The following is a 144,179-nucleotide window of genomic DNA, read 5'->3' as shown; positions in this document are numbered from 1 at the left end:
AGCCGTGGCGCCGGCCCAGCTGCTCCACTTTTGACTTAGCTCCCTACTAATGTGCCTGGGAAATCAGCAAAGGTGGCCCAAGTTCTTGGACCCCTGCACCTACTTGGGAGACCCAGATGAAGCTCCTGGCCCTTGGCTTCAGCCTGGCCCAGTCCTGGCTTTTGCGACCATTTGGGACGTGAACCAGCAGATAGAAGATTCTCTGGATAGATAGATATATAGATAGATAGATAGAGAGAGAGAGAGAGAGAGAGATGTATCTCTCTCCATCTCTCTTATAATTCATATAAATAAATAAAGCTTAAAAAGCAAACCTGAATCTGTGTATCATGTTTTAAACTTGTTGGTAGAAAGAAACTAAAAACATTTTATATGGTTGTGCTTAAGTTTACTGGTTAAACAAACTACACCATGTTAGATATTTAAGAGGTGTTTTCAAATACATGATTCTTAAAATTTATAGAAGGCATTGGACTTTCTGGTAAATGTTTTCTTAAGTTGTTATCTAATGGTTGAAACGGTTTGCTAAGTATTCATGTAATATTGCTATTGTCAGCAAGCGATCTAGGACTTGCTCCCTCATTTCTCTATTCTAAGCCCAACTTGTTCTTTCATTTCTCTATTCTCTTCAAGGTAGGAAACTAATTCTATTATGAAGGAATCTGTAGGATGCACAATTTAATCTTTAGACCTTATAAAAGAGATGGCTAACATTTTTCTGTAATAGCATAGCCAAAATAAGAACTTAAATAATAATCTCATAGCTAGATTTACTTCGCCATCAGCGAAGTATACAGTAAGTAGAAAAAAACCTCCCTTTCAGACCAAAGGGAAAGAAAGTTTTAAAGTGAGAATATAATTTTCCTCATGGGCATTGTCTACCTTAGAAAAACTACTACAGAACATGCCTGTGACTATAGACTTGTAGTTCAGGCCACGGAAGATTAGAGATGGGACATGGGCACTCCCTTGACTTGCATCCTCTGGTCTGCTTTAACACAAACCAGGAGGAAAAGAAAGCTAGGCATCAGAAGCAATGGGTGGCAGGCCTATTAATGGCTGATCTGTACAGTGATCTGCCCTCAAGGAGACCCAACAGGCCAGTCTACTGCAGTGGCTTTCAATGTGGTAAGCCTGGGCTTCAGCAGAAGTCAGCTTGTGAAGAGCCCTGGCAGCTCTGCCAAGAGTTGGATCACTGGAAATGGACCTGCCCTGGAATCGAAGGATGCCCAGGTCAGAGCCACAGATCTTATTGGCTCTAAGCTGAAAAGCCCTTCACTCAGCCCAACTTCCAAAGTGACCACTGCAGCTGAGGGGATGGTCAAGTAGGGTCAGCAACATTGCAGGCAGAACTGTAAATTTCTTGTTAGAGATGCCACCTGCCTTTACCTGGCCAGCTCTCCTCCCAGCCCAGCCAAGTAATGAAAGTCCCCTAGGAGGTTCACACCTCCCTTAGGATATACCCCATGTGAAGAGATAGATAGGTCTGGGCCTCTTAACTTACAAGGCCTAAAGCCCACCAGATTATTATCAAGCCCCTTCTATCAGGTTCTATTTGCCTCTCAATCAGAAAACTTAATTGTAGCTTAGACAGCACCTTTCTTAGCACATCTAATAATGACTCTGTCCTTTGTTCTAGACCCTGTCTAGCACACTTGGGCCTCGTTCCTTTGTAATCATAACCTCTACTCTACCACCAATGGCTCTACTCCCAACCTGTGTGTACTGATGGTCCTCTTCCCCACTTAATGCTGTATAATTGTTCAAACCTGGTAAATGCCACTCTTAGGATCATTGGTTACTATCCTCACTCTGTCTTTTATGACCTTGTCTAAATATGATCAGAGTCGGCAAACTTGGAAGGCTTCCATAGCCTTGGCAACTCATGACGACAGCCTAGGGTGGTTACTGGCGCCATAAACTAGAGTGTCAATTTGTTGGGTCAACAACAAGAGCCACTGTGCACTTGCTCCTCATGTGGGATCTCTGTCCTAAATGTGCTGTACATTTTGATTTAATGCTATAACTAGTACTCAAACAGTATGTTTCACTTTGTGTTTCTATGTGGGTGCAAACTGTTGAAATCTTTATACTAAATTGATCTTCTGTATATAAAGAGAATTGAAAATGAATATTGATGTGAATGGAAGGGGAGAGGGAGCGGGAGAGGGGAGGGTTGTGGGTGGGAGGGAAGTTATGGGAGGGGGAAGCCATTGTAATCCATAAGCTGTACACTGGAAATTTATATTCATTAAATAAAAGTTAAAAAAAAAAAAAGCAAACCATGTGCAATTCTAACATTTAGTGTTCATCTAGTTGCCAATATAAGGAATTGCTATCAGGGCAGGCATTTGACTTAGTGGTCAATATGCCACTTGGGACACCTGTGTTACCAGAGACGGCTGAATCAGAGGCTTTTGTATACAAACAGGAAGGAATTTCAGATGTGAGACATACAGCAGTGGTAAGCTAGGTAGCAAGGTTAAATAAATAGAGTGCATCTGACAAGCCAGGAGGGCTTCTCAGCAAACAATTGAGAGCAGAGTCTGCTTTGGACTAGTTTCTATGGGTATGAGGACAAGCCTTCAGTTTCGCCTCCCCACTCCCTCTTCTGGTATATGCTGGATGGAGGGCGTTCTGGCAGTGGAATTTCTGAAACTCCTCCCAGGACTTATCAGCACAGTGTTATTGGATCTAATAGCCCCCTTGTGGTGGGTTGAAGGTTCCCCTAAGTTGCCCCTAAAGGAGGGCTGGGATCCATCAACAAACATGCTGGTCTGCTTCCAAGGCTTGCTTCTATATCTGTTCTCATTCAGTCATACAATAATTACCATTTCCTTTGGTCCTTCTCACACACATAGGCTAATATCGACCTTGCTACATAACACCTGCATCCCATATCAGAGTACCTCATTCAAGTCCCAGCTCTGCTTCTAATTCCAGTTTCCTGATAATGTGTACCCTACAGGCAGAAGACGCCTCAAGTTCTTGGGTCCTGATCACCCACATCAGAGACCCAGATTGAGGCCCCAGTTCCCAATTTCAACCTGACCCAGCACCGTCTGTTATAGGCGTTTAAGAACTGAACCAGCAGATGGAAGATCTCTATCTCTTTCTCTTGCTCTATCTGAAAAGAAACTAAATAAAATAAATTTTTTTGAAAAAAAGAATTACTTCATCCTTGGTCAATATTATATCTAGACTTATGTATATAAAATATAAATGATAGGAAATATAATATTGAAAAATGCCTCAATGACCATGACAAGTGACATCAATGACAAAGTCTTGGGAATGCCTTATTTTCATGAGCATCTCTAGATCCATGAGTTGAAACAAGAAGGAAAAGAAATGGGCCTTCAGCACTACTTGGAAAGGATGTTCTGTTATGCAAGAAGCCAATGCTTCTTGGGTTTGATGAGTTAATTAGCTTGTCTTTTCTCATACCTAAGTGTTTTTGACGTTCAGTCCTTTCTGCCTGCTGACATGGTATTCATCGCCAACACTGGCAGCAGCGCAGTGCGCATGGCATGCTGACATAGTCACCTTTTCTTGGAGGATAGAGAGTGAGTAATGTGAAAAACATTTCACTGAGACCTGAATGGTGTTGGCCATGAGAACAAACATTTATGGCCATGACTGATGCTATAATTGGCACTGAGTTCCAGAACTCAAGGGACAGAGGTGTCCAGCCACTCTTCAGTAATTTTACTTTGTGCGTGTGTGTATCTGTGATATGCAGCGTCCTCCAAAGCATTGGTCCTCATGCAGGGTTTCCACTAACGCACACCTCTGGGATCTTCCCTTTCAAATCAGTCCAGTTTTGTAACAGTAGCTCAAGTGACTCAGCTGTGCTTAACAAAAGCTAACTGTGGACTTTGTGACTAATCAGAATCATGTTTAACTTAACAGATAAGTATTGATTGCTGGAGAATTCCAAAAGCTGGCCTTGAGAAAACTGGTTGGGGTTTTAAGTTATCTCCCCTGCCCTCCTCAACAGCCTAAGGAATTGGGTTTTGGACTGCAGGCTGAAAGGAACCACTGTGACTCCAACCAGCCCTTTATCACCTGGCCAGACACCAGTACACAGCTGGCCCCAGGCTTTGTTCCCATGGTTCTTGACGTCCCCCTTCATCTCCCCCTTTCTCTCCCTTTCTAAAGCTCTCCAGCTAACCCAAGAACCTGAGATGGTCTGGATGACCATGTCCTCCTTTCCCAAGCTTGCCAGCATCTTGGATAAACCTAATTTCCTAGCATCAACCCTTGTCTGTCTTGGGTGTTTGCTATTGAGTGGCAAGCAGCTCAAGCTTGTTTTCAGTAAGTTTGCCCAGGGGATGGTATCCATAAGTGCCTAGCAAATCTAAGCCACTGGGGTTTGTAAAGCCATCTAAGAATGGGAGTAATTTCTCAGAGAAAAGTAGACATTTCTGGATTTGAGGGTTTCATAGCAGAAGCCACAGAAAGAGGACAGGGAAAGGAGAGGAAGAGAGAGGTGATACTCTTCTTTCAAATGCCTAAAACTCGATACATTATAGAAAGCTTCCCTCTTCACTAGACTGCCATTTTTGAGATGCAACTCTTTTGTAAAATAAGTTTTCATATCTGCCTTACAGATGATTAGATGTTTGGGATGGGAAGCTCTGATACAGAGAGAGCAAGGAGCATTGCATTACCCTGTGTACCACCAGGCAGTTTCCCTCTGGCCAACATCAGCACTGAGACCACAGCAAAAGCCTGAATGTCCTGAGTGCCACCCATGACCCTATTGCCCCCACCCCCACCACTTGGAAGCAGAGATGCCCTGAGAGCCAGTGTGGAGTGAGTCTTCACTCAGGGAACTCTTGAAAGCACCTTAAAAATGCTGTAATGTCCACCTGCCACAACTCAGAACCTCACCGCTGCCCCGTTCAAGATAGCATCTTTTCCTAGCTGTACCATAGGTTCTTTCGAATTGGCCTTGGTTTAAAGAGTTCAGACTGCCAACTTCCACTGAGTGACATGGCTGCTTTGGCTGGGAGAGCATTAGCCAGGAGGAGTGCGAAATGGGATGAACTTCTCCTTACCAGTGGACCCAGCCTCCCTAGGCCAAATTTCCCTTGGGTGTGAAATGCAATAAATGACACTCAGATCTAAAAAAGAAAAAAAAAAAGATGATATCTTTGACGTTTTAAAGAGGCATCTCTGTCTGGAGAGAGAGCTCCATTTACTATGGATAAAATGATAATTTGAGGCTCATCAAACATCACCTGACTGGAGACCATCACTCTCCTGTATCTCCACAACCTTTTCTTATTAATTTTTTAAAGATGTATTTTTATTTACTTAGAAGGCATAGTGACAGAGAGAGGGGAGTGAGAGTGTAAACCAATTGCTGGTTTACTCCTCAAAGGCTGCAATGGTCAGGGTTGGGCCAGGCCAAAGCCAGGATCCTGGAATTTCTTCCTGGTCTCCCTCATGGGTGGAAAGGGCCCAAGTACTTGAGCCATCTTCCACGGTATTGTCAGGCACATTAGCAGGGAGCTGGATTGAAAGTGGAGCAGCCAGGGCTCTAACCCGCACTCAGATGGAATGCTGGCATTACAGATCGGAGCTTATCCCACTGCTCCACAATGCTGGCTCCTTGTATTAATTTTTGTAAGATGTAGGCTGTGACACAGTGCCAGGTGTCAGGGATTGAGATTGCGAAGATGACGGGGCAGTGTTCAGCCTCTAGGAGTTCAGCAGAGTCCCTCTAACACTACTACTCCCTCTATATCATTCAATCTTAAAAATGAGAGAGAGCTACTGAGATCTCTGGCCTTGCAGAAGACATTACTGTCTACTGGAATCTGAAGAAAAGTTGTATATGGAAGGGAAAACTATTTTTATATTATCTTGATGCTGGTTCTATGGTTATTAATTTATATAACTAATTCTTGCTCTCCTATAGTAATTTCATACTATCAGACTACTGGGTGATTGTTGGTATTGCTAAGAGGCTCTATGCCATGGACATGCAGATGCTAACCTCAGCTAACATTCAGGTTTGAGCTTGTAGTTTATCATAAGTCCATGGATGCATCAGAGTTCTCCATATAAGTAGAACCAATGGGATGTGAATATATAGAGATTTATTATATGGAATTGGCTCATGTTATTAAGGAGGTTGGCAAGGCCAAACCTGTGGTTGGGCTGGCAGCCTGGAAACCCGGGAGGGCTGATGGTGTGGACCAAACTCAGAAGGAGCTGGATGGAAAATTCTCTCCTGCTCGGAAAGGCCAAACTTTTGTTCTGTTCAGACCACAGCAGTCTGAATCAGGCCCACGCTATGATAGAGGGCGATTTGCTTACTCAAGGTTTGTTGATTTCAATGTGAAACTCAATGAAAAGCACACTCCAGAGTGATATATAAAAGCAACCACTGGGGTCGGTACTGTGGCATAGCAGGTAAGGCCAGCACTGTACATGGGCGCTGGTTCGAGTCCCTGCTGCTCCACTTCTAATCCATCTCTCTCCAATGGCCTGGGAAATCAGCAGATGATGGCCTAAGTCCTTGAGCCCCTGCACCTGCCCGAGAGACCCAGAAGAAGCTCCTGGCTCCTGGCTTCAAATGGGCACAGCTCCAGCCGTTGTGGCCATCTGGGGTTCAACCAGCAGATGGAAGACCTCTCTTTCACTGTGCCTCTCTGTTACTCTGCCTTTCAAACAGATAAATAAATCTTAAAAAAAAAAAAAACCACACATAACCATCACGGTATGTTATAGATTCTTAAAAGCTAGTTGCATTGCACAGTTCTTATTAAACCCTCTAGAGTAGGCATCCAGGTATTTTCTGTTAATAGATGAAGAAGCAAATCATAGAAGCTGTATGTCTTGCTGAAAATCACTCAGCTAGTAAGTGGGGGACCTGGGATTTGAAACCAAGTCTGTTGGATTCAAAGGTAGTGGGGTGTTTTGACAACCCACCAGTGTCACTTGTTGATGTTAGTTATGCTAACATCAAATAGAGGTTTGCTCATGAAAACCTGTGAGAAATGCTATGCGGCCCCACTCCTGGTTCTGTCCTTTCTCTCCTAGCCTGGGGTCCAATTCGCCCCAGACACTCAAAGATGGGGAAAAGCAACAATGTTTCCAGATGCCCTACCCCTATTTGGTGGATAGGCTAAAGGACTTTAGACAAGGAGCAGAGGTAAGAAAGGAAGGGACCCTGCTGTGAAAAGGCATCTTCTCTTCTGCAAGTGTAGAATGATTGTTCCTGCAGAGCACCCAGGGACAATAAACCCTCAAAGACCAGAACTGTATTAAGGACTCCGCAGTTAAAGTCTTGCACAGTCATACCCCTCAGAACATCTCCCTGTCTGTTTTACAGTGGAACAACTTTTGTTTTTAATACACAGTCTTCATAAAACATATGTATCTTTCAACACAACTTATTTTGGCTGATGTTTACATAGGAAGTATTTGTTTGTAGATCACTAAATCTCATTACAAAACACTAAACAAAATGATGTGCAGGCAAATTCTACAACTCCAAATCTTATTGTTAAATGTCAGTCTCAAAGCTGGTATTGTGGCATAGTGGGCGAAGCCACTGCTTACATCCCATACAGCAACTGGTTTGTGTCCCCACTGCTCCACTTCCAATCCAGCTCCCTGCTAATGGCCTGGGAAAAGCAGTGGAAGATGGCCCAAGTGTTTGGATCCCTGCACCCACGTGGGAGACCCAGATGAAGCTCTGGGCCTCAGACTGTCCCTGGCTGGTTGTAGCCACCTGGGAAGTGAAACAGCAGATAGAAGATCTCTCTCTTCTCTCTCTCTCTGCCTCTCTCTCTCCCTCCCCTCTGTCTCTGTAACCTCACACTTTACACAGACTTTTCTTTAAAAGCTAGATGGTGTTGATAGAGAAGTGCAACATGTAACTGCAGGCAAGACAGCTTTATTAACCAGAAAGCATACATCACATCACACTTTAAAAGGGAACTAACAATCTACACTCTGAAAGAAATTTCTGGTTTGCACAGATGTGCAAGCAAACACACATACACACACACACACATACACACACACCCCTATGTGATCTTATACTTTGAAAATAAAGAGCATTGGGGCTGGTGCTGTGGCATACCACAGCACCAGTATCCCATATGAGCTCTGGTTTGAGTTCCAGCTGCTCTACTTCCAATCCAGCTCTCAATTAAGATGTGGAAAAGTAATTGAAGGGCCTCTGGGCCCCTGCACCCATGTGAGAGACCCAGAAGAAGCTTCTGGCTCCTGGCTTCGGAATGGCCCAGCCCTAGCTGTTGCGGCCATTTGGTGAGTAAACTAGCAGTTGGAAGACCTCTCCCTCACTCTCTCTGCCTCTGCCTGTCTGTAACTTTTCCTTTCAAGTAAATAAAATAAAGAAGAAAGAAAGAAAATAAGGAGCAAGTATTCAGAACACAGATTAACTTCTGTATGTTATATATACATATATACATTATATAACTTCTATATGTTATATATACATTCCCTTATCAAACACTGTATGTATAAAAACTGGAGCAAACACATAAAACACATTTGCTTTTTTCTTACACATTCAGACTACTGATGTATGCAGTAGATACTCATATAAACTTTTATTTATTTCCTTTCTTTATAAAGTCCAAAATATGAAAATATAAAAATTCCTTCAGGTGCTGCAATGTGACAAGATTGGACCACCGCTGGTTAATTGTTACCCAGAGTTGGAGACATTAGTGCAATAAAAATATGGTATGTGCTCCCAATATAAATGAATCCCACAAACGGAAAACAAAACATCAGAACCCAGTCAAAAGAACACATAATGTACGAATGCACTTAGATAAATTTGGTAAAGCAAGCAAAACTAAACTCCAGGATTTGAGGATCTATGCTTCAGTGATAACACTGTAAATAGAAGCACGATTATGGTTTGCTTTACCGGGAAAGAAGGAAACCCTGTCAATGGGAGAAAAATGTTTTGTAATCAATAAATGAGAAATGAACTATGCTCGGAGTGTATGACTTTTGTGTTTTTGTGCCTCATTGCATGATGTAAAACTTTGGAAAAAATAATTTGTTGATCCAATTGTATGAGGATTCATGCATAGCTTTTCCATAATACATATTTTCCATGAACCTTTGAAGAACTTGTATGCACAGATTTCATTTTTTTGTGCCAAAATATACTTTTAATTCAACTTCCCATTAAGTTTCTGTAATTCCCTTGTATATCTAGAGCTTTTTAAAAAAAGTGGCAAATATCCAGTGGACTAATTACACCTTTAAAAATCTAGTGTATATATATATATGTGTGTGTGTGTGTGTGTGTATCACCTCTTTTAAATTATATCTCTAATTATCTTTGTTGAAAAATATTAATATTTTGAAAATGAATGTAACTTAAAACCCAAAAATAAGAAAATTGGTTAAATAAAGTATAAACTCTCTGGTCTAATTAGAAATAGACTATAACTAGGACTGCATTTAAATTCTATTCATGGAAATAATACTTGAAAGATGTACAATAAAATATTAAAGTGAGATTGGGTAGTGATATCATCAGTGAGTTCTTCATGTTTTGCCTGATCTGTTTTTCTTTAAGTAGTACCTATTTATTTAAAATTATTTTATTTATTTATTAATTTACTTGAAAGTCAGAGTTACACAGAGAAAGGAGAGGCAGAGAGAGAGAAAGAGAGAAAGAGAGGTCTTCCATCCGCTGGTTCACTCCTCAGATGGGAGCAATGACTGGAGCTGCACCAATCCAAAGCTAGGAACCAGGAGCTTCTTCAGGGTCTCCCACATGAATGAACTTGATAAAGAAGGATTAACATTCTCTGATCAATGGATGAAATAAAGGCACAAGTAACTGGGCTCAAGTCACATAATCAGGGAGTGGAGGAGCTAGAATGTGAACCCATGGACCCATACTTGCTTATTCAAAAGTCTGAAATTCCGTATGGGTGTTTCACCTAGCCGTAAGGACACCCGTGTCCCACATTGGAGTACCTGGGTTCAATTCCCAGCGCCAGGCCCTGTCCAGCTTCCTGCAAAAGTGATGGCTCAAGTAATTGGGTCCCTGCCACCCATGTGAGAGACCCACATTGCATTTCTCGTTCCCAGCTTTGACCCTGGCCCAGCCCCAACAGTTGGGGACATTTGAAGAGTGAACCAGTGGATGGAAGCTCTCTTTCTTTCTCTCTTTCAAAACAAATAAAACTTAAAATAAATAAATCTGGAATTTACTAAATCATATCATACACGTATGTGAGATTACACAAATAAATAGCTACAAATACGAACTGCAGCAACTGACACCCTCTAAGCATTGCAAAGACAATGTAAGCCGGTATGATCATGCATTGCCACGCTGATACTATGTTAACCAGTAATTCTCAACATTTTGGGGGACAAAATAGAATCTGAAAATCTGCTTAAAGATGAAGTGCACACATGGGGGCCAGCGATTTGGCATAGAAAGTTAAGCCTCTGCCAATAGTGTCAGTATCCCATATGGGTACCAGTTCATTTCCCAGCTGCTCCACTTCTGATCTAACTCTCTGCTAACGTGCCTGGGAAAGCAGCAGAAGATGCAGAAGAGACAAAGAAGGGCACTATGCAATGACTAAGGGATCAACTCAATAGGAAGATGTGGCTATAATAAATGTATACGCACCTAAATACAGGTCACCTGGCTACCTCAAAGAAATGTTAATGGATCTAAAGGGAGACATAGATTCCCATACAATAATAATGAGGGACTCCGTTCAATACCCCACTTTCAGCAATGGCTAGATCAACCAGACAGAAAGTCAGCCCAAGAACTCAGGCTGTTTCCTACTGCTTCCCCAGGCCATGGCAGAGAGCTGGACCAGAAGTAGAGCAGCCAGGACTTGAATCGGTGCCCACATGGGATGCCAGAACTGCAGGTGGCAACCTAACCCACTATGCCACATAGTACCAACCCCAAAAGCGGAAGTCTTACAAAAAAATGCTTTAAGACCAATGGGTGAGTCCCTACTGCCATTTTATATCGTAGAAGGGAGAAACTGAAGACATTCTTTGCAATTCCTTCTTCCCTGTGCATAGTCCTAATCCAGATGGATGAAAACAGAAATTTAGTAATAAAAAGCTGCTGGCCCAGCTCTAGGCATGAGACCAACCTCCCTTTCTCACATCTTCCCTGGCAAGTAGATCTGAGATACTTGAAGGGGAGAACAAAGCAGACCCACAGAGCCTGACATGCTCTGTACTATGCTTGCCAGGCGGCCTCCAGCACCACACCCTGGGCCAGATCATCACTCACTCGCATTTGCCCATATCCTCCCCTCCCAGCTCCTCTCCTGCAGCAGATTCATTGGACTATTGGTTATAAGTCTCTGCATGTCACCCCACACCCCATGCTTTTTCCCCCACCAACTGGAAACCTGACTTAAACTTGATGTTTATAAATATATACACCTGGCATCCCACGTGTTCCAGAGTGAGCTGACGGCCTTGTGCTGGAGCAGTTAGAGGGTCAGGTTAAGCTCCTTCATCTGGTATTTGTTTCAGCAGCAGCCATGACCTAAATCCCCATTTCTCAGCCCAATGCCACATCAGAGGGGGCCATGGGTTCTTACAGGGAAAGTATGGGAAGATCCCCCCATTAAACTCAGAATGAGCAGTGGTGAACCCCATACTATGTGTCAGATACTGAAAGTTAGCTGCTTTCTAGTATTTTATCTCACCAAACTCGAAGTCTCCCTGAGATCCTCATTTTACAGATGAGAAAACTGAGAATGGAAGCGATTTTCCCAAAAACATATTCAGCTTTGACTCTTGGGGAAACAGCGTGTGGCTCAGGGTCATGTTGAAATAAACCTACCACAACCAACAGTGTTACAGCAATCGAGGACATGGTCAGTACAGAGCTAACAAGGTCCCTTTCAGACTCACCAGCCATCTGCCTCGGGGACTTAGGCATTATGAGAACTGCTTGTATGGTAATCATACTCAAGCTTTCGTGCTTCCGTTTTCCATAAAACGAGGACATCTCTATGAGATGCTTTCTTCCTAGGCTTACATGAAGAACAAAGCCATGTGGATGAAGCTAATAAAACAGGGTTTCTATTTTGATGCCTTGTTTCGCTTAAGCACAGGGAAGTTAATCTGCAGTATGAATTCTGAGCTGACACAATGAGGGAAGAACAGCAACTTAGGTTGTATGAAAGGTTACAAAAGAACTTCAAGTTCATAACAATGCTTAGTACCACATATCTCTCACTCTCATTTTCTCATTGTCCCAATTTCCATATTTACTTATTATTTCATCATCTCTTACATAAATCTCATTATCTTAAGGCTTTTTTAAAAATAACAAGGATTTATTTTAACCTGTGACAGAGGTTACCTAAATTTACCTCATTTATCCCTTTAACACTGCCTGAGAATTCAGGCAAACCATATTTCCCACCATTTTTGCAGTTAGATTGGAGTCATGTGACTGATACTGACCAATGAAATACACAAAGGAAGTGGAATCAGCCACTTTTCCTCCAAAATCTTTGCATGAACATCCCTGCTCACTTCTCTTCCTCAGTGATCAAGGAAGTTACATATTGAAAGCTGCAATGTAGGCCGGCGGCGCCGCGGCTCACTAGGCTAATCCTCTGCCTGTGGCGCCGGCACCCTGGGGGTTCTAGTCCCGGTCGGGGTGCCGGATTCTATCCCGGTTGCCCCTCTTCCAGGCCAGCTCTCTGCTGTGGCCCAGGAGTGCAGTGGAAGATGGTCCAAGTCCTTGGGCCCTGCACCCGCATGGGAGACCAGGAGAAGCACCTGGCTCCTGGCTTCGGATCAGTGCGGTGCTCTGGCCGCAGCGGCCATTGAGAGGTGAACCAATGGAAAAGGAAGACCTTTCTCTCTGTCTCTCTCTCTCTCACTGTCCACTCTGCCTGCAACTTCACAAGATAGAATGTTCTATATCCACCCACAGGCTATGATAAGTTCAAGGAATAAACTTTTTGTTATCAAGCCACTGAGACTTTGAAATTACTTGTTAAGACAGTTAGCATTATTCATCCCAATTATGTGGGAAGAAAATTCATTACAGTTCTACCTTTTAAGGCAAGCAAGAGGTAGAGAAAAACAAGTTTTGGAATCTAGCAAAGAAGTCTCCAAGTCTAGGGCTCCTTAAGCCTCAAGATTTGTTTCAGGTTCAGGCAGAAATCGGGCTACAACCCTCTGACACTCATTGCTGCTTCGATACATTTGGCTTTTTCTTGTGAAAAAGAAATATCCCAGGGCAGGGGGGAGAGTTATACTCATGATCTAATCCCCAGAACCTGTGAATGTGACCTTTTGAGAAAAGAGAAAAACCTCTGCAGATACAATTACAATAAAGGCTTGAGAAGACATCTTCCTGGATTACCCAAGTGGGCCCCTAAATCCAATTATTGGTATAAGAGACAGAAACACAGAAGAGACAGCCACAGAGGACAAGGCATGTAAAAAGGAGGCAGAGGGACCAGCTTTGTGGCACGGAGGGTAAAGCTGCTCCCTGCAACGCTGGCATCCCATTTGGGCACCAGTTCATCTCCTGGCTTCTCCACCTCCAATCCAGCTTCCCTGCTAATGACATGGGGAAAACAACGGAATATATTCCCAGGGCTTGGACCCCTGCACCCATGGGAGACTCAGATGAAACTCCTGGCTCCTGGCTTTGGGCTGGCCATGGCAGCCATCTTGGGGGTGAACCAGCAGATAGAGGATATCTCTCTGTCTCTGTCTTTCCCTCTCTCTCTGTAATTCTGCCTTTCAAATAAATAAGTAAATCTTTAAACAATAGCAACAGAAAAGGATGCAGAGAGTGGAGTCACATGGCCATGAGCCAAGGAGCACGTGGACCCCCCGGAAGCTGCAAGGGCAAGGAAGGACTTCCCTCTAGGGCCAGGGAGGGGATGCAGCTCTGTCAGCACCTTTGCTTCAGACCTTGGGCTTCCAGAACTATGAGACAATAAATTTCACTTCTTTTAAGCCACGGAGCTGTGGTAATTTGTAGCAATAGCCCTAAAGACAAACACAGGGTCCGCCTTTGATGAAGACTGACAGAGTACGAAGCATTGTCCCCAGTTTCCCAGGACCTTCTTCTAAAGCCAATCTCATGAGTTCTTTGGTTATCATGGTTTTTCCTACTCATCACTATTGTAAACAAGCCAGGGACCACCACCACCAAAAGTAGCACCCTTGGAGAAATTCTGAAGTCTTTGCAAAGCTTTTGTTATTCTCAGTCAGCTCTGAACTCCCTGCCCTGTGTAGCACCCAGAAGCCTATGAACTACTTTCCAAGGTTACCGGTAAGGATGGAACCCAGTGATCTCCAAATATTCTGATTATATGCCTGTATTTGTTGGTGGCATTTTGAACACACGTCCCTATAAATACATGAGTATGCATTTGTATTTTTATTGTTGCAAAGCATACATGACTTATAGGTTACCATTTTAACCATTTTTAACTGTACAGTTCAGTCTCAAAGTATTTTCACAATGTGCTGCGATCCTTATCCACATTGACTACCAGAACTTTTTGATTCTCCCCAGGGACATTTTCACATTCTTTGTGCCCCCATCTGCTCCCCGCCACCCTCCGGTGCACATCTCTATGCATTTGCCTACTCTAGGTACCTCATGTTTGTCTTTCTGTGATTGGCTTATTTCACTTAGCATGTTTTCAAAGTTCATCCATGCTGTGGCTTGTATCAGAATTTCATTCCTGGGGTGGCAGGCATTGTGGCACATCTGGTAAGGCCACTGCTTTGAATGCCTACATCCCATATTGGAGCATCCATTCAAGACCCGGCTACTCTGCTTCTGATCCAGCTCCCTGCTACTGTTCCTGGGAAGCAACGGACCATGACTCAAGTGCTTTTTGTCCTTGCTACCCTTGTGGGAGACCTGGATGAAGTTCCTGGCTCTTGACTGTGGCCTGGCCCAGTCTCAGCTGTTGCAGCAACTTGGGGAGCGAACCACCATGTAGATCTCTCTCCTTTCTCTGTCACTCTGACTTTCAAATAAATAAATAAATATTTTAAGATAAAACATTTCATTAATTTTTAAGGCTGAATGATATCCCATTGTAAAGGGCACATGCTTCATCCATTCATCTTTTGATGAGCTTTCGGTGTATCTACTTTTTGTCTGTGGTGAATAAAGCCACTTTGAACACCGGCACACAAGTACCTGTTTGAGTCTATGCTTCCCCTTATCCTGGGTATGAGACCAAGAACTATAATTCTGTGTTTCATGTTTTGAAGAACCATCAGACTACTTCCAGGAGTGCTGCTCAATTGTATATTCCCATCAGCAATGCACCAGGGTTTCAGTTTCTCTACATCCTCACTCACATTCTATGCTTTCTTTTCTTTATAACATCCAACCAAGATCTTTTATTTTATACACACATTCAGTGCACAAAATATTCATTGTTAACTATTAAATTTAAAAATAGGAAACTAGGGAATGGGTGGTTAGCCTAGCAGTGAAGACACTCATGTCCCACATCAGAGTACCTCGATTCAATTCCCAGCTCTGGTTCCTGAATCCCACTTCCTGGTATCACAGGCACTAGAAGGAAGTGATCATGGCTCAAGGAAAAGGGTCCCTGCCTCCTACGTGATATTCCTGGATCTGTTCCTCACCCCCTGCTTTGACCCTGGCCCAGCTCTGCCAGTAGCACCAGCATCCCATGTGAGCACCGGTTCAAGTCCCAGCTGCTCCACTTCCAATCCAGCTCCCTGCTAATGTACTCGGCAAAGTGGCAGAAGATGGCCCAAGTGTTTGGGCCCCTGCACCCATGTGGGAGACCCAGACGAAGCTCCTGGCTCTTGGCTTTGACCTGACCCTTCTCCAATCATTGCGGCCATCTAGGGAGAGAACAAGCAGATGGGAGATATCTCTCTATCTATCTATCTATCTATCTATCTCCCCCTCTCTATCTCTGTGACTTTACCAAAGAAAAGGAAGAAAGAAAGAAAAAAAGAAAGAAAGCTTTGAGATAAAGATTATAAAATTTATTTTTAAACACATTCTAATTCTTTATATTGTTTCTCAGAACATTATTTACATGTCAGCGCAAAGTGATTAAACTAGTTTTGGCCGGCACCATGGTTCACTAGGCTAATCCTCCGCCTGTGGCGCTGGCATCCCGGGGTTCTAGTACCGGTTGGAGCGCCAGTGCTGTCCCGGTTGCTCCTCTTCCAGTCCAGCTCTCTGCTGTGGCCCGGGAAGGCAGTGGAGGACGGCCCAACTGCTTGGGCCCTGCACCTGCATGGGAGACCAGGAGGAAGCACCTGGCTCCTGGCTTCAGATTGGCACAGCGCGCCCGCCAGCAGCAACCATTTGAAGGGTGAACCAAAGGAAGGAAAACCTTTCTCTCTGTCTCTCTCTCTCTCTCACTGTCTAACTCTGTCAAAAAAAAAAAAAAAACTATTTAGTTCAGCCCATTTTGAAGTCACAGTGTTTTAAAGGCTGTCACCTCAAAAAATGCCTTCCTCCATAGCTTATACCCACGTGGAAACAGTGTATCATTTGCTGTAAATCCTTGAGCTTATTTTTCAATTTAATCCACCAATTTTCAATACTTTTCCATGAAAATACATGTGCTAAATTTTCATATCTCTGATATCAGTGTGTTTTCTTGTAAATAAATCAAAAATTGTATTTTTGCTTATTTTTTACTTCTTATCAAAAAGTTTCAAAATCCACTAAAATTATTTATCTGAAAGATGTTTTTAAAAAGACAGGAAACTTAGTTTCCAGTTTTCTGACAGCTTAAAATATGAGTAAAATTTGCTTGTGACACATTTGCATTGTTCAACAATAAAATCATGTAACAAAGGAAACATTTCCAAACATCCGAATTCAAAATGCTTTTTCATAGCAGGAGCTTCTTCTGAAAAGTAATTATTTTCTTGCTCACTGTTGAAACACCACTGTATACTTGGAAGATGGATTACGTTTGCATCTTCAAAACATCGCCTGGTGGGTAGAATACAAATCAGCCATCACTTGTCAGCACACAGGACAGACAATTTGAAACATTTGTCTGTCTTAAAAAGACGCGAAATACATCTCTAAGTTAATTCTGTAGTATTTTGTGATGAACAATGTAGTGAAACTTTCATGGTACAAAATATCTTTCAGTCTCCTCTTGACTCATTGCAAAATGTACTATTTTGTCTCAAGTCTTCTGCTTGGGGCATTCCTACTTGAAACAAAATGTAAAAAAGAAAAAAAAAAAAAAAGGACCCACAAAATATCTCCCTCCTTCTAGCCTTTGCATATGACTTTGCAGTTCCTTCCACTGAGGGAGGGAGACTATGTCCCCTCCGCTTGTGCCTTGTTTTGGCTTGGAAGCAGAGCAGGAGCGCTGTGGTCCTGGGACCACTAGACACTCTGCGTGTTCTCGCTGTTGCTCTCAGCATCCTGACACCTGGGGATCGGGCAGAGGCTTCGGAGAAATGCAGATCGCTGGGTCTCCCGCTCAGAGTTTCTGACTCTCCGAGGCCAAGCGTTTATACTCTTATCAGGCATTAGAAGTGATTTTGAGTCGAGTCTTCAGCTAACACCTCAGAAAACACTGGGAGTGGCCTCAACTTCCGGCATACTGAAAGCATAAGAAAGTACATCCGAGCAGCCTGATTCACAGCACCTCAAATACCTATGAGCCTCAAGTGCAGAGCAGACCATAATGTGTGCCAGCGCTGCACGAGCTCCGGCTTGGAATCTCGGAATCTAGTCTGGACTTTCCCATTTATTAGCTGTGTGATCTTTTGTGTTTTTTTAATATTTTCAAAAAATTTTTTTTATTTTACTTATGAAAGAGAGAGAGAGAGACAGAGACAGAGAGAGAAACAACCATAATAACCCAGGCAGGGCCAGGCCTGCAGCTGGGAGCTGGAACCCCAAGCCTACGTAGGTTTCAGGTACCCACCTACTTGAGCCACCACATCTCCCAGAAAGAAGCTGGAATCAAGATTGGAGGTGAGACTCAAACCCAGGCAGGCATTCCAGCATGGATGGGGGAGTCCCAGATGGCAGCTTACCCAGATCAAATGCCTAGTCCTAACTTGGTGATCTTGGATATTTGCCCTAATCTCTCTGAGAATTAGTTTATTTATCTATAAAATGGGAATTTTATCTAACTCATAAATCTATTACCAGAAGGAAATCAAATAAGTTGTATAAAGTACTAATGCTCTACAGCAGAGATTCCATTATTTATTGTTCTTGTTTCATTATGATATTGTTACCTTTAACACCTGTTCCTCTCCAATGTCTAATTTGCATTTCTGAACCTCTCCACATGCCTGAGACACAGTCACACTCTGAAATCAGCCCCATCTCGATTCCCATCCCAGTTCTACCACCTACTAGCACATGACCTTGAGCAAGTCACTTACTCTAAGTCTCAGCTTTTGTACCTGGGAAAAACGATGCAAGATATTTTCTTAAACAACAGCTTTGTGAAATTAGACGAGTCAACGCACATAAAGCACTTTGTCCTAATAGTAGCTAGGAGACTTTCTTCTTAAGTTTTAAAATCCAAATCAAGAAAAGACACCAGCAGTTTTGTGAGAAACAACCTAGAAACTCATTGGGAAGAGCACATCATTGAATGTTCTAGTACACAGAGGGCCTACCCCAGAACACGGGGTGGGCGTAATAATTTGAGTGAGGGCCTTCAGAGAGAAGAGGGGCCACCCCTGGAGGCTTTCCCCAGGCAGACGCACATGGGATGTTTGCAGGCTGCAGGAAAAGGAACAAATTTGGTATTGCTGGGTTCATGTTGCCAAAGGCTTACTTGTGAATGAGCAGTAAAAGTGAAAATACACGTGGCCACCAAAAAACAGGTGAAGGGCCCGCATTGTGGTGCTTGGGACTCCCACATCCCACAGGGATTAAGTCTTGCCTCCACTTCGGACCCAGCTTTCTGCTAATGTGCCTGGAAGGCGGCAGATGATAGCCTAAGTCCTGGATTCCTGCTACCCACGTGGCCAATCTAGATGGAGGTCTTGGCTCCTGGCTTTGGCCTGGCCTGGTCCCAGCTATTGCTGACAACGGGGGAGTGAACCTGAAGAGGAAAAGATATCTCTCTATCTTACTCTTTGTCTTTTTCTCTGTGTCACTGTGCATTTCAAATCAATAAATCTTAATTTGAAAAAGAAAGAGGAAGGGGTGGTGGGAGAGGAGGAGGTGGAGGAGCTCAGGTCAGTGAGGTCCAGGGAGACCCTTCAGGAGATGGCACAGGCACCCTTGCCTCTCCATTACCTCTTGAATTACCTACGCCAGACCCCTTAGGCCATCAACCTAGAAAAGTGCAGGCCTTGCACCCAAGCCTCTGCATCCTGATCTTCAGGCCCTCCTCTCCCCTTAGCACGTGAAGGCCATAGTGAAAATACCACTGTGGCCGGCGCCGCGGCTCACTAGGCTAATCCTCCGCCTTGCGGCGCCGGCACACCGGGTTCTCGTCCCCATCAGGGCACCGGATTCTGTCCGGGTTGCCCCTCTTCCAGGCCAGCTCTCTGCTATGGCCAGGGAGTGCAGTGGAGGATGGCCCAAGTCCTTGGGCCCTGCACCCCATGGGAGACCAGGATAAGTGCCTGGCTCCTGCCATTGGATCAGCGCGGTGCGCCGGCCGCAGCGCGCTACCACGGCGGCCATTGGAGGGTGAACCAACGGCAAAAAGGAGGACCTTTCTCTCTGTCTCTCTCTCACTGTCCACTCTGCCTGTCAAAAAAATAAAATAAAAAAAAAAAATACCACTGGCCGGCGCCACAGCTCACTTGGCTAATCCTCTGCCTGCGGCACTGGCACCCCAGGTTCTAGTCCCAGTCGGGGCGCTGGATTCTGTCCCGGTTGCCTCTCTTCCAGGCCAGCTCTATGCTGTGTCCCGGGAGTGCAGTGGAGGATGGCCCAAGTGCTTGGGCCCTGCACCCGCATGGGAGACCAGGTGAAGCACCCAGCTCCTGGCTTCGGATTGGCTCAGTGCACCGGCCGCAGCACTCCAGCCACAGTGGCCATTGGGGGGTGAACCAACGCCAAAGGAAGACCTTTCTCTCTGTCTCTCTCTCTCTCACTGTCCACTCTGCTGTCAAAAAAAAAAAAGAAAAGAAAATACCACTCACCTCACTCAACACTTCTGGGTAAAAACCAACGAGGCTGCTCCTCCAAGGGTCGTATATTGTAGTGGAATGAGAAGGCCATGCCAAGGTGGCCACTGGCAAGCGAGTGTCAGTCAGGAATGGCTTTGAAACCCACCTGGCTTTGGAAACTGCCTGACGACAGGCTGTGATTGGACAGATTTGAAACTGCCTGGCAACAGGCTGTGATTGGATGGCTCTGGAAACTGCCTGGCGACAGGCTGTGATTGGATGGATTTGAAACTGCCTGGCGACAGGCTGTGATTGGATGGCTCTGGAAACTGCCTGGCAACAGGCTGTGATTGGTTGGGGTATAGACCGCCCCTTGACCAGATTGGCTGGTCTTGGCTATATAAGCTGTTGTATAACTGTAATAAACGAGTCTGTGGGCTGCTCGCCTCAAGCCTGCTCTCACCCGACTCCCGGGGTCTGTGTGTTGACTCCGCGCCTCTTGCCCCCACCACGCTGCTTCTCTCAGAAACGAACCCACTGCAACATTGTTGAGAAATCAACGGCAACATGTGGCGGGCCAACGTGACTGAGAAAGAGACAGCGTGTCGGACTCGGCGAGGTCCCCCCTGGATTTCAGCAAGTAGGCCCCTCGGTGTTTTGTGTGCTGTTCGGTTCTGTGAGGGTGAGCACAGAACCCCCTCCTACGCCCCTTTCCTTGTCCTTGTCCTCGGTCTAAGTGACCCCAGGTTAGCACACACCGCCCTGAAGCGTACGTCGCTTCTCGGCTCCTCCTTTTATTTTTGGTTCGCCCAGCGAATTCACATAAGGGACTGATCATCCCAGAATTCGGAACCAAGTCATTTTCCCTCACTCGAGAGAGGTGACGCTTCGGAGACACCGTGTGGGCATACGGCCTTGACCTAACGAATCAAGGAAGTCCCCCACTAAGCACAGGACATACGTACGATCTGATACACCACTATCTGTTTGTCTAGCATAGGGAAACCTGCAAAATGCCATCCACAGCTGAGGTGCTAGGAATTTGCTTTGTTACGGCAGCAGTGCTGTACGTGTCTTTCCTCTGGCTAGAGTTGGCGTACCGTGCCGCTCTTAAGCGCTCAGACATGGGAAAGATACCCCCCTCTCAGAATCCTGTGCAGATTATCAAAGATAGTGAATCTGTGAGTGATAGGAGCCTGACACTCCAGGTCCCTGTCTCAGACAATGGTTAATGACTTAGGGAGAGAGAACTCCGACAGTGAAAAAAACAACGTAGCAAACAAGGTAGCAATGCCTAGTCAGCCACCCCCCACAAACCCGTGGGATGAACTAAGAGGACCTCTAGACAATAACTCATTCGAGGTAATCCCATCCGCACCCAGTGAGGATCCCCACATTTGTGGCAGTCCTCGGGCACCCCAAGCTCTCAGGACAGCTGCTAGATCCCATGCCATCAGCATGTTTGCTGCTAATGTCGAAGTGTACGCAAAATTCAGGCCCTGGATTCCAACGCCTGTAAAAAGGCTTCTATTAACCAAGGGTCGAGGATATGCTTGTGTCTTTCCAGAGAATGCGGAACAGCCCATTTGGGTACCAGCCAGAAACATCAAGCCTGCAACTGACAGCCAACCAGAACCAGCTGAACAAGACCGAGACTACGCCTTGTTAGCAGATGCACCTGCCCTATCATCCTACCCTGAGAAACTGCCCAAAGCCATATCTGTTACTGTTGTGTACCCCACTAGCTCTGGTCAGCCACTCAAATGGCCCACAGCCTGTGTGCAGTCATGCCATTCCTGATAACCATTATTCCTCATTCCTACCCCTATCTGAGCAAGCAATCCTGTGGTCTCTCGATTTGAGCGCTGGTTAGTCAATGACGGGTAAGATCCCCTGGGGGACAACCTAAGACAGGCACAGCTGCGTACGGAGACCACATGGAAACGGGGTCAACAATGGTATGGCCAAGAATCATGCCTCCCGTTGCTCAAAAAATAAATGAAAAGGGGGAAATGTAGTGGAATGAGAAGGCCATGCCAAGGTGGCCACTGGCAAGCGAGTGTCAGTTAGTCAGGAATGGCTTTGAAACCCACCTGGCTTTGGAAACTGCCTGGCGACAGGCTGTGATTGGATGGCTCTGGAAACTGCCTGGCGACAGGCTGTGATTGGATGGCTCTGGAAACTGCCTGGCAACAGGCTGTGATTGGATGGATTTGAAACTGCCTGGCAACAGGCTGTGATTGGATGGCTGTGGAAACTGCCTGGCAACAGGCTGTGATTGGATGGATTTGAAACTGCCTGGCGACAGGCTGTGATTGGATGGCTCTGGAAACTGCCTGGCAACAGGCTGTGATTGGTTGGGGTATAGACCGCCCCTTGACCAGATTGGCTGGTCTTGGCTATATAAGCTGTTGTATCTACTGTAATAAACGAGTCTGCGGGCTGCTCGCCTCAAGCCTGCTCTCACCTGACTCCCGGAGTCTGTGTGTTGACTCCGCGCCTCTTGCCCCCACCACGCTGCTCCTCTCAGAAACGAACCCACTGCAACATTGTTGAGAAATCAACGGCAACAGTATATGAATGCTTCATTCTTACCCAGTAGGCCTCACCCCACAACACACCCATAAGTTCCTTCCATTACGGTCATAACCGTCTCCCAAATGCCAGAGCTGAGAGAAGCCTGATGCTCATCCGAATGTCCAGGGGCGCCAGGGAAAAGCCGTGGACTCGGCAAAATCCCCCTACCCTTACACCTCACTTCTGACTCCCTGGTACCCTCGCTGCTCTTTGATGTTATTTTTGGACTGACCACCTCAGCAGAGAGGGCCACAGGAAGCTTCACACCACAGGGGATGCACAGGCCTTTCCCCTGGTGCTGGAGGGGCTTCCATTTGTTTTTAATATCTATTTATTTATTTGAAAGGCAGAATTACAGGGAGAAAGAGAGAGGGAGAGACAGATCTTCCATCCAGGTCTCCCACAAGGGTGGCAGGGGCCCAAGCACTTGGGCCATTGGAGGGTCTTCTAAGGTTGGCTCAACATCTGGGGTAATCTGGAGATGTCTACAGCTACCTGTGATGTCTGCCAACTCTTCTTTTTAAAAGTGGCAGTCCCATTGATGCAACTGATTACAAGGCTTGCAACAAAGGAGCCTGGGCCATCTGAGAGTATTTTAGCACTCCTGAAAGGAGTCTTGAGCCAAGCAAACTGCAAGCTTCTAAACAGGTAACCTAGGATCTGGAACAAACATTTTAAATGTTCTTCTTGCTATTGCTAGTGGTAGTCTTATTTTGGTCCCTTAAAAGCTACATGGCCCCTTAAGAGTCCCCAGGAATTACTGGCAAAGGCAAAACCATTTAGCGGAGCCCTTGCTCATCAGAGGACCCTCTTTCTTTGATTCCCCCCATGGCTTTAGCTGAAAATATAGTGCAATTCTCAAATCTTTCTCAAAATGTCCAAGGGCTCAAGGCTTTATTCTATGATTCCATACAGTAAATTCTCCATAAATGTCATTTCTGAAGATGATAGTCAAGTCCAAAGCTTACTAAGTATTTACTTGAAATCTTATAGCTCTTTTTATTCCATTTCAGCTTTTATGCCACCTGACATCAAACTTCAGAATGCTCAAGAATTACACAAAGGGGTCAGCACTGTGGTTAGTAGTTAAAGCCTCTGCCTGCTGAGCCAGCATCCCATAGGAGTGCCAGTTTGAGTCCCGGCTGCTCCTCTTCTGATCCAGCTCTCTGCTGTGGCCCGGGAAAGCAGCAGAAGATGGCCCAAGTCCTCGGGCCCCTGCACCCCTGTGGGAGACCCAGAAGAAGCTCCTGGCTCCTGGCTCCTGGCTCTTGGCTCCAGGCTTCTGATCAGCCCAGCTCCGGCTGTTGCAGAGCCTTTTCTCTCTCTCTGCCCCTGCCTCTCTGTAATTCTGCCTTTCAAATAAATAAATAAATAAATCTTTAATAATAATAATAAGAAGAAAAATGACACAAAACACACAAAATGCATTTATCTCAGGCTTCAATCAAAAAATTCCAAGCCAGGTGATTTTGATACTGGTGAGTCAAGGCCATAATTTGGAAAATCTTTCTTTCTTTCTTTCTTTCCTTTTTTTTTTTTTTTTTTTTTTTTGACAGGCAGAGTGGATAGTGAGAGAGAGACAGAGAGAAAGGTCTTCCTTTTTGCCGCTGGTTCACCCTCCAATGGCCGCTGCGGCCGGCGCATCTCGCTGATCCGAAGCCAGGAGCCAGGTGCTTCTCCTGATCTCCCATGCGGGTGCAGGGCCCAAGCACTTGGGCCATCCTCCACTGCACTCCTGGGCCAAAGCAGAGAGCTGGCCTGGAAGAGGGGCAACCGGGATAGAATCCAGCACCCCAACCGGGACTAGAACCTGATGTGCCGGCGCCGCAAGGCAGAGGATTAGCCTGTTAAGCCACAGCGCCGGCCTGGAAAACCTTTCTTTAGACCATTCTCAAAATTAAATACAAATGAACAGGAATTGCTAGGGCAGTGTTGGGTGCAGCCCGAAATGCCAGCATCACTTATGAGAGTCATCTCAACTCCCAGCCACTCCACTTTCAATCCATCTCCCTGCTAATGGCCTGGGAAAGAAGTGGAAGATGGTCCAAGTGCTTGGGACCCTGCACCCACGTGGGAGACCCAGAAGAAGCTCCTGGCTCCGGGCTTCATCTTGGCCCAGCCACAGCCTCTGCAGCCCATTGGGAAGTGAACCAGTGGATGGAAGATCTCTCTCTCTCTCTCTCTCTCTCCCTGTAACTCTCTTTCAAATAAATAAATAAAATTTTAAAAAAGATTTTATTTATTTGTTTGAAAATCAGAGTTACACAGAGAGAGGAGAGGCAGAGAGAGAGAGAGAGAGAGAGAGAGAGAGGTCTTCCATCTGATAGTTCACTCCCCAAATGGCCACAATGGCCGGAGCTCCATTGATCCGAAGCCAGGAGCCAGGAGCTTCTTCTGTGTCTCCCACATGGGTGCAAGGGCCTGAGGACTTGGGTCATCTTCTACTGCTTTCTGAGGCCATAGTAGAGAGCTGGACAGGAAGTAGAGCAGCTGGGTCTCGAACCAGCACCCATAATGGGATGCTGGTGCTTCAGGCCAGGGATTTAATCCACTGCGCCACAGAGCTGGCCCCAATAAAATCTTTAAAAAGTGTTTTCCTTTGTCATCTTGCACATCATTCACCTTTCCTGTCTGCTCTTGTTCTCTCCCCTCCTTCACTAGGGACCTGGCAGCTACAGCTTTTTAAAAAATATTTATTTATTTATTTATTTGAAAGGCAGAGTGATAGAGAGAGAGGGAGATACAGAGAAGAGAGATCTTCCATCAGTTTCCAAATGGCTGTATCAGCTGTGGCCAGGCCAGACCAAAGGCAGGAGCCAGGACCTTCACCTGGGTCTCCCACACTGGTGCAGGGGCCCAGGGACTTAGACAATGTCTGCTATTTTCCAAGGTACATTAGCAGGGAGCTGAATCAGAAGTGGAGCAGCTAGGACTATAACTGGCAGCCACATGGGATGCCAGTATTGCAGACAGTGGTTAAGCACACCGTGCCACAGTGCTGACCCCATTAAAATAAATATTTAAAAAAATTTTAAATGACATCTATCACATCTTGTTACAGATTTTGATGCCAAAGCATTCTAGAGTCTGCCTATCACACAAAAAAAGAAATATTATATGATTAACTGGGTCCTCTCTCTCTTTTACAAGGAAAGCCAAGTTCCAAGTCAATAGGATTTTCCTTAGGTCTCCTTGGCCCAAATTGGTCCCGTGGTCTCAAACGGCTAAAAGAGAGCCTGGGAAAGTTGGGAGCAAGGCTGTCCTGATTGGTCTAAGTGTCTCATGACCCATCCTAGCCAGGCACATTGCCAGTCAGGATCCTGTGGATAAAGGAGGCAGAATGAATGCTGACAACATTTAGCATCTACCTCAAAAGGGAAAGAAGCACGCATGTGTTGAAAACCTACTATTCGGAAAGCTCTGAAACAAGTTTTTCCACATTAAAAAAAAAAAAAAAAAGCTCATTAATAAAATGTCTCAAGTTCACCTGTAAACAAAGCTCTTTCCTTTGATCATAGTGTCTCTACTCTTTCAGATTTGTCATGGGAGAAGTCCTCATTCCAGGCCATTTCTAAAATGATCCATTCAATGTCATTTTCATCACTAAAACTGAGTTCTCAAGTTTGTCTCTAATTTCTAAGCTATCACACAGGTCATTTTTTTTTTAATTGAACTTCTTTATCCCCTTTGGTTATTTCTGGTCCTAAGAGAAAATTTTTATGCAAACTCTGGACATAATACATTAAACGCATTGCTGATATAAATTAAAGAAACCAAATCCCTTCCCTACTATTCCAAAGACAAAAATATAAAAAACTTAGGACCCTTAGTGCAGCCATTATGGGGTACATGGTGATGTGCCTGAAAGATTGGAACTTAAAATTTTTCCTTTTGTTCCCTCCTTTAAAAAGGAAATTTAAAAGGAAATTTAATGCAAAGAAATCTGTTAATATAACGCACCAAAAACAACTTAAAACATGGGGGTCAGGAAATGCAAAGGTGACTGTTCCCCTGAGAAGCTGAGCTCACATACCATCCACTCATGCACGACACCCAGCGAGCACTCCACACCTGGTGTTTCTGCTGATAAACCTGACATCCTGATGACTTGAACCTCTGTGGATCTGTATTGGCCTGGACGCTTACCTCGAGTTTAGAAGTGAAAAAAAATAAAATAAGCTGCTACTGAATTCATCACTTAAAAGAATTCATATTTATTTTTACTCTCTGCACTGTATCTATTTTAAAACAATACATTTACTCTATTTACAAATTTTTTTGTTCCTATTACCAGAAGAATTGTGGCTAAAGACCTGGGTCTGTCCATTGAGTGAACAGAGAAACCAGGCAGGACGTTAGACAGGAATAAATGAGATGAGAGATTTTCCCACACCTTCTGTCTTGCAACCCTGCACTGTCACTCCACTTCTTGCAAATGAATCCGGTACACCCACTTTCCCATGAAGCACCTGCACCTCCTCTGGGACTGGGAAGAAGGAGACACCAAAGCACATGTAAGCTAAACTTCATGTGGAGGCAGCATGATACGTACAGAAAACCTCACACTCTAAACCCCACCCAAACTCTAGCCTGTTTATACATTCAGTTAGGGGACCATCCCCTGCCTCTGAGAGGGAAGCTGCCACCTTGGCTTTTGCCTTCTCGGCCTTTCTTCTCTTGCCTTCTCTCATGTTCCCCCGTCACAGGCAGCTCTCCAGCCCTTTCCTCGCGGGTAGCTCTCATCGAGGGGCTGCCCGTGTTCATGTGTCAATGCATTCTCATTACCCCTCTTTAAATAAATCCTGCTGTCAATCTTGCAATGTGTTTATGCCCCTGCTTGGAATTCTGATCTCATATCAGGGCAAGGATTTGGAATAAAAAGCAAGAAATATATGTCCATAATGGTTCAGTCCACAAAACCCCGAACTGAGTCAGATGGGGACATCAGAGACTTCATTGAACAATCTGGACCTTTTACTCTCATGAATTCCCAACCTCACGCCTAGAATAGGAGGCGATGGAACATGTGCCACACTGATTTCTTTGACTTTGAGGGCTTAAATCTGCTGAGGGGTCATGTTCTTTTCTCTGCCATTTCCCCTGCAAGTCCCCTTGGAATCAGAAGAGGGAATAGAAAGGCCAGCGAATGGCCCTGTAGGAGACATGGGGCTCCAATCCCCAAGCCTGTCCCCTCCTTCTAGGTGGGAACCTGAACACAAGCATCTAGGCTGCAGAAGTCGCTGTCAGTCTAGACCAGTGGCCAGCAAACTTGTCTGTAAAGGGCTATACGGTAAATATACTTAGCTCTTCAGCCTATAAGGCGTCCGTCTCAACCACTCAGTTCTGCTATGGGAACCCGAAAACAGCCACAGACAGCACGCAACAAGTGGGTGTGGCTATGTAGCAAGAAACCCTTGCTTACAAAAACAGGCAGCAGGCCAGCTTGTAACCTAAGATAGGTCCCCTGCCAGATACTCACAAAATCCATCTGTGACACCGGTATTTCAAGAAGAGAAAGTCACGATTTTCCAGCCAGCAAGGAGGCAGAAGGATGTCACTCAGATCTGCTTCCCTGATCCAGGTCCTAGGGAAAGTTTTATGGTGACAGGAAGAAGCAGCGGGAGCATGGACAGGAAGTATCTGGCTGGTGGGGCCCAGGGCCATGTAAAATTGTTACAAGGAGTCCAGTCGGCACACGGCTGCAATCTGCAGGGCGCTGGCTTCTTAAAGCTGTCTGTCTTTTCTGTTTCCCCTTATTCTCCGACTTTTGGCTCCCTGGGGATAGCAAGGTGCAGCACGGCAACTTTGGTCTCGCTGTCTTCTGCAGCTCACAGCGATGGCCCGGTTTCACTCAGCTCTGCCGAGAAAACAGGAAGTCCACGGCTTGATGGCCACAAAGATGGAAAGTCAGCCGGCACCTAGGTGGACGACGGCACACGCAAACCTTACACTGTCAGCTTCCCTCATGTGCTTAGTTACCCTGCCACGCTTAGTCACTCTTGAAAGCCTAAACCCCTTCGGTCTGTCTTGTCACATTTCTACGAATTCACTATCTTGTGTTAAAATGACACAAACGCTCAAGTTCTAACTGCCCCTCTCCATGACTCATCTCCTTCCATATGGGTCACAGGTTAACAATTGGTTTTCCTCCTGTGAATCTGTTAGTGTAACTTACAGAACCCCAGCCAAAGAACCCAGGATGGGCAAAAGGAAAGGATTTCGTCCCGCCCTATGTTAGCTATTGCGGTATAAACAAGCACCTCAAAACTCAATGGCTCGAGACACCAAGCAGTCATTCTTTCTCATGAGTCTTTGTTGCCGGGCAGGCTAAGTCTCCCTTCAGTTCTTCCCCGTGATTTTCTCGCCTATTCTCGGGATTTACAGGAGGACTTGAAAAGATCGTGGAAAATCTGTATTAGGAAAAAACTGTATGGATTTCAAAATTTTTTGCACAACAACTTGTTTTTTAATTCTATTTTCAATGGGCTTTTTGAAGTACTCTCATATTTTCCCAGATGAACTGATAAAATTTTTATCTAACACCAAAAGAAAAAAAAATCATGAAGGTTTTCATTATAATTGCCTCAAACATTTCATAATATATCTTTTCATTTCTTCAAACCTTGCTTTACAGCTTGTCATAACATTTTATAGTTTTCTTCAAGCAGGTCCTTTTTATTTTTTCTCTTCTTAATTTTGTTCACAAGCATTTCACAGGTTTTTTTTGACAGGCAGAGTGGACAGTGAGAGAGAGACAGAGAGAAAGGTCTTCCTTTGCCGTTGACCAATGGCCGCCGCTGCTGGCACGCTGCGGCCGGCGCACCGCGCTGATCCGATGGCAGAAGCCAGGTGCTTCTCCTGGTCTCCCATGCGGGTGCAGGGCCCAAGCACTTGGGCCATCCTCCACTGCACTCCCTGGCCACAGCAGAGAGCTGGCCTGGAAGAGGGGCAGCCGGGACAGAATCCGGTGCCCTGACGGGGACGAGAACCCAGTGTGCCGGCGCCGCAAGGTGGAGGATTAGCCTAGTGAGCCGCGGCGCCGGCTCACAGATTTTAATGGCTAGCATTACTGGCACATTTTCATTTGCAAACAATTATCGCTAATAGGGAATTTTTATTTTTGCACATTTATCTGATGACTAACCACTTTACCAAAGTCATCTTTTATTTTTTTTTAAGACTTTTTTTTTAAAGATTTATTTAATTATTTGAAAGGTAGTGTTACAGAGAGAAAGTGAGAGAGAGGGAGAGAAAGAGAGAAACATCTTCCATCTGCTAGTTCACTCCCATCTCAGGCTGCAACAGCCAGGGCTGGGCTAGTTCAAAGCCAGGAGCCAGGGCTTCTTCCTGGTCTCCCACAAGCGCACAGGGGCCCAAGCACTTGGACCATCTTCCACTGCGTTCCCAGACACATTAGCAGGGAGGCTGGATTGGAAGTTGAGCAGCCAGGACGTCCTGTAGGCCGTGTGGGATGCTGGCATCACAGGCAGCAGCTTTACCCCTTACACCACTAAGCCAGCCTGCAAAGTCCTCTTTCAGCTTTTAATTTATCCTCTTACAAAATTATATTATGCTCTTCGTTCTCATTTAAATTCTCATTAAAACTTGTTTTTTCCACCCTTTCTTAATAATATTTATTTTTTTAAGAGTTATTTATTTATATGAAAGGCAGAGTTACAGAGAGAGAGAAGGAGAGACAGAGACAGAGAAAGATCTTCCATCTGCTGGTTCACTTCCTAAAGGGCCACAAGAGCTAGGGCTGGGCCAGGCCAAAGCCTGAAGCTTCATCTGGGTCTCCCACATGGATGATGAGGCCCAAGTACTTGGGATATCCTACAGTGCTTTTGTAGGCACATTAGCAGGGAGCTGGTTCAGAAATGGAGCAGCTGGGTCTCGAACAGATGCCCACATGGGAAGCCAGCACTGCAAGCGGCAGCTTAACCCGCTATGCCACAATCTTGGCCCCAATAATATTTCTTTTTATTTATTTATTTTTTGGACAGGCAGAGTGGACAGTGAGAAAGAAAGAGACAGAGAGAAAGGTCTTCCTTTACTGTTGGTTCACCCTCTAATGGCCGCTGCGGCCGGCGCACTGTGGCCGGCGCACTGCGCTGATCCGAAGGCAGGAGCCAGGTGCTTCCCCTGGTCTCCCATGCGGGTGCAGGGCCCAAGCACTTGGGCCATCCTCCACTGCACTCCCGGGCCACAGCAGAGAGCTGGCCTGGAAGAGGGGCAACCGGGACAGAATCCGGCGCCCCAACCGGGACTAGACCGGCCAGCCCCAATAATATTTCTAACCATGCACCTAGTGTTGTCAAAAGATTAAACAAATTAATGCACATAAAGCAATTAGTACACTGGCGAATAAAATAGGAAACAGTAACTTTTGACTCTTATTAAGCTGTCCTTATTTTTCTCCAAAATCAACTTAAATTTTATGCTATTCTCTGCTCATCATAGCTACAAGATCTTTTGACTACATGAAGCAGGATAAATACCTGTGTGAAAAACTCTGGGAGACACAATTTTGTATTTCATATCCTCATATTTCCAATTCCTTACTGACTATCACACCCACATATGATACAAGTAATTACGAAATATGTGAAATACTATATATACTTCAATTCTAAAAGTAAATATATTTAAAATAGTATGTTTTAATCTAGATGTCAATAATCGAATTCACTTGAAAAGGATAATGCTCGTAAGAGGCAGCTTTCCTCTAACTACTGACCTCACTAAAGCAGAACTTCCTAGTTAAACTTAATATGGGGGTGAGCGGAGTGGGCAGAACAACGCTAGCATCCCACATGGGTGTCAGTTTCAATCCTGGCTGCTCCACTTGGAATCCCTACTGATGTGCCTGGGAAAGCAGCAGAAGACAGCCCAAGAGCTTTGGCCACTGCCACCATCATGGGAGACTAGGCTGGGGCTCCAGGCTCTCAGCCTCAGTCTGGCCCAGCCCCAGACCTTGCAGCCATCTGGGGAGCAAACCAACAGATCGAAGAGCTTTTTTCCTCTCTGCCCCTCCCTCTTTCTGTGACTCTGCCTTTCAAATAAATAAATCTTTGAAAAAAATTTAAAGTAATAAAGTTAATGTAGAGCGGAAGCCACCTTTCCAATCCTGATCTTCTACTACTCATATTTTAGGATATATCTTCAGTTGATTACTCTCTCCCAAAGTGCCATCATGCTTTAATGATTTTAAAAAATACACTTGAAGTAGCCTATGCTTGCTTTTGGCAAATGTGTATACTCTTCCGCTTTTTCTCTTCACAAAAAATGTACTTGTTTTCTTAATCTGGGTAACACAGAAGAAGTGGAACAGAAAGAGAAAATGAGGGAATGGAGCATTGGCTGAACCAAGAATCCTGTGTTGTGACTGCTTTTAGATTTCTGTCTAACGGAGCTCTGTTTTCAGTCTGCCCCATGGACTAGAGAACAGCCTTATGCAGCAAAGACAATAAGGCTTGGTCTCATAAACACTGATTTCACTGCATTTCTTGATCAAAAGACAACATCTAAATAAACACAAATCAGTGAAGGAACTGTGCTGTCCGTGCACCAGCTCACAGAATGCCTGAACGCTACACAGACAAGGCAACTGATGCCTTAGGAAGACCAAGGCCACACGATCATAAGGAACAGGTGAAATCTGACTTCACAGCCCGAGTTCTTATCCATAAAACTCTACTCTTGGGACTGGTGCTACAGCCCAGCGGGCTAAGCCACTGTCTGCAGTGCTGACATCCCATAAGGCTGTTGGTTCCAGTTTCAGATGCTTCACTTCTGATCCAGCTCCCTGCTAATGGGCCTGGGAAAGCAGCAGAAGATGGCCCAAATCCTTTGACCCCTGTACCTACGTAGGAGACCCGGAAGAAGCTCCTGGCTTCTGGCTTCAGACTGGCCCAGCTCCGGCCATTGTGGCCATCTGGGGAGTCAATCAGTGGATGGGAGATCTGTGTGTGTGTGTGTGTGTGTAACTCTTTCAAATAAATAAATGAATCTTAAAAAAAAAAAAAAAAAAAAAAAACCTACACTCTCCTTTACCCTTATGCCTTCTGCTTAAGCCAAAACATCTCCCCAGTTAATCAACATCAACTTTTAACTTACGTATTTCTGTGGTGGAATGAGAAGGCCGTGCCAAGATGACACTGGTGAGCGAGCAAGATGTGCATTTAATTACTCAGGAAATGGCAGCAGAACCCACCTGGCAAAGGAGCCTGCCTGGCAACAGGCAGTGATTGGTTAGGGTATAAACCGCCCTTGACAGGATTGGCTGCCTCGGCTATATAAGATGCTACACCAGCTGAAATAAACGAGTCTGCCAGCTGCTCGCCTCTGGCCTGCTTTCACCCAACTCCCGGTGTCTGTGACGTGACTTTGCGCCTCTTGCCCCCACCGCGCTTCTCCTCTCAGAACAAATCCACAGCAACACATTTCTTACTCAAAATTCGCTTATGCTACAACTGAGTAGCCCAATTCCTGGCTGACGCCAATGCTCACTAGGCTAATCCTCCCCCTGCGGCGCTAGCACCCCAGGTTCTAGTCCCGGTCGGGGCGCCGGATTCTGTCCCAGTTGCCCCTCTTCCAGTCCAGCTCTCTGCTGTGGCCCGGGAGTGCAGTGGAGGATGGCCCAGGTCTTTGGGCCCTGCATCCACATGGGAGACCAGGAGGGGCACCTGACTCCTGGCTTCGGATCAGTGTGGTGCGCTGGCCGCAGCAGCCATTGGAGGGTGAACCAATGGTAAAGGAAGACCTTTCTCTCTGTCTCTCTCACTGACCACTCTGCCTGTCAAAAAAAAAAAAAAATCTAATTCCTTATAAATGTGTGTATATAGAACACAGACATGTGGCCCTAATCACACCAAACAGCATGAGCTACATGCTGAGGTTGAAAAGTCATTTCGGGCAGCCCCAGGGCAGCCAGGAGGGGAATCAGTGTACCAGACCTCAGACTTTTCTCGACTCACCCACACACGGCTGGGTTCTGTTGGGAACCTGATTGTGCAACCAGGCTCCAGAATGTTTGAACTGCTGTCCACTTTTCCCTGGGGAACAGGAGTGGCTGCACTCAGGGGCAGAATACACCCTTCTCCAACAGGGCAAACTCAGGCTGCTGGAAGGGAGGCAGGGAGGGAGTCTGCTTCTAACTGACTTCAGCGGAGATGCTTCCCCTTTCTGAAAAGGCAGGTCACTACAGTGACCTGTACAGCGACCTCAGTGCTGCACAGGTCGCAGATAAAAGTCCGGATGATAATGTTTGCTATTTCAGAAGATAAGGATGCTTCTAATTTAACACACTGCTTTCCAGTGCTTATCTTTAGGGAAACCAGCTTTTTTGTTGGACCAGGAGTTAGGTAGGCAAGCTGTGTTTGCACAATCTATATATGTGTATAATTACGTTCAGGGCCAAACTGTGTGGAAAAGAATGGGAATCTAGCAGAAACACAATCTAAGAGGCTTGGGGGCCCTCTCAGAAATACCTCCCACCCCCCATATAACAGAAGCCCAATGGGCAAATACCTTACTTTGAGAGTCAACCCACTCCTGGATACATATGGTCCAATAAAGATATACCATATGTGGGAAGCATGACTTCTGAGTTTTCCCTTAGAAAATACTTGAATTCTAAGAGAGATGCACAATCGCTCTCTTCTTGGATGGAAATGAATCTCCCAGTATGTAGTCTTGATTGTCACAGTGAAAGAGAACTGACAGATTCAGGACACGGTGCTTGTGCCAAGCTGATTGCATGTTCTTTTTCCATTCACTTTTCCAGGTGATGGAGAGATAAAAAACACGGTACCGAGATTTCCAGGACCACTTGGCAGGAGACGTTTGGTGTGAGGGTTGACTGTTTTAAAGATTACTCTGGGCTCACTTTTATGAACTAGGGAAGAAGATAAATTTCCATTTTTATCAGATCTGTAGATTAAAGACTCATACCAACCTGTGGCCTACACAAATCATTGGTTGCTTTTGTTTTCCTCCGTGGAACACAAAAGTGGGTGGCTAGGCCAAGGGCCCGGGGGTCTAGAATCACGTTTTCACCACATCCCTCTCTGGTGGGCTAACTCAGAAAAGACTGTCACCTCATAGAACACTGGGTTACTTTCAGACCATACTGCATTACAGTGCTGCTAATCTTGGTTTCTCTCATTCACATTGTCATCTTAACTTGGTCAAGTACAGCTGTGCGTCACACAGTGACATCCTGGTCAGTGCTGGACTGCACCTGACTGTGGTCCCATGAGACAATAACACAGTTGTAAAATCCCTATCACGCAGTAACTCCACAGCCATACTACATTGTAGTGCAATGCATCACTCAGACGTTCATGGTGATCCTGATGTAAACAAACCTTTTGCACTGTGAACCACAAAAGGATAGCACACACAATGACAGGCAGTGCATAGCACTGCATCATGAAAGACTATGCTTCCGGATTATATACTTGCTAAACTACATTTTTCATCATTATTTTGGGGTGTATTCCTACTAAAAAGAAAAAAAGCTTATTGCAAGAGAGTCTGCCTCGTTATAGCCAGCAGTGTCCTCAGACATGGTGTGCTCTCTGCATTTCTTCATTGCATCAGTAGACTCATCAAGGGACTGGAGTTGCAGTGTAGCAGGTTAAGCCCCCACCTGCAACACCATATGGGAGCTGGCTCATGTCCCAGCTGCTCTACTTCCAATCCAGCTCCCTGCTATTGGCTTGGGAAAAGCAGCTGAGGATGGCCCAAGTGCTTGGGCCCCTGCACCCGTGTGGGAGGCCTGGAAGAGGCTCCTGGTTTCAGCCTGGCCCACTGCTCACTGTTGCGGCCATCTGGGAAGTGAACCAGCAGATGGAAGATCTCCCTCTCCATAACTTTCAAATAAATAAATCAATCTTAAAAAAAAATGCTCATCAAGTGATCTCTGCCATCCTGGTTTGCATACATCCACTCTGTGATGTTCACACCAGGTCACCTAACGAAGTATTTCTTACAATGCATCCTTGTTGTTAAGTGACTCATGACTATATATATTGGTAGAGTTTTTGCAAGGATGCTGTGAAAGCTGTCAAAGTCAAAATGGAGTCACTTATGCCAACCTCCATCAAAACGGAGTGGAAGAGCAAGAAGGGGGCGTCCCCTGGCCTATTTGCCTGGTAGCAAGAACTCTGGAGACCTCTTGTTGCCACAATAGCATAAAGTGGTATGACCTTCCCCTGAATGGTTATGGTGAGGAGAACCTTTCATTCAAGCAGTGTGGAAACACCTTTATTTTATGGCACTGCAATTTAGAAATTATTTCTGTAATACAGGCCACTTTTTCCTAACAGAAGCACCTAACATCCAAATCCTTGGTGGGCAGTTGCATAGGTGTTTCTTTTTTTTTTTTTTTTTTTATGTTTTTCATTTTATTTATTTTTAACTTTTATTTAATAAATATAAATTTCCAAAGTACAGCTAATGGATTACAATGGTTTCCCCCCCCCCCCATAACTTCCCTCCCACCCGCAACCCTCCCATCTCCCGCTCCCTCTCCCTTTCCATTCACATCAAGATTCATTTTCAATTCTCTTTATATACAGAAGATCAATTTAGTATATATTAAGTAAAGATTTCAACAGTTTGCACCCACACAGAAACACAAAGTGTAAAATACTGTTTGAGTACTAGTGTCAGTTTGTTAAGTCACTGTGCACTTATTCCTCATGTAGGATCTCTGTCCTTAATGTGTTGTTCAATGTGAATTAATGCTATAACCAGTACTCAAACAGTATTTTTACACTTTGTGTTTCTGTGTGGGTGTTTCTTAAAAGACATACTTGGGGAATGTGACTGAGTTTTTAAACGGATTAAGAATGCCTTATATTTCTCCACTTAAAATGACTATGGGTGTTGTGCTATAATGGCACTGGTATCCCACACGTGCACCACTGTGTATACCAGCTGCTCCACTTATGATCCAGCTCCCTGCTGACGTGCCTGGGAAAGCAGAGGAGGATCGTCTAGTTCCTTGGGCCCCTATATCCGAGGAGGAGAAAGAGACCTGCCAGAAGCTCCTGACTCTTGGCTTCAGCCTGGCCCAGCCCTGGCTATTGTAGCCATTTGGGAAGTGAACCAGCAGACCGAAGATTTCTTTGTCTCTCTTTCTCTGTAACTCTTTCAAATAAATAAATCTGCTACCCAAACCTTCACTAGGTAACACAGTGTTAGGAATTTTACTAAGTAGTAAATTGCAGCAATAAAGCATGTCTGTATTTCCCTCCTCCGTCAGAAACTTTTTCCACAAGGAGGAAATGGTATATGTAAACAGAAAAATAGAAAAAGTATCACATAAATAAGAAGCCAAAAAATCAATTTTATTGAATACAGAAATTCATTCAGAGCTTACACAGATCATATGAATACTTTAGATTATAACAGCTGGAAGATCAATAGCTGATTGGAAGGAAGATAGCAGTTTATATTTTCAATGTAAGAAAAAAAAATCTAATTGCTACAGATGTCTTGTAAAATTCCCAAAACAAGGTCTAGCCCACTTTATTGTTTAGTGATTTTTTTTAAAGGATAAGTGAGATTCAATAAATGTATTACTGGTTACAACTAATATAACAGCTTGAAAAAATCATGAGACAGAAGCATAAATATAATATAAAAAGACAAGATTTTAAAACTATATTGTAGAAGTACTAACTATAAGTGGAAAAGATACATTAAAACCAGCAGTGTGTTACACTAGTTCAAAACAAAACTCATAAGGCAGACCAAAACTGACACAAGTTAAGGAGAATGGTCTGTTTATAGAAGAACGTCAGGACAGACACAACTACAAAGAAGTGCCGACAGTGGCTCTGTGGTCCCCTCGTGGTACTCTGTGAAGCGTCAAAGCTGGACTGACTGGGCTGCCAACTTAAGCCTTCTCCAAGGACTTGTAGTACTCCACCAGCACAGTCCAAGCCTTGGGAGCCATGAAACCTTCCGGAGGTTTCTGGCCTTCTCGGGCAAGTTTGCGCATCCGTGTTCCTGAAATGAATTCAAAGTCTTCATGGCTGGAAAAGAACAAGAGAATTTTCACATTTTTAGACACTTACAGTGAAATGTTAAGAAAGTTACTTGTTCAACCTATAGTACTAGAACAACAACAACAACAACAAATACTAAAAAGGATAAAGTATTACATTGTACATCTAAAGTCAGGACAGGAGCTGATCAGTTCATGGTTGCTTATAGTGTCCATTTCACTTAACAGGTTTCCCCTTTGGCGCTCAGTTGTCACCGATCAGGGAAAACAAATGATATTTTTCTCTTTGGGACTGGCTTAATTCACTCAGCATGATGTTTTCCAGATTGCTCCATCTTGTTGCAAATGACTGGGTTTCGTTGTTTCTTACTGCTGTATAGTATTCTATAGAGTACATGTCCCATAATTTCTTTATCCAGTCTACTGTTGATGGGCATTTGGGTTGGTTCCAGGTCTTAGCTATTGTGAATTGAGCTGCAATAAACATTAATGTGCAGATGGCTTTTTTATTTGCCAAATTAATTTCCTTTGGGTAAATTCCAAGGAGTGGGATGGCTGGGTTGTATGGTAGGGTTATGTTCAGGTTTCTGAGGAATCTCCAGACAGACTTCCATAGTGGCTTAACCAGTTTGCATTCCCACCAACAGTGGGTTAGTGTCCCTTTTTCCCCACATCCTCTCCAGCATCTGTTGTTGGTAGATTTCTGAATGTGAGCCATTCTCACCGGGGTGAGATGGAACCTCATTGTGGTTTTGATTTGCATTTCTCTGATTGCTAGTGATCTTGAACATTTTTTCATGTGTCTGTTGGCCATTTGGATTTCCTCTTTCGAAAAATGTCTATTGAGGTCCTTGGCCCATCTCTTAAGTGGGTTGTTTGTTTTGTTGTTGTGGATTTTCTTGATTTCTTTGTAGATTCTGGTTATCAACCCTTTATCTGTACCATAGTTTGCAAATATTTTTTTCCCATTCTGTTGGTTGCCTCTTCACTTTCCTGACTGTTTCTTTTGAAGTACAGAAACTTCTCAATTTGATGCAATCCCAAATGTTAATTTTGGTTTTGACTGCCTGTGCTGTTGGAGTATTTTCCAGGAAGTCTTTGCCTGTGCCTATATCTTGCAGGGTTTCTCCAATGCTCTCTAATAATTTGATGGTTTCGGGTCGTAGATTTAAGTCTTTAATCCATGTTGAGTGAATTTTTGTGTAAGGTGATAGGTATGGGTCTTGCTTCAAGCTTCTGCATGTGGAAATCCAATTTTCCCAGCACCATTTATTGATGTTATTGTTGTTGTTCTAGTACTATAGGTTGAACTCAGTAATTAACACACAATTATTCTTAGGTGTTTAAATTTTAACTGAAAAGTGATCCCTGTTAAATCTAAGAGTGGAAAAAGAGAGAGAGGAGATGAACAATTTGGAACATGCTCAATCGGACTGGCCGCAAATGGTTGAGTTAGAAATGTGCCAGGGGATTCCAACACAATCCCATCAAGATGGCATGTACCAATGCCATCGCACTAGTCCAAGTGATCAATTTCAGCTCACAATTGATAGCTCTGATAGGTCTAAGAGTCAAAGAGATCACACAAACAAGACAAGTATCTGCTAATACTAACTGATAGAAGCAAAAAGGGAGAGAAAGATCCAACATGGGAAGTAGGATACACAGCAGACTCATAGGATGGCAGATGTCCTAAACAACACTCTGGCCTCAGAATCAGCCCTCAAGGCATTCAGATCTGGCTGAAGAGCCCATGAGAGTATAGCAGGCATGGAAAGCCAAGATATCATGGAAAAAAAAAAAAAAGACCTAAATGAATGATCTCTGTGAGTGAGATCCCAGTGGAAAGAACGGGGCCATCAAAGAAGGAGGTACCCTTCTCCGAAGGGAGGAGAGAACTTCCACTTTGACTATGACCCTATCGGAGTAAGATCAAAGTCAGCGAACTCTAAAGGCTTCCATAGCCCTGGCAACTCATGACTAGAGCCTAGGGGGATTACTGACGCCATGAACAGGAGTGTCAAATTGTTAAATCAGCAACAGGAGTCACTGTGTACTTACACCCCATGTGGGATCTGTCCCTAATGTGTCGTCTAAAGCGAAGTGATGCTATAACTAGTACTGAAACAGTATTTTTATACTTTGCGTTTCTGTGTGGGCACAAACTGATGAGGTCTTTACTAATTATATACTGAAGTGATCTGCTGTATATAAAGAGAATTGGAAATGAAAAAAAAAAAACAACCTGGTGTTAAAATGGAAATGGCATAGAAAATTAATTAATTTGAAAAAAAAATTATGTAGGATCTCTGTCTTTAATGTGCTGTACATTGCTATTTAATGCTATAATTAGTAATCCAATTGTAGTTTTTTCACTTTATGTTGCTATATGGGCAAAATGTTGAAATCTTTACCTAATATATACTAAACTGGTCTTCTGTATACAAAGAGAATTGAAAATGAATCTTTACATGAATGGAAGGGGAAAGGGAGCGGGAAAGGGGAGGGTTGCGGGCGGGAGGGAAGTTATGGGAGGGGGGAAGCCATTGTAACCCATAAGCTATACTTTGGAAATTTATATTCATTAAATAAAAGTTTAATAAAAAAAAAAAAAAGAAAGTTACTTGTTCTTTCTCCTTATACCAAACTAGTTTAATGGGGAAAGAAGACTTAGAAAATCTTTAGTGTCTGTGAAAAGCAATTTGATTTCAAATTTCTCACTAAACAACAACAACAAAAAATCACACTACTGAATATTATCATTTTTAGAACTAGGAAATACTTTCAACTGAAATTTGTATTGAGGTCACTGCAGACTGCTACAAAGTGGTAAGTAAGAACTAATACAGCAAGAGTCCATGTACGCTTTTCCCACCTTCTTCCAGCCGTAACGCTTTACAGAACTACAGCATAGCATCACAGAGCCTCAGCACAGAAACGGAATGAACGACCTTGCTCTGGTTTCTGCAGCTTCACTCACACTCATCTCTCCGCCTGTATTCGGTTCTGCTCAACTTCAGGTACACGTATCCACCACAGAAGTTACAGGACACAGTGATCCCTCAGGCTGCCCTTTGTAACCACTCCCCCTCTCACTCTCCCAACTCCTCCTCCCCAGCTGCCACTCAGCTAGGACGAGGACATTTTTTCCTAAAAGAAACACTAAATCAGAGGTGGTCATGTGGCCTAGCAGCTAGGATGCCAGCTGGGATGCCTGCATCTCATACTGGAATACCTGGGTTCAAGTCTTGGCCCGGCCCCTGTTCCAGCTTTTTGCTAATGCACACCCTGGGAGGTAGCAGGTGATGGCTCAAGAAGTTGGATCCTTGCCACAGACGTGGGAGATCTGGATTGAGTTCCAGACTTCCGGTTTCAGCCCTACCCAGCCCTAGCTGTTGTGGGCATCTAGGTTGTGAGGCAGAGGATGGAAGTTCTGTCAGTCTCTGTCTCCTTCTACATCTCACAAAAACGAACAAAAAAACAAAACAAGAAACATATACTCAATCTACTTTCTAGTACAGACTGAAACCTTTTAGGAAGTATTCATCTGAGTCACTAAATGCATTATTGGATTTTTTTAGCAGCAACAAATAAGTAGCAATAATCAATATTATTCCACTGATAAGATGCTACAGAGGTAGTGCTGATATTTTTTCTCATTTTCACATATACACAAATACACAGAAACTCTTAGACCACTAGCCAAAGAGCACCTGTGGCTATGACCGATAGTCTGCCTGGAATTTTATCCTCTTCCCTCAAACACAGACCCAACTGAGATGGCAGACCAAGACCCAGTAAGAGTTCCAGGTTGCTCAAGTCACCATTGACTTATACTTAGAAGCTCTATGTTCCCTCCTTTCTGCATAATTTGTGGAGTTAAACTGAGGATCTAGTAAAATCACACACTGACAGGTGACCCTTGCTTCTAGAGGTATGCCCAGCATATCTTATCAATCTCCTAGGAATTGCCTTTAAAGAAATACTCATAGAGGCAGACAAACTTTGTGCATATAATAGCTATCTGAAAGTGTACTTGATGATGGCAAAACAACATAAAAAACTAAAGCTCAAAAGATCCTAAACAAATTAGGGCATAACCCAAAGTAGAACGTTATAGCTATTAAAGTGACAAAATGTTCATGATGTAACTAATTGACAGCGAAATAAGTAAGACACAGATATTTCTCATAGGTTGAAGCCCTAATCTCCAATGTGACAGTATTGGGAGGTGATTAAGGTTAGATGAGGTCATGAGGGTACAGCACTATGATGGGATTAATCCCCCTATTAAAAAAAAAAAAACAGGAAGGGACACCAGATCATTCTTTCTCTTCTAAGTGAGAAAGCGGTTGCTAGGCAGTTGAGTAACCTCCTACTGGCACACTGACCTTGGACTTCCCAGCCTGCAGAACTGTGAGAAAGAAACATTGTTTGAGCTGTCCAGTCTAGGGTATTTTGTTACAGCAACCCAAACTAGACAAATACTGCAACTCTATTAAAACACAGAGAGACAGAATAAAGAAACACACCCAAACCCAAATGGTTATTTCTCAGAAACAGCACTAATACTTGAAGGTATTAGATAGCAGATGTTTTTCATTTCTTTCGTCATGTCTTCTGCAATGATCAATTTTTTTAAGATTTTATTTATTTGAGAAGTAGAGTTACAGAGAAAGAGAGGAACAGATAGAGAAAGGTCTTCCATCAGCTAGTTCACTCCCCAAATGGCCATAACAGATGGAGCTGGGCCCATCTGAAGCCAGCAGCTTCTTCTAGGTCTCCCTCATGGGTTCAGGGGCCCAATTGGGTCCTCTTTTACTGCTCTCCCAGGCCATAAGCAGAGAGCTGGATCAAAAGAAAAGCAGCCCGGACTAGAACCAATGCCTATATGGGATGCCAGCACCACAGGTGGAGGCTTAACCCACTACACCACAGTGCCGGCCCCCAGTGACAGGAACAGGAAGGAAATACCATGGCTTCCCCAGTGATCCAGATCCAGCGCCAGGCTTCTGGTCTCCTGCTTTTCTCACTTTTGTTACTTGTGTGTTCAGTGACCCCATGGCTCACAGGGCTGGGGAGCCTGGGGCTTGACTTGAACACCACTAATTTTACTACTGTAAGCACGTCCTGTACTCAGCCTTCCTCAGTGCCTGACTGCACCTGACCACTACTGTCAGTTCCTAAGATCAATCTGATTCTTGGTCTCAGGTCTAGCTTATCCTCTCAGACCTTCTGTTGGCCAATTCTGGCCTTCTAATTCCAATGAAGTATTGAGATTTTAATGAACACTCCACTGCCACTTAAAGCATGTTTAGGAGTTCTATTTTGGAATGCTAAATATAGATGTGACATGAATATAAAATAGTGTGACCCATTCACACAGTCACAAGAAAATCAGCATCATGCTCGGTAATCCCAACTCCAACAATGACACAGAAAGGCATTCCTCCTTCAATTTCAGGCATGAGCTTCTTCCCCAGTCACCTTGTCTGCTCTTACCATTCCCATGCACTACCAGAGAGAACGGAAGGCACACAATTGCACTCAACTCAGTATTTTAACAGTTCGTGTTTTCGTAGGGAAACCATATTTTAAATGTCTGTACAAAATTATCAAAGGTGATCAGTGAAAAGGAAAGGCTGACAGGTAGTCCATCAAACAAGGTGGTTTGATTCAAACCATTTAAGTGGTCTCTTCCAAGTCTATTATACGTTCACCATGTAGGAAAATGTCAACATACTGTCACATATTGACCCATGCGCACGGGACAGTTATCATAAACCATGGATCAACCATGAGAAAGGCTATCACCTTTCTCTTACATAAATGACTACAACTTAATGGAAAGAAAAGAAAGTGGCTGCGTGAGCTGAGCCCAGGAGCAGCAAGCACGAGGTGGCGGGTGGGGGGCTACTAACTTCACAAACTGGAATTTAAGTCTTGAATAGAAGGTGAAACAGGTAATGATGAAGGGAAGCGATGGAGAGGTGAAATGACAGAGACACTGAAGGTACGAGTAAGGTGTGTGTGTGTGTGTGTGTGTGTTTTAGGAAGAGGAGAAGCCTTGGCAGGGGTGTAGGTAAACAGTGAGAAAGGGGAGGGAGATGAAAGCTGAGAGAGAGGTGAAGGACGGAGAAGGGACACCAGGAAGAACACGTGGGAGCGGCCTTGACAAGGAACGAGGTGAGGGGGAAGGGAGGGTGAACAGGAAGCGGCATGGACTGGAGTCAGGGCTAACGCAGGATGGTCTCAGCCTTCCCAGTAACCAATGAGTTCGCCTCGTGAGGCTCGCATGAAGCTGCGAGGGAAAGACTCTGTCCACACGGCGGACTTCATCTCCAGGCCACGGAGGTTAACCTGAGGGTGCACGTGGCAAGCAGAGGCCAGAGAGGGAGTCGGGTGTTGAAACCAGGAGCTCTGGAGGGGTACGGGTAACCTTCCCACCGTATCTGCGAATGCTCACTCTCACCTGCTGTAAAAGGGTTCAGTTTAGCCAAGAACCGCTGGACAAGGCACGGACTGCATGTCGCAGCTCCTCAGGGAGTCTCCTGAGCAGTTCCCTAAATGGCAGCAGGCTTCGCTGAGAAAAATTTCCACCCTAGAGCTTCCCGACCGTGCAAATTAAACTTGGGTTTCATGGAAGCTTCGTGTCACATGCATAAAGTACTTGTTTTGGATGGCAACGAGGAAGAACCAAGAGAGCAGCCTGCCGGATGACTTTGCCTTAACTTTTTGATTAGAGGAAAAACGCCAGACCAATTAAAGACCGTTCTTTCCCCCAGAATGCCAAACCGTCTGAAATCCACAAGTTTGCTTGCATTCCTTCTGAAATTGCATTTTAAAACCAAGGTCCCTGGGTACCTCTTTGCCTGAAGCTATTTCACACTCCATCTGCCCCGCATGCCACAAGCATTTCTTCATCACATGAAATGGGAGTTCCTGCTTCCACATGGCAGTGGCTCCACTCCACCCCGGCTACGAAAAACACATTTCCCTTGGCCTCATCCTTGTATTGCTAGCTCTGTCAGAGAAGGATTTTACTTTTTGTAAAAGGCAAGGTTCAAAGACTTGACACGACAGCCCCTGTCTCTAAATCATTTTGTCACAAGCCCATCTTTACATGGGCATAAGCTACAGAATTTCTGAAATGACCTAAAATCAAGTCAAACGCTACCTGTGACTTACCAAGAATCTGCCAGCAGCAGAAGAGGCTACTAGATACAGGACCCCGAGCTCTCACTACACAGCAGTTCTACCTGGGCCGCTGCCTTGCACCAGCTAAGCAACCTTCCATGGCACCCGGAAAGCGAGACACAAGCATGCTCTTTTCTTCCTTCTCAAAACCACTGGGTTACAGATTCTTCTAATCTAGAGCAGACAGAGTGCTTGCCTTTAAGAAAAAGGGGAGCGGGGGGAAGGGTTAGGACAGTTGGGGGGGGATAGAAAAAAAAAAAAAAAAAACATGTATCAGACTACACGAGACCCTTAACAACACACTAACCACATGTGGCCAGCATCTTGACTAACTCCAAAGTACAATGACTCTTGGCCACTTGTGGATCATTTTAAATCTTCACCGCCATCTGCGGTCCCTCAGTCCACATATGTGGCCATCAGAGCCACCAGCACAAACTGTTCACATGGACAAGAGCTGGGTCAGCAGAAGCCCTTCAAGTCTATCTTTTGAAGGCTAATAATGAAACCAGCTTTTTAAAATTAGCTTTCTTGCTAACTAGATGATAAGCAATGCAGAAAATCAAAGGGGAGTTTCTTCTTTGATCAAACTAAAAATGTGTAAGTGAATCTAACTGACTGTTTAAGGTCTAATTAACTTTTCATCTATCTGGAAAGCAGATCATGGGTAATACAGTGTATATCAAAACACTAAGAAAATTTTCTTAAATTCTTGAGATTTGAGAGGCCAAAAGAAAAAGAATTAGACACAGGCCTCCGAACTGCTGGTTCATTTACCAAATGCCTGCAACAGCCAGGACTGGGATAGGCTGAAGCTAGGAGCTGGGAATTTAATCCAGCTCTCCCACACGTTGATAGAATTCGATCGCGGAGCCATCACTTTTGCCTCCCAGAGTCTGCATTAGCAGAAGGCAAGAATTCAGAGTTGAGTCAGATATGGAGCCTAAGCACTCTGGTATGGGATGAGGGCATCTGAACCAGTGAACCACTAGGCTACCCGTGTGCCCCAAACACTAGAAATTCTTAAAAATGGTGTTAAAATCATCTCTTCAAAACCAGATAAACAGATATTTATGGCTTTCTCTTCAGAGACTAAAAAAGCACTGGTTGGCATCATACCAGATAATTTTGGCAATTATTATTCTCAAACTAAAGATTAACTGAAATACCAGCTGATAATTATATTGAGAAAGTTAATTATCTACAATCTACTTAACCAAAGTCCTTAATTCAGTACATTTTTCACCCAGCACTGAATCTTAACAATATCCTAGAGGACAGAGCCCATAAGACATTCAGTCAAAGAACATGTCCAGGGCTGACCTTGTGTGCTGCAGAATCAACTCAATTTCCTTAACATAAAAGATGGTGTAATCTCCAGGCTACTACAACGTAGCACAGGAATTTTTAACTGAGTGCCAATGGACAATTTTGATACAATCCATTAACACTGCAATGTGCAAAATTTGGGGACTTTTATGCAAGAATTTTTGATAGAGAATGGGCTTTTCAGAAAGCCAATTCTGCGAGTTCTCAGGTGCCCAATTATTATCTGGCACGAGACACATGGCTGAACTTTGGTTGCATTAAGACTCCCCTCTCGGGGCCAGTGCTGTGGCGTAGCAGGTAAAGCCGCTGCCTGCAGTGCTGTCATCCTATATGGTCACCAGTTCAAGTCCTGGCTGCTCCATTTCCAATCCAGCTCTCTGCTACGGCCTGGGAAAGCAGTGGAGGATGGCCCAAGTCCTTGGGCCCCTGAACCCACATGGGAAGACCCAGAGGAAGCTCCTGGCTCCTGGCTTCGGAATGGCGCAGCTCTGGCCGTTACGGCCATCTGGGGAGTGAACCAACAGAAGGAAGACCTTTCTCTCTGTCTCTCTCCTCTCTCCCTCTCTCTCTCTCTTTCTCTGCCTCTCCTTCTCTCTGTTAACGCTTTCAAATAAATAAATAAATCTTTAAAAAAAAATATGTTCAATTGTGTTAAACAGATGTCTAAAGAATAAAAGCAAACTGCACAAAGGAATTGGTGCTGGCATAGTTGTTATCTTTCTCTTTTTAAACACTTTCATAATTTTTCTGAAATATTTTTGGTTGACCTTAAGGGGGAATTCATTCCATGTACCCCTCATCCACAAATAAGAGACAGTCTAGGAACAGAAGTCGTTACAACTGGACATACAGAGCTGAGGTGGTACGAGGAGCACTAGTCCGCTCCACAGGGAGACCAAGACTGCCCGGCCCTAAGCACCAGGGGAAACATTCTCTCAAGAACCGTCTCATTCACGCCCTCTTCTCTACTACTGATCACTGTCCATCTACCAAGAGTGGTCAAATGTGGCCCAGACTCTGAGACAGAGAGAAGCAGGGCTTTGGGCTGCATGATGTCAAGGCTACTTTGGCTTCCAGGCTTTACAATAAGAAGCCTTCCATGTCATCTACTGCAGCTCACTACAGTTCCACTACAGGGCCACGGCCCCGGACTCCTCCTCGGTCTTACTCTGTTACTGCTCAGTGCTTATCTCCTCTTCCACCGGCTTTCTCTCACATGCTATGACTGAATAGAAGCAACATACGAGATGGTGGACATCTGGCACAGTGGTTAAATTGCCGCTTGGGATGCCCGAATGCCGTATTGGAGTGCCTGGTTCAAGTCCCAGTTTCTCTGCTTCAGATCTAGCCTCCTGTTAATGCACGGCTTAGGAGGCAGCAGATGAATGGTCAAGTACCTGGACCCCTGCCACATACATGGGAGACCCAGATGGAGTTACAGGCTCCTGGCTTCAGCCTGGTCCAGCCTTGGCTATTGAGGTATTTGGAGAGTGAGCCAGCAGATGGAAGACCCCTGTCTGCCTTTCAAATAAAATGAAAATAAATAAAAATAAATATATTTTTAAAAGCAACAAATGAGTATTGCTGGGTTTATAAAATACTATAACATCATTATCTTAATGGTGTCTTACAATTTCTAACATTAACCATCAAAATCATTTCTATTTCATTTCTATACAACATTAAGTTTCTAGTCTCCTTAGAACATTTCCCAGAGAGAGGTCTATGAAAGGATGAAGACAAATAATGTATACATCCAGGTCATCATCAATCAAATCATGAATCAAAGTATCTGTTCCCTTACAGTGAACTTAAAATTTATCTCGTAGGGATGGTTATTATGGTGTAGCAGGTAAAGCTACTGCCTGTAATGCCAGCATCCCATATAGGTACAGATTCAAGTGCCAGCTGTTCTACTTCCAATCCAGCTCCTTGTTAACGGCCTGGGTAAATCAGCAGAAGATGGCCCAAGTATTTGGGCCCTTGCCACTCAAATGGGAGACCTGGATGATGCTCCTGGCTCCTGGCCCAACCCCAGCTGTTGTGGCCTTTTGGGGAGTAAACCAGTGGATGGAAGATTCTCTCTGTATCTCCCTGTCTCCCTCTGTAACTCTTTCAAGTAAATACATGTTTAAAAAATTTTATCTTGCATACAATTATGATGTTGTAAGAAACACAAATCCTACAGTAATTCCATTGCACTTTCACACCCACAACTATTTCCCTTAAAATCCCCTGCCCTGTGGTGTAGCAGGTTAATAAGCTGCCGCCTACAATGCCGGCATCCCATATGGGTGCATTTCTGATCCAGTTCCTGCTAATGAGCCTGGGAAATCAGCAGATGATGGTCCAAGCACTTGGGCCCCTGCACCCATGCGGGAAGCCCAGATGAAGTTCCTGGCTCCTGGCTTTGGCTTGGCCCAGCCCTAACCATTGCAGCCACTAGGGGAATGAGTCGACAGATGGAAAATCTGCCTCTCGTCTCTCACCATCTCTCTAATTCTGCTTTTCAAAACCCCTGCCTACCACCTGTGGAATCTGAGTGCAGAATACTGAACTAAACTGGTTTTTTTTCTTTTGGTTGCTATTCATTTTGAAATAGGAAGGGGGAACAGATTTACAAACTTGAGAAGAAAACAAATATGGCTTTCATTTAACACAGCAATTAAACTGCAAGTCCTGACTGTGTTTCCTAAGATGATCTGAGACGTCTATTTCCCCCAATCTCCGTCACAATGGAAATCTACACTACCATTAAAACTCGCATGTACCAGTGCGTGCCTTCACACAGGCCTCCTCCCTCGCCTTTCTCCTTTCTAAACTGCTGCCTTATTTCTACACTTTTCTGACCCATGCAGATAATTTCAAATTTGCCTTTGACCTTTTAAATATCGCAAGCATAACTTATTTTGGAATCTATGTGGTAACTCTAGTATGCAAAGTCTTTTTTTTTTTTTTTTTTTTTTGGCTTGTGGTGCTTAGTTTCCTTATATATGTTGTCACCTTTGACTACAAGCTTGCAATAAGTTTACATAATAACTTAGGGGAATAAGTCCAGGCCTGGGATGAAGGTGCAAGGCTCCACGGAGAGTTTATGTTTGCTTCCGCTGAATGCTTACAGGTGCCCTAATCAAGAACCACCAGAAATGAATTTCATGGTTGGATGGGTTTTTCTTGTTTATTTGTCTTGCCATCAGCTAGGTAATGTGAGTGTGGCCCATCTGAGGAGAGCTTTGAGCTTGTGAGCCTAAAGATATAGGCCCTGTTCACAGTCTCCTGGGGTAGAAGAATGGATGGGGTCCGCTCCAGGTTCTCCCTTACACTTATGGTAGAAGGGAGCCCCAACCTTATGGGAGAGCCTCCTGTTGAACACTCCATCTTGAACAGCACCAGAGTTGTGTTCTCTGCTCCCTCTCACCCAAGCACAAGGCTCTGGAGATCAATACTCACATTTGCTAGGTCCACTGAGGCAAAAGCAGCTTCCTGAAATTGTAGTGCTCACTTAGCTGTCTGGTCTTACGGCTATTACCATCTTGTCAGTGCCACAACACTTCCATGACCCAGGATTTCTTAGTGATTTCTTCAGAGAGTCCATCTGTAAACCCAGTTCTACCACACTACCAGAAAGGACTGCCTCACATCAATCCATATTGTAACACCACCGTCTTTTAGAATGGGAAATCTATTCTAGTTACTACCTTTCAAAGAATCACCACATCTGGTCTATCCCATCATCTTCCTTTGACTCTCTGTTCTGCCCCACCCTGGCCTTCTTTGCAAACACTCTCTGATGCTTCTCACCCCAGGACTCTGCATGTGCTGACTCCTCTGTCCAGACGCCTTTACTCCCTTGCTCACCAAGGGAATGCCTATTCGACTTTTGAAGCATAGCTCAAACATCACCTGCTCCAAGAATCGCCACTCCTCCCTCCAGACTGTGTCAGACAAGTGCCAGCAGAGCTTCCCAAAGTCTTCAATAAGGTACTTACCACCCATAAAAATGCTGCTGGTGGTTTATTATCTACCTTCTTCCCTAGAATTTAAGTCCTAAGAGGGTCATGCAAATATCTGCCTGTTTTGAATGACTGGGCCCACACCTAATAATGGTGTGTACACAGTAAAGACTCAATAACATAAATGGAAAAAATGTGCAACAAGGGTCAAAGATTTGTACTAATGTCAATATACAGCCATGCATCACAAAACAATGTTTTGGTCAACAGCATCAAACATGACAGTGGTCTCATTAAGATCATAATGGAGCTGAAAAATTCCTATCATCTAGCAATGTCATAGCCATCATATTATAATACAAAGCTATACTCACATGTTTGTGGTTATACTGTGTGCACAAACCTACTGCACTGCCAGTCACCAAAAAATACAGCACATACAATTAAGTATAGTACATAATGCTTAATAAACAGTTATATTTCAGGCTTATATATTTACTATACTATACTTTTGATTATTATTTTAGAGAATATTCTTCTACTCACTAAAAAAAGTTTACTGTTAAACAATATGCTGTGTTAGCCCAGCAACAGCCTCATAACCCAGAGATTACCAAATCTCTTGGCTGTATCATTTTCTCCTTTACTTGACTCATCTAGTGTTCTGTTCATTCCAGCCCTAAGAGCACAAGGCTCTGTTCTCTCTCTCTCTCACACACACACACACATGCACACGTAAATGTGTGTATGTCTGTGTGTGTATATGTATGCATATCACATGGGGCAGGTGTGCAGGAGGCACTACTATCTAGGTTTATGTAACTATACTCTGTGATGTCCACACAACAATGAATTCACTGAACAACACATTTCTCAGAAAGTATTCTGTCATTAAGAGACCTACAATTGTCATATCATATACTGACTTCAATACAAGACACAGTGTATATAAAATAGAACTTGATTTTCAAAAATATACATTGTAATATACATTATGACTCAAATGTATAGAAAAACAAAGATGACAATACAATGGATTTTAAATTAGGTATTACTTATGAACAGTCATGAAGTAACTCCCTGAAATATGTTCTAAAGTTACAAATACAGAGAGACCATTAATAAACCCATTCAGTTACAATCACACTTCTACAAATTTTCAGAAAAAAATTAAATGCAAAACACACAAAGCATTTTACAAATTAATGGAAAAGACAATCTCCTAGAAATTCTTACGTGTCACAAAGAATATGTGGCAAGAAAGGGAGAGTAAAGAATTCACACAAGAAATACTTCAGTGATCAACATGACAAGACTTAGATGTAAAAAGATAGAAGGATAAAGGACTTTATGGTTCTACATAATGGGGAAAACAATAAACTGAAGAAATTTAGGATTTGGAGGTATTATGAGGATAAAGGCAAAGTTGGCTTTGGGCACTTTCAACAACATCAAGAAATCTAAGTAGAAATGTCCACTTGTGTGGTAAGGAGAACGCTAAGATGGCAGAATGACCTTGATCCCCAAATGTTACTACCATAATATGCTGAAGCATGGCAAAAGGCATATTGCAGATGCAATTAAAGTTAATAATCAGTTGACGTTGAAGTAGCAAAACCATCTGGATAGACCTAACCTAATCACTATAGCACTCTAAAAGCAGGGAGGTTTCCTATCTGGCGCAGAAGGGAAGTGGGAGGGATCTGACACGAGAGGAGTTCTATAGCTGAGATGGACCGGCCCACAAGCAAGAACCGAAGGTGACCTCTAGGAACAGAGTTCTCCTCGGCCGCTAGCCAGGAAAAGACAGGGGCCCCATTCCTGCAACTGCCAGGGCTGGAATTCTGCCCACAATAAGGATCAACTCAGAGTGGATTCTGTCCAGAACCTTCACCCGAGAGCTCAGCCTGGCCACAGAATCCAGTCAAGCCCTCCCAGTCTTTTGACCTACAAATGTGTGAGGGAATAAACCAGTGTTCCAAGCCACTAAATTTCAGGTGAACTTTTGCTTCTGCGACAGAAAACTAATGTAGAAACTGGGCAACAGGGACATGTCAGTTTAAGATTCGCTGCACAGGAACTACAAGAATGAGCTCTCCTGTGGAAAGTGTACACGAGAAGGGGAAAACACCTGCAGAAGGCCTGGAGGATGCCTGCAGTCAGAGTGCTCTGTGAAATGACTCTGACAGTGCACGTTTTTCTACTCCAGCACTGGAACTGTGAAATACTGTGCTGATTATAGCCAGATAAACATTTATGTCCACTTACCCTTCAATCACTCATCTCCACAGGGCACTCTCACTCGTCTACTGTCTTTGGGGGTTTACCATTTAAATAACTTGAATAATTGGTGTTTACCTCACCCAAATATAAAGACTCACTTCACAAAAGAGAAAAAAATTGAAAAAAATTACAAATGAATAAATTATCTCTGAAAGTTGGTTTGTGCTGTTGGAAAAAAATGGGCTTTAGTTTTCATATCCTAAAACTAAATTTCCTGAGTCACTGTTACAGCTACTATGGACCTCCTTAATTTCCTACATGTTAACAGATGATTTTTATCATAATTCCTATCAAAAATATCTTTCCTGAAATACTCATGAAACTTCTTTCCCCTAAGACTTGTCTTACATTGGTATTTAATCAAATCAAAAGCTACAAAATCATTAATTACACAAAAGCTGGCATTGAGTAACACCCATTAATCAAACATAAGACAACCTCATATGTGCATAATTAATAACTGTGTTTTCTCACTACATCAAAGACTATCGCCTTTCCACAAAATTTTAATCACTTTCCAACATATTCCCATCAACTTAATTATATTTGAACACAAAAATAAAAAGTTAGAAAACGAAGGCAGTTTTAAAGCCTCCCAAGTTACAACTTATTAGGATTTGGTAACCCAAAAAAATTCCAAGGAAATGAGCCACTCATGCAACCAATACAGAATTCATCTTTGGAAAATCTTATGAGAACTGATGTAATTATTTAGCTTTTGAATGATTAAAACAGCGACTTAAAGCAACAGTATACAGATTTAACCAAACATCAAAGTTATCTACGGCCCTGTGCATGATTAAGCCTGCTGATCAAGCAGAGACCAAGGTAATGAAACATGCCGCGCCACAAGAAGTTGTAGAAATGCCCAAGTCCTTTTCAGTGTGGTTTTGTTTTAACAAAATGCAAGTGCACCTAAGTTTAAAATCTTTTAGCCACAGCGTAATAATTCTATTTCTCTCTTCCAGCTGAGCTGTCCCTTGCCACTATGCAAGTGACTTGGTGTAGTTAATTAAACTTCTCAGAATGAGACCATGTTCATAACTTCTTATACACAAACTAAACCACTAAGTTGCAGGCAGGATGAGAAGCAAAAGGTTGCTGGAACTTCCATCTGTGGACACTGCCTGCTTTACAGATAGGAAAAACCTGCTACTTCCTACAGCATGGTAGGTGGGGAGCTTTTTTTTTTTTTCTTTAAGATTTATTTATTTATTTGAAAGAGTTACAGAGAGAGAGAGAGATCTTCCATCCGCTGATTCACTCCCCAAATGGCTACTACAGCCGGGGCTGGGCCAGGCTGAAGCCAAGAGCCAGGAGCTGCTTCTGGCTCTCCCACATGAGTGGCAGGGCCCCAAATACTTGGGCCATCTCCCATTGCTTTCCCAGGCCATTAGGAGAGAGCTGATCAGAAGTGGAGCAGCCAGGACGTGAAATGGAACCCACACAGGATGCCAGCATCACAGGCAGTAGCTTAACCCGCTGTACCACAATGTCCGCCCCAGTTAGGAGCTTTTAAAAGGATTGTCAACGTGTAGGCTTCTCCCCTGGCTAAGTAAACCAGAACCTTTGATGGCGGCCTACATAACTGTAATCAGAAAAGCACAGACTAGACCCAAAATGTTTTTTACTTTCCTTAATAATTATATTTTAAGGTTTGAATCACCTTTTATGATAATATTGTTCAAAGTTTACTATAATTTTTTTTTTCTTAAAATCCTCTCAAGTTTCAAAGATATGTCTTTGGTAGAAACAAATCCATTCACAACTCTCAATACATAGCTTTCTTTCCAGATAGTAAAATCACGGCATGCAGTATAAAAATAAGGATAGACACACACATACACATAGATACACAGACACTTTTTTAAGGCAAGAAAATAAAAAACTGTATAACTTAGAACTACTTTCTAGGTTGGCAAACCTGATTTTCTACAAGGATAAAAATGTCCTGGTGTTGTTCACGGGTATCCTGGAATCTGGGTCACAACTCAGGTCTTTGGAAAACTGAGACTAGAACGGTTCCTGTCTTGAATCCCACATCTAGGCTAAAGGCAACAGTTAGGAGTCCTTGTACACTTGCTCGTACCCTTAATAAAAGCCTTTTCTACTCATTCCCTCCGACACGCTCCTGTATTTTAGCTATAGCTCATCACTCAGAAAAGCCTGCCACCATCTAGAAGTGTGCCACGGCTCAAGATTATTTATGTCATCACACAAGACACAATCTCCACTGGTAATCACAACCTTTTCTTATCCAGATAACATCATTTATCTCAAAAAATTTCAATGACAACATTCTTCATGTCCCTTTTTAGAAATAAGAGAATGCTGTCTTCATTTTTAAAAGGCTTCTTTCTCTCTCCTATTCTCATCATTACAAAACAGGCCACAGCAAATGAGAACACGGTGCCACAAGGAAAAGCATTACCCTTACATGGAGCCATGGAAAGGAAAGATGAGGGTTTTCAGATTAAAAGTTACTAGGCCATAGCCAATTTTCAATTGCTATCTGTCAGTAGAGTAGACACTAATAAAATATAAATGAAAAAATAAATATCTGTTTTACTGACTGTGAATTTTAAGTTGTACTAAAAAAAAGAAAAAGGTATAATAAAAAAGGACCAATCAACAAAACACCTGCCAAGATATAAAAATACCAAGGTACTACAGATCGTGGCAGAACTGCAGATTTTGAGCTGGAAGGGAGTCACCTTGTCCATTGCCATCATTCCAGAGATGAGGAAAACAAGGGCAGAGAAAACTTGGGGCTCCCGAGCCACACAGCCAGCATGTGCCTAGAGCCCCGGACTTCAGATCCCACTCATATGGCCACTATAAGCTTACAGAGCACTGCCCACACATATTATCTGTAGAGAGGAATTAACACAACTTTGTCAGTGAAACAGAGACTGATACACATTCAATTATAGCAGTAACTGGGTGGTCTGGATGGTTGTTTTAAGATCTTTCAAGAAAGAACTTGTACTACTGAGAGCACGGCCTCCGAGCCACACTGCTTGGCTTCAACTGTTGGGCTGCTACTTGCCAGTTCTGCAGCCCGAGGAAAGTGATCTGACATCTGGACACGGAAGGTCACTCATCTACAAAACAAAGAGAATGGCTGCTACCTTGTAAAGCAGGCTTCCCTAACGGTCACTAATTTCATGGATCACACTATCCACTCAGTGAGCTTCAGCCCAGGACACAGTAAGCACGGAAGTGTCAATACTGCCTGTAAAGATCGCAAAACAAAATGCCTGAACCTATGAAACTAGACTCAATTTTATTTCTACTTCTAACTTCTGGAATATTGAGAGATTTCGTTTCCCAGGTTTGCGACTCTCTGAAATGGGTACAATAAAGCCTGTCATTGGAACAGATGTACAGATGAGACAAACCTGCTCAAGCCCAGGGAGCAGGTTAGATTCCAGCGTGTTTCACAGAGTGTTTTACAGAGACTGTAAAACTTACTGTTCAGAGTCATAGTAGTCCATACGCTTCTTTTTCTTATTATAGGCAGCAACGCGGAAGGGAACTATTTCCAAGGTGATGAGGCCCGGGGCCATTGTCAGCACTTTGGCACCATGCGTTGGCTCATAAAGATCCTTCCCCGTCTCTGGATGAGGCATGCCAGCAGGGTCTCGTCCAACAATATAGAAATTCGCTCCTGCAACCATCCGTGCTCTGCAATGCCACTGGACCTACAGGGAAAGTTTTCAGTTAGGTAACTATGTGTTTGTGACACAAAGTACTTACAAGCAGGGAACAGAAATAAACTCAGACGCTTTTTTAAAATACAATCATTACCTACCTGTAGGAAATCTCAGCAAATTCCTTCATCTCACAAAGCCAAAAATAAAATGAGGAAAACAAAACAAAAACCACCAAAACAAATCACTAAAAGCACAAATGTACATATGTGTTTATAAATGATTAACTTACAACACAGAAGTAAATGTACACACACGAGTATGACTTTACACAATCACCACATGCAGAGTTACAGATCCAATCTCTACGGTCAGAAGTCAGGTTATGGCTGGCCCACGGAGCAATCAACCGCAGGGGCTCCTGGGATAACACAGGGCTCTGTTCCCTGACGCAGGACCTGGGAGCTAGTCAGGGTGTGGTCACTGCAAAGGTTCACTCAAACAACGTATGCACTTTCCTCTGCGTCATGGGTTAAATGAAAGCTAACTGGATGGCAATGACTTAAATTGTGTGAGAACTCACACAAGCAGGTATTGAGAAACTCGTACGTGACTACTGCTCAAGGATATTAGAACAAAACAAGAGGCTGGTTATAAACAAGCAGCCATGCTCTGTCCAAGCCTGGCTTTGATGGCTATCCTTTCACACGAAGACTCTTTTGTGTCAAAATGAAAATGGGCTAGTCTAACACCTAGAGGAAAGGAACTTTAGAACTTAAAGTGACTGTAAGAGATCATCTCCAGTTCAACACTTTCATTAAGATCTGCAGAAAGTAAAACCCACAAAGGTTAAGTAATTTTGCCACAAACACTGGCTTAGCTCCCCTTCAATGCTAGACTCCACTATTTAGTGATTTACAGAATGATCACTGTTCTATGTGAAAGTAAGGTATGAATGATGACCACTATGTATGAATAAACAAAACTACTTTTCACTTTATCTCGTTGGTTCTATATTTTGTATTTATGTTTTTTAAATATGTATATTTTTATCAACATAGTTTGGAAAGTACAATAGCACATGGGCAACCCCGTACCCCAACCTGAATGGGTCCCCTTAAGGGCTTTCACCTTTTTCCGTTATTCCTGCTGGCATTTCCCTGTGTGTTTCTGAACAGCACGTACACACTGCTTGGTCTTGCCTGCTTAACCTCAGACAGCATGTAATGCAGCCATTATCTCCATGTCATTTAGTAATGTGTAGCTCTTACTCCACCTGCCTATTCCCCATTGTATTTACTCAGTAAATACAGCGGTGTCCAACATTTTTGGTGAAATCAGTAGTTGTAAAACAGGGATTATAATGGTACTTATCTCACAAGCTTTTTAAGAAAATCAATAAATGAAATGTGTGAGGACTTGCAATCTTACCTAATCCCAGTGAGTACACAGTAAATGTTAGCCATTACTATCTTTATGATGTCAATCCCCTTTGTATAACTGTTTATTTTTCCCACAGTTAACCATTTACCTGGATTTGTTTTCCACTTGCTTAGTTTTTCATAAACCTGGGGTGTCTACATATCTTGCTCTATCCTTCCTCACAAGCAACGTATTTCTTTCCTCCCCTGTAGCGCAGCGACATATGGCAGAGTTGTAGCCAAAGAAATGAGAGGCGAAGTGATGTGTGGTGCTTCCAAATGCGGCCCATTAGCAACTTTTAGCACCATGCCTCCCTAGTACCAGGCTACTTCTCTCCCTACTTGTTCCCAAGGCACCACAACCACGTCTTTTTCTATGACAGCACTGCTGCTGCTTGCACTGAGCTGCACACTTTATGAACGAACAAGATGGCAAAGTGTGGTGCTAACAGACATTTGTTCCCTACATAGATACTACCCCACCCACCCTCACTGGCAGCTCTCATCATGAAAATACTGGGCGCTCCCCTCTGCCCCTACACAGCAGACACCCATAAGACTTTTGCTAGTTCGGCCTCAGAATTTTAATCAAGAAGTCATTCAGAATTATATCTCTGACTAAGCACTTTGCATCTCTACTTAAATAGAAAATTGTTTCTGCCTCAAACAAATTAGAAACTGGCTACACTGAGTTACATAGGGAAAAAAAAAAAAAAGGTAGTCTAGGTTCCGTGAAGTAAGTTAACCTCATCTGTTCATTAAGTGTTTACATCCATCATTCAAAAACCAAAAAGTCAGGGCCGGTGCTGTGACACTGCAGATAAAGCTGCCACCTGCCCTGCGGGCACCACATATGAACACCAGTTCAAGTCCCGGCTGCTCCACTTCCAATCCAGCTCGCTGTTAATTCACCTGGGAAAGCAACGGAAGATGGCCCAAGTGCTTGGGCCCCTGCCCCCATGTGGGAGACCCAGATGAAGCTCCTAGCTCCTGGCCTCAGCCCGGCCCAGCCCTGGCCGTTGCAGCCATTTGGGAAGTGAATCAGTGGAGGGAAGACTTCTCTGTTGCTCATACTCTCTGCTTCTGCCTCTCACTCTCTCCCTCAGAAACTCTTTCAGATGAATAAATAAGTAAATCTTAAAACACACACACACACACACACACAGAGAGAGAGAGACAGAGAGAACCAAAAGGACAGTAAGCAAGGAATCTATGGCTCACTTTTAATACGGAACAGAGCTGAGATCATTTGCCCCAACCCCTTCTCCCTTTTAACATAAAAGGGGAAGCTGAATCCCAGAAAGAGGAAGCACCTCACCATGGTCACAGAGCACGTGGCGGCAGGGACCAGTTCTGATCTGGAGTACTGTCAACATTCTCCTGCAGATGACTCCCATTATTTCATTCTATATTTTAGTGAATGGTTCTCCTGTGAGCATACTTTTGCAATTTTAACAGACATACACAAAACATATATAACTCTTCCAAGAATGCCTGTTCGAGACAACGTATAACCTACTGAAAAGTTAATATGCTTTGGTCTAGAGAAAGCAAGGCAGCCTACAGTGAGGTGGTGTGCATCACAGTCAGGCTGTCCTGAATTTGAATCCTTGCTTTGTCCCTTACTGATTGAGTCTTCTTAAGTGCAATCCTTATAGACATAACACCTACTTTATATAGATCAGAATGATAATGCTTCATACATGAGGTGGATGAGGGGGTTTGAAAGCACTCAGCACTGCACCTGACCTTCATAAAAAAAGAGCTAAAGGCCGGCACCGCGGCTCACTAGGCTAATCCTCCACCTTGCGGCGCCGGCACACCGGGTTCTAGTCCCGGTCGGGGCGCCGGATTCTGTCCTGGTTGCCCCTCTTCCAGGCCAGCTCTCTGCTGTGGCCAGGGAGTGCAGTGGAGGATGGCCCAAGTGCTTGGGCCCTGCACCCCATGGGAGACCAGGATAAGCACCTGGCTCCTGCCATCAGAACAGCGTGGTGCACCGGCCGCAGCGCGCTGGCCGCAGTGGCCATTGGAGGGTGAACCAACGGCAAAGGAAGACCTTTCTCTCTCTCTCTCACTGTCCACTCTGCCTGTCAAAAAATAAAAAAAAAAGAGCTAAAAACATTGATGCTGTTACTATCATTCTGCAAAACAGCTCCTGAGAAACTTGACTGGATGAATTGCTTCCAAACCAGACTTTCTAAAGAAAATTGACTCTTTGTCTAAAGAGGCTGATAGGTTACCTTGTAAGAGCTCCTCCTGGCCGGCGCCGCGGCTGACTTGGCTAGTCCTCTGCCTGCGGCACCGGCACCCCAGGTTCTAGTCCTGGTTGGGGCACCAGATTCTGTCCTGGTTGCTCCTCTTCCGGTCCAGCTCTCTGCTGTGGCCTGGGAGTGCAGTGGAGGATGACCCAAGTGCTTGGGCCCTGCACCCTCATGGGAGACCAGGAGAAGCACCTGGCTCTTGGCTTCAGATCGGCACAGCGTGCCGGCCATAGCAGTCATTTGGGGGGTGAACCAATGGAAGGAAGACCTTTCTCTCTGTCTTTCTCTCTCTCACTGTCTAACTTTGCCTGTCAAAAAATTAAAATAAAAAAAAAGAGCTCCTCTGTCTGTCTGTCCAGCAAACTTAAGATGTACGATTTCACCTTTTAATGACCAGCGGCTGGCATGGTATCCGGGATGCTGAATGTATACTGATGGAGCAATACAAGATGACTTCCAAAAGCTTGCTTATAAAAGCCTCAAAGAATCTTTAAATGGCCAACCTAACAAGACTTGACTTATTCTCTACTTTACTTGTATCTATGAACCAAATAACAAATAGTGTTGCTGTTTTCGGATTATAAAAGTAATTTAATTCACATGTGCAAGCCCTGCTGGGTGCCTGTACAACAAATGACTTCTCTTGGCCCTGATCTCCCTGTTCCTTGATGACAGAAATCTCACTCTCAAAGGAAGAAAATGCCAGGTTTCTGCTTTCTCAGCCTTCCTTCCCATACAGCAAATAATGGAAACTCCACTGAAAGATTTGCCTCCCTAATAAAATTCTCTCAACTTTCATTTATCTGAAAATGTCTCTATCTCAACTTTATTGTTAAACATAGTTTTGCTTGAATACAGAATTCTAGACTAACAGACCGATCTTTTTTTTTTTTAATTTTTCTCTTACAGATGCCACTCCGCTGCTTCTGCTGTGTGCTGCTGAGAAGTCAGCCCTGTGCCGCGGCTTCCCTCTTGCTCTCACGCTTTTCTCTCTCCCGTCAACTTTCAGCAGGTTGGCCACTGCACATCTAGCTGTGCTTGTCTTCAGACTGATCCTTCCTGAGGTTACCTACACATCTTCCGCGTGTAGGTTGTTCCCCAACATCAGCCATTAGTTTTTCAAGTCGTTTTCTGCTACATTTGCACCCTCTCTCTTGTCCTCTCTCCTTTCAGAACTCCAATTATACACAGGAGGGCAGTTCAGAAAGTTGGTGGGAAAACGGAATTAAAAGTTCACATTGGTTAAAAACAAATCTGAAAGCTATGCAGTTTTTCACTGGACCCGTTTCCGGGAGCTCCCTGAGGCTCTATGTTGCCCCACGTCACTGAGACTTTGTTCATTTCTCCCTATTTTCCTTCCAGACAATGTCTTTCAATCTAACTTTGAGCTCATTGACCTTTCCTTCTCCTAACTGCCAACTCTGAGCTGCGTTTAATTCCATCCAGTCAGTTTTCTCATTTCAGACACTATACTTTTTTAGTCCTCCAATTTCCATTTGCTATCTCTTAAAAAACACTCTTTTCTGAAATTTCATATTCTCCTTTATGACACGTTCATGCTCTTTGCTAATTCCTATATCAGCATCATCTCAAGACATGTTTTTCAGCAGCCGCTTATTGGTCCCCATGATAAAACATACTTTCCTGCTTCACATTTCTAATAACCTGCTGTTGTATACTGGGCTTGTGGATGTTTTCAGGAGTCTGAATTACATTATTCTCCTTTAGAATGAGAAGACTTTATTCTAGCAGGCAGGTAACTTACTGGCAAAAACTTATCTTTTGAGGACTGGCCATGGGCCTTGGTGAGCAGATCCAGTCTAGCTCTTCACATCAGTCCTCAGAGCTACTGCCCCTTAACTCCAAATTCACCCTTCAAAACATGCTGAGATAACAGACTGACCTCTTTCAGAACATTCCCTTGAGAGTGAGCATAATGCTACGCTTAATCAGCAGAGCCATTTGCGCAACATTGTGGGAGACATAACAGTCCCTGATAAGCTGCAATTTGCTTTTCTTGCTCTTGCTGTCAGTACTGACTATTTGGAGGACATCTGGTAGCATTCTGCTCCAGCAGCAAGCATAACATGCACAGTGCCTCAACCTCAAGACTCCAGATTGAGCCCCCTGACCGCCGTTCAGCAGCCCTCCTACTGCAGACAGTGGTGCACACCAAGCTTTGCAACTGCAGTGTCTCCCGTTCACCCATCCACCAGCCTGCATCACCTATGTTCCAGAGGGCTGTTTTCTGCACCCAAGCCCGCAGATGTCATAGACCATACGACACCATCTGGCAACAAGCATGCGCCCCACTCCCTCACCCACCAGTCAGTGGTGTTCCCTGCTGTCTGGTATCTGTGAACCAGTGCTGGGCGAGGCAACCCACTGAACTTCCCTATCAGCCAGGGGGCTGAATCCCCACCTTCTTCAGCAAGGCGAGAAGGAGGCTCCTTTTCAAAGCCTGTGCTTCTTCTGGCAACCTACTCAGCCCTAGGATATCCCTGAAAGTTTTTACCTTTGTATAATTTCTGCCCTACTGGAGTTTAATATTTTCGTAAATTTCCCATGCTCAAATTCTGTATGGTTTCTGCCCGTCCCTTTCTCTAGGATATGGTCTTTGCCCCAGCAGATAGGATTAAATCGATTAGATTTGTGAGCTGGAGACCACGCCTTCCCCCTGCCCCCTTTCATGATCTCATGTCTCTACCTGATCTCACCTGTATGCCCACCTGTCAATCAGGCTACGTAGCCATGCCCCTTTGGAAGTGAATAAAAGACCTGGAGCACAGTAGGCCTGCCCTTATTGTCCCTCGCCTTCTGTCATGTGGTCTTGTGACCTCCACTGTCTGCTTTCCTGCCCACACTACGCTACCTGGGGCTGAACCTAATTGCACGCTTGCTGCACATGGCTTCTGGCCTGCCCTCTGCCTGGTATGGACCCAACTTACATTTCTAGACTTCTTTCTCTCCTAAATAAAGCCCTAATTTTCCTGTGCATTTTTTTCACTGAATAAATGCTAAAAACTGTACCATGTTGCCGGTTTCATTTATAAGCAGCCAGTATTTAGAAATCTGACCTAAACATATGGTAAGAACCCTCAGAATTTTGAGTAAAGGTCCCCGATTTCACCCCCAAGGCATGTTTCTCTGGCATCTTTGTGGAATGCCTAGGGTTTAACAAAGTGTCCACCCTGGCTAGGTGGAATGTCACCTTCCAACTCTGTGTGACCTCTACTATACCCATTCTCATAAAACTTACTATAACCACTTGCAACCAGGTCTCACAGAGTCTTTCCCTGGACAAATGCAGAATGCTGGGGAACACCCTCAAAGTCCGTGCTGCCCCTCCTCGTGGGGAAGTACTCAAGGCCCGGCTGCCTCAGCCTCCCCAGATGCGATCTCTGCTTCCTGAGCCCAGCAGCCACCTTAGAGGACTCCCAGATAGCTCAGACTCAGCTGCCTCATTTCACTCCCTCCAAATCTGTTTTATCCTTAGCTTTGCCTGGGTTCCAATGGCCTGTGCTAAGGTTAGGAAACTGTCTCCAGGCAGAGAGCCAGGGTAAAGACAGGGGTTACTGTGTGTTTTCCATCTCCCAGAGAACACACTCTGGCACTACCTATTTTCCAATGCTTTCAAACAGGTGTTTCACATACTTAATTCTGTAGTTTTCAGCAAGATGCTAAGTCTAATGCAGGAAAACAAGTCAAGTATCAGTTATTCTACTACAACCAGAGTAGAAGTCTAGATACATTTGGGCAGAGAAGGCAACAGCACTTTTGTGGACAGAGTATGAGAGAAAAAGAAGGATCATGGAGGACTCCAAGATTTCTGAATAAAGTGCAATAAACTGAGATGATGAAGCTAAAGATGAAACATATTTGGAGGGAGTAAAATAAGGCAGCCAAGTCTGAGCTATCTGGTAGTCCTCTAAGGCAACTGCATATGAGTTTCAGGTTGAGAAAGAGATGTGAATTAGAGATAGATCTGTGAGCATCATCAGCATAAAAGAGATGTGAATTAGAGACAGATCTGTGAGCATCATCAGCATAAAGAGATGTGAAGCCAGGAGACTAGATATAGCAGTTATCTGGTGGAAGGGGAGGGATGGCAGCAGAGGGGTGGGACTGATAGGGGTAGCTGGGGCATGGAAGTTGTATTTCTCAGGTCAGAAAGAATGCATGGTTTTCACTCAGTAATTTTTAAAAATAACAAATATACAACAAAATTTGAAAGAACAATTAATTCCCTGACTGATCATGACAGACCACCATGTACCACAGATTATGATTCACATAAATCTGAGGTCTTTGCAAGATATTTTTTAAGAAAGTATTGAGTTCTATTTCCACCATGCTTTACTTTTTTAAAAAAGATTTATTTTATTTATTTGAAAGTCAGAGTTACATAGAGAGAGAAGGAGAGGCAGAGAGAGAGAGAGAGAGAGCGAGCTTCCAGCTGCTGGTTCACCCCCCAAATGCTGCAGTGGCTGGAGCTGTACCGATCCGAAGCCAGGAGGTTCTTCCTGGTCTCCCACACGGGTGCAGGAACCCAAGACTTGGGCCATCTTCTGCTGCTTTCCCAGGCCATAGCAGAGAGCTGGATCGGAAGAGGAGCAGCCGGGACTAGAACCAGCGCCCATATGGGATGCCAGCACTTCAGGTCAGGGCATTAACCTGTTGCGCCACAGCGCCAGCCCCAACCACCACGCTTTACTTTTTAAAAATACCCATAAATGGGATGAGCACCTGCTGCAGCAGTTAAGATGACACTTGGAATACCCACATCCTCCACACCAGCGCCTGGGTTTGAGGCCTGGCTTTGCTTTCGTTACCAGTTTCTTGCTAATGCATATCCTGAGAAGCAGTGGGTGATGGCTCAAGGACTTGAGTACCTGGAACAGCCCTGGCTGTTTCAGATATTTGTGAAGTGAACCAGCAGATGGGAGTTCCCCTCTCCCCTTTCTCTCTCTCAAATTTTAAAACAAAAATTTAAAAAATTCATAAATGATAGAAAACTTATTATAGTTCATATTTCCCAAGATTTTGGGAAAGAGATTGCGAACCTGTGTTATACTGGTAAAGAAATATGAATAGGGACCAGCATCGTGGCATAACAGGTTAAACCACTACCTGTGACACCAGCATCCCACACAGACGGCTGGCTCAAGTCCCAGCTACTCCACTTCTGATCCAACTCCCCACTGATGCATCTGGGAAAGCAACAAAAGATGGCCCAAGTACCTGGGCCCCTGACACCCATGTGGGAGACCCAGATGGAGTTCCTGGCTCCTGCCTTTGGTATGGGCCAGCCCTGGCTGTTGCAGTCATTTGGGGAGTGAATCACTGGATAGAAGACCTGTATCTCCCTTTCTCTGTAACTCTGCCTTTCAAATAATAATAAATCTTAGAATGAAACAAATGATAAGACAAAATTACTAAAGACCTCAAAGAGGGTCCAAAGTACAATTAAAACTTAGGAGTCTATGATTTGTATAATTAGGCTAAGATCTCAAGAAGTAATGTCCCTCTGGATTCTCACAGCTATTGGAAATGTTTCTAGGGAAGAACAGGTTGATGCTCTTGACAGACATGCCACTTATTGTTGCAGATGTTTTACTTGTACAAAACATGAACTGGCCCAACAGATACACTGGAATCCAAGTGGCAGTATGTTCCTACTGTCCTGTGTAAGTCATCTGCTCACAAACACAGAACCAGTTTCCATTAAGGGTAACTCCTGGCAGAGAGGAATCTGTCTCCAACCATACAGTTTTCCCATTTTCACCATAATCCTCAGAATTTCATAACCCCAGGACATGGTCATCAGGTGTACACTCATGGACCCCCCCATCCAAAACACCATTTTCTTTTCCATACTCTGAGATAACATAACACCTTAAAAAGCATTTTTTCTTGTCCTCTACAGAAATAGATTTGGGATCTAGTGAGATGAGACAAACAGAATTTCCTACATAGTCAATTAGTAATTCACAAAGATAAAACGTACGTACACCATTTTGGTATTAGGAAGTTAACTCTCCCTCCACATCCTTGGCCTGCACTCTATTCCAAAAATGGAATTTATGAACCAAGCCATTAAATCTTTACAGACTGGAAAATCAAGAACATCCTGTTGATAACCAAATAGGCTTAACAGCTGCTCATCTGTTCTGAAAAGCACTTGTGCTAAGGAAACAAATCTGGTACCAATGCCTTCTAAATGACCTACAGAAAACGATTAAAGGAAGAGGCATTGTTTTTACTTTATTACTATTAGTTGGCAAATGAGCCATCTCTGGCAGACTTTCTCCTGATGTCACTGGAAAAGCTACAAAAATGGGATTTTTTTTTTCTTTTTAATTACAAGAAAAATTCTTCACTTAAGACTGCAAATAAGCAAAACAACTCAAACACACACCAGTGAGGCATAAGAGAAAAAGGAGATAGTTTTCATAAGCCATTCAATCTAACAGTTACATCCTGCCAGGCCAGAAACACTAAAACATTCAATGGTTTAAGATATTATTTACTGAAAATCCTAAAGATTATTCTTTTAAAATCTGCTTTTGGCCTGGGCCCCAGATGTAGGGACAGGAACCGCATCTCTAAGCTGCTAATTAATGCTCCAGCCAGAGACCTCTGTGCAGATCCACCTTTAGGAAGCTTGTGTCCTCTTCCCAGAAAACCTGGGAGCTCTATGCAGGTTCCCAGAGCACCTCGCCTCTCTGCCCTCCCTCAGACTGCCAATAACAAAGCTACTCGGCGCCTTGGTGGCACCAAACAGCCCCCATGGAAAGAACTTTGGGGCCCAATTTCAGCCCCAGCTCCACATCTTGCTAGCTTAAGACTGACAAAAATGCTCTTCTTGTCCTGACCCTTGGCAGGCTCCTCTGACCCTCAGTGACCATCCTTGTCCAGCCTGCATCACCCGCTTGCAGCAAGGTCTTTGGAGAGAGTCCCTACCCTTGATGTCTGATCACCCTCAACGTCTGATCAAATCCCTCACTCTGCCCACCCTCCAGGGGACAGCTGATCGCCCTGCCCTGCCTCTGGCAAGGATCCCGTTAGCTCCATTTAACCAGACTGCCCGCATCCGAGGTTTCCTCGTGGTAACTTCCATCCCCTGACCTCCGCCTTGCCCCTTACTATGAATCCCCCATTTGTCCAAACTATACTCAGAGTTACGCCCAGTTCGATACTGAGGTCTTTTTTTCCCCACAGTTCTATATAAAATCTGCTTCTACTACTTCAACTATTGGCCAGCTCCAGTTTTCTCTGACAGGCCCCCGGTAAGTGGCTTGACCTCTGAGCTCCAGCAACCTCTTAGGTAAAATAGGAATAAAATCCACATCTCACTGAGTTGTGGGCATAGGATAGACAACATGTACAAAGTGACCAACACACATGCAGGCCTCAAAAAATGGTTATTCTCACCTTCATATTTTTATTTATCATCAAAAACCAAAAATATTCCAAATCAGGCCTAGGAAGCACACTCTGAACAAAGCCCACCGGGAAGCCCTGCCACCATCAAAACTATAGGATTTAGCAAGGATTTATGAAAGAGCTTTGGGACAGAGACAGGCCCCTCAATGTGGGGACAGAAACCTGGGGACACTGAGAACTTGAAGCAAGCTTTTTATTGCTTCTTTAGGCAGCAAATGATGCAACTGTCACAGACCGCCATGAGTCACCCAATGTGTTAAGTGATTTACATTGATCCTATTTACTCTGCACAGCAACAACAACAACAAAGGCATATATTACTGACGCCATGACAGAGGTGTCAAGAGTAAGAATCACAATCCAAGGCTGTGAAGCAAAAAACGAGACTGAAAGCCACTCTCTTGGCGACTTCACCTCTAATGACTGTTAGCTACAGCCATCTGAACTCATTTTTTGTTTGTTTATTTCAGAGGCAGGGAGGATAGCCCATCAGCTGGCTTACTCCCCAAATGCCCATCAACAGCACTGGCTGGGCCAGGCTGAAGCTGGGAGCCAGGAATCCAACCCAAGTCTCTTTCTTATGTGGGTGGCAGGGACCCAACAACATAATGAGCTTCACCCGCTGCCTCCCAGGGTCAGCATTAATAGAAAGCTGAAGTCGGGAGCTGAAGCCAGCAGGATTTAAACTGAGGCACTCTGATAGGGGATATGATTTCTAGGCTATATGCCCACTCCCAGTCTAACTCATTATTTTGGAACTCGTGTAATAATTTCTTACAAGGATTTATTTCCGGTCTATGAAAAATATGTGCCTTCATATTTCTTTAATGTTTTAATGCTGTATAATAATATTAAATATTCTGGGTGCCGGTGCCATGGCTCACTTGGTTAATCTTCTGCCTGTGGCGCCGGCATCCCATATGGGCACCGGGTTCTAGTCCTGGTTACTCCTCTTCCAGTCCAGCTCTCTGCTATGGCCCAGGAGTGCAGTGGAGGATGGCCCAGGTGCTTGGGCCTCCGCACCCGCATGGGAGACCAGGAGGAAGCACCTGGCTCCTGGCTTCGGATCTGCACAGCACCAGCTGTGGTGGCATTTGGGGAGTGAACCAACGGAAGGCAGACCTTTCTCTCTGTCTCCCACTGTCTATAACTCTACCTGTCAAATAAAAAAATCTTAAAAAAAATTCTGTGAAATTATAATACATGACTCTGGAACCAGATTACTTAAATTCAAATTCCACCTCCACCATTTTCTACTATGATATAGGAGAAGTTATTTAACATTGCTACTTCAGTTTCTTCATTTGGAAATTGCCAATAAAAGTTCCTGGCCTTCTAATGTAGCTATAAAGATTACATTACAGAACCTAGAATACTGTCTGGCAAATACACCAAGAGCTCAATAGTAATGGAAAGTTACCAAAGTTTACTTTTTGTTATTTATAACTAAAACTCACTACTTATATAAATCTCCATTTCCTCTTCAGAGAAACTAAAAAGGAAACTGATCCAATGATGTTTCTGAGATTAGTTAAGAAATAGTAAAAGTATTTCAGAATGCTTGGATAGTCAGGACTAAAAGACCAAAATAACTAAAACTGAAAAGACAATCAAGTACTAGTGAGGAGATACACAGCTGCTGGGGGCATACAATGATACAACCACACTGGGAAGTGGAATGGGACCAGCATCTTCTAGTGCCGAACAAACACATACACATATCCCGAGACCCCGTGGATCCACTGCTAAGGATAGCTGACGGCAGAGTCCACACAGAGGCAGGCACCTTCACACCACCCCTACTCTGCATAGCAAAAACCTAGAAGCTGCCCCAGTGCCGCGCAACCACACTGGGTATAACCCCACAACAGAACACTCTGAAGAACTGAGAACAATCTGTCACTAACTAGACACAACAAAAGGTGGGGCTCTACAAGCATAATGTAACATCAAAGAAGCCAGACATAAGAGGGTCTAGATCAGGCTGGCCTAATGATGGGAGGCAACTCCCAGGTCCCCTCAGGAAGAACGTGACTCCCCAGCACGCCCTCCCCTGAGCAGCCAGCCAGTGCCTGCTCAGCACCGGGCTGTACACCTGTTTCCATTGCAGCTCAGGACATCGCTGAAAGGCCTGTCCTGACCTCCCCGTGAAGCCTCTATTAACTGCAGCTCAGCCTCTCCCTCTCCTGCTCTGTCCAATCCTGCTGCCTTCCCTTCTCTTCCATTCCTCAAGTGTTGAAGCCAAGAGCTCTCCCAAAATCTGTGACATCCTCGTCTCACCCTCACAGTCTGCTTACCAGAGTATCCAATCTTCAACACAAGCAAATTTGGGTCTAAGATGTTAGCTGTGAGGACAGTGATGATTGCTGGGGTGAGGGCTGGTGGTGGGTAGGAGGGGACAGCAAGGAGAGCTTCTGGGATGCTGGTTCCATGCCTGTGTTCCATGCCTGTGTTCGTATGGGTAAAATTCTATTAACTGCACACTTAGAAAATGTACACTTTTCTCTATGTGTAATTATAATTTAATATGAACTTAAAAGAAAATATACCAAATTTTAAAATGATCACAACAGGATTGAACCGTAAAGAATATTTAGTCCTACTTACTTGTGTACTCTTTAAATAAACATGCACCCTCCACTTAAACATACAAATAGTCCAGAGAGGCCGGCGCAGTGGCTCACTTGGCTAATCCTCTGCCTGTGGTGCCAGCACCCCGAGTTCTAGTCCCGGCTAGAGCACCAGGTACTAGTCCTGGTTGCTCCTCTTCCGTCCAGCTCTCTGCTGTGGCCCGGAAGGGCAGCGGAGGATGGCCCAAGTGCTTGAGTCCTGCACCCGCATGGGAGATCGGGAGGAAGCACCCAGCTCCTGGCTTCGGATTGGCACAGTGCCGGCCGTAGCAGTCATTAGGGGAGTGAACCAACAGAAGGAAGACCTTTCTCTCTCTCTCTCTCACTGTCTATAACTCTACTTGTCAAATAAAAAAAAAAAAAAAATAGTCCAGAGAAAACTAAAGACGACTAACCTGAGGTTACAAACTAGCTGACAACATATCAGGCCTGGAACCACACTTGGGATTCTTTCACAACAGGTTTGCTGAATAGTGATCACAGTCAGACCTAAGGCCAGGGAAGGTTCTGTTAGAATCAGCACACTGATGAGGTTCAGGACATGCTACCCCCAAAGCATGGCCCCTTGCCATTTGAGAAGCAAGAAGGCTACTCTCACCATCACCTAGCCATTCTCCCCCAAGACAGGACATAAAACCCAGCTGATCCTCCCCAGAAAGTCACAAGACCCTCATTCCAGAGGTGCCCTTCCTGTACCCAGAGGAAAGGAATGCCCCAATCTCTGAAGACACAGGGACACCAAAAAGAATCTGAACAATCAGGTCTTCCTAAGTCTCCCAGCTCTGTGTATTCCCATTAGATCACACGGCCTCAGTTCAGTCACACTTTTGATCAGTCCACTCTTCATCAAAGCCAAGCATAAAAATAAACACAGGCTTCCTTATTTCTTTGGGTCTTCATTTCTGAGGGTCCCTGTGCCATGTAAAACTGGCATTAAATAAATGTGTATGCTTTTCTCTTATTAACTGTTTTTTTGCCACAGATGTCCCAGCCAGGAATCGAGAGGTTGGGGAAAAAGCTATCTCCCCTTCCTGACAACTGTACTCAGCTCTGCCTTGCACAAAGGAAGCCTCTAAGGAAAGCCAAACTGTACCTGCAGGTGCCTTTGGCACCTTCATTCATGGATCTCCCTTTACAAATATACCTGGCACAGGGGATGGCGCTGTGGCATAGCAGGTAAAGATGCCACCTACAATGCTGGCATCCCACGTGGGCTCTGGTTCAAGACCCGGCTGCTCCACTTCCGATCCAGCTCCCTGCTAATGCTCCTGGAAAAGCAGCAGAAAATGATCCAAGTGCTTGGACCCCTGTACCCACGTGGGAGACCTAGAGGAAGTTCCTGGCTCCTGGCTTTGGATAAGCCCAGCCCCAGCCATTGAGGCCATTTGGGGAGTGAACCAGCAGATGGAGGATATTTTTTTCTTTCTCTCTCTCTGTGTGTGTGTGTGTGTGTAATTCTTTCAAGTAAATAAATAAGTTTAAAAAAAAAAAAATGCCCGGTGCTGTTAGAAAACATAAAATCTAATTTATAGAAAGGAGTGTACCTGACCCTTTCTGGTATTCTCTCCAGGAAGGATTTCCTGTTTTTACTACAGATGACCACTTTTATTATTTAATCTACCCACCCCATCCCCACCACTTTAAAAGCAGTTTTTAGTTTATTTGGTTGATAAAATTTCTTAATCTCTTCCACTTTTAGATAGGGAACAAGAAACAGAAAGCGGACAAAAATAGGTCCTAAATAGGGAAGGTAAATTACTTCACTTTCCTGGCTGGCATTAATGAGGTGACTGATCACAGGCCCATTCCTGTCCCACTCTCGTCTGGGCCACTCTAACATTAAAAAACATTCATCCCATCCTTCAGGAGAATTTAAGATCAAACAACTTCCTTGATTAGATAATGATGATGATGTCATCCGCACCAAAAATAGATGCTGGGGGAACCACCTTAACAAAATTCTACCTTTATTTCCAAAACAGCTAGTTGTTATTCTTTGAGACACAAGAACTAAGGTCACAGTGTGCTCTCATGGGTTATCCGAGGGCTACCTTGGCCATTATACCAACAAAGGGAGAACAGGAGTCTGCATTATTTAGGCTAGATCTGAGAGAAGAGTCAAATACAGTTTAATCTTTTAGTATGTTGTTTCTGCTGGGTTTTGTCTAGTTTCCTGGGTCAAAGAGGTAATAGAGTATATAATCTCACAACTAAACTCCAATAAAACTTTTTAGGCTTGAGCCCAAAGAATAGCCAAATGAACTTGGATTCCCTTTTCAAGTTTTTTTTGGGCGAAGACATCACAGAGTTTATACAACTAAATTATTTAAATCTTTTTTAAAAGACTTGGCCCTCCCAGACTAATCTAAATGAACTCACCTCCCTCTAAGGCAGGGATGAAAAACAATGCGATAGTGTGCATTCCTTTATCTTGAAAACTCAACCAGAAGCTGGCTGGGAATGTCCCACCCACTGTTTTTGAGTTCATTCATTGATTTATTGATTCATTTGACAAGAATTTTTTAAGCACTACTCTGCCTAGAAGATAAAACCTAACTCAGAAATCTTTATAGACAGATGTATAAAGGTCTCAAGCATCCTTTCTGACCACAGAGCCCTCCCCTTACTCAGTATCAAGGAAAAATTTTAGTTCCTGACTCCAGTAAGCTCCAGCCCTTCTTAAAAGAACAGATGAAGAATGTCTCCTGAATTCTTTTTTAAGATGCCATGCTTATCTTCCCACTGAAATCCCTGTAGTTCTTCCAAAATAAAAAGCAGCAAAAATCAGACCAATTCTGTCCCTTAGGACTTTGCTAAAGAGATGTGATCGGTATGGACCAGCTGTGTCTATGCTGGGGCCAGCCTGCACAAGAGGAGGCTGTCTCACACCTTCTCAGCCTCACCAGGCCCGTCTCTGCAGGGAACAATGTCGCCTTCACAGCTAGGAACAAAAACCACATGAAGAGCAAGAGAAATCTCTCCTTTTCTTCCTTTTCCCAAGAAGGGGCCTCTTGGGGGCTAACTCCAGGTGTGCCAAATGTATGGAATAGACCTGCACATCAGAGAAAAACCTGTCTGGCGGTGACACTCCCCGGGTTCATGGAAGCAGCCTTAGTCATTGCCCTGTGCAAATCGGAAGAGCAGGCTACCTCGGTTGGCCCCGCGTACATCATGGGGGACGGGAAGATGGCCACCACTGTTGTTTCAGGATTCAGGATCCCTTCCTCCAGCACGGCGGCATGCTGCTTCATGCGCCACATCAAAGGAACGTCGTCGTCCTTTGTCCAGCCGCCGAGCGGGTGGAGGAGGAGCACAGGCCGCCGGTAGCCTCTCTCTAAAAGTTGCTTGTGAGTGTCTTGCATCAACAGAGCATGTCCATTGTGCACTGGGTTGCGTAACTGGAAAGCAAAGACGGCATCTGAAAAGAGAATGTTAAGAGTTAAGGACAGTACATTTCTAACAGATGCTCCTCCAGGGGCTGGCACTGTGGCTCGTAGTGGGCTAGGCCTCCGCCTGCAGCGCCAGCATCCCACATGGGCACTGGTTCATGTCCCAGCTGTTCCTCTTCAGATTCAGCTCTCTGCTGCTATGGCCTGGGAAAGCAGCGGAAGATGGCCCAAAGGCTTGGGCCCCTATGTCCCTGTGGGAGACCCGGAAGAGGCTTGTGGCTCCTGGCTTCTCTTTGGGCTCAGCTCTGGTGGTCACAGCCATTTGGGGACTGAACAAGAGGATGGAAGATCTTTCTATCTCTCCCTCTGCCTATAACTCTACCCCTGAAATAAATAAATAAAATCTTAAAAAGAGAGAAAGAGAGATGATCTTCCAAAGAATAAGCACTCCTCCTTGAAGCTTAATGCTAGGATTAAGCGAACATCTGCATGCTGAGAATCGAAGCTGGTGAAAATCACATACAGACCACTCATTCCAGGACAGCGTGACCTACACTTCTGTATTGCTGTGCCACATCCTGTGATATCCAAGACTTACAGCATTACCCTCAAGTCATCTTTCATACATACACTGGGTGGCTTGTACCCAGGAAACAGCTGATGTGACATTCGGTACAAAGAACAAGAAAGTCACAATGCAAACAGACAGCCTTGAAATTATTTACGCTGCTTTGAAATGGGACGAGGAGGGCAGATCTGAACATTTTTGGGTCATTTTGGGTTTACTTTAAATTTTGTTTTACATAGGGGCATCCATATCACAAAACACCCACTTTGGCCATTTCTAAGAACCCAAAAGTTCCCTTCCCCAGATCAAGAAGCGAGCTCACTTCCTGACGCTGTAATACCACAGTCTTTCAAACAGAACAGGTAGAGACTGTCTCGTGAGCACAGCAGTAGTAATGTTCCTCACTCTAGGGGATCACTGCCTGGCTTAACCTACCACGCTGATTCTGGCATAGATCTCATCGCCAGCTTAGCTCTCTTGCCTCTCTACCCTCACTTTATGCTGCCTGTTCCTTATAAACTGCCTTCAACCGTGTCAACACTTACCAGGCACTACCGTTTCTGCTCTGTTTAAAGGGGGCGTACAATCCACAGATGGACAAAGATTAATGTTAATATTCATAATTTCCATTTCTTTCTGGCCCTCTGTCCCCATTCCTGACTTCTGGGAAGCGCACTTGTAAAACTGCTGAGATCATTGTAAAGCAAACTCCTTCTGTGAAGAGCCAGAATGAGCATTTTAATCCCTGCAGGCTGCAGTGTCCCTGTTACAACCATGGCACGCTATCACCATAGTGCAAAAGCAGCCATACGTCACACACCAGTTAGGAAGTGCGGTTGTTTTCCAACAGAGCTTCATTTCCAAAAACTGACCTTGGGCCAGGTGTGGCCTTCAGGCCAAAGTGAGCTGACCTCTGGAAGACAAAGCATGCTGAGCAGAAGTAAAAAGAGCGGTTGTGAGGAGGGTGTGGAGGCAGGGGAACCATGCATCTTGTCAGAGACGGCAGGTTCAAGCAGCTGGGTACAAAGCCTGGCGGCAGAGGATGCTGTCGGCTTCTGAATGCCTGCGCAGGAAGGACACTGAATACCAGAATCGGGACAGGGAGTGAAAAGCCAAACAAGCAGCAAAGCTCTGCAGACAAGCCGCGTGACAGTGCAAGGCCACGTGGGACAGAGCAGAGCTGGGAGGCCGAGTGGAGAGACAACACATCCCGCTCCCACGGCCTCCTAACCAAGACCACCATCATCAGCACCAGCACTCCATGCGCTCCGCCTGGATACTGAAGAGGCACCCCTGACCTGCACACTGGTGAATGAGGTTGCGCTGTGACAACAGCAATGCCAGGTGCTGCCCTGCCCTGAAAGCTCTCCCCAGCCTGCAGCCCCACGCGTGGGGCCCATCTGAGGAGGGCTCCCTGTGCGAGTGACTTACAAACCTGTGTTTCCGACCAAGGCTCTCCACTCAGCTCAGACCATCTCCCCACCTGCCTCTGAGTGCTCCCAAGTGACTTCAGATGCAACTCCTGCTGGCCTACATCGCATCACTGGTCCTGCTCCACACCCAGAGTACAGCAGCACCGCCACCCTCCACAGAGTCTTCCACTCCCTGCCTCACCCCACCACGCGTGAAATGAAGCACTTCCGCTCGCTCCCAGCTCTGCTTCCCACAGCTGCCACACTCAGCCATTCCTCTTCTCACAGGACCTGCACTCTCTCCCCCACCCTGCCTCCAAACAGCTCCTGGAGCAGGCAGGGCCAGGGGAGGAGCCAGTTTGGAACAAGATGAAAAGTCAGGTCTAGGCAAACTGTTTCTCGGGGAACAGGGAGCTTACAAAACAAAGAAATTAAACATTCACTAACAAGAGACCAAGCACATGTCAAAAGGAACATAGCTCCTTGGAGTCCAACAGACATGAATTCACTTGCTGCATCAACTCCCTTCTGCCAATCCAAAAGGCGCTTTTCTGTTTGAGGTGGTCCCCAACTCCCCGCTGCCACAGACACGAAACTCTGCCCCACAGTTTTCAGAGCCTGAAAGCCCATGAGTCATGGCACTGATCTTTCCTGTTTCATCTGTCTCTGTACTTAGGTCTGTATGAACTAAAAAGCATGAAGAAAACCTGAGGGGAGAAGCCAGCGCTGTGGCGCAGCAGGCAGAGCCACCGCCTGTATGCTGGCATCCCATGCTCCACTTCCCATCCATCTCCCTGCTCATGCGCCTGGGAAAGCAGCAGCAGATGGCCCAAGTGCTTGGGCCCCTGCACCCAGGTGGGAGACTCAGAAGAAGTTCTGGTCCAGCCTTGGCTGTTGCAGCCATTTGGGGTGTGAAACCAGCAGATGGAAGATCACTCTTTCTCTCTCTGTCTCTCCCATTCTCCTTCTCGCTCTGTAACTGTCTTTCAAAAAAATGAAATCTTAAAAAAAAAGAAAGAAAGAAAAGAAAAAGGAAGGAAGGCAGGCAGGAAGGAAGGAAGGAAGAAAAAGAAAATCTGAGGGGAAAGTTGCTCACAGATGCACTGTCCTATTATTACTTTGTTCTTTTTGTTTGGTTTGTGTGCAGTCTCCTCGTTCTTTTTGTACACACAGTTGGAATCCAACACACATGATGTTTCATACTCTGCCTGGCCACTCTGGTCTAGCCACCTGCTTCTGACATCCTGGGGTCCTCTTGGAGCACCAGGGTTCACTGCTGGGCCTGTGGAATTCTTTCTCTACATCCTCATTCAGGAAACTTACCCCTTCACCTGGATTCAATTATTGCTCCCACACAGATGGCTTCTCTTAGCCTATCTCTAAGCCCTGGCCTTCCAATTCATCAGTAACAGAGACCAATTGTGAAACACGTGTTGCTGTATAGTCCTCGTTAATTCCGCCGTTCACTCAGTTCTCCACCTTCACTGTGGCTGTCACATCAGAAACCAAACTCAGGTCAAGCCCCCAAACCTATTCCTTCTCTGTGTTGAAGGGTGCCCAGTAGAACGGGCTCTCGCCCTCTCCTCTGGATCCTGCCCCACCCAGCCTAGGAGCCATACACTTCAGAAACAGGTGCAGTCGGAGTCCTTTCCTTCCAGCAGCTGAATGGGAAGAGGAACAGGGAGAGGTCCTTCGGAGCACCTGCTGACTTGACGGGAGAGGAGTCACAGCTCCCAGCGTCTCCTGCTGGTGGGGAGAGAGGAATACCAACTCCTCTGCGCCCGCACAGGATGCTCCACAGCTGCCTCATGCAGTGGTGCGGCCAACGGGGACCGTGGTGGCTCTGCAACTGCCAGCTGCGTGCCAGGACACTGCAGTTCAAGGACTGAACGAATGGGGTGATGGGCAGGAAAGTCTCCCAAATCCTAGTCCCCTTTGCCCAGAGATCGGAGAATTGTGCTTCAGCCCCTACCACAGATCCCAGAACTCCCTGGGCCTGCCTCCTTCACCTCACTTCTCTGTAACACTGTCCCACATACAGCAATAAGCAGTTAGGTCTCCTCGTTCAGTCCTACCCAAGACCTTATCCGCTACTTTATCCACGCCGCAGCTCTAAGAACAGGCATCTCTGATTGCCCTCGACCAACATGGCAGCGGAACAAGATGGTACTGGTATAGCTCTCGAGCTGCCAAGGAGAGTGTGCATGTGCCTGTGTGTGTTGTGTGTTCAATATTTATGTCTGGGGGATTGTTTGTTTAAGGGAGTTGGAATATGGAGAAATCTGATCTCCTTTCCGCCTGAGCACTGTCATACATTTTCAATCTTCTACCTCCACTGTGGCAGGGGAGGAGTCACTGAGAGGTCCCGGAGTCCACCTGACCACAGTCACTAGAATTTCTCTCAAGCTGGGACTCTCAAAGCCATCCCAAAGGACGGCACAAGGAACGGTTTCCTATTCTCAACACCAGACATGCTTTCCAATGAAAGTAAAGATACCGTCCACGGCTCGGCTCTGTGCGGCTTCTCCACTCCCTTCTCAGTTGTCTCTGCCGTCCTGGATCAGGGAGGGTGGGGGTTCCTATAATGTCTCCCCTAGAAGGGGTGCAGTCCTCCCATCTCCACGACCAGAAGAATGAGCAGGCATCCACAGAGTGGGCGAGGACAAAGTAAGCTTTGGGGGAGCTCATGCCCCACCTAGCCCAGGAGTCACACACTTTGGGAACAGGTGCAGCCTGAGTGCCTTCCTCCCAGGAGCTAAATGGGAGGCACACGCCTCCTCTGGCGGCGCCAACTTCCCCTGCAACTCACTCGTGCCCAGCAGCCCTCCTCATGGCTCCGACTCCCACCTCGCCTGGGAAACAATGGGTTTGCTCCCTCCACGACCAGACCAGGACCTTGTGTTGCTGCTTCCTGCATGCCTTAACAAATCCCATCTGCCAGTTTCCTTAACCTTGCCTTTTTGAAACATTCTCTCTGTGAACTTATGCCCACCCACAGCCTCACCTGAAGGAGCCCTCTGTATCCTGCTGGGACCTGAGTGAGAGAGGCACCCTCACCCAATCTCAGACCACAACGTTGCCAGCTCACTGCCACTTCCGGTGAAGAAAGCCTACTGACTGCACAAATGATCTGCTTCTGCCAGCCTCGCCTGCGGTATCCTTCTAACATCTCCATTTGTTCATTTAAAATACAGCTTGAAATTCAACAGCTCCACAAAGCATTATCCGACTCATTCCACAATGTACTGCCACGTACCAGTTTGAAATAAATTATGTCAACTTTTCCCTCTGTAATGAGCAGGACACCAACACTCTCCGTATAAATAAATGCTAACAGGCTCTTAAGGGGCTTAAGTGGAATTCATTCTTCCTCTCCAGGATACTGGTCAATCACCAGCAATTCAAAGAACCTGCCACCTGGAAAGGTGTCACCTTGCAGCCACTGATGCCTCTCAATCCTTCCAGCCACAGAATTGTCTAGGAACAGCCCAGCTGACTGCATTAATGTGCACAGGACAATGGCCCACCTGGGGTAATCACAATTCTAAGATGAGAAGAGAAGGAGGAGAGGCATACAAAGGAGAAAAGAAAGCGTAGGCAAAATAAACAAGCAAACACTCTCAGCTTTCTTCCCCTTGAATTCGAGTAGATGGCTTGGTATTGGCTTCCGGAAAGAGTGAACAGGCACTGCAAAGCAGACGCCTTGGTGTGTTGCTTATTTGCCCTCCTCTAAAGTGGAAAATTAAGTACACCAGAAATCTGTTATGTGATGTAAGGCTAATAACTGGCTCTCAGCTACTTTAAACAAAGTTGCAATCGGTTATTATGCAAGAAATTCTCTAAATGACTTAAAATGTTTGGCTCACAAAGAAGAGTACAAAACAGATGTAATATTAAAGTCCCTAATTATGAACCAAAAAGTTCCTTGATAAGATCCCTCAACGGTTCCAAAAAGTAATTTACTAACATCAATTCCAAATATGATTTCAAATTTTGGCAACAAATTAAATAAGGTAGACTCAGCAAGTCCTCAATTAAACATGTTTCTGTCTTCCAGAAAACAGAAAAAGGAAAAAAAAAAAGGAGAAAGACAGAAATCAACATGTAATAAACCATCACATGCTTCTAAATGCAAATTACAAAAGACCCAAAGAGAATTCAAAAATGCAACACTTTTTGAATAAGAAATCCGGAGATAGATGGCTTCAGGGTCAAATCAGTAATTGAAACAGTATAAGAACATGTGCTAGCGTATCTGGGATTGCTGTGAATACAAAATGGTTGCAGCAGCTCTAAACACACACCAGCATTCTAATCAGGAAGAAAGAGAAGGGTGGGAAAAGAAACTTTTTTTTTTTCTTGAAGTGAGGAGTGGCATTAACACCAATTTCTTGTCAGGAAGGAAAGCCTATTCCAGAAGCCCCTCTTGATACATCTCAATAGCCAGAACTGATGTGACACTGATCTAAAATCACATATTGACAACAGAGAATGGGGTGCTATTATTGACTTGTATCAATCTTTATTCATTCCCCTATAAACTTTAACACAAATTTTATAGTACACACACAAACAAAAGGTCAATTTGTTATTTGCATCCACCTTCCATGCAGTATACAAAATAGTATTAGATCAAATTATACCAGCATCACAAAACTGCATAGGTCGACTTCAATTCCCTTTCCTTATAGAGTACATTGCTACATTTACATTCACTATTACTCATCATTCTGCTTTACATTTTGGAAGCACTGGAAAACATCTACAACACTCTCTGACAGTACATGCTCAGGCCCAGGTCTTACCAGCATTCATGTCTTTAAACTTCTGCTTTAGCTCACTGGGAGTAAGGCGGTATTGGTCCAGACCATCATTCCAATAAATTCGGTCCAGGACTTGAAGATCTCCTCCAATCAGCCAATCTCCTTGTTCCATAACCATCTGATGGGAAGAAAAAGAAAATACTGTTTTTAAACAGAAACCAAGACTGAAATAAGAACACTGCTCTCATACAAGTTAAATACATTTGTAAACTCTCACCTTACAGTTAATGGTAAATCTGAAAGGGCTTTGCTGAACTGAGATTAGGAGGTGATAGAGAATTAGAATATATTTTGTAATTTCTCACAAAGCTCATGAGACAATGATTACTATTTACACAGGAAAGGCAAACAAAGACGATGTGAATCACTCATCCCTGTTGTATGGTTAACACAGTGATCTGTTCTCCGATGGCAAATTTCTGAACAATCACTGATCACTGAGATAGACACAAATTCATGCCTCCACTCCCCCCTCAACCTGAGATGTCTCCGATCACTCGCCCTCCATCCCTGCATCTAAAAGGAGGAGATGGCGCCCCCAGGACCTGTCCATCTTCACCACTCAGCACAAGCTCACCCTTTGCCCCAGGCTGCTTCGTGTCAACAAGTAACCTAGCTTCTAAAGCTCAAAGTCTACCTTGAAATACCTAACAAGGGACAGAGGAATTTGACGTCAGTGATAACATTCCACATTCGATACATAATATAAATGAGGCACTTTGCGGAGGGGAACTATGATCTGCTTTCACATCAGAAACACAACATTAAATTAAAGCCCAGAAAAGAAAACCTGCCCTGCTGTGGGCTCCCTGGCACCCTGCATGATTCACACCTGCTCCCCCCGCTGGACTGGCAACGCCAAGAGGATAAGCCCTGAGCCAATCACGTTCCCAGTCCTACATTCCCAGCACCAGCATCCAGCTAAGCGCCTAGCATTACACAGCAGATGCTGAGTAAATATTTATCGGGGCCAAAATGACATGACCATATGCTCCACACACCAGCTGAAGATCCAGTCTTAAATCTGCAAGATACCATCAACCTCGGTGGGAGTGTCAACGCACAGGGAATGGCGAGACCCCCACACAAATGTTCACTGCGAGTAAGAAAGGCTGCAGCAAGGTGTACTCCAGACCTTGATGTACGGGTGGTTCTTGCAGGTGGTCCCCCACTGTCTGGCACAGCGCTCCTCTTTCCTGTGCTCAAAAAACTCCGGATTGCGAAGAATAGCCACACGGCGGCCTTCGTACATCAGAGCAAATGCCGTACAGCCATCCAGCCTCTCTTTGTCTTCCCGAGTGGCTGTCAGAACTATAGGCACTGACAGGTTAATAACACCCCCTGCAGGGCACAAAAGAACAGAAGGCACACAGCTCCGATTATTACACAGGCCTTTCTGACAGCCACCTTTCATTGCACTGGACATTCCTGAAATAACAAAAGGTTTACCTGTCTATAGGGGCTGTGCGGAGACGGCACCTGGCATAGAAAATTGGCAGAGAGGACAAGTTCCAAGGTCACAGCGGGCAACCAATCACCCCAGAAATCAAAAACCAAAACAAAACAAAACAAAATCTAAGAGAATCAACGCTGCATATAATATTTCTCACAACAATTCATCAAACTGTCCTTGGTGGAAAATCTTCAGTACGGAATTACATAAATTAACTGTTCAACAAAGAATGATCTGCTGGTTAAGCCTAACACCACTGAAAATATTCTGCACACCCACAATATATGAACAAGACAAAGAACTACATCTCAGGATCTTTTCAGGAAAGTTTAAATCCTTGTTGGTAACAGGATGACATTAAGTACTGCAACTAGAAAGCTCAGTACATAGTGGAGTACACTGAGCATACCTGAGTACCCTTGAGACAGGAAAACAAAAACACCCACAGGAGTGTATTTGTTTGTTTATTATTATAGTCAGAATGGAGCTGATGCCAGCTATCACTGGCCAAGATACAAAGGCAGTAAGCAGGAGCTCCACTTACACCAAAATGTGCTGTCAGCAAGATCAAAGGCATGGTTTCAGTTCCCACAATTTTAAGCTATAAAATAAGCTTCTTCTTCTATCCATCATACACAGTGCAGAAAACAAAATGCATTTTCTAATTCATATTTGGATTACTTATATACTTGAAGATACCATACTTTATGAGGAACCATGACATGCTTTCTGTGGACAAAATATATCAAGATCAATGGTAACTTGGCTAAAACTTACGTCAAAACTTAGCCACTTTACAAATGATACAAATTAGTTCATTTAAAATGGAAAATTAGAGTCATTGTTGTGGCACAGTGGGTTAAGCCACCACCTGTGATGCCAGCATCTCATATGGACACCAGTTCAAGTCCTGGTGGCTCCACTCTGGTCCAATCCTAGCTTTTGCAGCCATCTGGGGAGTGAACCAGCAGATGGACGATCTCTTTGTCTCTCCCTCTCTCTCAATAACTCTGCCTTTCAACTAAAATAACTAAATCTTTTTTTTAAAAAATGGAAAACTAATAGGTAGATCTGTACCAGTCCCAAGGGAAAAAAAATCATTACTAAGCAGGCAGACTTTACTACTATTTCAAAGAGCAAAAATCAAAATGCAATATTTAATCCTCATGTTCTTATGATAAAGTTTCTTAAGAAAAATGACTAAGAATTATGAGTACACTTCAAAGAGTTCTTGGAAAAATGGAACTAAAAATGAAGTTTTATTTTGATGCAAAAATCTTTTAAGTTTATGCAATTTTTTCATTAAAAAGTTCATGAAGATATTGGTGTCACGGCACTGCAAGTTAAGCCACACTTGCACCACCAGCATCCCTTATCAGAGGGTCAATTCCAGTTACCACTGCTCTGCTTCTGATCCAGCTCCCTGCTAACATGCCTGGGAAAGTAGCAGATAATGGCCCAAGTACATGAGCCCCAGCTACCCACGTGGGAGATCCAGATGTAGTTACAGGCTCCTGGATTTGGCCTGGCCCAGCCCTGGCCATCGCTACCATTTGGAATGTGAACAGTGGATGGAAAATCTCTTTCTCTCTGTCACTCTGCCTTTCACATAAACAAATACATAAATCTCTATTTAAACAAACAATAACAGCAACAACAACAAAGAAACTACCCAGCATTTCAAACAAACAAGAAAGTCCAGGGAGAATGCTTATTATGAAAGAACAATGTATGGATCTCAAAAATGTTTTGCACCAAAGTTTACCCTTCCATTCCACTTTCCCATGACCTTTTTGAAGACACTGCTTATGTTTTCTAATGTTTCACTTCCCACTTGAAAGAAATCCTAATACATAAGAATTTGGTAACAATTTAGTAGGGATCTGTGAAATTTAAAAATATTTTTTTTAATGTAGTAAACTGCTTTCACCAACAGTATACAATAACACAAAGTTAAAGGTAGCTGGAATGTACTAACAACATACTGGGCATAGATTTCTATGGCAATGTTTTGTGATGTTTAAAAGAACAGGAAGAACCATGCTGATAGCCACCAATTTCAAGATCTCTTAACTTGAAACTATGGTTGGACCCACAAATTTCAAAGCATTAACCATAATATAGACTTGGTCAAGTAGATGTAAAGGTTGCTTGATTTCAATGTCCTGGGATTAGATCCACTTGACGGACAGGCACAGATCCCTGAACTCAGTCATTTCCAGATACAACAGAATTTTGAATGTAGAAAGTCTTACCATCGAGAAGACAATCGAAATGAAGGCACTGCAAGTACTCCCTCTCTCTCATAAAGCCATTCAGTGGGGTTGCCCAGCCTTCTGCCAGCACCTGGACCCACTGCATATCCACCTAGTACATTAGAAAGCAAAGCAAAAATTCCACTTCACATGTTGATCAACAAAAGCAGTAAAGACCTTTAGGGGTTTAATCTTGAAAACAGTGAAAACAAACATTTTAAGAATATACATCCTATAAATCAAACACAGAATAGGGGCACCAAGAAAATATGCCTTTTTCCTATAAATTTAAAATTTAAATAACATTGGGCCTCTGAGTGTATCTAATAAGGAAAAGCTCTCCTAAACCAGTGGTTCTTAATGTGTATCAGACACCCCGGAAGGGCTGTTGAAATGAAGATCACAAGCCTGGAGTTTGGGGTAGAGGGTTTGCAGAGCGGGAGGTTGGGGGGTTGTAGTGCAATGGGTTAAGCTGTTGCTTGCAATGCTGGCATCCCATACAGAATGCCAGTTCGAGTCCTGGTTACTCAAGCTTCTGAGCCAGCTTTCTGTTAATGCACCTGGGCAAGCAGTGGAGGATGGCCCAAGTGCTTGGGACCCATGTGGGAGACCAGGGTGGAGTTCCTGGCTCCTAGATTCAGTGTGATGCAACCCCAGGCATTGTAGCCATGGGGAGTGAACCAGCAGATGGAAGTTCTCTCTACTGATCTCTTTGTCTCCCACTCTGGATTTCAAATCAATAAATATTAAAAAAAAAAAAAAAAAAGTAATGTGAGAACAAGGCACTGTAGTAGGCTAAGCCTCCGCCTGTGGCACTAAAGCCCCTGGTTCCTGTCCCGGCTGCTCCTTTTCCTACCCTGATCTCTTCTTATGGCCTGAGAAAATGCTTGGGCCCCAGCACCCACGTGGGAGACCTGGAGGAAGCTCCTGGCTCTTGGTTTTGGATCGGCGCAGCTCTGGCTGTTGCAGCCAGTTGGGGAGTGAACCAGCAGACGGAAGACCTTCCTCTCTGTCTCTCCCTCTCTCTGTCTGTAACTCTGCCTCTCAAATACATAGATAAAATCTTAAAAAAAAAAAAAAAAGAAAGAAAGAAAACTAATGTGAAGATCGCTTCAACTCCAGAATTTCTGATTTAGTATATTCACAATGGGACCAAGAATTTGTATCTCTTAATGTGTTCCCAGAAAATCTGGCCATGACCGACTAGAAACTGCACTGTGAAAAGTACTGTCTTAAACCAAAAGAAAATTTAAATAAAAACATATACCCCCCTCCCAAAGTCCCCAGCCAGTGATAGAACACTCTTCATTTTACAAAGACGGTTATTTCTTGAGCCATCAGATTTCTAGCATACCCCAGCAGAATGCTACAGCATTGTAGGCTCTGTATGAATGACAAGTGGAAGTTGCACAGGCTCCTTTTTATATCTGGCTATACAGCAGAAGTTCCCAAATACAACAACTGTATATATAGCTATAGCTCTTGCTCTGAAAAGCAGCAAAGAACTTACTTTATTAATTTTCAGTGCTGGTAATGTTTCTGCATCTGTTTTTGCCAAATGAAGTTTGTTTTCTGGAACGTACAGTTCTTTTACCTCATAAGAGGCATCCACAGGTACAATATCCTGAAACACAATGAGAGCATAATCAAGCATTTGATTCAACAATTTATAGAATTCTCCAAAGAGTATTTTGTTAAATAAAATCAGCATTTCAATTTGAGACCCCCCAAAAAGCAGAAAAGACCCCTTTGAGTATTGTGTTCCTCCCAATCAATTTTCCTAATGTTAGCTGGTCCATTATCAAGTAGACAACATCCCAGATACAAGAAACAATTAGACATAATGGCCCATTATGTAGTGGAATAGCATAAATTCCTTCAAAAAGTTGGTGGGAAAAAATGGAATTAAAATATAAGTTTATTCTGATGCAAAAGAAATTCTGAAATCACACAGTTTTTTTATAGTAACAATTTCAAATGGACTTTCTGAGGCTTTCTTTTATTTGTCAAAACCAGACAACTGCAAATAAAAGGTATCATCAAATATGAAGCAATGATAAAAACAAAGTGGCACCAAAAATCATAACATCATTATCATCTTGAAGACGTCAGGAAACCATTTTATCCCAGCTTCCATCTCATGTTTATGAGTACAGACACTAAAGTCAATTTTTTACTCCTACAACATGGTACACAGAATCTGTCCGTTTAATCCCAATATGAGAACTGAAATCAGCACTTTGTGATTATAGATTGCCCCAAGTGTCCTGGAAGTATACATGTGTGACGACAACACACACTGCTCACACACTACCCATTAGGAAATTTTACAAGGTTTGTTCATAACACTTGTCGGAGCCCGGGGAGAAACTACTAAATGAGTTCAATCACTTTATAGTTTAGGCCTAATCTGCAAGGTAACATCTATAAGCATATAAAACCAGCACTGATTGAGAGATTTTCATACTTGCATCCACGCAACACTTTGTTATTCAAATAGACAGAAGGGGAAAATATATCCAAGAAGACTACCTGAAAGAGGACTGCTAACCCAACACATACAAAGAACTCTTAAATGTCAAGAAAGAAATGAATACCTCAACTTTTACAATGGTCCAAAGACCTGAAAAGACAGATTAGCAAATATAGTCATATGAAAAGATGTTTAACACTCTGGCCTCAGAATCAGCCCTTAAGGCATTCGGATCTGGCTGAAGAGCCCATGAGAGTATTGTAGGCATGGAAAGCCAAGACACGCTGGGAAAAAAAAAAAAAAAAAAAAAAAAAAAACCTAAATGAAAGATCTCTGTGAGTGAGATCCCAGTGGAAAGAACGGGGCCATCAAAGAAGGAGGTACCTTTCTCTGAAGGGAGGAGAGAACTTCCACTTTGACTATGACCCTGTCGGAATAAGATTGAAGTCGGCGAACCCTAAAGGCTTCCATAGCCTCGGCAACTCATGACTGGAGCCTAGGGAGATTACTGACGCCATAAACAAGAGTGTCAAATTGTTAAATCAACAACAGGAGTCACTATGTACTTACGTCTCATGTGGGATCTGTCCTTAATGTGTAGTCCAATGTGAAGTAATGCTATAACTAGTACTGAAACAGTATTTTTACACCTTGTGTTTCTGTGTGGGTGCAAACTGATGAAATCTTTACTTAGTATATACTGAATCGATCTTTTATATATAAAGATAATTGAAAATGAAAAAAAAAAAAACTTCTGTGCAGCTGCAAAACAAAAAATGAAATCCTCCACACCAGAAAAAAAAAAACACTAAAAGTAAACAAAATTATACAAAAAGTCACGCATTCACTAGGATTATTTAATAAAATATATGACATAGCATTACCAAAGACATAAAATTAAATATTTCTTTAATCACAAAACTTTAGGGACACAACACCTTCAAAACAAAAAACAAACAAAAAAAAATACAAGAAAGCAGCAGGGGTCTACAGGTCAAGTCTTCTGATGCTCTCACCACTGCCAGTGTGAAGTAATAAATGAGGGCTCAGGCTCCCGAACAATTCATCTAACACCTGACAACCTGTCCCCTCCTCCAGGGTTTAAAGCAAAACAAAACAAAAAGCAGGGATCCAGTGTTTGGCACAGCGGTTAACATGCCACTTAGTAGGCCCACATCCCGTATCACGATGCCTGGGTTCCAGTCTTGCTCCACTTTCAATTCCAGTTTCCTGCTTACACCCTGGGATGCAGCAGTAGCATTCCAGTTACACAGATCCCTGCCTTCCACCCAGGAGGCTGAGTCACTAGCTCTTGGCTTGGTCCAGCCACAGCCCCAAATGCTTTCCTGGCATCTGGGAAGTGAAACAGTGGATGAGAAATCTTTCTCTCTTTTTCCCTACTTTGGCCTTAAATAAATACATAAATACTAAAAAAATAAAAAATGATACACACAACTACAGGACTGTTGTGACAACTGAATGACTTGCAGCATCTGAACTATGGGAGGCAAACATTAACCAGACACTTACTACCACACCACACGCTGTTCTAAGGGCTTCCTGTGAATTAATCCATTTCAGCATCACACAACCCTACCTATGAAGGTAGAACAAACTACTGCTGCCCCCTCTTCACAGATGAGGAAGTCAGGGCCCAGGAAAGGTTAACAGCTTGCCCCAGATCCATGCTGTACTGTCGTCCAATGCTCTTAGCACATCATAAGTTCTCAATAAATAACAATTATAATGTGCTTGCAACATGCCACAGACTTTTCTAAGCCCTCCACATACACAGCTCATGGACTCCTCCGTGCATCTCTGAGGCAGATACAGCTATTATCTCCCATTTCACCAATGACCGAATTGAAGCCAGAGAAATTAGGTTATTTTTTCCAAAGTCCTATAATTAGCTGCTAAGTGTTGAAAGAGTGATTCCAACTGGAGTCTCGATACTATTCTCCCCCAGATAAAACCTTTCTCACTCTCCCATGCAAACTGAGTCATGAAATAGTCTGTCACACAAATTGCTCCCAATTTATTTTCAGGGTTACTTAACATTTATAATTCCCAGGGTTTCTACTCAGCACATGATCTTTTAACGTATTGGTAAAGTTCTAGGCAGAAAGGTAAAGAAACTCAACATTTGTGTTAGGCTTAAATGATTCTAATAAACCAACTTTTTTTCCAAGTCGTGCTGCTGTGAATAAAGTAACAGTCAGCCTGCATTTCCACCGCCCTGAACCCCTTAGCACTTGGGAAACCAGAATATACAGTCTGAGAATGGACAACACGGGAACTCCGGAGAAGGCAAGAAGCTCATTCGCAACTTCGACAAGAGCAGCTCCACACACAGCTTTCCCTGCCACGTCTGAAACTCACACTGCTGTAAGGACAGGTTACTCTCTCTTCCCAACACTTACCACTGCCTTGGTCAACATTCTGGAAGGGTCACAAGAAAGCACCCATTAACCAATCTGTTCTTCTTTGTTGGCTGCCACAGCGCAATTTTATCTGGTCTCCTAAACTGTAGGTGCAGCTTGCAAACCCTGAGCAGCAGTGGTACCCAGTCCACTCTAATGCACACCTACCTGTACCCTGGAGCTGCCCCCAGTGGAAGGACCAGGTGCTAGAAGGTACAGACAGGTGCAGAACTCTGTTCTGAAGGGACATTTAAAGAAAGGACTGCAAACTTACAAACATTCCACATATCCATTTCCTTCTAATCGTATTTTAAGTTGAAAAACAAATATACAAATAATTTGTAAGCAAATCTACGTATCTTCAAAACAACTTGCTTGAACATGAAAAGAGTAAAATTTATGCTATGAGCCCAATCAAATTGTTAAAAGGATTTGTGCTCTATCATGAATACATTTTTTAGTAATGTGCTGCTTTATATGTATTAACATGGGACTTATAATCATTTTTTTTCAAAAATGGGAAATCTTTTTCATGTTTTATTTTTGAGTCAAAATATTTTTTCATTACAAGTACTTCACAAAATTCTTCTCTCTTTTTTTTTTTTTAAATATTTTTATTTATTTATGTGAGAGGTAAAGTTAAAGGTCTTCCATCTGCTGATTCACTCCCCAAATGGCCACACCAGCCAGAGCTAAGCCAATCAAAGCCAGGAGCCAGGAGCTTCATCTGGGTCTACCACGCGAGTGCAGAGGCCCAAGCACTTGGGCAATCATCTACTGCTTTCCCAGGCCACAGCAGAGAGCTGGATTGAAAAAGGAGCAGCCTGGACTCAAATCAGCACCCATTCGGCACTGTAGGCAGAGTCTTAGCCCACTATGCAACAGTGCCGGCCCCCAATTCTTCCATTTTCAAAGTCCATTTCCAGCTTTGCTTTACTTTATTTATTTATTTATTTATTTGAAAGGCAGAGTGACAGGAAGAGGGAGGAAGCGAGATCTTCCATCTTCTGGTTCACTCCACAAATGGCTGCAACAGCCAAGGGCTGGGTCAGGCCAAAGTCAGAAACCAGGAACTCCATCTGGGTCTCCTACATGGGTAGCAGGAACTCAAGTAGTGGAAGCCACTGCCCACTGCTTCCCAAGTGCATTAGCAGGAAGCTGGATCAGAAGTAGTGTACCTGCAACTCCAACCAGGCACCCAATATGGGATGTGGGCATGCCAGGGGCAGCTTAACTTGCACTGTCATGCTTACCTCTCCAGCAGTGAGTGTGAGCTTCCTAACTTCAACACAAAATTGTTCTTATGCCTGACCAACACCAAAATAAATGTTCAAGAGGTGACTCCTGTTTTTCCCCTCTAAAAAGATACATAAAACAAACATTTCTGGAACAAATGCAAACATAGCATAAATCAAGAGGCCTATGGAGCACCTGCTCAGTGGAATGGAAGTAAGTCCATGTAGATTCTACATGCAGAGCAAAAAGGACTGGAACACTATAAGAAATAGAAAAGGAATCTTAAAAAAAAATATCAGATACAGACAGTTTCTAGTACAATCGAATGACAAATCCTCTTAGTTTCCACAACCAACAGTAAATATCCAAAAGGAGCAAAACCACCTCAAATGAAGACAAGATATCTAGACAATGGAATGGGAAGTCCCTGTCACAGGAGCTATTCATTCTCCTTGGAACTTATATCTCCACAGACACAGCAATTAGAAACAAAGTGTTCTTCGACTTGTTCATACAAAACTCTTTATTTGAGGGCATTTCCTTTAAAACAAAAACAGATCACAACCCAGGCCAGGAGGAAGTCTGTACACAGGTGTCTCCATAATCACCCGACACTGAAGGATGGTAGGGTCAGCAACAAATTCACACTCTACCATTAATGAGGTGTGAATTTGATAAGTCTAGAAACATTCAACAGTTATGCATTTTTAAATGTTAATTTAAAAATTTTTAATGTAACATGGGTATCCCAAGCTAGTTTTTAAATTTTCACTTACTTCTTTGCATTTTATTTCAAAAGGTAGAGAAACAGAGATAGTCTCTTCTGGTTCACTCCCCAAGTGCCCGCAACAGCCAGGGATGAGACAAGCAGAAGCCAGGAGCCTGGAACTCCATCCAAGTCTCCCCTACGGGTGACGAGGACCCAAGTACTTGGGCTATCACTACTGTCCCCCAGGGTGTACATTAGCAGGAAGCTGAACGAGAAGCATGGCTGCCAGGCTCTCCAATACAGGACACAGGTATTCCAAGCAGCACCTTAACCACTGTGCCAAATGCCCACCCACCCCTAACCTGTAATTTTGGTTGGTTGATTGACACACGCGAAGATCTAACTTAAGACATTTCTAAGTTCTTACCTGGAAACTTGGCAGTCAGGACAAACAATTACTGCATGAAAACTGCAGCCCATACTTGCCTTTTCATTTAATCTTCGTAAAGCACTCTGAACGTGTTAATAAACAGAGTGATTCCACATTTAAATTTTCCTTTGAGTATTTTCCGTACTTTTTCCTTAAGCCAAATCTGCTCAACAGATTTGAACACCAGGGCTCATTCATATTTTTATGTAACTACTAAATTTCTATTATCTAAACTACACGCATCTAAAGCACGAACACTAAACGACATTCTGGCAACACTTTAAAACTGGGCTGCAAAGACTGCTTTTTATGTGCAGTATAAAATCCATTTAGAGCACTAAACCACCATTTTTTAAAAAGACAAACCTTTAAATAATTTATAGCACTAGTAAATCTAGAATTCCTGGTAGATTTAAAAACAGCATTTAAAATATCACTTTAGATTAAAACCAGCGGCAAGAAGCCTACTTCCTTAAGTCATAACAAGCCAAGTTAAAGTGCAATACTAGCAGGCCATCTAGTGACCATTCAAGGATTAGGATAAAATTAAATTAAAAATCTTCATTATTTGTTAGTGTCTTCTGTGAAAGTACTTTAAAAAGCTTATGGAAAAATGGAATTAAAAGGTAAGTTCATTTTGGTCCAAATATATTTTAAAATCCATAAATATGTGGCATAAGAAGTCCAATCACTCACTCATTACTTAAAATTTGGGTTTTAGGAGCTAAGTAAATCAGAATTCATCTGGTAAAATATGCCTCAGCTTTCCAAAGTTATCAGAATCAAAACAGAGCCAATTGTGTCAAGCACTAATGAAAAATGAACAAACGTAGGAGGCTCATGAAGCAGTTCTCACGCACATATGTCTGATGACAAGAACTACCACAAGATTCTGCAAGAATCACAACCTTACACAAAAAATACTTCTGACAAAGATATCTGCCCACCAATTGCCTGTGCAACCTTAAAACCAAAGATAATGGTCATAAAACAGCTTGTGTAGGGGCCAGACTGTGGCTTAGTGGTCTATGCCTGTGGCAACACCGGTTCATATCCTGGCTGCTCCTCTTCTTATCTAGCTCCCTCCTAATGGCCAGGGAAAGCAGTGTAAGTGTTTGGGCCCCTGCACTTACGTAGGAGACCCAGAGCAAGCTCTTGGCTCCTGGCTTTGGATCACCCCAGCTCTGGCCGTTGCAACCACCTGGGGAGTAAATTAGCAGATGGAAGACCTGTGTCTCCTTCTCTCTGTCTGTAACTCTGTCTTTCAAATAAATAAATCTTTCAAAAAGATAAAATAAAAAACAGCTTGTGCAACCCTCCTCATTGTACTTCCCTGCATATGTAGTTTACGATGGTAAGTGAACTCCCATTACAATGTTCATTCCCAAATACAGAGCTTTGAAGATCTCTCCCTATCTGTTACATTAGGTTGACAAAGGTAATTAGAAAACCTACACACACTGTTCTCATTTCACACTCAGCAAGCAGGCATGGTGATGAGTGGGGAGAGGGCATCTTTACACAGTGGATATGGTTTGTCTCCAGATTGTTCCTGTGCTGCAGGTTTGGTTCCCAGTGTGGGTGGTGATGAGGTGGGGGACCTTTAAGAGGTGTAGCCTAGTGGAAGGCAGTTAGGTCATGAAGGCACTGCCCTAAGAACAGATTAATGCTGGTCTCAGGAACTGAGTTAGTTCTAATGAGAGAGGGTTGTTTGACTCCACTGGAGGCAGTGATGTGGATCATGGGGCTCGGCTGCCAATTGCACTCCCACATCCAAGTGCCAGGTCAGGTCCCAGCTGCTCCGCTCAGATCCAGGTTGCTGCTCATGCTCCTGGTACAGCAGCAGGAGATGGCCCCAGAATTTGGGCCCCTGCCACTCACTTGAGAAACCCAGATCGAGTTCTTGGCTCCTGGCTTTCACCTTGCCCAATACTGGGGGTTATGGCCATTTGGGGAGTGAACCAGCAAATGAAGACCCTCCCACACCCCTGCCTGTCAATCTCCTTTTCAAATAAATAAATAAATTTTTACTAAAAAAAAAAAAAAAGTGAGTCCCATATCAGTGCTAGGCCCCTTACGGCTGGGCCATTTCCCTTTCTGTTTTCTCTGCCATGGTGTGGCGTAGTCATGGCAGGAGGGAGTCCTGTCCCAGATGCTGAGAACAGATGGGCCACCTGACCTTGGACTTTCAGCCTCCAAACCTGTGAGCTAAATACGCCTCCTTTCTTTTTAAAGTTTCCAGCATCAGGGATTCTGCTAGGGCAGGGGTGGGAACCCTTCATCTGCCAAGAGCATCTAGATAATAATAGCATCATTCTCAGGGCAAACAAAATTATCAAGTAAAAAATTAGCCTACTATAGATATATTGACTTTCTTCTTTTTTCCCTTTTTTTATTTGTTTATTTCCCCTCCCTCCCAAAAAAAAACATTTTATTTAAGGAAAACAGACTACATTCATTTCATAAGTACAACTTTAGGAATACAGTGATTCTTCCCACCATACTCGCCCTCCTATCCACACTCCCACCCCTCCACTTCCTCCCTCTCCCATTCCCAGTCGCGTTCCCTACTAAGATCCATTTTAGATTAACTTTATATACAGAAGATTAACCCCATACTAAGTAAAGAGTTCAACAAGTTGCATGAAAAAAATGAAACAAACAAACAAAAAAAACTGTTCCTTAACAGTCGAGACAAGGGCTGTTCAAAATCATTGCATCTTGAAGTTAATTTCACTTTTTTGAGAAACTTAATTAATTTTAAAGAAGCACCCAAGAATGATACATCCTTTGAGAGCACTTACACATAATTATAACAGAACTCTTTAAGGACAGAGGTCCTACATGGAGAGTTAGTGCATAGTGACTTTCGTTATAATTTAACAATTAACACTCCTGTGTATGACATCAGTGATCACCCAAGACTCTTGACATGAGCTGCCTAGGCTATGGAAGCCTTTTGAATCCACAGACTCATCAGTATTTGAACAAGGCCATAGAAAAGTGGAAGTTCTCTCCTCCCTTCCGAGAAAAGTACCTCCTTCTTTGAGGAACACATCTTTCCACTGGGATTTCACCCACTGAGGTCCTTCATGCAGGACATTTTTTGCCACTGTGTCTTGGCTTCCCATACCTGAAATGGCCAGACCAGAATGTCTTAAGGGCTGATTCTGAGATCAGAGTGCTATTTAAAGCTTTTGCCATTCTATGAGTCTGTTGTGTGGACTGCTTCCCATGTTGAAGAATTCCCTCCTTTTTAATTCTATCTATTATTATTACCAGACCCTTAATCCTATCCATATGATCACTTTAACACTTAAAATGGTATTTTTAACCAACCAGCATAAGGGGATTTAGGGTCCTAGGGCAAGTTTTTAAACTGTACCCTTAAAAGTAAGTCTGGGCCGGCGCCGTGGCTCACTAGGCTAATCCTCCGCCTTGCGGCGCTGGCACACCGGGTTCTAGTCCCGGTCAGGGCACTGGATTCTGTCCCTGTTGCCCCTCTTCCAGGCCAGCTCTCTGCTGTGGCCAGGGAGTGCAGTGGAGGATGGCCCAAGTGCTTGGGCCCTGCACCCGCATGGGAGACCAGGAGAAGCACCTGGCTCCTGCCATCGGATCAGCGCGGTGCGCCGGTCGCAGCACGCCAGCCACGGCGGCCATTGGAGGGTGAACCAATGGAAAAAAGGAAGACCTTTCTGTCTCTCTCTCTCACTGTCCACTCTGCCTATCCAAAAAAAAAAAAAAAAGTCTGTAGGAATATATGCAGAACTACACAGCTTTACAGTTACAAATGTCATATACTTCATAATTACAACTTTAGGAACACATGGTGATTCTTCCCACAGTGCCCCACCACCCAAACTCCCAACCCTCTTCCTCCTCCCTCTCTTATTCCCACTCTTAATTTTTTACCGAGATCTATTTTCAATTGACTTTATACACATATGTTAAGTAAAGAGCTCAACAAATAGTATAAAAAAAAAAAAAAGAAAAAGAAAACTGTTCCTCAACAGTCAAGGAAAGGGCTGCTAAAGTCACTACTTCGCAAAGTGTCAATTTCACTTCTAAAGATTGCCTTTTAGGTATTCTGTTAGTTAACACAGGTCAGGGAGAACATGTGGTATTTGTCCTTTTGGGACTGGCTTATTTCACTAAGTATGATATTTTCCAGATTCATCCATTTTGTTGTAAATGACTGGATTTTTTTTTCTTTTACTGCTGTGTAGTATTCCGTAATGTACATATCCCATAATTTCTTTTAACCAGTCTTCACTTCACAGGCATTTGGGTTGATTCCATGTCCTAGCTATTGTGAACTGAGCTGCAATAAACATAGGGGTGAGGATAACTCTTTCATATGCTGGTTTCATTTCCCTTGGGTAAATTCCCAAGAGTGGGATGGCGGGGTCTAAATCTATATTTAGATTTCTGAGATCTCCATACTGTCTTCCACAGTGGCTGTACCAGTTTACATTCCTATCAACAGTGGATTAGAGTACCTTTTCCCCTATATCCTCACCAGCATTTGTTGTTTGTTGATTTCTGTATGAAAGCCATTCTAACTGGGGTGAGATAAAACCTCATTGTGGTTTTGATTTGCATTTCCCTGAAAGCTAGTGATCCTGAGCACTTTTTCATCTGTCTGTTGGACATTTGGATTTCCTCTTTTGAAAAATGTGTTTAATGCCTTTGCCTATTTCTTCAATGGGTTGTTTGTTTTATTTTTGTTAAGTTCCTTGATCTCTTTATATATTCTGGTTATTAATCCTTTATCAGTTGCACTGTTTGCAAATAATTTCTCCCATTCTGTTGCCTCTTCACCTTGCTGAGTGTTTCTGTTGAAATACAGAAGCTTCTCAATTTGATGTAATGCCATTTGTGAATTTTGGCTTTGATTGCTTATGACTCTGGGGTCTTTTCCAAAAAATCTTTGCCTATGACAATGCTTTGCAGGGTTTCCCCAATGTTCTCTAATAATTTGATGGTGTTGGGTCATAGATTTAGGTTTCTAATCCATTTTGAATGGATTTTTGTGTAAGGTGTAAGTAGGGGTCTTGCTTCATACTTCTGTATGTGAAGATCCAGTTTTCCCAGCACCATTTGTTGAAGCCACTGTCCTTGCTCCAGGGATTGTTTTTAGCTCCTTGGTCAATGATAAGTTGGTTGCAGATGCATGGGTTCATTTCTGGCATTTATATTCTGTTCCACTGGTCGGTCTATCTGTTTTGTACCAATACCAGGCTGTTTTGATTATAATTGCCCTGTAGTATTCTTGAAATCTGGTATTGTGATGCCTCCACCTTTGTTTTCATTGTATAAAAAAGAATTTTAGCTATTTGGGGTCACCTGTGTTTCCACTGAATTTCATGATCATTTTTTCTAGATATGAGAATGTCCTTGGTATTTTGATTGGTATTGCATTGAACTTGTAAAATGCTTTTGGTATTATGGAATTTTGATGATATTGATTCTTCCAATCTATGAACATTGAAGATGTTTCCATTTTTTGTATCTTCTAATTTTTTTCTTTAATGTTTTCTAATTCTCATTTTAGAGATCTCTGACGTTCTTGGTTAAATTTATTCCAAGGTATTTGATTGTTTTTGTAGCTGTTGTGAATGAGATTGATCTTAGAAATTCTTTCTCAGCCATGGTATTGTCTGTGTATGCAAAGGCTATTGATTTTTGTGTATTGATTTTATATTCTGCTACTTTACCAAACTCTTCTATGAGTTCCAATAGTCTCTTGGTGGAGTCTTTTGGATCCCCCATGTATAGAATCATATAAATCTGCAAATAGAGATAGTCTGACTTCCTCCTTCCCAATTTGTATCCCTTTGATTTCTGTTTTTGCCCAATGGCTTTGGCTAAAACTTCTGGGACTATATTGAATAGCAATGGTGAGAGTGGGCATCCTTGTCTGGTTCCAGATCTCAATGGGAATGCTTCCAACTTTTCCCCATTCAACAGGATGCAGACGGTGGGTTTGTCATAAATTGCCTTGATTGTGTTGAGGAATGTTCCTGCTATACCCGAATTGCTTAGGGTTTTCATCATAAAAGAGTGTTGTATTTTATCAAATGCTTTCTCTGCATCTATTGAGATAATCATATGATATCTGCTCTTCAGTTGGTTAATGTGATCTATCACATTGATTTGCAAATGTTAAATCATCCCTTCATACCAGGGATAAATCCCACTAAGTTCAAGAGAATGATCTTTCTGATGTGTTGTTGGATTCTATTGCTTAAAATTTTATTGAGGATCTTTGCATCTATTTTCATCAGGGAAATTGGTTTGTAGTTTTCTTTCTCTGTTGCATCTTTTTCAGGTTTAGGAATGAAGGTGATGCTGGCTTCACTAGAAAGAATTTAGGAGGATTCTCTCCATTTCAACTGTTTTTGAATAGTTAGAGAACAATTAGAGTTAGTTATTCTTTAAATGCTGATACAGAATTCAGCAGTAAAGCAATCCAGTCCTGGGCTTTTCTTTGTTAGGATCACCTTTACTACTGACTCAATTTTCATCTTGGTTATGGGTCTAAGTTTTCTATTTCTTCATGGCTCAATTTAGGTAGGTTGTATGTGTCCAGGAATCTATCCTTACCTTCTAGGTTTCCCAGTTATTGTCATACAGATCTTTGTAGTAATTTTCTGATGATTCTTTTTATTTCACTAGTGTCTGTTGTTACATTTCCTTTTTCATCTCTAATTTTATTGACCTAGGTCTTCTCTCTCTCTCTCTCTCTCTCTCTCTCTCTTTTTTTTTTTTTTTTGTTAGTTGGGCCATTGGTGTGTCAATTTTCTTTTTTTCAAAAAAAAAAAAAGTTCTTCATTTTACTGATTTTTTTTATCACTTTTTTGGATTCAATTTTGTTTATTCCTTCTCAAGTTTTAATTATTTCTTTTCTCCTACTAGTTTTGGGTTTGGTTTGCTGTTGTTTTTCTACATCCTTGAGATGCACTGATAGCTCATTTATTTGGTGCTTTTCCAATTTCTTGATGTAGGCACCAATTGCTAAAAACTTTCCTATTAACACTGCTTCTGCTGTATCCCATAAGTTTTGATATGCCGTACTGTCATCTTCATTTGTTTCTAGAAATTTTTTGATTTCTCTTTTGATTTCTTCTATGACCCACTGTTCATTCAGGAGCATTTTGTTTAGTCTCCATGTGTTTGCATATGCTCTAGAGATTCCTGAGTTACTGACTTCCAACTTCATTGCATTGTGGTCCAAGAAGATGCATGGTATGATTTCAGTTTCTTTTAATTTGCTGAGACTTGCTTTATGGCCTATCATGTGGTCTATCCTAGAGAAAGTTCCAGGCACTGCTGAGAAGAATGTGTATTCTACAACTGTAGGATGAAAAGTTCTGTAGATATCTGGTCCATTTGGTCTATAGTGCCAATTAACTCTGTTGTTTCCTTGCTGTAAGCACATTCCCCAATAATGTTCCAGGGATCCAGGGGGCCCTGAGCATGTGAAGCCTCCCACAGTAACTGCCCAAAGCCCCAGCCACACCCTGAGCCTTCCCACACAGCCTCAGTGTTTTCAAAGCCGCAAAGATTCAGTGTTTGCACAGTCCTAGTGCACAAGCCTCCCACAGTCATGAACACAGCACCCCCGTCAGTTCCCCCCACCACTCAGGAGTCTCTGCTCAGCTGGTTGCTGTTACATTTGTCCAAAATGGCACCCACTCTCTATCAGCTTGTTACAGGATGCCATGGCAGAGTGATTAGGGACAGAGAAACAAGCCCCCCACCTGTTTTTTTCTAGTGTGGCAGGTACACTATCCTCCGTAGGGCTCCAAGCCGGATTCCCTCCAGGCTTTTCCTGCAGCTTTATTGCCAGTGGCTTGGGCGGCTGCAGTCTGGTCTCAACTCTCTTCAAAGCTGGTGTGGAGGCTGTCAACCTCTGAGGCCCTGATTTGTGTGTCCACACCCACCACCTAGGTCTCCCACTAATTTGCATAAAGTTTCCTCTGCCATTTTGTCCCTAACTCTTCCCTGAGACTGCATTCTCTCCACTTTTTTTTTTTTTAAACTATCTTCCCCTAGACTAGAGTGGTAAGCTCCCTCCCTACTCTGCCATCTTAATCCAATCTGATTTATTGACCTTCAAGTCCCACCTGTGGTTGCCTTGGCAAGGCCAGACCAAACAATATTCTTCACCCCATGCTACAGAAACACAAAACAAACCAAGACCCATGGTAAACATTCTTTCTAACCCAGACAGTATTGTCTGTGACCTGTTCCAAAGTATTTTATCAGAATTTTAAAAATATTAAATTTCTGGAAAGTCAGTGAAATGTCTATTCCTCTCTATTTCTTAATCCTAACTATACTTAGGCAACAACTGATGAAGAAATGCCAAAGCAGGTCAGAGAGAAAATTCACACTTCAGAAATAAACTAGAGGGACCAGCGTTCCGGCATAGCGAGTTAATGCCCCGGCCTGAAGCACCAGCATCCCATATGGATGCCAGGTTCTAGTCCCAGCTGCTCCTCTTCCAATCCAGCTCTCTGCTGTGGCCTGGGAAAGCAGTAGAAGATGGCCCAAATCCTTGGGCCCCTGCACCCATGTGGGAGACCCATAAGAAGCTCCTGGCTCCGGGCTTCGGATCGGCACAGCTCTAGCCATTGCGGCCAACTGGGAAGTGAAAACCAGCAGATGGAAGACCTCTATCTTTCTTTTTGCCTCTCCTCTCTCTGTGTAACTCTGACTTTCAAGTAAATAAATACATCTCTAAAAAAAAAAGAAAGAAAGAAACTATAAATGAGAATAATTTGCATATTAGTAAAGGCAGTGTAATAGAAAGATGAATGTGGGCTGCAGAATCAATGAAACCTGTGTTCAAATGAACACTACCAAGCTTGAAATATTCTGAGACAACCACTGTCACCCCCCAGAAATCTGTTTCCTTACCAGTAAAGTGAGAATAACTATAATTATTTCTCAGCAATTTAACACAAATTATATGAAACAATGCTGGGGCCAGTGTTGTGGTGCAGCAGATTAAGCTGCTGCCTGATGACATTGTGACATAATAGGTAAAACTGTCACCTGAGACTCCAGCATCCCATATCAGCACTCATTCGAGTCCCAACTACTCCACTTCCAATCCAGCTCCCTGCTAATGTGCCTGGGAGAGTAGAAGAAGTTGGCCCAAGTGCTTGAGCCCCTGGCACCCACATGGGAGACCCAGAAGGAAGCCAGGCCATTATTGCCATTTGAGGAGTGAACCAACAGATCTCTTTACATGAAGTCCTACATTTATGTACCTTACATTTATGGATCTTTGTCATAGGCACTCAGTTAATGCTAATTTCTTATTTTATTCCTCTTTTTCAAACCTTGAATGAAATGGTCCAATCATCAGATTATGTAAAAGACAAAACAAAGACTAATAACCGAACAAACAGAAGGACATTTAGTACAGTCATTAGTGAAGAGCAAACAATTCGGAAGAAAGGCTTTAATTAGGGCTACAGAAATTAAGGCAAACAGTAGCAAGGAAAAAAGAAGAAAGAAAGGAAAAGAAAATACTCAGTGGACTATATAAGGAAAATAAATAAATTATGTCGCTTGGAATGAAACTATGAAGAATCCTAAACACTATTTACCTTGATTCTATAAACAACACAAACATCAATAAATGTTTCAGAATGAAAACAGGATATGCTTAGACTAGACAGTAGAAGAAAGCTTCTACACAATATGTTAGAATAAAAGGCACATAGAACTGGAGGTATGGTAACCAGTTAAGAGAAAATCAACTTGAAATTATACAATGGCATTTACTCTCAATTCTTAACCATTAGGAAAAGAAAAACCAACAAGCAAAATATGTACTACAGACACTACTATAGTCTATATGGTCATTTCACAGAATTATGGTTAAAAACCAATTTAATTAGGTTTGCAATGTGGGATCCTAAAAACTGGAACATGCGAGGGACAGAAAACTCACCCCAAAACTTCCCAGGCTCAGAACCCAAGGAACGTAGAGAAAAACCCACCCAACCACAACACTAAGACGCACAGGCCCCACCTAAGACTGCAGCTGGACCAGATAAACAAGAACCACCCCCCACACATCCCCATCCCAGGAGCCTAACACTAAGAAATAAGTAACCACAGCTTTCTGCTAAGAGAGGAGCAAGGCATGGAGACAGGTATGTTTCACAGTTCAGGTATTCGAGGAATGCTGAAAGGGGAGGGCAGAGCAGGAACACTGAGAAACCATGCCCCACCCACCCAAAGGGCCTGGTGGCAGAAGGTACAAGGTAGCACCTTCTGAAGAAGGTAGCACAAGGCAGAACCACTCACAACTGAAGCAATTTCAAGCACATGATACAACAAGAGTAACTACGAAATAAGGACACTCAAATCCAGCTGGTTTCTGATCAAATTAAGTCAGCTCACTACAGTGACAGAGTGACAGGACAGACATCTCCACTGTGCACACAGACACAATGTGCAGTACTCAGTAAAGCACTAAAAGGGGCCAGCACTGTGGCACAGTGGATTAAGCTACCACTTTGCGACATATATCAGATGGCATCCCACATGGGCAGAGTGCCAACTCAAGCCCCTGCTGCTCCACTTCCAATCCAGTCTCCTGCTAATGCACCTGGGAAGGCAGAGGAAGAACTGGGCTCCTGCCACCCAAGTGGAGACCAGGATGGAGCTCTTGGTTCCTGGCTTGGGCCTGGCCCAAACCCAGCTGTTGCAGCCATCAGAAGACACCCTCCACCCCCTCCCCACCACGTCACTCTGCCTTTCAAATAAATAAATAAGTAATCTTTTATAAAAATTACCAAAAAATTAAGAAAAACACTCACTCAAGAGCTACACCAGTCTAAAACACCAGAATCCGAAATAACTCAGAATGTTAAACCATCAGGCAAAATTTTAAAATAACCATGATTTAACATGCTAAAGGAGCTAGTAGAAAAGTAGACATGGAGCCAGCACTGTGGCATACCAGGTAAAGCCACCATCTGCAATGCTGGCACCCCATATGTGCACCAGTTCGGGTCTCAGCTGCTCCACTGCCAATCTAGCTGCTTGCTAATGTGCCTAGGAAAGCAGTGGGGGATGGCCCACATACATGGGCCCCTGCACCCACATGCGAGACCTGGAAGAAGGTCCTGGCTCCTGGCTTCAAGCTGCGTCTCTAAAATCTAACCATCATGTCATCACAGAAGAATGTGGGCACTCTCAAAATGCCTCAGAGAAGTTAACTGCACTGTGTAGCTCACCTTGAAAAGCATAAACTTAGAGGGCTGAATAATTGTGTGAAATTTTTCTCCATCATATATTTATGTGGTAAAACTACTAATCACAGACTGACTCCCATGCCTCCTGACATGTACATTAAACTGGAATGTTTTATATATGGTACATACATGGCATCTACCACAATACCAAACACAGTCATATATACACACACACAGAGATAGCTATTGGTACTGTAAAGAATTTCAAATACAAATACCAGTGTATATTAGCCACCCTTGTTGGAAAGGGAAGTTTAAGATAAATATAATTTTTCTGGTTTTTGCTTCTTTCACTTTCTCTTACCCGTTCCTGTAGAAGTTCCACAACTTGCTGGACGCAGTCATTGACATCACAGGAGTCTGTTTTTAGCACCAATTCAGGGGCTTCCGGTTTTTCATATTCAGAATCAATCCCAGTGAAACCTGTAAAAGTACCAGAATATAGAGGGGGGTGAGAATTAAAATCGGTTTCTTTCTCTGGTGCAACACTAGGTTGAAATGACTGCCTCTGATAGCCCCTCTAAGCTCAGGGTTGTAATATGAGACTTCTTGGGAGATATGTAATCAGTAATCAAACTTGATACTTCTTCAAACATGTGCAGTTATTCTCATTATTCACGGGAGTTGGGTTCAAGAAGGTTGCCACAAACATCCAGTTAGCGAACACCAAGTCACTTCTTCAGCAGAAGACAAGACCAGGTTCTTGCCAGTCTCTGACACAACATTTTTGTCAGCTGGTCAATTCTTTCATTTTGTTTTATGTGTGCTTCTGTTTACAAACACAGTACTTAACAAATATTATTGATTCGTCTACACTGAACTCACAGACAACAGCACTGAAACTCCCACCTAGCTGAAGCTTATGCAATATGTTTATTTTCCCTGTAAGGAATGCCACAGCCTCCTTGCACTCAGAAATAGTGAACAGTACTGTCAGCCCCAAGGGTTATTTAAATAGGAAACACACACACACACACACACCAAAAAAAAAAAAAAAAAAAACAAACCCACAGCACTAACTCATCTGCATCAAGCACACCGCTCACAGCATGAGGCTGAAACAAGTAGGCCTAGAGTTGCCTTCCTGTCAACTGGGTACAGGTGTGTCAGGTGACTCCACCACTCTGCTCCTGTCTGCACATGACCACAAAACTGCCACGAGTATCACTAAAGGGTTACACACACATAGACTTTACCAAGGAAGTAAAGTCATAAGTACAGGCTCTACAAAGGTAGCTCCATGTACTTCCGTCACCTTTCTCTTTTTTCTATTAAGGAGAAGCTTAAACTGCTGGTAAAGAAATGATGAATTAACACCAGGGGATCCTGACACCTCGGTTTCCCCACAGGAATACAGGTCATCCATGGTTAGTCTAGGGAGAGAGGGAGGAGGTAAGGAGGGGAGGAGGGAACGAACGAACTTAACAAAGCTTTTATCTCTTACAGCAAAAACTGACACTAACTCAATCTGTCCACTGCATTCACAATGATTATCCATGGCCAAGCTGAACCTCTGCAGGGGACTTGTGCCATTAGATATCAAGTGTTAAGGCAAGACCAATTAACTGCTATGAACTCAAGCAAAACACAAGAAATGAGGGTAAGCCTGTTACATCACAAAATAGATAACACATCCAATATAATCAATTTAGATCTCAACCACTATTTTGATTTCTCCTATTGTATGGGCATTACCATGTAACTCCCCAAAAAAGAACATAAGATCTAACACTTCCCCAGAGTAGCTAGGTGGGCTAGATAGGCTACACATATCCTATACCTCTGATGTTACCCTCACAAATAAGGCCTGGTTGCTCTGGTTTGAACAGTGAATATGAATTTTAAATAATTACTATTTGGAAGTGAAGTAGGCAAAACAGTTCTAAAACACACATGTATACAAGTCTATAGCCCAATTAATCTCATTCTTTTTCTTTTGCATATTTTTAAGCATCACCTGGAGTCCAGAACCCAAAAAGGAATTTCAGTATATTCAATATTCCCAACAGTATTCAGCAATGGATCACAATAAAATAGCTGGGGGAGGTGAGGTGGGGGAGGGTGGGGAGGGGATGACTCTGGTTAGAACCCTAGTTGCTAAGGTCTGACTCTCAAATGTGGCTATACACTGCAGTTGCCAGGGCCCAAGCCCATAAGATGCTGATTCCACTGGCCTGGAGACAGCCTCGCTCCCAAGGTAATGCTGATGTGCAGCCAAGTTTGAGAACCACTGGGTTAGAGGACCTGGCTCAACATTTTAGAGGTCCAGGAGTTCTCCCCGTGGCTAATTTACCCCGTAAACCTGGGGTGGGGAGCCTTTTCTCAGCCAAGAGCCATTGGATATTTATATTATTCATGGGCCATACAAAATGATCAACTTTAAAATTACCCGGCTATAGATTTATTGAATATTGAGTCCCAGCTGTGATTGCTTTGGCAGGACAAGACCAAATGAGCTCAGGGAGCGTATACAGCCCACAGGCCAAACATTCCCCACCCCAACAAAACGGTTATCATAAAAGTACACTGTGAGAAAAAACACTCATATTTGATAGTAGTTAAGTAGTAATCATGAAATATTCTAGGTATCAGAGTGGCTGATACTGGGATATATTTACTGTCCAATAACTGTCATATAAAGGTCTGGAATAGCCCAAGATCCCCTGGATTATACAAACTTCTCTGTCCTTGAATGTCTGCCATGAGGGATCTGAAATAGCACAGCCAGGGAACTTGTTTTTTTGTTTTTTTATTTGACAGGCAGAGTTAGTGAGAGAGAGAGACAGAAAGGTCTTCCTTCAGTTGGTTCACCCCCCAATGGCTGCTATGACCAGCGGACTATGCCGATCCGAAGCCAGGAGCCAGGTGCTTCCTCCTGGTCTCCCAAGCAGGTGCAGGGCCCAGGGACTTGGGCCATCCTCCACTGCCTTCCCGGGCCACAGCAGAGAGCTGGAAGAGTAACAACCAGGACAGAATCCGGCACCCTGACAGGGACTAGAACCCAGGGTGCCAGCACCGCAGGCGGAGGATTAGCCTAGTGAGCAGCAGCCCCGGCCGGGAACTTGTTAATAAGCACCATTTTGACAACCAGCCAATGATTTCTTTGAAAAATAAATACTCTACAATCAGAAACTCTAGCATCGTGGCAAACCTAAAAGAAATCAGTGTGCATACACATTTCATCACCATCCACTCGGGGGGCTGCTGTCAATCCTCAGGAAGATAACACAAACACACTTGCAGTTCACAGAGTACAAGCTGTATGGGGCTCCAGGCATTTTGGCTGTAGTCTTATTCACTGTTGCACCCCAGCACCAAGCATACACATCACAAATAGATAGCACTGATCAGTGTGTTGAATTCCACTCCCATTCCACCTCTTCACCCAGCCCACAAGCATTTACTACCCGTGTGGCAGGCAACACACGCTGGGCCACACTCTGTGCTACCGTTTAAGGTCACAAAAACATTCAAGGTATTGTCTCTGTTCACAGGTACCTTACTCCAGCCATACCCTTGCAAACACAACAGAACCAACTGCAATTAAAATAAGTAAAATATTTAGGTATTAGGGTCCTGGATACCCCATTCTGCTTTTCTGTCCCAAATCTCTATACAAAAAAAAAAAACCTGAAATAAAAACTGCCCAGGGGCCGGCGCTGTGGCGGAGTAGGTTAATCCTCTGCCAGCGGCACTGGCATCCCATATGGGTGCCGATTCTAGTCCCGGCTGCTCCTCTTCCAATCCATCTCTCTGCTGTGGCCTGGGAAAGCAGTAGAAGATGACCTAAGTGCTTGGGCCCCTGCACCCACATGGGAGACCGGAAAGAAGCACCTGGTTCCTGGCTTCAGATCGGCGCAGCTCTGGCTGTTGTGGCCATCTGGGGAGTGAACTAACGGAAAGAAGCACTTTCTCTCTGTTTCTCCCTCTCACTGTCTGCAACTCTACCTCTCAAATAAATAAGTAAAATCTAAAAAAAAAAAAAACTTCCCATTAATAGAGAATAATACATAGTTATAGAGCTAACTTGGTTTTTCTCCTACTGTCATAAATCATTCCAGTCAGGCTGCCTGTTCTTTCTGGGTGAGGAAAGTGCCAGCTTACTGAGTAAAAAGGATGACAGGTGAGCAGTGGTCCTCATCCAGGCCCTGAGCCTCCATGGTGGCATGAGCAGGTGTCAGCCTTGCCCACAGAACTGGGGACTTGCCCCAATGGCTAAAGCACCCCCAGGTCCATATACAAAAGAACACAGAATAAAAAGCATTTCCCTGCCTAGCCTACCCTTTCCTCTTCAAAGCCTGAAACTGAATACCAAAATCTAGAATCCAGAGTGCCTGAGAATTCCTGTGACAGTCCCAGGCTATCATACCTCCTGTTAGGAAGGCAAACAAAGTTACTGACTCGTAAACAATGAGCACTGAGTGGCCGATCTTTGATTTTTGTTCTAATTTTGGCTCTAATTTCCTCCATCAGTGTTCACCTCTCCACCACAATTCAAACTCTGGGAGCAGACCAGAAAACCTGAAAAGCAAGCCATGTACATACTCTGATGAAATCAGTGGTACGTTAATTCAATCTAATTCAACAATTGTGCTCTCGATGAATAAGAGACCATTCTGCACTCTACACCATAAATAAGAAGGAGTCATTACCCTTGCCATCAAGATGCTTGTCATGCAGGCATTTTTCCTAATAGCTATGGGGTTCCCTCCATCTCACTGGAATAGCGAGCAGAAGTTGTAGCAGCTGGTGACTGATAACTGCTAGGTACCTGATCCATGTACAGGAGCACCTATTAGGTTTTCACCAACCCTGAATCCCTCAGGAGGAAGGTTCTGATAGGGTCAACAGCACTCCCTTAGTGTACAGTGCCAGGTACTCTTGCTAAGACTGTGAGACAGAATAGTGTAGTAAGACTGAATTTCTCTCCTCAACAAGCTCCAAGTTGTTTTCTGCCATGGCCATCCTCCAGCCTCACCACACAACTGAACCCATGGTGCCCACCTGACCTCAGGCTGTGAACTTCCAAAATCATGAGCCAAAATAAAGCTCCTCCTTCTGAAGCAGCCATGTCAGGCATTTAGTAAAAGCAACAAAATACTGACTAATACACTTACCTTTAATTTCTCCTGCCCGGGCTTTTTTGTAGAGTCCTTTCACATCCCTCTGTTCACAGACATGCAGAGGAGCATCAACGAATACTTCGAAAAAAGGTAAACTCGCACCTTCATGGATCTGTCTCGCATTGTTGCGATCCTACAGGGAGAGACATGCACAGAAAACAATAAAAATGAGACCACACACATCAAATGGACTCTACTAACATGAAGGGAAAGTAAAAGTGCTTTCCACTCGAGTTAGTGGAAAATATATTACACACAGTTTAACTTTCACTTTTAAATGCCTTGTAGAAACTGAAAAAAATTAGGGAAACCCAAGAAATTATTAACATCCACTCATCGTAACAATTTTAAAAGGCATAGCATTCTACAGACTCAGAATATTAGGAGACAGGAAGAAAACAATGGACGTTTCCCTTAAAGCAGGGGTGGGGAATGTCCAGCCCCCATGACCTGTGAAATCATTTGGGAATGGCAGGAAGGACTTGAACTTCAATAAATCTATAGCAGGCTAATTTTTAAGTTGATCATTGTGTATGGCTGCGAATGATGTTATAAATATCCAAATGGCCCTTTGCAGAAAAAGGGTTCCACAGACCTGCCTAAAACCTCGGGGAACCTGGCCAAAGCCCGGCTGGAATACAGGTGGCAAAGGCCACTCTCTAATGCCTACTTAACCTCAGCCTCGGCTGCCAGGAAAGCACCTTCATAGAGCAGATCCTTTCAGAACCCTGCGGCCGGTCCACTCCCTCACCAAGTGCGCCTGGGCCACTTCTCCTTGTGCGCATTCCCGCACAGCTCCTTTGTAGTAGCACCACTTCATCGGGGAGTCCCTACTCTCCATCCTCTCCTCTGAACATGGTTTCCTTCCTGTGTCAACCTGGTCTTCTTCCTAGGCTTAACTACAACCTGGGTCCCTGGATGATGCCGCTCATCTTCTCACTCTCCAGGGCAAGCTCCACATTCACACTCCATGCAGGGCCAACTGAGAAAGCTGGACCCTGCAACGCCCACCACTCCTTCCCCACACTGTGTGGCCCCTATGACCACACGTGCCTGCTTCCACTTTGACCACATCACCACGGTTCCTATTTATTATTTATTTATTTGTGAGAGGCAGTGAGTGAAAGACTAAAAGCCAGTGCTCTCATCCTCTGGTTCACTCCCCAAATGCCTGCAACAGCCAGAACTGGGCCAGGCCAAAGCCAGGGGCTACGAACTCAATGCAGATCTCCCACAGAGGTGGGAGGGACAGAACTTCCTAAGCCAACACCTGCTGCATCCCAGGATATTCATTAGCAGGAAGCTGGAATGGGGAACAGAGCCAACAACTTGGACCCAGGCACTCTGATGCAAAATGAAGGCATTTTAACTAACAGGCCAAAAGCCCACCTCCACATTTCCTACAGGATATGTGGCTCAACAGTTTAAGCTGCTGGTTTAAGTCCCTGCTACTCCACTTTCATCCAGCTCCCTACTAATACATCCTGGGAGGCAGAGGATGGTGGTGCAAGTACTTGGGTTCTACAGGGAAAGACCTGGATGAAGTTCGGGGTTCCTAATTTGGTATGGCCCAGCCTTGGCTCTGTGGGCATTAGGGAATGAACTACCAAATGGAATCTTTCTTTCTCTCTCTCTCTCTCTCTCTCTCTCTCTCTCTCTCTCTCTCTCTCTCCCTGTTGCTTTGCCATTCAAGTAAATGAAAATAAATTAACATGGGCCGGCGCCGGGGCTCACTAGGCTAATCCTCCACCTGCGGCACCGGCACCCCAGGTTCTAGTCCCGGTCGGGGCGCCGGATTCTGTCCCGGTTGCCCCTCTTCCAGGCCAGCTCTCTGCTGTGGCCCAGGAGTGCAGTGGAGGATGGCCCAAGTGCTTGGGCCCTGCACCCCATGAGAGACCAGGATAAGCACCTGGCTCCTGCCTTCGGATCAGCGCGGTGCGCCAGCCGCAGTGCGCCGCCCGCGGCGGCCATTGGAGGGTGAACCAACAGCAAAGGAAGACCTTTCTCTCTGTCTCTCTCTCACTGTCCACTCTGCCTGTCAAAAAAAATAATTAATTAGTTAATTAATTAACATGAAAAAAATAATAAATAGAGGCACCATGGCGTAGCATAGTGGGTAAAGCTGCCACCTGCAGTGCCGGCATCCCATATGGGCGCTGGTTTAAGTTCTGGCTGCTCCATTTCCAATCCAGCTCTGCTATGGCCTGGGAAAGCAGTAGAAGATGGCCCAAGTCCTTGGACTCCTGCGCCCATGTGAGAGACCCAGAAGAAGCTCCTGGCTCCTGATCGGCGCATCTCTGGCCATTGCAGCATTTGGGGGGTGAACCAGCAGGTGAAAGACCTGTGTGTGTGTGTATGTGTGTGTGTCTGCCTCTCTGCAACTCTGCCTTTCAAATAAATCTTTAAAAATAATAATAATAATAAATTTTAAAAGACAGAAAATAAACATAAAAGAGAAACTACCTGGGAATGAAAGCTCTCAGTCTCCTCTCTGCCATACAAATGTATGTATCTCCTAAAAATCTTGTTCTCCCTTCACATTTTCTAAATCCCTTCCCCTTTTGTGTCTTCTTACAGCATCTTGTTCAACTCATTCCCCCTACTTCATCTGAAATCTTCAGCTTTCTCTCTCTGATGGCTTTTTTCCAGCAACAAACAAGTGCAACTCTCTCTCATCTATTCCAAAAAAAAAAAAAAAGAACTAACTAGCCACCCAAAAACTTTCCCTCCTTCTCAGGGTTTACAATACCAGGACTGTGCTGTTATCACACCACTGCCTCTATGGACTCCCATAATGCCACTCCCCAGTCCTTCCTCTGCAGGGCCCACCCAGCTCCTTCTGCCTCCCCACACCTTCCACTGGTGCTGCCCACCCTCCCCGCCAAGCCTACTGCTCCCCTCCCGCAGGCTGTGAGCACATCTCTTAAATACCTTCAGAGCATAAGTGACAACACACACACACCAGCATCCAGGCTTGCACCCCGAGCTCTCTCCTGAAATTAAACACACATTTCCAACTTTCGTCCTAAATATATCTACCTGATATCTCACAAGTGCCTCAAACTTAACATGTCCAAAACTAAACAAATTATGCTTTTTACCCCAAGCTTGGATTGCCTCTAACATGGCCAAATCCAGGGATGACAGCACTATCTCCCACCCCACCCCCATCACAAGAGGTGTTCTGGTTCCCTCTCTCTCCACACTCATGGGCCACAAAGCCCCTCGGATTCCACCACGACGTTTTACACCAGCCCAGTCTGCCCTCCTTCCTTCCTTCCTAGTTCAATATCATTTCTCCCGTACAGACAACCTCAACATCCTTTCAATCAGTCTTCTCGCTTCTAGCTTTGGTCTGCCCAAAGCCACACTCTGCTCTGTCCTCAGGACAAATAGATGCAAAACTGACCATCTCATTTGCCTCCTCAGAGATGCCCACCACCATCCAACCAAGAAGCCTGCAATTTACAGCCCCAACATTCTTGCTCTTGCACTCAATCAATGATTGATTAATAATTAATATTTGCTGGCCTACCAGGCCATTTGGGTCTTATGCTTGTGTCATCTTACCTGTCAGAAACACACTAACATATACTTCTGTCTTCTGTTTAAAGCAGTGTGCTCCCTCATAGCACAGCTCCACATAATCTCCTCCAGGAAGTCTTCCCTGCATGCCCAAGCAAACTAAAGGCCTTTCTTCCTCTGGGTTAAGAGTATCCACCATGTACCTCTGTCATGGCGCTTATTCCAGTATGTAGAAATCATCTCATTAGCTTTGTGAGTTTTATGTCTGGCACAGCAATTGTGATCTTACTATGCCCATTTAAATAAAGGTGATCCCAAGTTTCCATGTATGGCTCATTTCTCATTCTATATACTCTGCTGTATATTCTCAAGCCATCTAGGTTTCAATTAATGAAGTTACTGATTTCTAAATCTAGACTTCAATCCTGCATAACCTTCCTGAGATCTGGAACCAATTTTCCAACAGCCCAACGATCACCTCCTCTTAGATACTCCAGTAGCATTTCAGACTGAACCCAAGGAAAATGAAATGGGTCTAGCATGTGGAGCAGCAGGTTAAACCGCTGCCTGTGACACCAGCATCCCATATCTAAGTACCAGTTCTAGTTCCAAATGCTCCACTTCCAATCCAGCTCCTTGCTAATGTGCCTGGTAAGGCAGTGGAAGATGGCCCAAATGCTTGAGTCCCTGCCATCCTACTGGAAGACCAGGAAAGAGTTCCTGGCTCCTGGCTTTGGCTTGGCCCAGCCCCAGCTGTTGCAACCATTGGGGTAGTGACCGACCAGTGGCTGGAAGATTTACCTGTGTCTGTCTGTTTGTCTGTCTCTCTCCCTGTCCCTCTGCCTTTCAAATAAATAAATATTTTTTAAAAAGAAGAAAATATTCATCTTCTCTCTAGTTACTCTATATTTCCTAATTCAATTAAACATCCCCTAACCAGAAAACACCATCCTTCATCCCCCTGAACCAATCAGTTATCAAGCAGCACCAAGTCCTACTGATGCCACGGCCTCAAGAAGCCCCAAACACATCCCATCTCTTATTCCCATTGCTGCTGCCTGAATCCACTTTTCCCTGACACAGCTGGTGCTATGCCAAAGCCTCCCACCGAGTCTCCCACCTCCAGAGCACAGTCATTCCAGGCTTCAAGGCTGACCTCACCCAAATGTAATCCCAATGACATCATTTCCTATTATAACCTCAACCTGTTACCTCCTGTGAGGCGAGAGCCCTGAGCAGTCCAGAGGCCTTCATCTGTTCTGCAAATTGTTCCGGCTTCACATCCCCTCACAATCACCCTGCAGAGCAGCCACACCCACCTCCCCACAGCTCCCCCAAGACCACACTCTCACTGTCACTCCAACTGCAAACACCGCGCTGTCTCCTCGGCCGGAAGCAGCCTCCTCCCTCCGTCTAGCCCGAGCTAGACTCTGAGTCATCCTTCAGGACTCACTTCAAAGAACTATCAAGAAGTCCAGCTCCGTGGCTGACACAGAGGCACCCAGTAAACATCTCCTGAATGAATGAAAAAAATAAACATGACTGGTAGAGAAATATACGTATCACTTACACACAGTTTGATTCAAATAGCAGATTCTGACATTCCATAAAAACAGAGTCCAAATCTTATTCTTAGTGTTTCTATACAAGTAAAAAAAAAAAAAAAAAAAAAAAAAAAAAAAAACTTTGCTCCTCACTATGGAAACAAGAAGATAAACAGGCAGAACAGCAGAGGGCCTACTGTCCAAGAGCTGCAGAGATTCTTGGAAGGGAAAAGAGTATCATGGTGTTATATGTCTATGAAAACCATTTATTTTCAGAATTATAAATAACTCACTCTGCTTAAACACATATAAATACTCTTTAAACCAATGTACTAACACTGATGCCAAGGCTGCAGAAAAATCAAAATAGCTGGTCCTCACAGAACCTTTTACAACTCCCACCATGGTCCAATTAAGTGAGCTGCATGATTAACACTCTGTCTGATACGCATTTATGACTCTCACAGGTTAAATGATGTTTAAAAAGTCCAAGTAACTATCAAAATGTGTTTCTGGCATGGTACTGACTGTACTGTTAGTACTTAGCACATTACTGAATACTGCCTGCATGCCAGGCCCTGTGCTTAGGGTTCTGAAGGCGTGACTTACCTACTTCTCAGCACAACCCCACGAGGCAGGCATTTTCTGAGCTTAGGAAGGTCTAGTACACTGCCAAGGCCACAGCTGCAATGACTGGCATAGCTGAGATTTCAGTGCATCTGTGTCCAGCGGCAAAGCCTCTGCCTTGAACTGCTAAAGTCATGTGAACTCTTGTGTTCCTTGTTACCAGGGCTTCCTAAGGGGACATGCTGCTGTTCAGCACAGAACTAAGCATCTACCATGTTCCAGGAGCTGGGCATGGCACCAAGATTACAAGGTTAAAAAGACACAGTGCCAACACTCAGGCACCTGTGGGATCTGGAGATGGGAGAACACAGCTCCTGGAAGTACACTGTAAGGATGCAAACATTTGCTCTGCCAGTGCAGTATGTGACCCTGAACAATGGACAGTGTTCTCTCCTCTCATCCACCTTCCTCACTGGGCACACAGTTCCTTCAGGGAGGTACCCTTCTCGGAAGGGAGGAGAGAACTTCCACTTTGATTCTACTCTGTCTAAACAAGGTCGGAGTCTGTGGACTCAAGAGGCTTCCATAGCCTTGGAAGCTCATGACAAGAGCCTCAGGTGATTACTGACATCATAAATATGAGTGTCAATTGTTAAATCAACAACAGGAGTCACTGCGCACTTGCTCCCTATGTAGGACCTCTGTCCTTAATGTGTTGTACTAAGAGAATTAATGGTAAAACTAGTCTTCAACAGTAATTTATACTTTGTGTTTCCATGTGGGTGCAAACTGTTGAAATCTTTACTTAGTATAGAGTTGATCTTCTGTATATAATTAAAAATGAATCTTAATGAAGAATGGAATGGGAGAGAAGTAGGAGATGGGATGGTTTGTGAGTAGGAGGATGGTTATGGGGGGAAGAAGCGTTATAATCCAAAAGTTGTACTTTTGAAATTTATATTTATTAAATAAAAGTTTTCTATAAAAATAAATAAAACAAATGGTTAGCAAAAAATAGTGTTATTCAAATTTAGTAAAAGACTTGATGTTTGAAATAAAATTTATATGTCACAATAAAAAAGATTTCCTTCAAACAAAACCACTCTAAAACAGTTACTAGTACACAGTGTTTGACAGGCATTAGCTAGTACTATTATTATCACTATTGCTACTATCAGTGTCACCAATGAACAGACTTTTTTTTTTTTAATAAAATAACATATTAAGGTACAATAACAAGGGCACCAAAGACAAGCAGCCAATAACACTGGAGGGAGCAGAGGGAGAGGAGGAGAAGGTGACGGGGGAGGTACGGAGCAGGAGGAGATCCCCGACCCCAGTCTCAAAGTAAGAGAGGCGTCAACTGGGAAGAGAGAGAAGAGGAAGGAGCAGAGTGCTTTTCAGGCAGGGGAAAATGGCCTCTTTGCAAGGAAGACACAAAAAATCCATGAAATTTTCCATATTAAAAAAAAAGAAGAAGAAAGAAAAGAAAAGAAAGAAATCCTGGGGTGAGAAGCAACATGACTTTGTCAGTGAAATACAAAAAGCTGACTCAATGCTTCCACATTCTCTAGACTAAGAGGAAAAGTATGATGAGAGTTGAGACCAAAGAGGTCATAGAAGGACACGTGCTAAGAAACTTAGATGTGGGGCCAGCGCTGTGGTATATGGGCCATATGGAAGCTGGTTCTAGTCCCGGCTGCTCCACTTCCAATCCAGCTCTCTACTATGGCCTGGGAAAACAGTAGAAGATGGCCCAAGTGCTTGGGCCCTTGCACCCAAGTGAGGGACCCAGAGGAAGCTCCTGGCTCCTGGCTTTGGATCAGCCCAGCTCTGGTCATTGCAGCCATTTGGGGAGTGAACCAGCGGATAGATGGAAGACTTCCCTCTCTCTCTCTTTCTCTCTCTCTCTCTGCCTCTGCCTCTCTGTAACTCTGCCTTTCTTTAAGAGTTTGCATCCTTAAGATTTATTTACTTTACTTGAAAGTCAGAGTTACACAGAGAGAGAGAGAAAAAGAGAGAGAGAGAGGTCTTCCCATCCACTGGTTCACTCCCCAATTGGCTGCAACAGCTGGAACTGTGCCGATCTGAAGCCAGGAGCCAGGAGCTTCTTCTGGGTCTCCCACGTGGGTGCAGGGGCCCAAGCACTTGGGCCATCTTCTACTGCTATCCCAGGCCATAGAAGAGAGCTGGATGGAAAGTGGAACAGCCGGGACTCGAACCGGTGCCCATATGGGATGCCGGCACTTCAGGCCAGGGTGTTAACCCGCTATGCCACAGTGCCGGCCCCAACTCTGCCTTTCAAATAAATAGGAAGGAAGGAAGGAGGGAGGGAGGGAGGGAGGGAGGGTGAACTTAGGTGTTCCTGGTATCTGTCACTTACCAAGTATTCACCATGGGTTCACTGAACTGAAAATCAACTCTGAAATAATCTGACTATTGGCCTAAATTCAACAACTTTGTTATACTTTGGTCTCTTCTAATAGCAGGTTTTATCAACGCTGGATTTACTCAGAAAGTCATTGCACAGAAATGTTTTAGGTTAATTATTTTTATTTTGACTTAGTCTCGAGCACATGTCAATGTTTAAATTAGGTGCTTTGCCCCATGTGATATTCTCAGTAAATGTCATTAGAACTGCAATGGCACAAAAGATACTTACCTGAGTATAAGGTGATATAAAACTTGTGATGCACACTAGGCCAGCATCTGCAAACAGCTTAGCAACTTCTGCAATGCGTCGAACATTCTCTTCTCTGTCCTCGGGGCTAAAGCCAAGATTTTTATTGAGACCTTGACGAATATTGTCACCATCCAAAGTGTAACACGGAATACCATGGCAAACCAAGTACTCCTCCAAAGCCATGCTCACTGTGGTCTTCCCTGCGCCAGACAAACCTAAAATTAAACAGTCCAAACAGATTGCACACATACTGTGTGAAGGATGGCAACTCAGTAACAAGGAATTTCAACCACAGACGTAATTACACTCATTACTCACAGCAGTCTCTCAATAACATTCTTACTCAACATTTTCCTTAAAACTTATTACTTCCTACCTAGGAAAGTCTAGAGTTTAAAAATAGTATTTGTTTTTAATAACTTGTAAGTATGCCTTACATTATTCTTGAAATCATAGATCCAAACAGCTTAACTAGTTTTAATATTCAACATGGTTGAAGAAATAATCACTTTATCCTCTAGTTATCACTAGTCTAGAAATGCTTGCCACATTTTAAGACAAAGTTATATCTCCAAATTATTTCTGCCAAAGGAAGAAAAAGAAAGGGAAAAAGTAAGTAAAACACTGCAATGTTACCTCCATATTCCAGATCACCACTCTTACCACTATGATAAAATTGTCTGGAAGTCTGATTTATAACATCATTTAACCTGAGTGAACACCTGCATTTCTACTCTCCTTCCTTCACCACTGGTATTTATATTCACTAAATAAACAGAAGGACTGGGTATACCAGAATACACAGCCACCAGTGAGCCTGGGGAGGACTGCATCAACTTACTTACAGGATAAAATACAGGTGCCATAAACGTGGGCAGTGTAAGAGTACACTTTAACAACAATCCAGGCGTAAGACAGAGGAGAGGGGAAGGTGAGAGTGCTGTGCTCCTTCGCACAAAAACAAACTTGCAAGAGGAGCAGGCACTTACCCTAGCAGTTTAAAAGTCTGCCTCCTACAGCAGAGGGCCTCGGTTGGATTCCAGGTTCCAGTTCCTGACTCCAGCTTCCTGCTAATGTACACACTGGAAAGCAGCAGAGATGGTGCAAGTAGCTGGGTTCCTGCCACCCATGTGGGAAACTGGATTCAGACCCTGTCTCCAGCGTTGGCCCCACCTGGCCCAGCACACTGTGGCCATTTGGGGAGTGAACCAGTGGATGGGAACTCCCTCTCTAGAGATATCTCTCTCTTGCCCCTCCCCACAAATAAAAATTTTAATTAAAATAAACAACCCAGGGGCTGGCGCTGTGGTGCAGCGGGTTAACACCCTGGCTTGAAGCGCAGGCATCCCATATGGGCGCCGGTTCGAGTCCCGGCTGCTTCTCTTCCGATCCGGCTTTCTGCTATGGCCTGGAAAAGCAGTGGAAGATATCACAAGTCCTTGGGCCCCTGCAACAGCGTGGGAGACCCAGAGGAGGCCCCTGGCTCCTGGCTCCTGGCTCGGCACAGCTCCGGCCATTGAGGCCATCTGGGGAGTGAACCATCGGATGGAGAACCTCTCTCTCTCTCTCTGCCTCTCCTCTCTCTCTGTAACTCTGACTTTAAAATAAATAAATCTTAAAAAAAATAAAAATAAAAATAAACAACCCAGAAAACAGGAATTGGGGGGGGGGGGGGTTCAATCAGCACAAATTTTTAAGGAATGGTAATATCCAGATTGACAAAGACCCTGGTAATGGACCCTCTTCCACACTGCTGGTGGGAGACAGTAAACTGGTATAAATTTCTAGGGAGCAATTTGGCAAGATATACCAAATTTTTCAATACAATTCCTAGAAGTGAAAGGATTTGTCATTTTTAAGCTACTTCCAAAACCTGGATCATTCTACCTTCCCACCACCCTGCTATGGCTAAGCCCAAAGAGAGATTCTGGGAAAACCAAGACAAGAAAGAAGCAGAGGCCAAAGTGCAATGATGATGTGAAACTCCTACTGCCCACTCTTTCTCTTCATATGCTTTACTTCAGGAGCTTCCTGAAGCAGCAACCAGGTCCTAACTGTACTCAGGAGTTCACAGAATTAATACAGTGTCTACCAAAAGATAGCTTTGTAATACATCCTGGTTTCTCCCCTTTACTTGCTTAACAGCAATCTTGCAAAAGAACAAAAGGAATTGCCACAAGAAAATGAATGGGTCTTCAAAAAGCTCATGGAAAATGCTCATTATAAAAAAAAAAACTATGCATGGATTTCGAATTTTGCACCAAAATAAAATCTTTTAGTTTCATTTTCCCACAAACTTTTTAAGTACCCCTGTATGTTATTACTAAGCAACAAAGACAATTATGGGCATGCTTTAAATACAAAAACAGGGCTAAAAAGTTAAAGATGCTTACTACCAGTCTAAGATTATCTATCATTACTTCTTTAAAATAAACTAATTTCTCTCTCTTGACCAGTACCTGTTAGCCACACTGTGCAACCACGAAAGCCACCTCTGGTCCCCACCACCTGGCCTCTCTTATTCCTGCTGACATGATGGGCTTGATAGGTGACATTAGTGGCTCTCTGCATCCCCTGGAAAAAGAAAAACACAAGGAATTTTGGTTCACTTGAGTCCATTAAAAGGTATATATTCCTTACAAACAAGTAGCTGGTACCCTATGTGATGTATCAAAAGCAAGGAAAAAGATTAGCCTTTTCCTTCTTTAGAGTATTGGTACACTGTTCAGCACTTTACACAAATCAGATAATTTAATCCCCACAGCAACCCACTATGATTTTGCAGATGAAAATGTTACACCTGAGAAAAGTGAAATAACTAGTCCAAGATCCCTTAGCTAGTGCATAGTGTACTCCGAAGCCTAGTCTTCCCATGCACTCATTTATCTGACCACTCATCAGCCAACTGAATGGAACAAAATCCCTACTTGGGTTGAGCATGCATCCAACAGGGGGAGACTGCAAGCCAATAAAAACTAACTAGGTACACTTAAGAGCAACAAAAGAGAGATGACAACAAATGACTCACTAGGATGATTAGGAAAGGCCTCCAGGAAGGTGACAATGGAGCAAATGACCCAAGTGTGGAGGGGCCTCCTGCTTTAGCAAATCAAATTTCAACGGCTACTTCTCAATGAAAGCATGGAATGCATTCGTTTTAACTGGATGGTCCCCCAAATTTTCCTCTCCTTTTTAATCAAAAAAGGCATTAAAAAGATGCCTCAGGCTGCCTGCAAGCCAGCATCCTATGTGGATGCCAGTTTGAGATCTAGTTGCTCTACTTCCAATCCAGCTCCCTGCTAGTGTGCCTTGGGAAGTAACAGAAGATGGCCCAAGTGCTTGGGCCCCTGCATCCACGTGGGAGACCTGTTAGATGCTCCGGGCTCCTGGCTTTGGCTTGGCCCCTTCACCAAAAAAAAAAAAAAAGACAGGAATCAAAGGATCTGGATGGGCTTCTCTACAAAAAAGATACACAGATGACCAATAAGCACATTAAATAGAATTACATTATCATTAGCCATCAGGGAAATGTAGGTCAAACCCTCACAACCACTATGACAGATGTAATGAAGATCAAAAGTAACAAATACTGGTAAAAGTCACAGAAAAATTAGAATCCTCACATATTTGCTGGTAGGAATGTATAAAATAGTACAGTCATTATTCTAAACAGAAGATCCTCAAAATCTTAGACCTAGAATTACCAAATGACCAAAAACTCTCCTCCTACACATATATTCACTAGAAATAAAAACATGAAATCTGTACATGTGTGCCCATAGCAACACCACTCATAAAAATCAGTAAATGGAAATAACCCAACTGTCCATCAACTGATGGTTAAACAAATGTCAACAGAACTGTAAGGCACAGTCAGACAATGGAATATTATTTGCCAGTAAAAAGGAATGAAGTACTAACACAAGCTACAACATGCCAAGCGAAAAGAAGCCAGTTACAAAGATCACCTTATTTTGTAATTCCATGTATTATTAACTGCCCAGAATAGGCACATCTACAGAGATGGAAAGTAGGGCCTGGTGTCTAGTCTGGCAGGTAAGCTGCCATTTGGGAAGTCCACATCACGTATCAGAGTGCCTGGGTTCCATTCTCACCCCTCTCCAGCTCCAGAATCCAGCTTCCTGCTGATTCAGTCCCTGGGAGGCAGCCACAGCAGCTCATGTTGTTGGGTCCCTGCCATCCATATGGAAGAATGACTGAGTTCCCAGCAACTAGCTTCATTCTGGCCCTGCCCCAGATACGGGCATTTGGAGACTGAACAAGCAGATGGGAGCACATCCATCCCCTCCCCACTACACACACACACACACACGCACACACTTTCTTTCTCTCCCCCATCTTGAGGGAAGGGGAGAGGAAGGGAAGGGAAGGAAGAGGAAGAGGAAGGGAGGGGAAGGAGAGGGGAGGGGGAAGGAGGGGAGGTAAAGGAAGGGAAGGGAGGAAGAACAACAGGAGGGGAGGGCAGGGGAGAGAAGGGCACAGCAGGGCAGGGCAGGTGCAGGGCAGGGCAAGGAAGGGAAGGGAAGCAAGAAGATTAGTGCTTGCCTGAGGCTGAGAGATTTGGGGTAAATGGGAAGTGACTGTTAATGACTCCAGTGTTCTTTCAGGCGGTGAATGTTCTAAAATTGATTTGGTAATGGCTGCACAAAATCCTGCCTATACTAAAAAAACAGTGAATTATAAACTTCAAACCAATGAACTTAATCTCAATAAAGCTGTTTTATTAAAAGAAAAAACATAACTACTTAGCCACTATTTTTCTCTTCCTATGAAATAAAAACTTGAGGTGTTTCCAACAAATCACCTATTTTATAAAGTAGGCATCAGCATTCTTTCAATGAGTTGTTTGTATATGACACTGCTGTGGCTCTTATCTTACAAGATGGATTTATTTAACATGCATTCATTCAAAAATACTTAGGGAATGCATGCTATATTCTTGAGATTTTTCTAGGTGCTGATGAAACAGAAGTGAAAAATACCACTACAAATCATTGCAAGGCACAAGCTAGGGCAGAGATTCTCAGAGCGGGGTCCTGCTCAGCCGCTTCAACATTACCTGGGAGCACGTTAGAAATTACAGACTCTAAGTCCTACCCTAGGCCTACTACGTCAAAAGCTCTGGAGTCAACAATTTATTCCTAGAAGCCCCCAGAGGGATTCTGAGACAAACTCCAATCTGAGAACCACAGTATTAGGGGAAGAGACAGGAGGGGGAAAGCAGGGACCAAGATAAACAAGCTAATTACAGAGGGTCCCAGCACTCCTCACTAGATGTGTGTCTTCCCACTCACTAGGCTGTCTTGTCATTCTGCTGTATGAGCTTTGCTGTGTGGACCTTTTCAGTTTAGCAGAATTCCATTTGCCTATTTTCACTTTCGTGCTTCTAGGATCATATCCATGGGGAAAAAAAAAAACCTTTGCCCAGACCAGTGTCATAGAGCTTTACCCTGTGTTTTCTTCCAGAAGTTTATAGTTCTAGGTCTACAGTTAAGTCTAATCCATTCAGTTGATCTTTTGTACATGATGTGAAGGGTCCAGTTTCATTCTTCTTCTATATAGGAATATACAGTTTCATTTTCAATTATCTTTATATACAGAAGATGATTTAGTATATACTAAGTAAAGATTTCAACAGTTTGCACCCACACAGAAACACAAAGTATAAAGTACTGTCTGAGTACTAGTGATGGGATGGTTGTGGGTGGGAGGGAGATTATGGGGGGAAAAAGCCACTGTAATCCAAAGCTGTACTTTGGAAATTTATATTTATTAAAGTTTTTTTTAAAAAAAGAATATATAGTTTCCCCAACAGCATTTACGGGGGGGGGGGGGGGGGGGTGGAACACCTGATTTTCAATTACCTATTCTTGGGTACCTTTTGCAAAAATAAATTAACTGTAACTAACCTGGTTTATTTCTGGGCTCCCTATTCTGTTCCACTGGTTTCTGTTTTCATGCCAGTATCATGTTGTTTTGAACACAGATTTGTAACATAGTTTGAATTCAGGTGGCATAAGGCCTCCAGCTCTGTTTTTGGTTTTTTTTTAACCCAAAACTACATACGCCCTTCTTTGGTACCATATGAATTTTAAGGAAAATTTGTCCATTTCTGTGAAAAAAGTCCTTGAAATTATCAGAGACTGCACTGATCGACAGATCACTTCAAGCAGAATGGGCATTTTAACAATATTAATTCTTCTAGCCCATGAACACAGTAGGTATTTCCACTTCTGCCTTCTTCAATTCTTTCTCTCAATGCTTTAAACTTTCCAGTGTACAGGCTTTTCCACCCTAGGAGGAATTTATTTCCAAGTACTTAATTTTCCTAGTAGCTATTATAAAAGTGACTGTTTCTAATCTCTTTTTCAGATAGTTCATTGTCAGTGTATAAAACTGCTACTGAATTTTCTAAGTTTATTTTATATCCTGCAACTTTACTGAATCCGTTCATTCTAACAGTCTTTTTGTGGCATCCTTAGGGTATACCATACCATAATGCCATAATGTAAGATCAGATATTCTGCAAACAGGGAAAATTTAACTTCTTTTCCAATCTGAATGCCTTTTACTTCTTTCTCTTGAATAACTGCTCTGGCTAGGGCTTCCAATATTACAACGAATAGCAGTGGAAAGAGTGAGAACCCTTGCCTTTTTCCTGATCTTAGAGAACAGGCTTTCAACTTTTCACCAATCAGCCTTTGTTAGCCATAGGCTTATCATATATGCCACTTACTATGTTCAGGTACTTTCTATTCTTAACGTGTTGAGAGTTTTTGCCATGACATGATATTGAATTTTTTTTAATTTTATTTAAGGTATGCAAACTTCATGTATTTCATTTACACAGATTAAGGAACACAACGATACTTTCCACCCTAACCTCCCTCCCCCCACATTCCCTCCCTTCTTCATCCTGACTCTATTTCCACTCCTAAATTTTACAAAGATCCATTTTCAGTTTATTCTATACTCATAAGATTATCCCTACGCTAAGAGTTCAACAAACAGTATGAAGAAAAAAAAACACTGTTTCTCAACAGTAGAAACAAGGGCTATAAACAATCATCAAATTTCAAAATGTCCATTTCACTCCAATACATTACATTTTAGGTACTCTATTAGTTACCACAGATCAAGGAAAACACATAGTGTCTATCTTTTTGGATTTCCAGTTGCATCCATTTTGTTGCAGAAGAGAGGATTTCATTTTTTTAAATCACTAAGTAGTATCCCATAGTGCATATATACCATAATCTCTTTATCCAGTCAAGAGTCTATGGAGATCAGGGTTGATTCCATATCTTAGCTATTGCAAACTGAGTTGCAATAAACATGGGGGTACAGATAACTCTTTCAAATGCTGATTTCATTTTGTTTTGGTAAATTCCTAGGAGACTGCTGGGTCATATAGTAGATCTGTTTTCAGTTTTCTGAGGTATCTCCATACTGTCTTCCACAATGGCTGTACCAGTTTACAGTCCTACCAACAGTGGACTAGGGTAACTTTTTCCCCACATCCTAATCAGCATTTAATGCTTTTTATTTCTGTATGAGAGTCATTCTAACTGGAATAAAGTAAAACCTCACCATGGTTTTAATTTGCATTTCCCTGTCAGCTAGTGATCCTGAGCATTTTTCCATGGGTCTGTTGGCCATTTGAATTTCCTCTTTTGAAAAATGCCTGTTAAGTCCTTTGCCCATTTCTCAACTGGATTGTCTTCCTGTTGGTGAGTTTCTTGAGCTCTTTATACATTCTGGATATTAATCCTTTATCAGTTGCATAGTTTGCAAATATTTTCTCCCATTCTGTTGGCTGTCTCTTCACTTTGCTGAGGGCTTCTTTTGCAGTGCAGAAGCTTCTCAGCTTGATGTAATCCCATTTGTCAATTTTGGCTCTGATTACCACTGCTTCTGGGGTCTTTTCCAAAAAGTCTTTGCCTGTGCCAATGTCTTACAGGGTTTCCCAATGTTCTCTAGTACTTTGATGGTATCGGGTCATATTTTTAGATTTTTGATCCATTCTGAGTGGATTTTTGTGTAAGGTGTAAGGTAGGGGTCTTGATTCACACTTCTGCATGCAGAGACCCAGTTTTCCCAGCACTATCTGCTGAAGAGACTGTCCATGCTCCAGGGATTGATTTTAGCTCCTTTGTCAGATATGTTGGTTGTAGATGCATGGATTGACTTCTGGAGTTTCTATTCTGCTCAGCTGGTCTATATGTCTGATTTTTTTGCCAATACCAAGCTGTTCCAATTATAACTACCCTGCATTATGTCTTAAAATCTGGTACTGTGATGCCTCCAGCTTTATTTTTGTTGTATAAGACTGTTTTAGCCTCGGGATTTCTTGTGTTTCCATATGAATTTTAGCATTGCTTTTTGTAGATCTGAGAAGAATGTCATTGATATTTTGACTGGGATTTCAATGAATCTGTAAACTGCTTTTGGCAGTACAGAAATTTTGATATTAATTCTTCAAATCCACAAAAATGGAAGATTTTCCCATTTTTTGTGTGTCTTCTTCTATTTCCTTCTTTAATGTTTTGTTATTTTCACCACAGAGATCTTTGACACCCTTACTTAAATGTATTCCAAGGTATTTAGTTGTTTTTGTAATTATTATGAATGGGACTGATATGAGATGTTCTTTCTCAGCCATGGCATTCTTTGTATATACAAAGGATATTGATTTTTGTGTGTTAATTTCATATCCTTCCACCTTACCAAACTCTTTTATGAGTTCTAAGAGTCTCTTACTGGAGTTTTTATAAATATGTAATCATATCATCTGCAAATAGGAATATTTTGATTCCTCCTTCCCAATTTGAACTCCCTTGAGCTTTTTTCTTGCCTAATAGCTCTGGCTAAAACTTCCAGTAGTATATTGAATAGTAATGGTGAGAGTGGGCATCCTTGCCTAGGATCTTAGTGGGAATGCTTCCAGCTTTTCCCCATTCAATAGGATGTTGGCTGTGGTTCTGTCATAGCTTGCCTTGATTGTGTTGAGGAATGTTACTTCTATACCCAATTTGCTTAAGGCTTTCATCATGAAAAGATGCTGTTATTATCAAATGCTTTTTCTGTATCTATCAAAATAATCATATGGTGCTGTTCTTCAGTTTGTTAATGTTATGAGTCACATTTATTGACTTGTGAATGTTGAACCATCCTTGAAAAGCAGAGATAAATCTCACTGGTCTGGGTGAATGATCTTTCACATGTGTTGTTGGATTCAATTAGCTAGTATTTTGTTGAGGATTTCTGCATCTATGTTCATCAAGGATGTTGGTCCATAGTTCTCTCCCCTTTTTCTGGTTTAGAAATTAGGGTGATGCTGGCATCATAGGAGGGGTTTGGGAGGATTTTAAATTGTTTTGAACAGCTTAAGAAGAACTAGAATTAGTTGTTCTTTAAAAGTCTAGTAGAATTCAGCCCAGCCAACCAGTTGTGGGCTATTCTTCATTGGGAGGGTCTTTATTAGTGATTCAATCTCCACCTTGGTTATTGGTCTAAGTTTTCTAAGTCTTCATGACTCAATTTTGGTAGATTTTATGTAACCAGGGATCTATCCATTTCTTCTAGATTTTCTGATCTGTTGTCATCCAGTTCTTGGTAGTAATTCCTGATGGTTCTTTTTATTTCTGTGGTATCTGTTGTTACATTAGCCTTTTCATCTCTGATCTTATTGATTTGGGTCTCCACCTTTTTTCTTTTTTTTTTTTTTTTTTTTTTTTGGTTAATTGGGAAAATGGTCTATCAAATTTTTTTTTTTCAAAAAACAGCTCTTTATTTCATTGATCTTTTGTATTATTTGATTCAATTTTAGTTATCTCTTCTCTAATTTTTTTTTTTTTTGACAGGCAGAGTGGATAGTGAGAGAGAGAGACAGAGAGAAAGGTCTTCCTTTTTGCCGTTTGGTTCACCATCCAATGGCTGCTGCAGCCAGCGCACTGTGCTGATCTGAAGCCAGGAGCCAGGTGCTTCTCCTGGTCTCCTATGCAGGTGCAGGGCCCAAGGACTTGGGCCATCCTCCACTGCACTCCCAGGCCACAGCAGAGAGCTGGACAGGAAGAGGAGTGACCAGGACAGAATCCGGCACCCCGACCAAGACTAGAATTCGGTGTGCCGGCGCCACAGGCAGAGGATTAGTCTATTGAGCCACAGCACCAGCCTCTCTTCTCTTATTTTAATTTTTTCTTTCATCCTACTAATTTGGGTTTTGGTTTGTTGTTTTTCTAGGTCCTTGAGATGCAGTGATAGCTCATTTATGTGGTACCTTCCCAACTTTTTTGTGTAGGCACAAATTGCTATAAACTTCCTCTTAACACTGCTTTTGCTATACCCCAAAAGTTTTAATATGTTGCATTGTCATATTCATTCATTTCTAGAAATTTTTTGATATCTCTTTTGATGTCTTCTACAACCCATTGTTCATTCAAGGGCATGTTGTTCAGTCTCCATGTGTTTGTCTATGCTGCAGAGACTCTGGAGTTGTTAATTTCCAGCTTCATTCCATTGTGGTCAGAAAAGACGCTTGGTTGATTTTGATTTTTTTGAATTTGCTGAGACTTATTTTATGGTCTATCCTAGAGAAAGTTCCATGCACTGATGAAAAGTGTGTGCATTCTATAACTGTAGGATAAAAAGTTCTATAGATATTAGGTCCACCTAATCCAAATGTTCATTAGTTCTGTGGTTTGCTGACTTTCTGTCTAGTTGAACTGTCCACTGATGAAAGACAGGTGTTGAAATGCCCCATTACTATTGTATTGGAGTCTATGTCTCCTTTTAGATCTGTTAACTTTTTTTTTTTAATAGCCAGGAACCCTAGAATTGGGTTCATATACATTTTTTAAAGTCACTTCTTCCTATTAAATTGATCGCTTACTCACTACACAGTGCCCATCTTTGTCTTTCTCTCTTTTAACAGTTTTGTGTTAAAGTCTATTTTGTATGATACTAGGATGGCTACACCTGCTCCTTTCTGTTTTCCGTTAGCATGGAATTATCTTTTTCCAGCCTTTTACTTACAGTCTGTGTATATCTTTGTTGGTGAGAAATCTTCCTTGTAGGAAGCAAATATATGGGTCTTTTTTTTTTTTTTAATCCATTAAGCCAGCCTGAATCTTTTACAGGTTACTATTGATAAGTAATGACTTGGCCCTGCCATTTTTCTGCGAATATTCCTATTGTTTGCTTTGGGTTTCCTTGGTACTTTTGCTAGGAGACTTTCTGCCTTCACATTCTTTCATCATGATGACTACCTTTCTGTGCTTCAGTGTGTAGCATATTCTTAAGCAACCTTTGAAAGCTGGAGTGTAGTGACAAATTATTTCAATTTCTGTTTGTTTTAGAAGGTCTTTATGTCACCTTGATTCATAAATCAGAGCTTTGCAGGGTACAGTATTCTGGGTTGATAGGTTTTTTTCTCTTAAGACTTGGACTGTATCTCTTGATTCTCTCCTAGCCTGTAGGATTTCTGATGAGAAGTCAGCTGTGAGTCTAATTGGAGATCCTCTGAAAGTAATCTAGCATTTCTTTTATGCATATTTGAGAATCTTTTCTTTATGTTTTACTGTTGAAAGCTTGACTACAATGTGTCACGGTGAAGTGCTTTTCTAGTCTTGTCTATAAGGAGTTCTATGTGCCTCGTGTACTTGGATGTTCCTTTCTTTCTCCAAATGATTATATCCTTGAATAGGCCTTCTAATCCATTCTCTCTCCACACCTTCAGGAACTCCTAAGACTCATATGTTGGGTTGTTTGTAGTATCCCATAAATCTTCAACACTATTTTTAATTTTTCTAATTTCTTCTTCTTTTGTTTTGTCTGACTAAAAATTTTCCAAACATTTGCTTCTAGCTTGGATATTTTTTTATCTACCTCACCAAATCTGTTGTTAAGGTTTCCACTGTATTTGTATTTGACATACTGAATTCTTCATTTCTAATATTTCAGTTTGATATCTCCTCAAATTCTCAATTTCACATAATAATTTTTCATTCATGTCATTCATGTATGGATTTAATTTGTGAATTTGCTTCTCATTGCTGCTTAGTAATCCTATGATTAATATTTTGAATTTCATTTCAGGCATTTCATCAATCACTTCATCTTCACATTCTAATATTGAAGTGTTGTAGTATTCCTTTTGAAGGGGGGGGACATGTTGTCTTCCTCATCTTCCTTTTTTAATTTTTGTTTATCTTTAGACATTTGTGGTAATTTTTCCTCTGATGGCTTTTATCTTTGTACTATACCTCTGTGAATATACAGAGGTGTGTGCGGGGTGTGGCTAGGAAGCTCTGGTCCGGGGTGCTGTAACCAGTGTGACAACCAAGTTGGACATGGTAGAGTTCTTTTTATCAGCAGGGAGGGTTTGACAACCTCTGTTGGAGTAATCACACCCTCACCTCTTTTCCAAGGTGATCGTTGCCCAGGTGTTAGCCCACAGTGGGTGCAATACTCATCTGTGCTGCCATAAGAACCTCACAAAGGATCTGTGCAGTCCTCAGTGTGAGCACAGATCCCATTGCAATGACTCCCACCAGGCAGTCAGGATCTGAGCATCTGGAGCCACTCACAGTGATTGCTCTGAGACCTAGCTACACCCTGTGCCTTCTTGTGCACTTACAGAGTTCCCACAGTTTCAGCATACAAGGCTCCCACAGTCACAGGGTGCAGAGGATCCACTTCACCCCACTAGACTGTCCTGTCCACAGAGACAGAGGCAGAGATGTAGCCAGAGTCAGCCACCTGTGGGTGCTCTGCCCCAGAGCCTGTGATATGTTGAGAGGCTGGGGGCACCTAACAGCCCAATCAATCCTCCCAGCCGGACTCAAAGCCAAAGGAGAACACAGATGTTTCCCTCTGCTAGAATCTCTGGATCACATGGTTGCACAACAGCTGCCGTCTGAATGTTACCTCCTCCCCACAGGTTGCCAGGTGTGTGCACCTGAGCTGTTGCTGACAGTACTCCTGACAAGATGGCATCTTGTCTCAGCCAGTTGCTGGGTGTGCACACAAGAGCTTTCACAGCTGCCGCTTATGCCCAACAAGCTGCCCACCCTCTCTCAGCCAGTTGCCACATGCTGTTGTTGGGAGGAGGGGGTATGAGAGAAACATGCCCCCCTTTTTTTTCCCAATGGGTCAGCGGGTACCATGTCTCTCTTAAGGATCCAGGCCAAACTCATACCATACTCTTATTCCAGCTGTATGACCAGTGGCATGGGCTCCTGCAGTCTGATCTCACCTCATTCTTCAAAGCTGGCGCTTTCTCTGGCTCTCAGCTGCTGGAGTCATGTGTTGTGTCCCTGTTTGTGCTGCACATCTGCACCTTCCATATGGATCCACAGTGTTCCTCTTCCTTCTGCAGAATTTCCACTGTGGTTTTCTAACTCTCTCCCTGAGAATGTACTTCTACACTTTACCCCTAGCCAAGAGCAGTACACCCTTCCCTATTCCATCATCTTGGAATCCAGGGGATATTGAATTTTGTCATATGACTTTCTACCTCATTTGAGATGATCACAGGGTTTTTTTTCTTCATTCTGTTAATACACAGATACACTTGTGTATGCTGAACCATCCATGCATCCCTGGGATAAATCCCACTTGATCATGGTGCTGCTGAATTCAGTTTACCACTACTATGTGAAAGTGTTTTACATCCATCAGGAATATTGGCCAGTAATAGTCTTTTTTTTGTACTGCCAGTGTGAGCCTTGAGGTTAAAACTGCAGAGACTGGGCAGGCCCTAGCATAGGCGTGGTGCCTGGGCCCACAGCCTAGAGCCTAGTCCAAATGGTCTAGCCTGGCACCAGGATCTACTGCAATAGGCCAGGGCCCTCGGTCTGCTAGAGTGTAGACTACAGAGGCCAGACTGGAGAGGGGAGCATACCTGAAGCTTAGGGCTGTGTAGGCCAACCTACCTCTGTCTCAAATTGGGCAGGCCCTGGTCAATGGAGAAATGGGGGATCCTTGGAGGCTATGCCCTCAGGCAACAGCATGATGGCTAAGGCTGTGGAGGATAGCCAGGTGGGGACTGAGGACAGCATGGCTCTGAGGCTGGCCTGGTTTGGGGGCTGGCCTAGAACCTGAAGGCACTGCAGTTAGTCTAACAGTGTAGTGGATGTGGAAATGCAGGGTGTTGCTTGATGCCAGGGCAGGCTTGCAGGCCCATCTGTAGATACCAGCCTGGAGCACGGGACTGTGGAAGCCTGCCCTGCACTGGGTTCTACTGGACTCGGCTCAGTGTTAGCATCTAAGATGAAGTCTGGTGCTCACTTAGCTCTCCCTCCCCAAACAGAGAGTTATTGCTCTCCAAACTCCACTACCTGGGCTTTGAGGAGGGGCTACAGAGGTGTAAAATTGTCCCTCCCACCCTTTTCAATATATCTTTTTCTTTTTCCAAGATAAAATTCCAGTTTATTGCTGGATAACACTGTTTCACACATACATCAAACAGGTCAAAAAATAAACAGCAACTTCACAGACAAAGAAGAAAAGACACATTTTATCTTTGGCCTTTTTAATCATATCATACAAACCAGTTGGTTATATATAGTACAGCTAAATATACACAAAGAAAGTTGCTGGAATGCTCAGAATATGATTTTTTGTTGTTATTTTTTTTACAGGTCTTTTTTTCTGCTTTGAAAGTATAGTGAACATGGTCACAGCACAAGCAACGTCAGAAAGTAGAGCAGAGGTGTTCTAAAGATTGCTTTGGGAGCTGGCACTGTGGTGCAGTGGGGTAAAGCTCCAGCCTACTGCGCTAGCATGCCATAATGGTGCAGGTTCTAGTCCCAGCTGCTCCACTTCAGGTCCAGCTCCTTACTAATGCACCTGGGAGAGCAGTAGAGGCTGGTCCAAGTCCTAGGGCCACTGCACCCACATGGGAGACATGGAAAAAGCTCTTGGCTCCTGGCTTCAGATCGGCACAGCTCTGGCCACTGCAGCCATTTGGAGAGTAAACCAGCAGATGGAAGACCTCCCTCTCTCTCTCTCTCTCTCTCTCTCTCTCTGCTTCTACCTCTCTCTGTAACGCTGTCTTTCAAATAAATAAAATAAATCATTTTAAAAAAAGATTGCTTTGGTCATCCTGAAATCATTAAAAATGGGTAACCCTTAACAATATAAAAAATATAGGTGCCGGCACTGTGATGCAGTGGGTTAATGCCCTGGCCTGCAGTGCTGGCATCCCATATGGGTGTCGGTTTGAAACCCGGCTGCTCCACTTCCCATCCAGCTATCTGCTATGGCCTGGGATAGCAGTAGAAGATGGCCCAAGTCCTTGGGCCCCTACACCCGTGTGGGAGACCTGGAAGAAGCTCCTGGCTTCTGATCAGCACAGCTCCAGCCACTGCAGCCAATTGAGGAGTGAACCAGCAGATGGAAGACCTCTCTCTCTCTATGCCTCTCTTCTCTCTGTGTAACTCTGCCTTTCAAATAAATAAATAAATCTTTAAATATATATATATGTAAAATAAAACTAAAAATGCAAATTTTACTTTTTAAAGCACTTTTAAGAAAAAAAGTAGAGCCTGGAAATTTTGGTTCTCTTCCACCTCTGTTTCAAATTCACATTGTGATTTTGGTTGGGTGGTGGAGAGCACCTGTGGTCTGCAGATGGTGCCTATGGAAATCTGAAATACGGATCTATAGACGTGTTTCTTCGCAATAAGCTGAGAAGCAATCAAAACTTGCCAGCTGTGCATTACCAGGAACTGAAACAAAAACCAGGGTCTCAGACACTGACATCTGCATCTCTTGGGAAGCAGCGCTACCTCTCCACTGTAGCGTCCAGGCCTGGTGGCTGAGGAGAAGACAGCAAGCTCGCTGCTGGGAAGCGGTGGAGGCTGCCATGCACATCAGGCTACCCGACTTGCAGAACCTGCTCAACCAGGTCATTTTTGGTTTGGGACTTTTCCAAGTTAACACTGCTCCTGGGCAAGAAGAAACATGTACCTAATGAATTTCAAATTATTTTGGTCCTATTAAAATTTCCTCTGCTTTTCTTACTAAATTGCACTAGAATGTATAAAAATTGTCTGACAAGCTATAAAGTGCTTGAGAATATGAGAGAAAACAAAGGCTGGGGGGGGGGGTGTCTGTTTTAATCACTAAAAAAAATGCTCTTTCAGTTTCTTGCCTCCTGTACTGAAAAGGATCCTGACAGCAAATGTGGTAGTCTTGGGATAAGGAGGCTTTTCTTTATGTATGCTTTGATATTGTTCATATTTAAAAAAAGAAAAACTTGGGGCTAATGTTATGGCACAGTGGGATAAGCCACCACCTGTGACACTGGCATCTGAGCACCAGTTCAAGTCCTGGCTTTTCTATTTCTGATCCAGCTCCTGCTAATCCACCTAGGAACGCAGCAGAAGATGGCCTGGGTCACCACTACCTACATGGGAGACCCAAATGAAACTCCAGATTCCTGGCTTCACCCAGACCCAAATCTGACAGTAGCAGCCATTTGGAGAGTGAATCAGCGAATGGAATCTCTCTTCTCTCCCTCTCTCTCTAACTCTGCCTTTCAAATAAATTAATAAATCATTAAAAAAAAAAAAAATGTAAAGACTTGTAAGATTCTCCTGTCTCCCAGTTTTCCAAGGTAAAGCAAAAGGCACTTTTTAAAAATATAAAATTGCTACACTTGATCTTAGCCGAAAGAACGGGGCCATCAAAGAAGGAGGTACCTTTCTCCGAAGGGAGGAGAGAACTTCCACTTTGACTATGACCCTATCGGAATAAGATCAAAGTCAGCGAACTCTAAAGGCTTCCATAGCCCTGGCAACTCATGACTAGAGCCTAGGGAGATTACTGACGCCATGAACAGGAGTGTCAAATTGTTAAATCAGCAACAGGAGTCACTGTGTACTTACACCCCATGTGGGATCTGTCCCTAATGTGTCGTCTAAAGCGAAGTGATGCTATAACTAGTACTGAAACAGTATTTTTATACTTTGCGTTTCTGTGTGGGCACAAACTGATGAGGTCTTTACTAATTATACACTGAAGTGATCTTCTGTATATAAAGAGAATTGGAAATGAAAAAAAAAAAAAAACCTGGTGTTAAAATGGAAATGGCATAGAAAATTAATTAATTTGAAAAAAAAAAATATGTAGGATCTCTGTCTTTAATGTGCTGTACATTGCTATTTAATGCTATAATTAGTAATCCAATGGTAGTTTTTTCACTTTATGTTGCTATATGGGCAAAATGTTGAAATCTTTACCTAATATATACTAAACTGATCTTCTGTATACAAAGAGAATTGAAAATGAATCTTTACATGAATGGAAGGGGAAAGGGAGCGGGAAAGGGGAGGGTTGCGGGCGGGAGGGAAGTTATGGGAGGGGGGAAACCATTGTAACCCATAAGCTATACTTTGGAAATTTATATTCATTAAATAAAAATTTAATAAAAAAATATATAAAATTGCAAGATGGTGGGCTTTTGCCTCTGTTTTAAACATCTAAAGATGTTATCAAGATTGTGACATAGATCAAGACAGGAAAGCAGATGGCCCAAGTTCTTAGGGCCCTGCACCCACATGGGAGACATGGAAGAAGCTCCTGGATCCTGGCTTCAGCCTGGCACAGTCCCAGCCCTTGTTGCCATTTGGGGATTGAACCAGCAGATGGGAGATCTCTCTCTCTCTCCCTCCCTCCTCTCTCTGTAACTCTTTCAAACAAATAAAAAATAAATCTTTAAAAAAAAAAAAAATAAGGAGCTAGAGCTGTGGCGTAGCAAGTGAGGCCACCGCCTGCAGTGCCAGTATCCCAGGTAGACACCAGTTCGAGACCCAGCTGCTCCACTTCCAATCCAGCTCCCTGCTGTGGCCTGGGAAAGCAGCAGAAGATGGCCCAAGTCCTTGGGCCCCTGTACTCTCATAGGAGACCCAGAAGAAGCTCCTGGCTTCGGATCAGCACAGCTCTGGCCATTGCGGTCTTTTGGGGAGTGAACCAGTAGATGGAAGATCTCTCTCTCTGCCTCTGACACTGCCTCTTCATAACTCTGACTTTCAAATAAATAAATCTTTTTTAAAAAATAAGATAAACATCTAAAGACCTTACATGCAATCCTGTTTCCTCTTTCTCCTCCTTCTGTACCCACTCCAGACAATTTTTTTCTATAATTCTGAACAAACATGACAATAGGGTCAAGAGTGAGTTACTTTCTTCTGACTCAAAACTTTATTGAGTCATCAGTACCCTAGGGGCTATCCCTAGGCCAGAGAAATCAGAGTCACTCTTACTTAATAGTTTGGGTGCTTTCAGAAAGTGTTACCTGGTTTGGCATAAGTACTCATGAAACCCAGGCAATTCCTATAACATTACTCCTATATAATCTGTTATTTAGACACCATTTATTACTTGTATTTTTTCTGCATGTTGTTTTTTGTTTTTTTTACCATCTTAGGAGGGTAGATCAAAGACTGGTTACAATTCCTGGCATTTTCCACAATGCTTAACCTTCTCTCCTGTTCCTTGTCAGTGCTCAGTAAGAAAGAAGGCCCTCATTTTAGGTGGAAGGGTCCCCAACTCTGTGAGCTCCAGTTCCCAGTCTCAGCCTCCCCCAAAGCATTTATTTTATTTAGGATATGATTTATCATCTCTATGCAACCTGCAAGTGAGATGCTGACTGATACTCGTAGAACTGGGACAATTCACTTGGGACTCAACAACTCTCAATTCTGTCTCTAGGCTACTGTCCTATGGCCTCTCATATTTTTAATGTGCATTTTGTACAGTCTATAAATTTCTATCTTCAATACCCACAAAAGTGGCCCTGTGCCCCTTTTATGACCCACCTTAATTTCCACATGGACTGTTTTGTTATTTTATTCACTCTTCTATGGGGCAAGTTAATTTCTCCTGTGATGTCATTCAGAGAATTTCAGGTTTGTGACTTCTTTAGGAACTGAAGTGAAAGTTGTAAAGGCACAGAGCATACACCAAACATCAGACACAATTGTGGACTTTATCAGACATCTTTCACCCATCTCACCACCCATCTTAAGCTAACTGCAACAAGAAACCCGGAAATGATGATGCGAAGGTTTCTTTTATGTTCCGAGAAATGACATGGAAAACCGGAGAGGCAGCATACAACATGGAGAAACTGTAGAATACAGTGTTTCTGATGGTGAAACCTTTAATTCACGGTTCACTGCTAATTCACTTTTGAACATTAACAAGTCAAGGATAGATAGCAAAGTGAAAACTGTAACTTCCTAGAGGTTTGAAAACAACTCACAAAGGCTACTCCTAAAACCATGCTGCTGTAAAACACACCGTGAATCAGAATGAAAGCTACCTGCATGCTTATCTGACCACCGTCAGCTGTCATGCATGCGTGCTCTGCATACACGCCAGGCTCACCAACTACTCTGTCTGAAAGGTTAAAGAACTTTTAAAATGTATTTAACGGATTTTTACATACATATATCAAAACCTTCAATGGGAGGGCTCCCCGACAACCTCCATCTGGGAACCCTGGCACCAAGAGATTCCTAGAAGAAAGCCATGAACTGCAACTACTTACTCTTTCATTAATTGTGGATAGATCCCTTCTAGACACTGGGGATACAATGAAAGAAGAACATTTCAGCCAAAGTGATTGATTAGAAACAGGTAAATGAGGAAATCATTGCATGGTGTCAGATCCTGCCTGCCTCCTCAGACACAGTAATTATGGCAAACAAGTATATACTTCAGTTCTCCTCCACAGTTCCTGGCTCATGGCTCTCTGTGCAAGGCAGGCCAGAGGTCATGAAACCCTACTCATTCCAGAAAGGACTAATGAAGAATTTGAATGGACAGCTTTGCTTAGCTTCTCCACGCAGCAAATTAGCAATCATGTCTATGCAACAAAGTAGCCATTATAAAGCATACAGAGAGGCTCTGGAGCTCCTGGAGGGCGCCAGGAAGAGAGCCCTCAGGAAGGCAAACAGGAATTCATGCAGGTGCCAGGAAGGTGGTGCGCCCCAGCTCCACCGGACCCTGGTAGACCTCCCCTTAATCTGCCTTCTCATTTGGCTGCTGAGTTGTAGCCTTTAAGTTAAAGCACCCTCTATAATACATGGGAAACGTAAGTGTTGTGTTTTCCCAAGTTCTGGGAGCCACGCTCGCAAATTAATCGAACTTGTGAATCAGCTGGTAGGAATCCCAGCTTGTAGCTGGACAGTCAGAGCATCTGAGGCCTGCACTCGAGGCTAGGTCTGGAGTGGGCAGTACTGGGGACTGCGGCCCTCAACCTGGAGGATCTGTCACTATCCCCAGATAGGAACAGAATTGAGTTGAATTAGGGAATACCAGCCAGTGCCCACTGCAGAATTAATTCCTTGCTTGCTGGCGGGAGAAATCTCTATACCTCCTGAGGTCCCAGAAGTCCTCTGTGCTGACTCCGCTGTGAAAGCAGGAGAAAACAGTAGGTTTTCCCACAGGAATTTCTGCCAGTGAAGTGGGATTTGCTAGAATAGCCCTGGGATGAGAAAGGATAAACGGATGGGAATGCAGAACTGATGCTGGGTGGCCACGAAGTGTGAGGCAGCAGCAGCAGGGCTACAATTGTCACTCAGGGAAAGCTGGCAATGGGATTTAGAGATGGAGTGGAATCCCAGGGCGTGGTTCACTAAATACAAAAGGAAATGCAAATTAACAAGAACCAGATAAACACTCAATTCTTGCATTGTGGTTATCTGCAATGGCTAAATGCCCCTGGATCAAGGTCAGATATTGGTCTGTAGGAATTCAGCCAAGTCACCAAAAAGGGGCGATGGCCCAAGTGCTTTAGGCCCTGTACCTACATGGAGACCTAGATGAAGCTCCTAGCTTCAGGCTGCGCCCTGGCTCAGCCCTGCCCAATGCAGCTATTTGGGGAGTAAACCATTAGATGGAAGATAAGATATCTCTGTGTGTGTGTGTATGTGTGTAACTCTGCCTTTCAAATAAATAAATAAATCTTTAAAAAAAGAAAAGTACGTATTCAGTGAAAAGAAAGGGCAAAATCAAGAAACGCTTACAACTGGAGAATGAAGGCATTTTCCAACCATGTAGAACATATCATCAATTCCCTGAGGCCCGGCAAACTGGGGTTCTGAGACTAGCTTACTTAGGAACAGTAGCCCTGGTTTCAAATGCTGCAGAGTAGAACCTGTTTAGGCTGACACAGGACCCACAGCTCGCTAGTGAACAGTCACAGGCAGCTATTTGTGTCTGTTAGTCTATGTCTGTCTGTCTCTCGCTCACACACACACACACACACTCACACCCCTAGCCAGCCCAGTAGGCTGGATTAAAGCCACAGTGGAGTGTGTTTATCTGGGGGCCGTGCACCTCAGATGAGGCTGCTGACGCCCGTCATGCGGCAGCAGCTCTAAGGTGACTGTACATTCACCCACTGAATATGCCCATTGCCTAGGCCACGATAAATGTTCTGATTAAGGGAGCCTCCCTTCTGCACAGGTGCTCCATGTGACTCCAGAAGCCTCATCTGATTTGCCATCTCAACTTTTTCAGTATGGGTATCACTGATATCTGAGACATTAACACAGTAAGAGGAAACTGGGGTCAAAGAGCTCATCTTCACAGCACAGAAATAGATGAATGGGACAGACTGAGGGTGCCCAATGATGCTGCCGCAACATGATGAAAGGGGATGGACCAGTGAGACCTACTGCTGCCCACAGCCCCCTGACCTTAGAGGGTCCCAAGCAAATCTGCTGCATTTTTCTGTTTGGAGGAACTTTAAAAGCGAAAAGGCAAAGACTGCAAGGAGGCTCTGTACTGGAGAAGCACCTGGGGCAATCGCATGGTTAAAGATTACCAGACAGGCCAGCCTCTCTCCCTGGCCTGACCTTCAGCTGGGAGTGAGGCTACACAGGCACACAAGGGAAAAATGTCCAGGTCAGGGAGAGGCAGTCTATGGGGACTCCTTGACACAGGGGCCTAGTGCACTGAGATTCCAAAGCCTGGTGGCAAACTTGAGAGAATGGGAGCTACGGTTAGGTTGGGAGGATAAGGAAATGCAACAGTCGATGGGAATGAGGTGAATGTTTGGATAAAGATTAGAAATTCTGCACACACTTGACAAATCTAAGTAAATGACTGGAATGGAAATTATGACTGACTAGGGATTGCTTCCCACACCTAATACTGTGAAAGAGCAGTGAAGTCCACCCTCAGGCCAGACTCAACTGGACACACTAAGTAGGAGCCATTAGAACTCTCAGAAGCCACTGGTGTAGCAAAACAATGGAGAGGACCTGGTGGGCATGCAGATTGCCAGGAGGGTGCTGGTACCAAGGAAGCATCTGTACAATGGCCCTGTGTGGCCAGTGAGAAAGCAGCATGGCTCCTGAAGACTCACAAGCGGCTGCCAAGTTGCACTGCCCACAGCCTCAGCACCCCTGGATACGGCTTTGACCATCCAGAAAACACAGCAGGCTACAGCAGACTGGTACTCGGTGACGGTGCTTGCCAGCGCTTTCTTCTCTATTTCGATGTCGGAAAAAAGCCAACTGCATTTTGCTTTCCCATGGGAAGGACTCAATTTTACACTGATGGTGCTGCTACAGGATTATCTGAATTGACCTTCTTACCGTCACAATTTGGTCAGGAGGAATTTGGACTTGCTGTGGTCCTCAGTTGTAACATTACACCCTGTATCTGTGATGTTCTGATAATATGTGAAATGGATAAGACTGACTTGAATGCAACAGTGACTCACAGAATCCAGCAAAGATCCAAGGGGCTGCCCACATGGTGACATTCCTAGGAAATAACTGGGCAGGAGCCACCCAGAATATTTCACAAGCAACTAAAATTAACTCCTGCAGTGGGCAGTTGACACAGCAATTTAGATGCCACCAGGAACACCTACATCTCATATCGGAGGGTCTGAGTTCTAGTCCCAGCTCCACTCCTGATTCCAGCGTCCTGCTGATGCATATCCTGCGCAAATAGTCAGGTCCCTGCCATCCATGCTGGAGACCGAGGCTCAGTTCCAGGCCTCCGGATTTGGCCTGGCCCAGCCCTAACTGTTGTGGGTGTTTGATAAGTGAATCAGGAAATGGAAAAATCTATCTTTGTCTCTCTGCATTTCAACTAAAGTGAAAATAAATAAGTAAAATTTAAAACAAACAAAAAGGAAATAACATTTGGCTATCTACACCAGCATTTGGTTTATTTGGATTTTTGAAAAATACACATTCTATACCTAGGAATCTTGCTAGCTCTATCTATGAGTCTATCTGAAAGAAAGTTGTGTCTCAGTTGAGACCTGAATAGATGCAACCCATGTTTCAGTTACAAAAATCAGAAGCCCTCTCAATACCTTTGGGCCCCTACCATCCCTACTTTGACAGGATTTTGGAAGTCTATCCTTGGCAATCACGTGGATTGAAGCTTATTGCAGAAGCTCATGAGTGCCTCCTAGCGGCAACCACTGGAATTTGGGAACAGAAAATTTCCACATGCTACTGCCCAGTGCATACCATTTGAGAGACAAACACCAGCTTGCCGTTGAAACTGGCTCAATGACAGAAGGCCATAATCATGCAACCTGAGATACCCATATGTCTTAGGTGATCCCATAAGCTATAAGACATCTCTGTGCCTCAGTTTCTTCATCTGTAAAATGGAGGCACTGACTGTGATAAAGAGTGTAACAGTAAGGCTAACTCCTTTAATCTTCACAATATCCCCAGCGGGCTATGATCTCCTTCTTATAGATGAGCAGAGGGGTAGCACAGAGAAACTTAGTGACTAGTCAAAGGTTATGTATGTAATGATTAGCGGAGCCCAGATTCGAGCCAAGCAACAGGCTCCAGGGTCCTTGCTCTTAGGATACCCACCTCAGAAATGTTGTAAAACTCCAGCAACATAAGGGATCAAAACTGAGGATCACCTTGTAACACTTTTCTCTTCATTCCCTAAATTGCGTCAGGTCCTCCTTCCTCTTCCTTAAATATTTTTAATGCATCTACTCTTCTACTCCCACTGCCACACTAGCCAGGGCTCCACCCACCCTCACTGGATGAATTAATAACAAGCACGCCAGAATTAGGGCTCAGGGTTAGGCATGCTTCACATCTATTCATTCAAATTCTGGTCTCACTCCTGGTATCCAGGACTGCCACATCCCACATCCGGGCTCTCTTCCTGCATTACCAATTTCACACTCCTATCGGTTGACCCAAGTGTGTGAGAGATGGTGGGAGTTCTATCAGGGAAAACAAAAGACTTCTGAGGCTCAGAAAATTTAAAATTCTAGCCTTGTCAAAAATCTCCCACAGAATCAAGTCTTAACTCTGCAGCCTTCCAGTTGCACAACCTACCCCACCCTACCTATTCATCCTTATCTCCACTCTGCAGCAAAAAGTCCACAGTCGTCAAACAAGTCTCTTCATTGTTCTTGGAGTTAAAAAAAAAATCAGTAATTCTTATTCCCAGCACTCATTCACACAGCTCCCCTCTGCTTCAGAAATCTGAGCTCCTCTCAAAACACCCAGGACAAACTAATGCCTCCTCTAAATTACAATAAAACTTCTGTCTTAAGCCATTCACAGTGGCCCCATAAAGATACATTCATCGTCTAACAAATGCCATTTACAGCCATGAGCAACCGGAAGACAAGCACTAAGTCCGCATCTCTCATCTCCATTTCCAGCACAAGTCTCCATGCAGAATATGCACCGATTTGACAAATGGAATAAGTGAGTCACAACACAAACTATCTGTAAGTACCCCAAATTGAGCCAAGCTTATTTCCCTGACCATAAAATACTTCCAAGTAGCAAGAGCAAGACTAAGTCCAAGGTTTAAAGCAATGATTTCACTGCACTTTGGAATTCATTATCTGCAAGGGATAGGACACCCTACAGCATCCTTAAGTGAGCTGATGTTCAAGGTAGTCCATTGTCTTTCTGCAAGATCACATAGCCAGTCAATGGGAAAGCTGGGGCTGGAGCCCAGGCCAGGAGTCCAGAGCTCTGTCCACTGTGCGAATCCCCCTTTTATATCTTCCACACCTTTTTTAGAGGCTTTCAATAACTAAAAGGAGAAAGGAATTCCGGAGAATCCTTGATCTTAGCAACAGACACGGAAATTCGAAAGCCTGAAATAGCTTCCCCCCCCCCCCCCTTGACTCATCATCAGCAAGTGACGACTTTTTTGCACAAGTGCGTTGAAACCTCACGATTCGGCTGCACTGTGAAATAACAACTCTCATCTAAATCCAAAACCAGCGTCTTTCCAGCCTCCAAAATTGGACGCCGTCCCCACACCCACACCCCCCACAATGCGCTAACAAACTTAGCTGTTTCTGATCAGGCAGTAATTAAGGAAAAGGAAGTAGCCTTCCGAGGACACAGACCTTGACCAACACCGCCAACGGCAGTCGATGCTGAACGTTCTAAACCATTCATCTCCCCACACCTCGCTGCCACCAGGAGCCCAGTCCCCAAAGCTGTTATTTCTCACACTCACACACACACACACACACGCGCGCGCACAAAGAACCTCAGTTCAGTCTCCGCTGTGAATGGCCACATTGTTGGGTGCTCTGCCTTCACACGGAAACTCAGAAACGGAAAGCCACAGAGAAGGAGCCGGCCAATAGCACCCGCGGAGCCAAGAAACAGCAGGAACACGGGGCTGGGGCCCGCCCCCGCCGCCACTCCGGAGGATGCAGGCGTCCCCTCGCCCCGGGGGCAGCTTTCCGCAGCCGCCAGCCAGCGGGCGCACGATTCTCCCGCAGGTCTTCTGCGGGCCGCAGCGCGCAGCCCAGAGCCTCCCTCTGCCCAGCCGGCGGCGGCGCGGCCCGGTACCCATCCCCTCGCGCTCCCGGGAGGATGCAGAGGAAGGAGGCGCGAGGGAGGCAGCAGCCCCCAGACGAGCTGCCGCCCAGGGCAGCCTCCGCTCCTCGCTCCGTCGTCCCCTGGCCCCACTCACCCAGTTCTGCGCGTTATTGCTCAGCTTGACTTTCTTGCACAGGCTGCCGGGGATTTCCATGGCTTCGTAAGGCGCGCGCGCCGATGCCCGTGTTCTCCGCGCCCGCAGGGTAGCAGCAGGGCAGGCCGGCGGGGGCGGGGCGGGGGGCGGGGCCTCCTCCTGGCGTCCGGGCGGGCGCGCGCTGACGTGCGCTCGCGCCCTGGGCCCCGACTGCGCGGCGCATCCCACGGGGCTTGGAAATGGGTCCGGGGCAGAGGTGTGTGGGCGGGGCCAGGCGGCGGGCGAGACCCGGAGGCGCAGGCTGAGGGGCGGAGCCCCAGCGCTCACACCCTCGCGAGCGCGCACGACGCTCCTCCTTCTTCGGCCTGAGGAAGGGCGGGGCCTGGAAGACTGTCGTGGAAGCTCGGGGACCTTGTCTGGCGCCAGGCCCTGCTTTGAGCATGCGCGGAAGCTCGGACTCCGCAGAAACTGTGCTGCCGGTGGCGCCGGGGGCCCTGTCCGCGGAGGCTGGTTGGGGAAGACAGCAATTGGCGCTCCTGCTCCCTTAGCTTTTCCTCTGCAAGCCCGGCCTCTGCCTGTACCCATGCCAGCCCGACCACATTCTTTAAATGTTTCCAGCTTCTTGAAGGGAAGAATTCCCCACGTGTTGCGCTCCGCTGTAAAATTCCACTCAACGCGCATGATAAAAAGACAGCTCAGTGCCCCCTTCCTTCATATCAATCATCGATTTCTCCACGGAGATTGCTGACTCTGCAAGGTGCGTTCCTCCGCACTGGAGACCTCGTTCTTAGCGGGTTTCTGTGCGATGCTGCTGCTTACTGCGGACTAGAATGAAAAGGGGCTTCTCCATTGCTAGCTACTCCGAAAGTCCGTAGAGCCCTGAGAGCAGGGTTTAGGAAGACTTGCGATAACCCCGTAGGACGCTCACTGGCCGAGGATTCACCTGGCTATTCCGGGGCTAGGTCGTAGGAGAATGGGCTGGTGGTGCTGGGGAGCTTCCTCCCTCCCTCCGGGGGATCGCGTCTCCCACACCATCCCCAAGTGCTGAGCTCACTTTTTCCGTGGCTTGCTCCCTGGCACCACGAGTCATTTGCAGCTGTGCCCTTTAGGAACCCAACTCCTGTAGCTCCCTCACCCCGACTCTTCGTTATGCATATTCACACCAGTCACCAAGAGCAGAGACTGAGGTCCCTTAGTAGCCACAAAGTAGCATTAAATTAGGCCTCCCCATTGCCAACTTGAATCATCATTAAGCTCCTTCATTGAACACCCTGCACTTGAGCACCTGCTGTTCATACTTATGCCTTCCTTTTAGATTTATTTTATTTATTTGAAAGGCAAAGTGAAAGAAAGAGACAGGGACAAAAAGATCTTCCATCCCTGATTCACTCCCCCAAATGGCCACAATGGTCTGGGTTGAGCTAGGAAGAAGCCAGGAGACTAGAATGCCATCCAGGTCTCCCACATGTGGCAAGGGCACAAGTACTTGAGCCATCTGCTGCCTTCCCAGGCACCTTAGCAGGGAACTGGATCCCAAGCGGAGCTGGGGGACCACCAAGAGCTCAGATATAGAGTAGCCCTCATCTGTAGGGGATACCTCCCAAGGTCCCCAGGTGATACCTGTAGCTGCAGAGAGTACCAAACCCTATGTATACTATTTTGTCCTTACCATAGATGGTAACACCTTCAGCATATGATTTCCTTCTTTCCTTATGAAGTCAAGATCTTCCACCTTTTCACTTAAAGGAAAGACTGTGGCTTTTCTTTGGCATATCCAAATTCCCAGCACCACTACTCTTTTCCTTTGGGGCCATTATATAAGAATCGCTTGAAGACAAACACTGCAGCCAGTGCCGCGGATCACTAGGCTAATCCTCCGCCTTGCGGCGCTGGCACACCGGATTCTAGTCCCGGTCTGGGCGCCGGATTCTGTCCCGGTTGCCCCACTTCCAGGCCAGCTCTCTGCTGTGGCCCGGGAAGGCAGTGGAGGATGGCCCAAGTCCTTGGGCCCTGCACCCGCATGGGAGACCAGGAGAAGCACCTGGCTCCTGCCTTTGGATCGGTGAGATGCGACGGCCGCAGCGGCCATTGGAGGGTGAACCAACGGCAAAGGAAGACCTTTCTCTCTGTCTCTCTCTCTCTCACTGTCCACTCTGCCTGTCAAAAAAAAAAAAAAAAAACACAAACACTGTGACACCGTGGCAGTCAATCAGATAGTGGCTAGTAAACGACTCATGGGCAGGTAGTGGATACTGAGTGCCAACGCTGCACGCTGGGATGATTCGTGGCCAAGGCGGCAGAGAATGGGACAGTGTGAGATTGCTTCACACTTCTCAGTGCTGAGCATAAATTAGAACCCAAGTTGTCTATTTTTTAAATTTTCCATTAAATATTTTTTGGATCCCAGTGACTAA

General features: G+C 44.0%; 1 protein-coding gene across 2 annotated transcripts; it reads right to left on the bottom strand.

Moving 5' to 3' along the window:
- Positions 1-37,074: 37,074 nt before the first annotated feature.
- On the bottom strand, positions 37,075-141,898 carry PAPSS1 (3'-phosphoadenosine 5'-phosphosulfate synthase 1). Of its 2 annotated transcripts, none has more exons than XM_062199772.1 (12): positions 141,188-141,271; positions 118,236-118,350; positions 115,756-115,991; positions 107,452-107,590; positions 102,639-102,757; positions 85,295-85,408; positions 83,785-83,896; positions 81,212-81,417; positions 80,059-80,194; positions 73,034-73,302; positions 55,948-56,177; positions 37,075-37,739 (listed from the first exon to the last, which is right to left on the bottom strand). In XM_062199772.1, exons 2-12 carry the CDS (start codon positions 118,345-118,347, stop codon positions 37,601-37,603), a joined length of 1,812 nt encoding a protein of 603 aa, XP_062055756.1. In that variant the 5' UTR covers positions 118,348-118,350; positions 141,188-141,271; the 3' UTR covers positions 37,075-37,600. The 2 variants fall into 2 exon arrangements, with proteins under 2 accessions (XP_062055756.1, XP_062055755.1); XM_062199771.1 differs by lacking the exon at positions 141,188-141,271 and adding an exon at positions 141,766-141,898 and having other exon boundaries at positions 37,076-37,739.
- Positions 141,899-144,179: the final 2,281 nt, after the last annotated feature.

Source organism: Lepus europaeus, chromosome 8 (assembly GCF_033115175.1).
Source record: "Lepus europaeus isolate LE1 chromosome 8, mLepTim1.pri, whole genome shotgun sequence".
NCBI lineage: Eukaryota > Metazoa > Chordata > Mammalia > Lagomorpha > Leporidae > Lepus > Lepus europaeus.
The sequence above is the reverse complement of the archived record's forward strand: the minus strand, read 5'-3'. Positions and strand labels throughout refer to the sequence as shown.

Bases quoted from the DNA above. Each gene is read 5' to 3' on its own strand.
- PAPSS1 (XM_062199771.1), bottom strand. From the start codon at position 141,825: ATGGAAATCCCCGGCAGCCTGTGCAAGAAAGTCAAGCTGAGCAATAAC. The intron at 115,992-118,235 runs GTACTGGTCAAG...GTTTAATTTTAG, and splicing joins TTGCACAGTGTGGCTAACAG to GTTTGTCTGGCGCAGGGAAG. The intron at 73,303-80,058 runs GTAAGACCTGGG...TTCTCTTTTCAG, and splicing joins GTTTAAAGACATGAATGCTG to ATGCCGTCTTTGCTTTCCAG.